The sequence below is a fragment of the Eublepharis macularius genome, chromosome 16 (assembly GCF_028583425.1).
Source record: "Eublepharis macularius isolate TG4126 chromosome 16, MPM_Emac_v1.0, whole genome shotgun sequence".
In the NCBI taxonomy this organism is placed as follows: Eukaryota; Metazoa; Chordata; class Lepidosauria; order Squamata; family Eublepharidae; genus Eublepharis; species Eublepharis macularius.
The window spans coordinates 30,655,577-30,761,099 of NC_072805.1; the positions used below are offsets into that span (position 1 = coordinate 30,655,577).

At 44.2% G+C, this 105,523-nt stretch overlaps 1 protein-coding gene across 1 annotated transcript; it reads left to right on the top strand.

Moving 5' to 3' along the window:
- Window positions 1–39,463: 39,463 nt before the first annotated feature.
- On the top strand, window positions 39,464–83,689 carry CDH5 (cadherin 5). The gene is made up of 12 exons (XM_055000907.1): window positions 39,464–39,587; window positions 60,750–60,955; window positions 61,908–62,196; window positions 65,496–65,612; window positions 66,449–66,616; window positions 67,656–67,843; window positions 69,938–70,191; window positions 73,038–73,168; window positions 76,793–76,917; window positions 78,068–78,176; window positions 79,107–79,352; window positions 82,230–83,689. The coding sequence occupies exons 2-12, from the start codon at window positions 60,767–60,769 to the stop codon at window positions 82,736–82,738; spliced, it is 2,325 nt and encodes a 774-aa protein (XP_054856882.1). The 5' UTR covers window positions 39,464–39,587; window positions 60,750–60,766; the 3' UTR covers window positions 82,739–83,689.
- The last annotated feature ends 21,834 nt before the right edge of the window (window positions 83,690–105,523 follow it).

A 105,523-nucleotide genomic window follows, 5' to 3' on the forward strand; every position in this document is an offset into this window, starting at 1 on the left:
AGCCAAAAAAATTCCATAACTACCACAAGCCAAAGTGTTTGTGACCCCTATTCCATGTGTAATTTTAAAAAATGGAATCACCCCCATTATTTCTTTGCTGTCAGATGTCTGTGCTTTACAGTGAGACATACATCCACAACTGCCCCTTTCCTTGTCTTCCATCTGCAAACACCAATTGTCATCCCCCGGCCCCGCTTTTTAATTTTTAATTTTTTGCGTTTCATGGAAGGTGCACAAATTAATATGGCTGTTTTGCTTACCAGCAGCAGCAGTGTAAACTTCTAAACCACCTTGTATGCCAATAACATCTCTGTTTGTGCACCAGCATCAACGATTAATGTCAACATAGCTCTGGGAATTGTGTTTGTTAATTAACTGCTGCTGTAAAGCTAGTAGGCAGAGTACAAAACATGGTATTTCTAATAGTTATTGCTCTCCCTTAAAAAAATAATAATCCAACTACTCTCTGACAGTTTTATAATTCCTACACATCGTTTTGTATAAATCATTAGCATACTACATTTCACCCCTGCGCCACTGGGGGCTTATATTCGTTCACTATACATGATGAACTACAGGTGTGAGATCTTGAATCCCCCCACCCAAAAAAGTTGGCTCATGGTACAACTATACAATATCATAAACCTGCAGACTAACAAGTTGCCTATGAACATAAGAGGCACCCAGCAACCAGTTTCACACAGTGGCCATCCAGCAGCCATGGGGGGGAATGAACAGGCATATTGCCACCTAGCATCGATGCATGGAGGTTGACTGCGCATGGATGTGGAGGCTCCCTTTAGTCCTTACAGTGAACAACTCTCTATGAATCTGTCCTCCACAAATCTGTCTAATCTATTTTAAAGCCATCTGTGCTAGAGGCCATCAGTACATCCCCGGGCAGTGAATGCCAAACCTTAATTACTCGTTGAGAGAAGAAGTATTTCCTTCCATCCTATGTGAGAAGTGCAGCATATGTGGTATTTTATCTTTCTGAAATACCTCCTCCTGAACAGTGCAGAATGCTGAGTAAATGAAAGGAGGGGAACAGTGCGTTTGGGAGGAAATAGCAAGACAGCTAGAGGTAGAAGAGAAAGAAGAGGAAGGAAAATGAAGGCAGAAGAAAGCAGGGAAATGACAGCGAGAACAAGAGGAGGGGAAATGGATACCTAAGACCAAAATTTGGCAAGGAGAGAAGTGGCAGCAAAATGAAGGACTGAGATTGAAAGGACTTTTCAGAGGTTGTTATATAACCAGTGGCAGCCAGGGATGCTGTGAATGGCATAAAAATGCCATCGGTATTTACAGTGCTCACGCTGCTTGTTACAGGCTCGCTCCAACGTCTTTTTCCTGAAGTCTCAACTGACTGCTGCATTGGGGAGCTTTTTCACCTGCACAGTTTACAGCTTTCCCCATAAGACGCTTCTTTTGCTACAAGGGGTCATGAGCAAGTCATTCCTATTAAATAAGCTACATTTATTGTAAACATACATCTTGCAAATTGTACCTGTGCAAGTCAGCAGACAGAAACTTTTCTATCATCAGTAAAGGCATAGATACTCCAGAAGTCATAATCAATTAATGTTGCCAGCCCTGGCAGAAGAAATCAGGGGGCTGAGGACAAGGGATTCGATGTTGCTCCGATATGTGATGTCACTTCCACCTTGAAACCAGAAGTGACATCATCATGATCCAGAGTTTAACCATAGTGTTTAACCATAGATGTTTAGCCATAGACTTCTGGATGAATCCCACAGTATTGTGCCAGCGTGATGATGTCACTTCCTGTTTCATGCCAGAAGAGCTATTGCATGTTGGCGAACACTAAATGCCCCCTCCATTTCTCCCCACCATGCTGTCAAGTTCTAACTTCCCTTTCCGTGACCATCAACCCAGATAGCCGATATTGATCAAGGAGTTTTGATTAACAATTCTTCCATAATAAATACAACCTGGTTTACTGTCTGATAAAAAATTATATTAAACATTCCATTTTCAAAAACAATTGATGATTTGACCAGTTGCACTCAGGGTTGGCATTGATTGCCTTATAAGTGAACACGAGTATCCCTATTTTTATCTGGAAGATGTTGGAAATCATGAAAGCTGTACTGGGTTACCAATTTTTAGGAATTAGAACTGATCTCCAGAGTACAGACTACAGAGATCAAATCCCCCAGAGGAAATGGCAGCTTTGGAGGGTGGACTCTATGGCATTACATTATTGCTAAGTTCTCTCCCCTTCCCAAACTCCACCCTCCCCAGGCATTGCCCCCAAGTTGCTAGAAATTTTCCAGCCACAGTTGGCAACCTTAAGGTGGTCAAACTAGTAAAGTCCTCTGCTTGAAACTTTTAAGGAACTGCTGTCAGTTCACGTTGTCTAGAAAGACTGTATTTATAAGCTTTCGATACAAGGCTTATTGAAAATTGCCACCTTAATAAGAAGTGTTGTGGGAATATATCGCCACAACTGAAAGAACTCTGAAGAGACAGATGTTATAATGCCATACTGCCCTCTACTGAACCTGAAGATGCCCAAGTGATTTTCAAAACTCTTATAGGTACAAACGTACACCAGTTCCATGGACCAACAGATGCAAGTATTAAAGCTTCCTTTAGAATGTAACATGGCAAGTTGCAGGAAGGAGATCACATACTTGAATTGTTTCTGACCTTAATCAGTGTGCCAATAAAAAACTAGCAGGTAGAAATGTTTGACCCAGGTGTCTCCCAGACATTCAATTTTTTAATAGGCAGGGAGTGTTGTTCCTTCAAGCCTGATGTCCCGCTACAGTCTGAAGTGGTGCAGTCTAGGAAGAACGTTTAACCCTTTGGTCCTGTTCAATCTATAAACTGGCCCTTTTTTGGCTTTGGGGGTGGAGTGAAATGTTTATGTACACTGAGAAAAACTCTGTTTTTGTGTTCAGAGGAGATAGAATGAACAGACATAAGAGTGAATGGTAGCAGCAAGTTCTGCTCCTAAACTATGCAGGTTCACCTGAACATATGCAAAGAGTATGCAAATATATATGTCTATTTGCCTGTCGGGACCCCTGCTTATTGAAAATCACTGCCTTTTTCACATTGAGAAAGCCGTATGCATGTCTGTTCAATACGTTCATTCAAAGGAACACACAGCTTAGAGGAAGGGCTGCCAAGCCCCTGGATGGGGTGGAGAATCTCATGCCCCAAGTCCCTATTTGGAGCAGTGGTGGAGAAAACTTAAAAAACTCTCCAGCTTCCGAACATGGGCCATTTCCACACGTCTTGCCTGCCTGCGGAACATCATGCAAAAGCCTCAGAAGAAAGTATCTTTTCTCATGAAATCGCACCAGGAAGACGCAATTTCGCACAAAACTCCTGGATAACAGCGTCTTTCTGGCATGATTTCATGTGAGAAGACGCTGTCTTCCAGATCTTTTGCATGATGTTCCGCAGGCAGGTAAGATGTGTGGAAATGGCCATGATGACATCACTTCCTGGTGAAACCTGGAAGTGATGGCAGTAGCTCTAGGAATCAATCTGGCAATCCTAGTCAGAGATAAGGCTTGCCATTATAACCCCACAAAACCAGAGGCATAAGGGATCATGAGACGCCCCTGCCCCAGCTGAAATATCTGAAGGCTATCAAAATAACAACTGTGTTCCAAAAACTCACTTTAGGCATGTCCAGAAGACTTGAACTCTCCTCCTGTGTGGGTTGGGCCTTTTAGAATGTCTCCACACCAGCATGATGTAGCGGTTAGACAGTTGGACATGAAGCTGTGAGAACAAGGATCACTGGAGTGGTTGTTATGAGATTAAAATGGAGGAGACGAACAATGTTGTAAGTAGAGATGGGCATGAAACGAAATACGAACCAAAATTAAGCACGAACCAGGCCAGTTCATGGTTCACGAACCGCAGTTCATCAGATCCCATTTCTGATGAACCGCCACGAACTTTTAGGCTGGTTCATTTGGTTTGTTTTTTAGTTTGTCGCTGCAGACAGCCTGGTGCCAATCAATCAGTTTCCTGGGCAACAGGGGATGGACTTCCTGCAGACCTTCTGCTCACCTGGAAGTGACCTTCTGCTGGCCCGGAAGTGACCTTCTGCTAACCTGGAAGTGATTATTTTCTGACCTGGATGTGCCGTTTTCACAAACCAAATGAACTGGTTTGTGAACCAGGGGCAGGTTCGTGAAAGTTCGTGGTTCGTGAAATTTGATGAACAATGAACCGCATGGTTCGGGGGTTTTTTTCAGTTCATGCCCATCTCTAGTTGTAAGTCATTCCGGATTTTCATCGGGAAGAAAATCCAAGTATAAATATCTAAGCAAAAATAAACACATAAATACTGCTGACTGATTTGAAGGGGATCCCCTCAGTCAAGCTCTAACTCTAAAAAGCTCATCCCATAGAAATCTGGTTGGTTTTTAAGGTACTCTTGCTCTTCTACTACAGACCAAAATGGCTACCAAACTGAAACTGATTTTTTTTCCATGTGGAGCTGAAAGAACATGAACTCCACCAAGCCATACCCCATCACACATTTCCCTAATTTCTCCATCCTTTTCAGAGCTGTGCATTCCATAAAGTGAGCCACAATCTTCCAAATATCTGTTCTAATTATTCTGGGTGATTTCTCCCTCACTTGTGCTCTACAGTAAGTCATATACTTACCTGGGTAAGAGTAAACAGCCATTTAAACATTTAGCAAATGTCAGCTCTAATCAAAGGCATGGCACTCAGAAAACACTGAACACTGGCAAGGCTATTAACAGTCTTTTTATAGCAGTCTTCATCACGGAACGATCCCTTTTGCTTTATTGTCACTTGCTGGCCTCAGGTATTTTCTTGCCTTGAAGCAACACTAAATTACAAGCACTCACACATACACTGTGGACTGGAGACAGAGGGCAGAAAGCATTCCTTACTCTAAAATTCAGCATCCACACAAGAAGATTCTTCCAACTGCTTCTTGGCTAACAGCTGCCAATTTGGTATTGTAAATTAGCACCTTAGTAATTCCACTCTGACCTGACCTGGATAGCCCAGGTTAGCCTGATCTCATCCCATCTCAGAAACTAAACAGCATCGGCCCTGGTTAGTACTTGGATGGGAGCTCACCAAGAGTTGCTACACAAAGGCAGCCAATGGCGAACCATCTCTGAATGTTTGTTGCCTTGAAAACCCTATGGGGTTGCCAGAAATTGGCTGCAACTTGACAGCATTTTCCACCACTAGTTAATCAACTGCTTTCAGAAAGCCAGTCTGTTTACAATACCGGACGAATCCCATAGCTAATAGCTAGCAATAGACCCACCCTCTATATAGCTGCACAACTGTCCTTTAATAAAATTTAATGAACAATCCTAATGGGAGAAGCAGAAAGTACGAGTTTATGGTCAGACAACAAGTGGGGCACAGGGGCAGAGAGAGAGAGAAAGAGACTTCCGATTTGTAGGTCCTCCGTTTTCTGGACCTGTTGTACTATTGTAATTTTAGCTCGTTCAGAACAAGTCATAATGCAAACCTCTGGTTTCCAGTCACAGGAGAAACTGTCTCGAAATAACAGAAGTGGAAGAAAAGAATTATGGGAGGTGACCCATGCAAACATGGTGCACTTTCGCGTCTCTGTCTCACTCTTCTGCACCTTTGAAAATAAAACACAGAAGCAGAGGCACCCTCAGGCAGCTTAACTTGCATGGCTTGCATTTTCCCAAGTAAACTACAGCTTCTCCGTGACCTTGGAGATGTCTTTTTCAGCTGGATGATCTTCTCCCCGTCATTTTCTCTACCTTGCCCTGGGCAAGGACATCTTGCTTTCCTTATATAACTAGCTTCTATGCCAACTTCTTCTGCTCGGATTCGTGATCTGTTCTGAACCCGGACAATTCCATCTTGAATTTCTCTGTGCCTGACATGAACATAAAGCCAGTGGTGCTGTCCTTTTTCAAGAAGATGCCAAGACTTCAGTGGAGATGGAAGTTGGGAGGACCCATGGCTTGGTGGTAGAGCATCTGCTTGGCACGCAGAAGGGCTCAGGTTCAATCCCCATCGTCTCTGGTTAAAAGAATCAGGTGGTAGCTGTTGTAAAAGACTTCTATTAGAGAGCCATTGCTAGTCTGAGCAGGCAGTAATGATCTTGATGGACCAGTTGTCTGATTCAGTATAAGGTGACTTCATGTTTGGTGTAGTGGTAAAGAGTGCAGGACTCTAATCTGGAAAACTGGGTTTGATTCCCGACTCCTCCACTTGAAGCCAGCTGGGTAACCTTGGGTCAGTCACAGCTTCTAGGAGCTCTCTCAGCCCCACCCAACTCACAGGGGTTGTTTCCACATGTCTTACCGGCCTCCGGAACGTTGCACAAAATACCCGGAAGATAGCATCTTCTCGTGCGAAATCACACCAGGAAGATGCGATGTCGCGCAAAACTCCCGGATGATAGCGTCTTCCTGGTGCGATTTTGCACAAGAAGACGCTATCTTCCGGGTGTTTTGTGCAACATTCCGGAGCCGGTAAGATGTGTGGAAACGGCCAGGGTGGGGATAATAATAACATACTTTGTAAACTGCTCTGAGTGGGTGTTAAGTCATTCTGAAGGGTGGTATATAAATTGAATGTTGTTATTTGTTGTTGTTGTTATGTGTTCATGGCAGATTGTGCTGTATGGGACTTTAATATTCATGCATGAGCACTGATGTGCGCTAGATGCAAGATGAACCCATTCCTCACTCAGAGGGTTTCACATCCAGAAACCCAGGATGTTGAATCCTCAAGAATATCAGTACGCACAATAACTCATCCTTAAAGAATTCATCGGCAGAGTAATTGGCAGAGAGCCAGTTTGGTGTAGTGGCTAAGAGTGTGGGACTCTAATCTAGAGAACCGGGTTTGATTCCCCACTCCTCCACTTGAAGCCAGCCGGGTGACCCTCAGTCAGTCACAGCTCTTTCAGAGCTCTCTCAGCCCCACCCACCTCACAGGGTGACTGACATGAGGATAATAATGACACACTTTGCAAACCACTCTCTGAGTGAGCGTTAAGTTGTCCTAAAGGGCAGTATATATATTGAATGTTATTATTATTATTATTAATATTAATATTGAGTCTTTCTACATGAGACATCTGACACATGAAGAATATGTGTCAGGAGATGCAGTGTTAGCTGGGAAGGGTAGTTTTAAAAGACACCAGGGCAAAGGCTTTGCTATAAACTGGAGCTGTGTGAAGGACCTGTGAAATGCCAGAAGGGAAACTTCAGCCCATTATAACCTCTTCAGGTCCAAGCTTGGCTCTGGAAGGCAACTCCAGCCCATTTCCATTCCTCGTTGCCCTCTGCTTGTGATCCCACACAGTTTTAGATTGGAGAGGTGAAATTGACAGAGCCTTCAGGGAGGCAAAGATGAAATTAACAAACCCTCTGAGGAGTGATCTCTGCCAGCTCTGCCTTTTTAAACTTCACTTCCCGGCTAACATTGCATCTCCCTATGCTTGACAAACACGCACTGAGGCATCTTGTGTAGAGAGACTCATTGTCTCCACCCAAAAATAGTGAACCATGAGCGTGGTACAGACTGGCAGGGGGAGAGGAAAGAGGCATGCCTTTCCCAACATTTTATAAATGGAAAGAGGGGAGACAGGCTTACAGCATTCTTAGTCTAATACCAAGGATCACTGCTCAAGTCATCCATCACTACTACACATAGCTAAAAGCTCTGCTCTATTTGCCATTTGCTGTATTTATTCTGCATTGCTGTTCAACGACCAAGAGAATGACAGTTCTTTGTGTTATGGTTCTATTTGTGGGGGAGAATTGCCTTACTATGCATTATCAACCATTCAAAATATAGCTCAGCAATTACAGTATGAGACACTGCAGACTGTCATATATAGTGCCTTAATGGTCGTGTGCAAGCTTTTATACACATGTGCGCTAGAGACAAGGTGTATACATTTCTCACTCAAGAGGTTTAACTTCCAGAAACCCCAGGAGGGAAGTCTGAATCTTCAAGAATAACAGGGCTAGCAAGTAGCAACCCATCTCCGAAGGTCTGAAACGGGGGGAAATGGGGCATTGGCTTGGTTCCTATGGAAAATTACAACATGCACAATAGCTCTCGTGCAAGCAGAGGTGCTAAACTTACTACTCACTGCTTGCTAAGTGAAAGTGATTGGATCCTTATGATACTTTTCCATGTGTGCAAGAAACAGTGCAAGGCTACAGTTCTGTGTGCAAGAAACAGCTCTGGCTACAGTTTCAAAAACCAATGGAATGAAATCGTGCAAACCTTCTGTTGTACATCCCATTGCTCCATAGGCACGTTATTTCCTTGAAAGTTATATAAAAGTGCTCTGTATTGCTGCAGCCATTGCTTGCACAAGCAGAAATGCACTATGTACACTCCCCTTTCTGCTCATGCTTGACTGGATCCAACCCTAATGACAGGTCCCAAAAATCACGGACTGTTTTTCCCTGGTAAGCAGGGATCGTTGTCTGGTATGATATTTGCCTGCTCTGAACTGGGTCAAAAGGGAAGTCAGATTTTTAGATTCAGGCCCTGAGCCAATAAAGAGAGAACTTTTTTTTCTTTCCAAAAGACACAAACAGGCTTCTTTCCAGAGTGCTGTTTTAATAGCTCAGGGGCAGGGGAGTTAAAATCAATTAGCTAAACTGCTGAGTTAGTTCCAATTGCCAGTTTCTAGGACTGTCTTCCCAATTGTTAAGAGTGCCTTAAATATCCTAGGGTTCCCAGGTCCTCTTACCCTCTCGGCGGGAGTGGGGGGGGGGACATGGCACTAACCTTGTGCCTTCCACGTGCTTGATTTTGCACATGCTAAGAATTGGCGTGTGCAAAATCAAGCACATGGAAGGCACAAGGTTAGTGGCGCTAAATTGGCCCCAAACAATGGGCAGAAGTGACATTGTCACATCCTCTGGGAGCATGCATGCCACACATATTCCTAGGGTGCCTACAGATGATGGGTGATCTTTGGGCGGCCCAAACCTCCCACCAGTCACCAGCGACCTGCGGGCATGCAGTTAAACTACCAGGAGATTGCACACCACTGGTGGGCACCTGGGGTCTGTAGCTGCCATGCTCCAGGTGGGGCATAGAGTTCTTCTGGAATTATTCCTGATGTCCGGAGGTCACTTCCCCTGGAGGAAGTGGCGGACTTGGAGGGTGGACTCTATGGTATACCGAAGTCCTAGAGTGGCATCATATCCTTGCTGATCTCCTTCCCCTCCTCAGGTTGGTCTCCAAGGTGCCATGGGACTCGAATCCTGCTGTTCTTCTATGGACCAACACAACTATCTACCTGAAACTTTCCCTCCCCAGACTCCATGGACCTGGTTGTCAAGGACACAATGCGAGTATGCCCTTTGATCCTTCATCGGTGGGAGTGATGATTGCTCTCATTGTAAGAGGATTCTGCTGTTCTTTACTCAGCCCAGTTTGCAACAGACTTCTTAGGAAAACACAGCACTGCCAACTTGGGGTTTCCCCCCCCCTTTTTGAGCGCTCCGCTGTGTCTCTTGCAAGACTCGAAGGACCAGCTCAAGCCAAGGTTTTGTTGCTCCGACTGTCTCTAGCAGTGTTAAGTAAGTGAAGGGAGTAAGTATTATTAATTCACTCATGGCTGGCATTGCAGATCCATTTTCAGTGAGCTCTTGAAGTCAATGGAAGTCATGCAGCTAAAATCCTTCTCATGGCTTAGAAACTCCACGGCACCCCCATAGTCTAAATTACTTTGGCTCCTTGCCAGTCGCTTTAAATAAAGGCAAACCACTGAATACATTAGCACTGTAGATTCCCATGCTTCTTGTTTACCATGGAAGCTGTACGCATCATTTACTTCAGCTGTACATCTCCCCCCCCCCAAAAAAAGGCTTGCTTATTAAAGATGCAAGTAGCATTCACACTCAGACTAGCAGGTACTCCTTTGTATACTTCACAAAACAAAAACAGAGCCACCTCAGACGGATGTACATCCATTTCCAAAGCTCTTAAGCTACTTAATCTTTCTGTTTTAAAAACGACAAAATAACCTGTGAGCTACCAATCGGAATACATCACCAGCCATGGTTAGCTGTCCTCCAGAGGTTGGGAAATCCCTATATCTTTGTTCTCTACAACAGCAGGTCAACCTCCAGGCAATTGTTTTGCATACAAAATGTTGGAAGAGGAGGATTCAGTGCTGTCCGTTTCCTCGGGTTTCAAAGGGGGACAAATCAAAGAGTTAGAAAGATAGAGAGGTCAGGGCACTCTGTTTACTGCTCTGACTATCCTTTGATATGTAGATTTCTATTCTCAGGATTTCTGCCTCCTGACTTCCTCCTTCTCACTTCTCTTCCTGGCTTTGTTCCAAGCAACACCTCTCTCCTTCTACGCCCTCCCTCTTGGAAGCATGGATGCAGGACTTGTCCTAGCATCCATGTCCATCCTTAGACTAGATAGGTAGCTAGGATCTGTCTCTCCTCTTTTCCAATCAGAATATGGAGTTCCTATAATAAAGACCTCTTATTTGTCCTAGCATCCATGTCCATCCTTAGACTAGATAGGTAGTTAGGATCTGTCTCTCCTCTTTTCCAATCAGAATATGGAGTTCCTATAATAAAGACCTCTTATTTCCTTTCTAAGTATAAGCAACTGTATGATTTGTTATTTTCTCTCCTGCACACACAGCAGCCAGCAGAACCAGCTAACAACCACCTATAATCATGCTTCCTCTGCTAAACAATAGACTCTGCTAATGGCCCAAACATGGAATCCTTTAATTAGGTTTCTGGAGCCAACATATGGTTTATTTATCACAAAATTCCAAGGGCGCCTGCCTCCTATGTATGTGACTTGGAGAGAATGCCACTATCCATGTGAAAGTCAGTGTGGGGTAATAGGTTAGAGGATCAGACAAGGATTCTGGGAGAGGCAGGTTCAAATTCCTCACTTTGTCTCAGATGGTCCCTATGTGACTTTGGCTGCCTCAGTCATACAAACATCACAGAGGTTTGCCAACCTCTAAATGGGACCACAGGCTAACACACCACAAAACAGCTGGGTAAGTAAAAGTTTTGGCCTGGCACCTAAAAGAAAGGAAGGCAGGCAGACAACCAGGCAAGTCTCAAAGGGGAGGTATCCCAAAGACAAGATGGCACCACTCTTGCATGTAGAGTGGGTGGGGGAGCAGGAGGTCATTTTTGCACTGGGTTAAGGAGGATTGGCAGTGTGTTGGGTTTCTTTTGCAAGTGTTCTACGTTCGGTCATGAAAGAGTTAAATTGTTATTCTGTTTGTTTAATCAGATAGCTAGTTAGCATAGGACCACTTAGGCATCGAGAAAAGTTCCAGCCAGAGAAAGTGGGAGTCTTTAGTCTTAATGAGGGAATCCAGGAATGTCCATTCGATGAGCCAGTTTATTGGGGGGCAATTAGCTAGCAACATATACTAAGGTATACGAAGGTTTTATTGCTCTTTGTTCAGAGTCTCTTCTCATGCAGTCTAAGTTTAGTCTAAGTCTCCAAGTTTTTCTCTCTCTAAGTACCTAGCCAAGTCTTCAAGATGTAGTCAGTCAGTTGTTTGTTATTTTCTACCAAATGTACCCTTTTTATCCTGTTATGTAGTAAAGTGATCCAGTTTGATATAGAGGTTAAGAGCACAGGACTCTAATCTGGAGAACCGGGTTTGATTCCCCACTCCTCCACTTGAAGCCAGCTGGGTGACCTTGGGTCAGTCACAGCTCTTCCAGAGCTCTCTCAGCTTCACCCACCACACAGGGTGATTATTGTTGTGGGGATAATAATGACATACTTTGTAAACTACTCTGAGTGGGCGTTAAGTTGTCCTGAAGGGCGGTATATAAATCGAATTTTGTTGTCGTTATTCATTGCTATGACATTTCATTATAAGTTTGCTGCAAAGCTAGAGGACAGCTAACAGCAGAGATCTGCAAACCGAAACTGTAGCTCACTGTAACGTTTTCATGTGGCAGCATTTGCATATAGCCGTCACTATAATGAGCCCGTTGACTAAGTAGATAAACAATCAATCAATCTGGTATACTGGCTGATTATTAGGGCCCCAGCAGAATTTTCACACGTCAATTAGACTGGCACATTTGAGTTTTGTTAATTAGATTTTTAAAATTGCCACCCCTGTCTTCAAGTTGTTCCAAGCACTAAAATCATCACCCTGAGAGAAAAATAAATAAATAAATGTCCTACAGCTCGCTATCACATACCAGACATTGGAAAACAACCCCCCTTATCTAGAGATGCGATGAAATCAGAAATGAGGAAAGGCAGATCTTGTTTTGAAGGAGTCTCTAGATATATTTTGTATCCCAGATCACCTGGAGTTTGTCCAGAGACAAAATGGACTTAAGTAGGCCTTGGAACCTGCCACAAAATTGCCTGGAACCTCCATGCTGTGCCCCACCACCATTTTGTGCAATTTACTGAAGTGGAGAAGGCTGCAGAGCGTGGATGGGGGGAGGCAAACTGTCCCAGGAACACTCAAGAGAGAGAGCCAGTTTGGTATATTGGTTAAGGGTGCGGGACTCTAATCTGGAGAACCGGGTTTGATTCCCCACTCCTCTACTTGAAGCCATCTGGGTGACCTTGGGTCAATCACAGCTTCTCAGAGCTCTCTCAGCCCCACCCACCTCACAAAGTGATTATTGTTGTGAGGATAATAATAACATACTTTGTAGACAACTCTGAGTGGGCATTAAGTTGTCCTGAAGGGCGGTATATAAATCAGATATTGTTATTATTATCAAGGCTGATGGCCCCCTACATGTTGGTTCATAGTGCATAAAGTTAGTGAATAGATCAAGACTGCTCCTCTCCTGCCTTTCATCTTTGTCTTTTAAGACAGAGGTTTATAGATAGGGCTGGCAGGTGCCCACTCCCAGTAGTTTGCCCCTCTGCCCGCTGATCACTGGTGATTGGTGGGAAGAGGGAAGCCATCCAGTAATTGCCCACCACCAGCAGGCAGCCCAGGCAAACAGGCCCACATGCCTCTACCCCAGTGACATCATTTCCTGAATTGGCATCATCACGTGGGGGCGGGAGAGTGTGCACACTTTGTGCTCGGTGCCAAGCGCTCATGGTCCCACCCTCAACACACCAACATCACTTCCAGAAGTGATGTCATCGCAGCGGGGTGAGGATTACCTAGGGAAGTACTGCATACACACATGCACCCCCACCCTCTCAATCTCCCACCGGTAATAAGGAAGACCAGGCAACCCTATTTAAAGAGTGTAATAGGAAGCCTGTTTTCTTGTATAATGAATAGGCATTTATGGTTAGTAATGAATGTATCCTCATTAAACAGGCTTGCCATTTTCACACCTGCAGCAGATAAACCTATGCCCTGGCCGCCAATTTCCACCCTCAAGAAACTAAGAAGTGGTAGGAAAAAATGGCCTCTATAGTGAGCTCTAGGAATTTTCCCATGTCTCTATGGTCTTTCTTGTAGATATTAGGAGAAATTCCTAGAGTAGCACCCAGAAATGACATCACATCCTCCCCTAACTCCACCCTCCCCATGCCCCATCATCAAAGTCTCCCAGCATTTGCCGATGCAGTGCTGGGAACCCTGTCATTAAACATTATATACTGAACTATGTAAGGCATTAATTATTTCAATAGTTCATACAGTTGATAAAAACCTCCGTTTTCTGCAAACAGTACTGGAGATGGCACAGGAAGAAAGCTCCAAGACACTGGCTGATTCCGCACACGTTGGATAATGCACTTCCAATCCTCTTTAGAGATCATTTGGAACTTAATTTTTCGTGTGTGAAACAAAAAAATCCACTTCCAAACGATTGCTAAAGTGCATTGAAAGTGCATTATCCAACGTGTGCGGAATCAGCCTATGTTTTGGCACAGGTTATATCTCTACAGCCTGGTCCGTATGTAGATATGTCATGGACAGGGTTTGAGTTTCCTTGCAGTATGAGCTAACGAGGCAAAAAAATATATGTTAGCATTAAATTCCAATGATATTTTTTTTTCCTTTTAATTCCTTGCAGCGCAACAGCCAAGCATCTGTTAACTTTCCACAGATTCCTTGGAGGAAAAGAACTGTCATTGTTTCTATGGAATTTAGAGAAGTGCCATTTTTGTATGATTCCATAATCTGTACTTAAAGCAGCTGGAAAATGTTCGCCATAAATCTTTCTCAAATGTGTACTCCGAGACTAATCCCGGGCACGATCAGAAAAATTTTTTACAACGCAGGGATTCGATATGGAAGTCAACACCAATAGATTCTGTCCCCAAGACCTGACGGCAGCCTCAGCCTTGCCAACTGTAGCAAACTGGAGCATTTAAAAAAAATTAAATCTTTCTCCAGCTGTATGTCATTATCTACCAGGAGATAAATAACATCAAAGCAAATCAATCACTTCCATCTCTTAAAGGATGCACATTGCCTACGCATAAACACTTTTCAAATATGCAACAGTTTTAACTCATTTCCCCAAACTGTGCTCGAGAATCTGTTCCTTTTCCCGGACCAGAACAGATGATTGTGTGACTGAAATGTAGCCCATTTTAAAAGCTTTAAAAATGCAAGATGGGCAATTCAGACATATGGATCATGTTCAGCTCCAGATTCAGTGGTACCAGAAGCGGTTAAAGCATGAACAAAGAAGCCAAGCCTTACTGACAGAGCACATGGTTTGCATGAAAGAGATTTTCAGTTGAAGGATCTTGGGTAACAGGTGCTAGGAACGACCTCCACGCTATCTCTCAGAGTAGACAACATTGAATTAGATAGACCAATGGTCTGGCCTGACCTGGGTAGCTCAGGCAAGTCCATTCTCATCAGATCTTGGAAGCTAAGTAGGTTCGGTCTTGGTTAGCAATTGGATGGGAGACCTCCAAAGAAGACCAGGGCTGTTTCCACACAGCTTACCTTATTCTGCAAAATAGCGAAATCTCGAGAGAAGACGCTGTTATCACGTCTTCTCACGCAATAACAGCGTCTTCTCACGAGATTTCGCTATTTTGCAGAATAAGGTAAGCCGTGTGGAAACGGCCCTGGGCTGCAGAGGCAGGTGATGGCAAACCACCTCTGTTAATCTCTTCCCTAGAAAACACCAGCAGAGGTCGCCATAAGTCAGATATAACTTTACGGCACTCTCCACCACCACCACAGAGCCATGATTTGACTTGGTATAAGGCAGATTTGAATGTCCATATACCTGGAGAAGGGACCACAGCTCAACGGTAAAGCACATGCCTTGCATGCCAAAGGTCCCAGGCTCCATTCCCAGCATCCCAGGTTAAAGGAGTTGTTGGGAAAGACACTTGGCTATTGCCAGTTTGAGCAGACATACTGAGCTAGATGCACCAATTGTGATCATTTAAGCCGAAGGACAGGTATTAGAGGTGGATACAGTTCACAGCTTGCTAGAGCAGTGGTTTTCAAACACTCTCCTTTAAAAGAATGTTTTCCAAATCATCTAACCCTGCCCTGAAATTCCTGCAAGTTGCAAAGCATTCTGGGATACGTTCTCAGAGGCAAATTCAGGATGCCAGACAGACCTGTTGGGTCTCACCTTGCATGCCCTAAAAACCACCAGTCTTCTCCGGTGGTTACATATTCCTCAAGGGAGGTTCAGTAGTTGTGGAGGAATGCATTTTCAAAGAAAACCACCCATTGTTATTGGTCTGGTCACTGAGGAACCCCAACAGGACCTGTGTCAGCATACCTTGAAGCAAGACATCTGCCAGGGGCCAGGGATTCTAGCAGGCCCACTAACGCTGAGCCCTCCTCTGCCACCTGCCTGGACACCTTTCTGTTGCTGACTTCCATGCAAGCATTCCACCTCCTGTGCTCCTAGCTACCTCGGCTGCCCAGCATCACCATGGACAAGCATGTGGGTGGTGCAAGCCGTGTTCCCTACAGTCACAGCAGCGGCACATCCAGGCACTCACAGCACCTCGAATCATTGAGGAAAGGATTTGCAAGTGGCTGTGAGCACAGGAGATTGGAGGGGTCGTGTGAGCAGGCAGGCGAAGAATGTGCTGGCAGAGATAAGCGATGTGAGGGGGGGCAAAAAACGAAATGTGAGTGGAGATCCTGGAGGTGGGCAGAGGGGCTGAGCGCTCTCTGCCTAAGACCCCTCAAAACTTGGTCCCCGATAATATAATCACAATCCTATTAACAACTGTAGAGAGTAAGATACATGGAGGGGCAGTAGCTCAGCGGCAAAGCACCTGCTTTTTGTGTAGAAGTTTCCCTTGCCAGTGATCCAGAGGAGTTAGCCGTGTTAGTCTGTAGTAGCAAAATAGTAAAAAGTCCAGTAGCACCTTTAAGACTAACCAACTTTTTACTGTAGCATAAGCTTTTGAGAACCACAGTTCTCTTCGTCAGATGCATGGAGGGTATGGTGGTGTACCCTCCATGCATGTGACAAAGAGAACGGTGGTTCTCAAAAGCTTGTGCTACAGTAAAGTTGGTTAGTCTTAAAGGTGCTACTGGACTTCCTTGCCAGTATTTCTAGTTTTAAAAAAAATCAGAGAGCAGGCAATGTGAAAGAAGCCGTGGAGAGCTGCTGCCGATCAGAGGAGACAAGACTGACTATGATGGACCAAAGATCTGATTCAGTATAAGGCACAGCTGTAATGTCCTGGAATTGCCCCTGTAAAAAAAAAAAAAGAGTTAGATCAAGATGGGTAGACATGTTAGTCTGTTCATAGCAGAGAAAAGGGCAAGCGTCCAGTAGCACCGATAAGACTAACACAATTTGTGGTAGGGTAGGAGCTTTCATGAGCCACAGCTCACTTCTTCAGATAACTTCTTTAGGTGCGCTGTGTCTCATGAAAGCCCCTACCCTACCACAAATTTTGTTAGTCTTATCGGTGCTACTGGACTCTTGCTCTCTGCTAAAAAAAGTGTGTTCATTTGAGTATCGCCTCCTCAACAGCCCACAAAGACCATCTCAACATATTGTGTTCTGAAGATTTGGTTGGGTCCTTGGAGCCAGTTGACAAAAGGAATTTTGCTTTCACACATGAAGCTGCCTTATACTGAATCAGACCATCAGTCCATCAAGGTCAGTATTGTCTACTCAGACTGGAAGATGCGCTCCAGGGTCTCAGGCAGAGGTTCTTTCACATCACCTACTGCCTGGTTCTTTTAAACTGGAGGGGCCTGGAATTGAACCTGGAACCTTCTGCAAAGAAAACAGATGCTCTTCCACTGAATCACAGCCCCTGCCCTCAGCTCTCCCTTCCAGCAGTCCTGACAGTGGGGTAGACATAGGGCCAAGCTACAAGCAACGAATGACACTTGAACGGCAAGTGTATTTCTCCCTGTCCACTTGCACTCCACTCAATCCACTTGCCGTTCAACTGTCATTCATCACTTGTAGCTTGGCCCACAGAAACTGGGCAGTTACAGACCACAGGCTGCAACTGCTGGGACTGTGGGAAACTGTAGCCTTGAAGCTTATGCAGGGCCGGTGCCAGAGTTTCTGGCGCCTGAGGCCAGGGGCAGCTTCAGGGCTGTTCCCACCCCCACACGTGCACATGCACCCAGACTGCATGATGACATCACTGCGGGTGATATCATCACGCAGCCTCAGCACTCGAGGCATCTGCCGCACCTGCCTCCATAGACGCACCGGCCCTGAGCTTATGAAGAGCTGATGTCACCACCACAGTCTTCCTAATGAGTTTCCTTAAAACTTCTGGCTAGCTGCTGTTGGATACATAATGCTGAATGAGGTAGACCTTGGAGTGACCCAGCAAGGCAACGCTTTAAGTTATGACCTTCACCAAGCCTCCATAACCGTGAAACTCTTATTGCCCCTGTGCATGGATATCCATGTATTATCAGGCTGCCTGCTTGTAGAAGACAAACATCTTCAATGAAATCAGCTTAAGTATGAAACATGCCTCATGTTTCATTATAAATGTACTAAGCAGGCCAGGGTATAAGATCTATTACATACAAATCGTTTCTCTTCTACACCCATAAGCAGTCTGATGGGCTGTGAATATGTCGGCACAGGTCCCATTTAACATGCGCACCAGACAATAATAGATAACCACCGGCAATAATTCCTGTCATTAAGCTTCAGAGCCGCTAGTAACAGCTTATAACAAATAATTGCCAGCAGGATGAGACCAAAGGTCATCTCAAGCAGCATTTCCTTTGCAACACAAGCCGGACGGAGGTCGCTGAGATCTACCTAGAGGGTGTAAAGTAGAAAACAGGGTCCATATCTCATTACAGGTGCACTCATTGGTCCAGAGTGGTTCCTTTTAAAAAAAATAGTTAGATCTAAAACCACCTCCCATGTGTGCCAATTCGAAATCCCTTTTTCCCCCAATGTACTAGAAAGACGCCTTCTACAGAGGAAAGGTCACTTTTGTTCTTTGAAATAATTAAATGAAGCACTATTGAAACCATTTGATGGGATTTACTGGAGAGATTGTATTTAAGAAGCTCTCCAGGTAAAGGTATTAAATCAAATCCACATGTACTCCAAGGTTAGCATAGATCTAAGGGAAAACATGACATACCTCTTGCAAAAGGCTAATGTTTCTGTGTTTTCTTGAACTTGCAAGCAAGCAAGCGAGAGGGGGAGAGAGAGGAAGCAATATTTTACTCTCCCCTCTGATTAAGCTGTGGAAACAGCTGTTAAACTTGTTTTAAACTTTTCAAGGAAGAATCACTATCATGAAACATATCTAGAGTATTGAATCAACCATCAAAACAGATACTTTATTTCTGGTTTATGTTTTCTTTTAGAAGAATCATTTAGGATGTCAAATTGTTTTTGTTGGCTACGGGGCAGCGTTAGTGGGTGTGAATTTTCATGATTTTCTGTTTTTATTACTTGTTCTGTGTTGTGAGATGCCTCGTGCAGTTCTCTGAAGAGACAGCGTGTGTTTTAAAAAAAATAAATGGCTATGAAACAGGTACCCTTTCTGAAATTTTGAAAGCATGTGCCCCTTAAGAATGAATCTATCACATCTGATGGAAAAACCAAGAAGTTACAGCTGGAAATGTTTTGATTTTAATTGTCTAAGAAACTGGGGCTGTTTTTCCCTGCCTGAAATCATGCAGATATGTTCATTCGGGCAAAGAGTATGTTCTTGAAGGCATCGTCCCGATGGAATAGAAAAACAAAAGAGACTTACTTCTGAAAATATTTCAAATTGAAACAAAAATGGCATTGTGCAAACATGCTGTCCTGCCCATCTGAAATGTCTGAAAAGGATAAAAGCTTAAAACAAGTCACTATAAAGTACAGGCATTTAGACTTTTTCTACAACTCCAGTTGCCTTCCTGTTCACCCTTGCTAGCTAATCCAGCTGTACTGCTACTATTGCTCAGGCTGTCCCCTCTATGTTCAGCTGAGCAGGTGACTGCAGTTTTTATTTTAGGAAAACATTGCAAGGAAAATCCTTACTTCACCAACCGTGCACGTGCTCATACTTTGCCCTCGTTTCAATGAACAGTTGCTCTAGAAACTGTGAGACCGTACAGCTTTATCAATACACAATGCAGTTTCACAAACCGATTTGAGAAAGACCCACCTGAACTTTTTTGAATGTCTGGAAGAATTAGAAACTGGGGAAAGGAGATGTTTACATTGTTTCGCTTGTGCAACAAAAAATGACAGCGTACTTTTTGCCCCTACGATATTCATGCAGTTCTTAAAATTTCTCTACGTTCAAGTCAGTTGTTTAAACTTCTCTAACTCATGGAACGGGAGGGAAGGTGGCATGGTATATATAACCCGATCTCATCAGATCTCAAAAAGTAAGCAGGGTTAGTACTTGGATGGGAAACCACCAAGGAAGACTTTGAAGAGGAAGGCAATGACTGACCACTCCAGCTTCTCACTTGCCTTGAAAGCCCCTTGCTGAGGACACCATAAGTCAGTTGCAATTTGGTAGCACATACACATGCAACTAATGGAATATAATAGTACACTTCTTCAGTAACAATATGTCATTTATTTAGCTTCCATGCTGTGCATATGCCCTGACCTGGATAGCCCAGTCAAGCTCAATCTTGTCAGATTTCAGAAGCTAAGCAGAGTCGGCCTTGGTTAGTACTTGGATGGGAGACCTCCAAGGAAGACCAGGGCCAGAGAGGCAGGCAATGGCAAGCCACCTCTGTTAGTCCCTTGCCGTGAAAACCCCACCAGGGGCCACCATAAATCAGCTGTGACTTGACGGCCAATGTGCATATAACCCAGTCACAAGTATTCTCTCCTTGGCTGCTTCCACACACGTTGGATAATGCACTTTCGATGCTCTTTAGTGATCATTTGGAACTGGGTTTTCATGTGTGAAACACAAAATCCACTTCTAAATGATAACTAAAGTGCATTGAAAGTGCATTATCCAACGTGTGTGGAAACGGCCCTGGTCTCCCAGCAGGATGTAGCTATAAGCAAGCTTGAGGCACAGGGGCAAAAATGAGTTAGATCTCTGCTATAATTGTCCCCTTCATGGTCTCTTACTGGTGTCTGTGGTTGAGAGCAAAACACTGCACTTGGGACAAACAGGAGAGAAAGAAATTGAGACCCAGAAGAGTTTTGCTGGGGGAAGAGATCCAGGGGGATAACAGAAAATAGAAAGGCATGATGGAATACAGAAATTGACCCCAGGCTCTCTTCCCACCCATCTCATGTCATTGCTCTTTTGTTCATACAGAAGATTCTGAGTCGTTAGCTGAATGTAGACAATCACAGCAACCAGTTTCATGTCCATAGGAGAGAATCTGGTGTTTCAACTGACATCGTTAATCCAACAGGTTTGGTTTCTGCTTCGGCCAGTAAGCCAAGCTGGATTGCAAAATCAGGCACAGAAGACATGGCCGGTTCTGAATGCTCCATCACAAGATAGCGCAGCCAACAGAACCCAGCACAGGTGGGGACAGGCTGGATTTGTGATGGATGGAATAAGGTTGCCAACCTCCAGGTGGTGGCTGGAGATCTCCCAGAATTACAACTGATCTCCAGGCTACAAAGATCAGCTCCCCTGGAGAAAATGGATGCCTTGCGAGGCTAAGTCCTTGGCATTATACCCTGCTGAGGTCTCTCCTCTCCCCAAACCCTGCCCTCTCCAGACTCCACCCCCCCCAAATCTCTAGGAATTTCCCAACTCAGAGCTGGCAACTCTATGTGGAAAAGACTGAGGGCCAAACTACAAGTGACAAATGACACTTGAACGGCAAGTGTATTCCTCCCTGTTCACTTGCCCTCCACTCAGTCCACTTGCCATTCAAGTGTCATTCGTCACTTGTAGCTGGGCCCTGAGTGTCAACCCCTATGGAGCCCCATACCATTATTTTTTTCCACACAAGTGAATTGATGTCATGCAGCCCTGAGGGAGGAGACACAACGAAGGTAAAAATCTACCTTATTCCTGTCCTGAAACATCCAGACAGGAGTGGAATGGGGGCTGGAAAAGCCTAGGGAAAAGGCCCTGCCTATACCTTGCCCCGCCTGCTTAGCATAGGGCTTGGGCAGGCCATATGCCTCCTTCCTATGGTTGTCTTTTAAAACAAATCAATTTGTGCCTGTTATGATTTTGCCAGCCATACCTCCTGCGGAAGGGAGTTCCCCAGCTGAAGAGAGGCAGCCAAAAAGGCTTTTTCTAGAACAATGCTGAGAAAGCATGCGTGCACCTGCGTGCGCAACACCCTGCCTGTGCAGAACAGAAGCCTTCCCTCCAGTCATAATTACGGAGTTTTTATGACGGTTATGATGACAAAAAACTGGGGGAGTTAGAACAGTTGTGATATATTCTTCAGTCAGCAGGTGGTGCTATTATGGAGGTCAGTGTGTTGATGTACTGCTGATGCTGCAGAGAAAATATCATTGATCCAGTTCTAGGATTTTAAAGCAGGTCAGACGCTTCTAAATTTTCCATTCATTGGTCCAACAAGAGAAACTATCTGCGTCTTTCAAGGCCAAGCTAAATGTGACTGAAAAGATCTGCTTTCGGGTCTGCTGTTTAATGGGCCAGATCCAGCTGCCAAGGGAAAGCAATTCAGGAACGTTGTTTGGTGAGTGAAGCTGTGAAGTCCCAGATTCAAATCTCACTTCTGACATCAACTCACTAATTTGCTTAGACAAGCTATACTCTCTCAGCCTCTGCACTCACACACAATCTACAACGGGGCCTACCTTACAGTGTTGTTGTAAGGATTTCAGTATGGTCCTAAAACTCCCTTGTGCTCACTAAGGAGTCTTCCGACAGAGGAAAATTTAGCAGGAAGGAGTTGCAGGATGCAAGCCAACTTGAACAACTTTCAAAATATGATATATAAATATTAAACTGAAAATGTTTCTGAGCCCTGTGAATTTCAACACATTTGGCACCATGCCACTTCATTTTGAGCACCAACCACAAGACAACAGACAGCTCAAAAGACTCAGATCAGAAATCTTAAGCCTGTCTCATTGCTTCCAGTTCTTCAATAGCAGAATTCTTACTCAAGAAGAAGATATGCCCCCTGCTGATAACAGAAGGCCACTGCTATCCATTCTAGCACAAAGTGATACAAACACAAAACAATCTTTTGATTAACTTTTTTGACATAAACCTAATTTTAATTTTCTAAATATTTCTATTGTTCTCTGCTAACCTGAAACAAACAAAAGACTCCAAGACAACAGCAATGAGGTGGGCCAGGCCTGCCCTTCGTTCCATCCCGGAAGCTGCTGTCATGTGGATGTTTAGAAACAAAAATGCGCTCCTACTTTTTGATGTCAACATCTAGGAATTCCTTTGTCTGGTGTGAAGAACAATGGCACATCTGCAGACAGAGAAATGACAAATAACAGGAATGTTTTTTTCTCTAAAACTTCTCTAACTCCATACTCTGAAGACACTAGAAAATGTTTGAATAATCATAATTTGTACTTCATTCATTATTATAGATCATTTTGAGCTGTCTCTTTTTTGAATATATGAATTTCTGTATTAACAACAGCTCATAATATATAATATTGCTTTAAAGATGTATATTCCCCCTTTCCACCGTTTTGTTCCTTAAGATTACTCTAAAATACAGTTTTAACAATAAAATGCTGGAAAATGCTGGAAATCAATTGAGAACAATGCGATAAGCATTTCCAGGGCAAAACCAGAAGTGAGTTGGATGCATGCTCTAGGATTCCACCAAAACTCTATGATAAAAACAAGTTTTACCTCACAACAATGACATCACTTCCAGGTTTGCTCCAGAAGTGATGTCATGGAATCAGAGCAATACCACTAAACATGTCTCTGTCCACAGTCCCCCCAAAGGTCAGGGCTGGCAACACCTATAAAGCTACCACCTACTGATTCAGACTCCTTGGCCTTATCAAGGTCAATATTGTCTACTCCAACGGGCAGCAGCTCTCCAGGATCTTGGGCAGAGGTTTTTCACATCACATACTGCATAGTCCTTTTAACTGGAGATGTCAGGGATCGAACCTGAGACCTTCTGCATGCAAAGCAGATGCTGTACTATAGGGCCACAGCCCTTCTTTACTTCAGTCTTGTACTTATTTTAGTACTTGCACTTCAGCCTTGGTTAGATTTCTAATGATTACTAATGCTACTTCCGGGAATTGAGGCAGGCAATTGGGGATGTCAGTGGAAGATCTAGCAGCCCACCATAACTGGAGACCTGGCAGCCCAAGTCTTGGTGGTATACCCACATTGCAGCCATGTGATATTGTGATGTGGCCTCTCACACGCCTTCTCGTGCTATAGTAGAGTCACACTTGATAAGTATATACACCTCTTACAAATTTTTCCTCTAGTACAAGACACTTTGGAACTTTTGCCAATTCTCCCCACCTCTTCACCACGCAATGATTTATATCCCCATTTTTTTAAACTACTAAATGCATTACAAGTCTAATGTACAAGCCCTGACAGAATTCAGAAGAATGATGAGTATTTATAGCCATCCTGCCTCAGAAAGATCATGGACATAATTCACAATTGGCAAGGCTACAAAATGTTGATAGTCTTCCAATTGGCCCCATTTATAACCTGATGGGAATTCATTAGTGGGATTTTAGTTTGATAGTATTTGATGCAACACACAAGTGCTCTTTAGCGCAAGTTATTTTTAGAGAAGTTAATGGCAGCAGAAAGGCAAGGTAGGAAAAATGATAATACATTTACAGAAATGGTTCACTAATTTTGTTGTGTTGCGGCCAAAAATCTCCCTCCCCCCAATTTAAAAAACCCTCTCTCACCCTTTGCAAGCAAGCATTAGGAAGGAAGAGGTGGCCCTTAGCAGAGGTTATACAGTACTAATTTGACTGTAACCCCACCCACTTGGAATGTGATGACATCATCATTATACAGTACCAACCTGACTCTAACTCCACCCTCTTGGAATGCAATGAGATCATGATGTAGCATCAATGGAGACTGAGCCCCAAAATCAGGCAAGCTTCTTAAATACACACAAGTCAATCAGAGATTAGCAATTAGCCCTTTATATACAACATAGGGCCAAGCTACACATGACGAATGACACTTGAACCGCAAGTGTATTTCTCCCTGTTCACTTGCCCTCCACTCAATCCACTTGCTGCTCAAGTGTCATTCGTCATGTGTAGCTTGGCCCATAGATGCAATCAAGACAACATTCACTGAGGGAGCACGGGAGCAAGTCCCCTGACCCAGGGCCGGCACCTCCATTGAGGCAACCCCGGTGATCACCTCCAGCTCTGAGGCCCCGGAGGGGGCGCCGGGGGTGGGAGTGCACACTGCAGAGCTCGTGGCAGCAGAGTGTGGGTGGCTGACCAGGAGGGATGGGAAGCTGACTGTGCTCTGCCCCAGCCACCTGCCATGCCTGGCCCACAGCTACTGCAGCCTCCCAGCTCCCCTGTGCTGCTGCTGCCGCCGCCAACATACACCCCCGGCCAGGAGCAGCAGTCACGGGCCAGGCGTGGCAGACGTCTAGTGCAGTGCATGGAGCAATGGAGCAGGAGGGCTGGGAGGATGCACGTGCGCCTCTCCAGCCACTTGCCGTGCCTGGCTGGGCCGGCAGCCTCTCAGCCCTCCCGCCCAGCTGCCCGCTGCCCCACAGTCCAGGTGCGCGTGCGCTCTGCTCGCACACGCGAGAGGGGGCAGGAGCAGTCCTGAAGCTGCCCCCCCCCATGCCTCAGGCACCAGAAACCCTGGCACCAGCCCTGCCTGACCCCATCCCACCCGTCCAGCCTAATGTGGGCACATTGAATCACTTGGAACCCCCACTGGGGAAAACTTATCTCATATTTCCTTTTTCCCCATGGGGTTATAAGCAGAACTGGAGTGGATTTTTGCAGTGGGAAGATAAGTACCACAAGACAGCATTGTTCCCTCCCCTCCAATAGCAACCCAGCATCCGCTTTTTAAACAAGGGAAATGTCTTTTAAAATGGTCACGGAGTTATACTGAGCACGTCATTCCACCCTTCAGTATTGTCTACTCAGAGGAGCAGCAGCTCTCCCTAAGCCCAGCGAGGTCTTTCCCAGCAGCAGTTATCAGTGATCCTTCAGAGATGCTAGAGATTAAACTGGGACCATCTGCACGCAAAGTAGATGATCCATAGGTGAGCCTCAGGCCGTTTTCACATGCACCCATAAGATTGCGCGAAACTCATGGAACGAAGCGTCTTCCTAGCTCGATTTCCCGGCATGATCCCCTCTAATGGCATGATGACATCAGAAATCATGCCATTGAACGAGATTGTGCCAGGAAATCACACTAGGAAGATGCATTGTTCTGGGAGTTTCGCGTGATCTTCCGGAGGCTTTGGTCGTGTGGAAACGGCCTCAGTCTCTCCGTGTATACAAAACTATAAAGTTATCTGTTACAATTTTTAAGGAGATCAGAGAACTGAGGAGGGAAGGCAGTATGATATAGCCTAATCTCGTCATATCTTGGAAGCTAAGCAGGGTTGGCCTGGTCACAACTTGGATGGGAGACCAACAGGGAAGATTAGGGTTGCTCTGCCGAGGAAAGCAATGGCAAACCCCCTCTGCTTCTCAGTTGCCTTGAAAGCCCCTTGCTGGAGTCGCCATAAGGTTGTCACTGGATGGCACATACATATGTAAGAGAGAACTCAATGGAAAATTGAACCAAATCCAGACCCTTCTTCATTATGCATTAAAAGCTGGCTTATAGTAAATGAGTTATCTTGACTTTTTGAGATCAGTTATATTTGCCAAGAACACCACCACTTTCTTATTTATCTTAAGCATGAACTGCATGCTCGTTCTGGTCTGCCAAGATTCACAATAGTCTTTGGCCATGAACAGCTGCCCCACTACCTTTGTTACAATATTGTTGCTGAATGATATCAGTGTCTAAACACACACTGGTTTTCAGCTCACGTTCTTATGACTTCCAGCTTTCCAAGAGATTTTACACAGGAATTGATATACTCTGGTTTCTTCCTTATTGTTAAGGCTTGATTCACTAACAAAAAGTGGAGTTACATTTTTGAAAAGCTGACTTGGCTGGCCTGGACACTGTGAACAAGCTAGCGGCTTGCAAAGGCAGCTGAAACATTAAAGGAGGCAGCTTTTGGGTCAGGAGTTCCAAAGGGTCATGAAAAGTGCACGAATCTATCTTCATAATCAAAAGCAACCCAATCCACGCAAGCCGCTGATGGAAATTCAATATTCTTTCAATCAGCATTCGAGTTAGAAATTCATGGATGAGATGGAGAGCTAATATAATTAACACAGAGTACTGCAGAAAACCTTTCCTTTTTCAGAAGGAAACACATGAAAAACACAATTATCCAGTAAACAAATCGTTAGTGAGCTGGCACAGCATTTTGACAGAGGATATAGCTATGGAACAGATATATTATCATTTAATAGTCATTCCTTTTCCATATGGAAACCTGGGGGCTGTAATTCTGAAAGGGGAGGCTATCTAGATTAATGCTGTTCTCAGCAGATGCTAACAAGGTTGACAAATAGGGTGGCCAGGTCTCCCACTATGGTGGGAGGCCTCCCACACGTCACCACTGTTGCCCACCACGACTTCAAGCAGCAGCAGGAGAAAAAAAAATTTAAACCTGCTGGCCTATATGTCAGGCTTCGGGCATCCCTCCCATGCTATTTTTGCCAGCAGAAATGGCCACGGGGGGCAACCTGTTTGCCCCTTCCTCAGACTCTATACATCCATCCCAGGTCACCTTTGGAACTATGCCACAGGGTGGTGGATGCAGGCACAAAATGGCTGCTGCAGGAGGCGGAGACAACCACAAAATGGCTGGTTCAGGAAACGGAGCCAACCACAAAGTGTCAGGGATTGAAGTTAGGTATAACTAATCGTAAATCTTCAAAGTTTCAGGCAGAATCTCTCTTTAAAAGGGTGCCTTTTAAAATTAATTGTTTAAAAATATTGTCTCGCATACAGGCACCTTACCTTCAGTAATGGCGCAAAGATCCTTGTGCTGTGGTGGCACTATTTGCTAAAGCAAATTTTTAAAAATCTGCACAATCTGGTGTCCAATGACCAATCAGAAGCCCTACTGGGCAAAATCCCCATGTGGCCTCACCCACTTTCTAAAACTCTTGGCAAGTACTAGGAAAGGTATTGGCTAGAGATGGGCATTAACTGGGAAAATTTCAAACCATGCTATTCATGGTTCATAGCGATTCACAAACCATAAACTTTCACAAACTTGCCCCGGTCCACAAACTGGTTCATTTGGTTCATGAAAACATCACTTCCGGGTCAGCAGAAGATCTGCAGAGAGCCCATTCCCCCCCTCCCCATTGCCTAGGAAACTGATTGATCTGTGCCAGGCTGTCTGCAGTGACCAACCAAAATGTGAACCAAAATGAACTGGGCTAAAATTCATCACAGTTTGTGAGAAATGAGCTCCCACAAACTGCTGGTTCGTGAACCACAAACTGGCCTGGTTCGTGATTAACTTGGGTTCTTATTTCGGTTCGTGCCTGCCTCTAGTGTTGGCTGGTGTCATGGTGCCCACACACACCACGTTGGAAATTCCTGAGGTAAAGGGTAATATTGATTTGGTTTAGTTGCTGAGCATATTGTGGCAAATACAAGCAATCTGTGTTCTGGCGCTATTAAATTTTTGAGCTCTGCTTAGACTATGGAAAAAATATATACTTCTCGCATTAGAAAGGGGCTGAAGAAAAATAAACAGAAGAGTATTTTTTTAACAAAAAAAATACACTTGAGGAATGGGGTCAGAATGCTAATATTTTACTAAGCTCTAATGAAACTTACAGTCTGTTTTGGAAAGACTGAACATACAATGTGTTTCCTTCCACTTATTGCTGGTTTGAAGATTTGTATACAAAGGAAATCCTCTAGATAGGAACCCAGGGGGAGATTCTAGCATTCGCTCTAATTGCATTGGTCAGCAAAGGAAACCAGAAGTTCCTTTTGTTTTCCGTACTTTCAAATGTTGTCAAGGCCATCACTGCAATGCATTCACAGAAATACTAAGGGCTCGTATCTATGACCAGACATCATTAATGAGAAGGGAATCCTACTCGCTATGAATATTTGCCTTACAGACAGAAGGATCAACAATTGCTCGTTATACTGGAAATTAATTTAAATGGAACCTGCCGAGATTTAGTCCACGGGGGAGTTGGGGCAAAGTTGCTGTTGCAAAAGGTCTGCTTTGCAATCATTGCTTACTTTAAAACAATACAGAAAACATTGACTGAAGACTAACAGATGTACTAACTAGGAGCAATAATTAGTTTGGACTTTGTGGAATAGGGTTACCCAGGGCTTTTTTTCTGGGAGAAGAGGTGGTGGAACTCAGGACCGCACAATGACATTACTTTGGGTCAACTGGAACAAGGGGGGGGGTTAAAGTTTAAATCGCCATCGGCTAAAATGGTCACATGGCCAGTGGCCCCACCCCCTGATCTCTGCTGGCGCAGAGGGCAATCTCAGGTCCCCTCTGTCTGGAGATCAGGGGGCAGGGACACCAGCCATGTGACCATTTTCAAGAGGTGCCGGAACGCCGTTCCACCATGTTCCAGCTGAAAAAAAGCCCTGGGGTTACCTATGATGTGCGCATAGAGGATTATAGTCCAAGGAAATTCATCTAATACTCAATTGCCTTCTGGTAAAATCCCGGAGGAAACAAGAGAGATTGTAGAGTCCCAGGAACATTGTGAGGAGGGAAAGTTTATCAAGATGCAGAAATAGGATAAAATCCAAAAGGAGAAAGAAATGAGCCCCACAATCTTGCCAGACATAGTGGCGGGTTAAGAAGAAGCTGATAGAAGGTTTGCAGCTCCCAAAGAATGCATTGGACTTTCTCTCCAGAGCTTATATATGTATTTATAGAGTTATTATTATATCTCATCATTCCAGAGCACCCAAGGCAGCTTACAAAACATAATTAAAAACATCATTTAAAACAGGTGAATTAAAATCCATCAAGTTAAAACTGCACCATTGTCCCTACCAGCTGCCAGAGGCATTCATCCATTCTTCCTGCGAAAGCACACTGAAAGAATTCTGCTTTTTGCCACTCCTACCATTTCATTTCAGATTCTCAGACATACCAATCATCAATTCCTTGAGCACAGATGATTTTTAAAGGGGGATGAGACACATCCATGGATAGGTTTCCCAGACCCATATACCCTTACTGGGAGTGTGTACAAAGCACACACGAGCGTCCAGTGCCAACATGATAATGTCACTTCCGGAAGTGACATCATCACAGGAGAGCTCCTGTGCTCCGCACGGGGCTGATTCTTTGAGAATTGACCAGTTTGGGGCCAAAATTGGCCCCAAACAAAGCACGGGAGCACTCCCACAGCCAGCACAACGACATCACTTCCAGAAGTGTGTTCCCAGGATGCCTGCCGGGGCAGGTGATCTCCAGGTGTCCCCAACCCTCCCACCAGTCACTAGTGACCAGCAGACAAGCAAATAGACCGCCAGAAGATTGCCCACCACCAGTGGGTACCTTGGATCTCTATATGGAGGATGTGTCTATCAAGTACCATGGCGGCTAAATGGAACCTCTCCTCTCAGAGACAGAATGCCAATGAAACCAGTTACTGAGGAACAATTAAGGGGGGAGGGGGCTGTGGCCTGCATACCCTACTGATACGCTTTCAGGAAGCATCTGTTTAACTTCTGTGAGAAACAGGATGCTGAACTAGGCTGAGCTTTGGTCTGTTCCAGCAGGCCTCTTATAGTCTTGGCTTATCTTCCCTGCTGAAAATGTCCCAGCCGATCTGGGGAGAATATTTCACTCTCTCTCTTCACTTACCCACTGAAGAGTTTACACGGCACAAGCATCAGCACCAGAAGGGGGAACGATACCAGGAATTGCCAGAATGGAACTTTAGAGACATCGTTTTGCCCCAAAAAGCTGCTATGGTGGGTCTCAGTCATGGAAGAGAGGGTCACTCACTGTTCCCCGTACAGACACGCTGCTTGCATCCAAACACACCGTGGTGACTCTTTAGGTACTAGCTTAGGGTCGCCATGTCTGGCAACCAGTGGGAGGTTCAGGGGCAAAAACCTGGGGGGCCCAACATTGTGTGCGCCAATACAGCACTCCCTGGGGAAACCTAGAAGTGAAATAGGGTAGCTCTAGGAATTGCCAAAAACTTCAGAAGTGATGTAGTGGTGCACGTGGTGCAGATTTCTCTCTTTTTTTAATTATCCTGCCGCCATTTGGAGTGGCAGCAGGAAAGGCAATGGGTCAGCTCCAAACCTGAGGGCTGTTTTATTGACAGCATTAATAGCATTATAAACAGCTTTGTTTTATGTGTTTTTATTAATTGTATCGATATTCATTTTGTTTTTATTGGTATGTGGTATTTTATTGGTGTTTTATTGTTTTTAGAAATGAGCTGCCTCAAGCAGGTCTAGAGAAGCAGTATACAAATCTTATGAATGAATGAATGAATGAGATCTCCCAGGGTCTCAATGGTCTTAACCCCCAGTTTCTGGACAATGGTCTTAACCCCCAGTTTCTCATCTGACAAAGAGAACTGTGGTTCTCAAAAGCTTATGCTACAGTAAAGTTGGTTAGTCTTAAAGGTGCTACTGGACTCTTTACTTACTATTTCTGGTCATAATTTGCCTAAGACATTCAATATACGTATGTGAATATGTGAAATTTGGAAGCTATTCCAGATCATGTTAACATGTTTATACAATCCCTGAATAATTTAAGTGTATCAATCAGTGCAATGTTTATTCACCCCAATGTCTGAAAATCTGCTAGAAGAGTTTTTAAACAGTTTCCAAGAAAACATTAAGCAATACAGTGTGCTTTGTGCAGCAAATCTCATTACAGGAAACTGAAATCAGCTCCAGGCTAGAATCCATAATTGGTGACTGGAAGTGACCGATAGCACTACACAACTCTGAGGGAAGCTCCGGGGAGCAGGGTCTTGACAAAGATCAATGGCTTGTCTTCATGGTTCACTTGAACTGTACTACAGCCTATTTCAGCTTTCACATTATACTTCCGTAAATCCCTTTTCCATGACAGAGCCAGTGTGGTACCCTGGTCAGAGTGTTCAGCTGGGACCTGTGAAACCCTGGTTAGAATCCTCACTCTGCCATGGCAGTTCGCTGGGTGACTTTGGGCAGGACACAGATGCACAGATTAACCTCTTTCACAGGTGGTTGTTATAAGGATGAAAGGGGAAGGAGAAAGTGACACTGGAAGACCCCTTGTGTTCCAACTGGAGAGCAAAACAACACATAAATATCTAAATGAACAAATATCATCATGCAATGGCTATCAATACATGGGTAGATGCATGTATGTGGTAGGCAATGGCTTGTTGCAGTTCATACTTTTAAAAAGAAAACTAACTAAAGATGTGCTAAATGCAGACAATCTACAACAGGCTAGAAAAAAAAAGCGACTGAGGGGTTGGGTATTGCATAGAAAGAGTAGAGCTTTCAACTTATGGAGTTTCTCATCCATACGTGTCAACTTGCAATTACCAAAAACATGAACCTATCTAATACAGAGTCAATATCTAATACAGAGTCAATATCAGAGGTCTTCAACACATAGGTTGGTCCCTGCAGGTGGATCACAGAGCTCTACTTGCTAGACTGTAGGTCCCCAGAGAGTCTTTTGGAATGGCCTTCTTCTAGTACGTGTGCATCAACACGAAAGGCAACATGCCTCCTGCCTCCCTTTGTATGCATGCTGAGAGGAGCTGCAAGATGCAAGTCATGGCCACTCAGTGGTAGTAAGGAGTGTGTGTGTGTTATGTGCCCTCAAGTCACCTCTGACCTATGACGACTCTATGAATGAAAGACCTCCAAAACGTCCTATCACTTGCTTTGTTTTTTGTAATGTGTTCTTACAACCTTTTCCATCTGACTGCAAGTTTCACTTTTAGATTTTGTTATATATGTTTGGGGAGAGTGTCCTTTTAAGACAGACATTTATATTTACTGGTTTGGATGGGCGTCTTTTGTCAGCGGCCGACATTTTGCAGTGTGTGATGTACCACCAGAGAGTCTCAAGGTGGTCTTCTTTTTGTAAGTGGTTGTATACGCTTTATTTGAATTTGTGGCGTAAGGTAAGAAGAAACATTATTGTTCATTTGTAACTTTTAATTTTTTATTTTTAGCTCAGGTGTAATTGGTGTGACTCCTGAGGAAGGATTAACTAAACAAGTTATTAGCTGGCTTCTTGTTGAGTCACGGGTTTCTTGTAACCCCAAAAGCAGCCCCTGTGGAAAGAAAAAGAAAATACTCAGATAATTGAAGATTCATTTTTTTCAAATACTTACCTATATTGTTGAAATGTGGATGCTACATCATCTTCCCTCGATTTACAACAGCACCTGCAATGGAAAATCATAGATTGTAATCGAATTGCATCATAGCTGCTGTTTCTTGAATATTTTGTATTATTGGAGTCTTTTATACTTATATTTCGAAGGATATGGAACTGTATATGGTCTTATTGATGGTTTTGTAGCCAATTGCACTTTATATATTTATAATAATAATTGTTCTGGAATACTCCTTTAAAATACAAAAAAAAAATTCTCATTGGTATTCCCCTCTGATTTTTGCTTTTTCCAACCTCCAGGTGGTGGCTGGAGATCTCCCAGAATTACAACTGATCTTCAGGCCTTAGAGATCAGTTCCCCTGAAGCAAATGGCCGCTTGGGAGGGTTGAATCTATGGCATACCCTTCTGAGGTCCCTCCCTTCCCCAAACCCCACCCTCTCCAGGTCCCACTCTCAAAATCTCCAGGAATTTCCTAACCCAGACCTGGCAAGCCTAGTGGGCACTACGCTGGGTACCTCTGTCCTCTACCATGCCCCATCCATCCCTTTTGACACATTTGTTAAAGGTTCAGGACTCCCTGGCCTCCTTAACCCACATACACCTTTCTTGAACTATACTTTGTATCTCTTAAGTGGTCTTGCAATCAAAATCTCATCATGACTCCTTAGAGTTTCCAGAAAAGGATTCACTGATGTGATTCACTGATGTGCTCCAGATGATGCTTAAACTGGCTGCATAAAGAGCAGCTGCTGAACTTCCAGCAATCATGAGAGTTGTAAGGAAGCAGAGCCAAGACAATGAAAAAGGGCCAAGTTGGACTAGTCTAAACTTTTATTTTTAAAGGAACAGTTTTCCATAAGGGAAGCCTGGTAAAAATGTCTCAGTAATGTAAAAGGTAAAATCGGGCGGATAATTCTAGAATTCAAGATCTTTCTTTCTTTCTTTCTTTCTTTCTTTCTTTCTTTCTTTCTTTCTTTCTTTCTTTCTTTCTTTCTTTCTTTCTTTCTTTCTGTGAGCTCTTCATCTGTGCTTTTGTGTTTCATTCAGAGCATAAAACTTCTGGCATTCATTTCTGATCACGTGCTTCAGACAGATTCCAAAAGTCACCCACTCCTTTCACCCACTCAAGTCACCTCTCCTAAGTTTGATAAGAAATTGTGGATCTTCAATTAAATTCTGACTTAATTTATCAGAAACAATGACAAAATGATGTTGACGCAAATAACTCTCAAGAGGTTTTTTTAAAAAAAGGTAAAGGTAGTCCCCTATGCAAGCACCGAGTCATTACTGACCCATGGGGGGGGGATGTCGCATCACAATGTTTTCTTGGCAGACTTTTTGTGGGGTGGGTTGCCATTGCCTTCCCCTGTCATCTCAAGAGGATAACCCAGCACAAACTATCCTGTATCTTTAAACAGGCTTATGCAGATCCCAAAGAAAGGTGCAATTCTCTTATTTTCTGGTTATCACAAAAACAGCTTTATCAACTGAAAAAATGCTGTGATGAGTTAGTACCAAAAACCTCCACAGGTGCTACTGCCCACAACAGGCTACTGATTGGAACATTCTGAGGGCCAAGCTACACATGACGAATGACACTTGAACGGAAAGTGGATTGAGTGGAGCGCAAGTGAACAGGGAGAAATACACTTGCCGTTCAAGTGTTATTCGTCATGTGTAGCTTGGCCCTGAGACACTGGAGTGGCTCCACCCACTGAGGGCCAAGCCACAAGTGACGAATGACACTTGAACAGCAAGTGTATTTCTCCCTGTTCACTTGCGCTTCACTCAATCCACTTGCCGTTCAAGTGTCATTCGTCACTTGTAGCTTGGCCCTCAGACTGGCCATTGGCTTCTTTTAACCAGGAAACACTCTAAAGGCTTCCTGTTCAAACTGGGACTTTGCCTAAGTAACAGTCATCCTCCCTGGTTCCTGATTTCTAGCTCCTTTTTCTTCCTTGGTGGCTTCATCAGTCCCGGTTCTAATACCACCACAGGTACCACCACCCCAGTTCATAGCCTGTGTTTGACCCAAGATTTCTGCTCCATGATTTCATCCAATATGTCTTCTCACTTCATACACTGTAACGATACCTTCCATCACCAATGGGAAGGCTGCAACCTAAAAAGGACCTAGTGGCCAGCAACCATGCCTTCATAACCCTTTTAGCTGGTTCATAAATATATGTATATCACTTAATTTCTGACTATAAGATTTTTTTTTAAAGCATCTTATGTGAGATGGAAGTCCGGTTAGTAATGATGGATCTGAAATGGCTCCTCCACAGCTAACATAAGCAGACTTATGTGTGTATAGGATTGCCTTGCATACATTTGATGGAGATACCATACTTATTCAGTATACTTATTCAGATTAATTTCTCAGGGAGCAGAATGTGATATGGGCCAGGGGGTTGGTGCAATGTAAACACAACTCTTCAGCCTGGAAATGCATCCTTTTTTCATGCCGCATTCTCAGCAGAAGATATGTCGCTCCTCTGAAGAAATGCAGCTTTCTTCCTCTTTACTTCTCTGCTAGAACAGAAGCCAAAAGGTTTCTTTAAGAGGAAACTTAATTGTAAACAGGCTCCTCCAAGGCGGCTTTGAAAAATGTCCCCTCATTAGTTGCTTAACCTTCCTGAATAATAGATGCATCGAAATTTTAAAAGTGCTATTCGTCTTTACTGCCGCATGTCAGAAATGTGAAATAATGTGAAAGCAGCTCAGTCTCCTCAAACACGAAGGGGAGGAGATCTGTCCTATTAGCCAAGTTAAGTTGTGATAAAGAATCAAGCGAAGGAATATTTAACTCAGGATTGCTATAAGTTAAACTCTCCTGTAAAAAGAATGCAGTTCCTTTGGTCACATTTATTACAAGAAAGCCACGGAGCCTCCAGATAAGACCCCTTCTTGTTTATCTCATGCATCCCAGCATTTCTCTTGCATTATTCAAGGAAAAGACTTTCTAGTATGTTTTTTTAGAGAGAGAGAGCAGATCTATCTTTTGCTATAGAGCTGGTGTAACATAATAGCTGAAAGCAAAAGCCGATACAGCCCTTTAACAATGATCACAGCAGGTCCTTCACCTGTGTTGTGTGATACAGCATTGCAGCTTGCTTTAAATACAGATACCAACGAGTTAAATACCGGGTCAGCTTGGTACTTATTCTCATGACTCAACAGGTTGTCTGCCTCTCAAAAAAAAAATATATACTAGTTTGAACAACCTTCTAAAAGCATTTGAAAAACTCCACCAATGATCAGAGAGGTATTGGTGATGATACGGATGCTAGCCAATCGGCACTTAGTACAGACAGCTTTTCCCTGATTGGTATGAAACTACACTGCTTCGTTGCAGAAATGGTTTTTCAGAGTGTCTCTGGTTAGAGGAGCAACTGCATTCAATGCAGTAAGGTCATTATCAAGATACTTCTAATGGCCATAATATGTTGCCTTTGTCAGTATGAACAAGAAAAGTCCTCAGTGCAAGTATAATACTGACCATGCACGGCCATGGTAAGGATTACGGAGATTATATGAAAAAATAATAACGTTCGATTTATATACCGCCCTTCAGGACAACTTAATGCCCACTCAGAGCGGTTTACAAAGTATGTTACCATTATCCCCACAGCAAAACACCCTGTGAGGTAGGTGGGGCTGAGAGAGCTCTGAGAGAGCTGTGACTGACCCACGGTCACCCAGCTGGCTTCAAGCGGAGGAGTGGGGAATCAAACCTGGTTCTCCAGATTAGAGTCCTGTGCTCTTAACCACTACACCAAACTGAAACATTGGCAATGGTCAAAAGAAAATTGTGCATATATTCATGCTAATTATTTCCATACACCCACAATCTATTTTTTATTTTATTTAAAACGTTTCTATGCTGCCAACATAGGGTTCCCCAGGCAGCAATCAAAACACTGGTAAAATGTGCAAAACAGGAAAACCCGCTTTAAAAGTGCATTATCCAAGCTGTATGAAAACAGCCTAAAACAATTAAATAACATATAAACACAGGCACACAAACAGGGAGGCTGAGCAGTGAGAGTTAGTGAGGGAATGCCGAAAAACCAAAATAGTCTTCACCTGCTGATGGAAGAGAATGACAGAGGGAAACAGACGAATACCCCTGGGAGGAAGCACCAGAGTTTGAGTGCCACTAAGGCAGCCCTTTCTCAAGTTGCCACCCAACTAACCTCAGATGGTGGAGGCACTCGAAGCAGGGACTCTGAAGATGGCCAAAGTGATCAGGTAGGTTCATATCAGAGCAGATAGTCCTGCTTATACATTAAGATGGGTAGCCATGTTAGTCTGTCTGTAGCAGCAGAAAAGGGCAAGAGTCCAGTACCAGTAGCACCTATAAGACTAACAAAACTTGTGGTAGGGCTTTTGTGTCATTATTACTGCAGAATTATAACTGCAGAGGAATTTCAAAGAGAGATTAGAAAGAGAGACTGCTGAATTGCAATTGATAACGAAGCTCCAGACAATGTAGTCACCTGGATTGAATCGAGACCTAGGCGTCCTGTCTTAACGCTGATTTCTCCACATTTACCACCCCTCTGCATACCCCACCCTATGCAATCATGCCTGCTATTGCAATTCACTGGCTTTTAACATTTGGCATCTGAAATCACTTGCTCTCCAAGATATAAGGACAGATGGACTCACATTCTAGCTGTATCTGAAAAAGTGAGCTGTGGCTCATGAAAGCTCATATCCTACCACAAATTCTGTTAGACTTATAGGTGCTACTGGACTCTTGCTCTTTTCTACTCCTTATACATTGACAACCTCACTTTAGCCACTCATTCATACATTTGTTGAGTGCACACAGGAGAAGAATGACCGCTGACCCCCAAACCAGATGTCTGCATATTTAGCTGAGCCCCTGCAATGAGCCCTGCTCATATTAAGCTCTACCAAAAAATCTGGAGTGTGGCAAAAAGCAGGCTCCAACTTCCTGGAGCCAGTCTGTGCACAAATGTCTACACACTTCCTGCAGTTTGGCTGACCATTCTTTTCAGATGTTACAACCAGTCATGCCTGAAGCCAACCAGAAGAAGCCCGCTCTGTTTGGATTCCTACTGATATGCAACTGTTAGCATTTCATCTGAAACAGGCGCCACGTGTATTTTGCACTTCAGAACAAGCAGAAGTACAAGCACAGTGGCTTGTTGGACTTGCTTAGGCTGGGGCCAATAAAAACATGCTCGTATAAACATAATTCAGGTCGAAGCATTCACAGAGTGTAAATTAAAACCAGCGAGTTTTGCAGTAGCTAGCTGAGATTTCGATTATGCCTGTTAAAAGAGTCTGATTGAAGCCCGTAGAATTTGGTCAGTCTAGGATTCCGGATATGATCATGATCTTTCGGGGACCGTGAGTTAGCCACAGTTTCTGCTGTCTTCTTGTCAGACCCTGACCAGAGATATAGCCGATGGTAGCCCACTGAACAGGCTGGAATGGTAGTCATAAGCAGAAGTAACATATTCATTCTTCGTTCAACATACAACTTACAAGTGTGTAATATCTTTCACGACCTGAGTGCCACATGGACACAGCGGCACCATGTGTCACATGGGGAGTTATGATATGCACAGAAGATATCCACAGTGCTTGTTTCATATGAAGCAGTGGCCAGATCATCACAAATAGCACACAATCCATGTACATGTGATTGGATACCCCCCAAATGCAATGTCTAGAAAAATCTATTGACATTGGGAGATGGGGCTAGTGGCCGCATCTCCATTCCTCTCTGCATGCATTCATCCAATTCATAGGACAAACACTGGAAAAAAACAGAGCAAGAGTCCAGTAGCACCTATAAGACTAACAAATCTGTGGGCAGGTATGAGTTTTTGTGAGTCGCAGCTCACTTCTTCTAGAAGTGAGCTGTGTGACTCACTTCTGTGACTCACTTTTGTTAGTCATATAGATGCTACTGGACTCTTGCACTTTTCTACTGCTACAGAGACTAACAAGGGCTGCTCCGATCTATCTCCACTGGAAAAAAAATCATCTCTGTTGCATTCAGAGTCTTCACCCCAGAGGCCATCTGGAAGAGGTTAAGAGCTTCCAAACAACCATCACATGGAATTCCACTACTGTACTGCCCATACGGGGCCTGCAACCTTTGAACTGAAGGCTGCTGAACGTGGAAGGCTGAGATCTGAACCAGGTGCTTGCAAGGTCATAACCCCTACACAGCTTCAGCTCTTGTGTATTTTTGCACATACACCCACCATTTGGAACAACACCCAGCAAAAGTTCTTGGCTAGCTTCCCCCACATGGGCCAGCCCATCGTGTTTTAACTGGCCCTTAGGAGCAACTTTCCCGGTGTCCCAAGGAAAACGGCAGACCTCACTTTCACATCTCTAATAAAATCCTGATGTTACTGCTGTTGTACTGAGTTGCTACGGCCTTGCAGCAGTTCTCTCTCGTGGCCTTTCCTTTTGCCGCTTCCCATTTGTTACTCCCTGTCCGAAGGTAAGTCGACCCAGTAATGAGTCCAAAAAAAAAAAGGTTTTTTTATCTGGTTTCCTCCACTCCCTTCTCTCACTGGCATTAGTAAGACTTGGAACAATAACAGGATGCCGGGATGCAGGACGGGAAAAGGCAAACACCCAGCTGGGAAACCTTGGAGACTGGAAAGCTTGAACACTCCCTGCCTTGCTCAGTTCAGGGAACTAACTTGATTTCATTTCGGTTAACTTGGTTCTGCTTTATCCAGTCTGTGCTCAGGGTGTGCTGGCTGGATACACTCAAACAGACTTGCCTCGATTTGGGATTAAACTGCGCCCAGGTAAGAATATTGGGACTTGGAGGGGAGGGAATTATTTGCAGGCTCTTCGTTCACTATTCAAATACTGTTTTGTATGTATATTTGCCTCGATTGGGTTGTCCCATCTGTCTTAGAGGCATCCTGGATTCTTGGATGACCTGTTATATACAGGATTATAAAATGCCTCTTAGGGCCAAGCTACAAGTGACGAATGACACTTGAACGGCAAGTGGATTGAGTGGAGGGCAAGTGAACAGGGAGGAATACACTTGCCGTTCAAGCGCCATTCGTCACGTGTAGCTTGGCCCCAAGAGAATGATAATTGAGGGGAGCCTGCGGAGCTACCTTGACCATCCCAGAACACTTCTGGTGTGCAAAATCTACAATGAGGTTAGGAAGAAAGGATTCTGCTTTGGTAAAAGGAACTGCAGAGTTCACGTTGTAATATAAAATCCCAAGTTGCTACCTACCCCTCTCCAAAGAAACCTTTAAACTGAGAGACATGATCAGGTCTCTGATATTTTATTTCTAAGGTGATTTCCGCCTAAGATCAACAATTAGGTCAACAGTCTTCAATAAAAACCGGACCTGAAGAAGTCCATTACTAAAACCGACAGGCAACATGGAAAAGGTGGCGAACTGCTCTCCCAAACTCAGCCCAAAGCCTTGGGGACCAGAAAGATCTTAACTTGATGCGGAAACTTCAAAGGCCAGGCGCCCAGTCAGTGGTGGTGAAGGTGTCCCAGCACAGAGGAACCTTCATGGCACGTGTCTATGGCACCCCCAGAAAGCTTCCATGGTAGAGTAGGGATTCAAACGTAGGCCTTCCAGATCCTAGAATGGCACTCTAATAAGCTTGCCAACTGTGGATCAGGACATTCCTGGAAATACAGGGGTGGATCCTGAGGAGGGTGGAGTTTGGGTAGAGGGAGAACCCAACCGGGACTACACCATGCTGGTTCTTACAAAGAGTTTTCTGTTGTAGCATAGAGAATAACAGGCCTCATACCTCACTACTAAATTTATGACATTGTTAGTTGATGCTTCTTTCTGGCACCAGTGTGCAGCATGAAGATTGCAGACATTCTGGCCAGTCTCCCACCAAAGTAACTACCAAAGAATTTTCAGGCTACATATCCCAATGGGTAGTATACACTTTTTAGCCATTTAAATTTTGAACACTTGCAAAATGCTTACAGAATTTCTATACGCCACTGGCCAAATCTATTAATTGCACAGGAGAACAGTTGCCCACTGATGGTCCATAGCTCCACAAGTGCTCTAGGGCACACAGAAAGTTCCAATGTGGTACATGGAGCTTTTCTAGCTATTTGATTAAATAGAGAAGACTTGGGATATCCTCTGTGTATACCAGTATTCCAGCTATGCAGAAGGGACTACAGGGTCATAGTGCATCTCTACAGTTGCCATAATAAGGTGAACTATCTTGCTTGTCAAAATTGCAAGCTCCATTCCCCTACCCGACTCCAGCTTGTATGGTATTTATTCCTAAGTTTCCTGTACCGCTTTGTAACTTTTGTCTCCCAATTCTATCCACTATTGTATTCATTTTTGGTTTCCCTGAATGGCAAAAATTAAAAGCTTTCCAGGGCTTTTAGAACTATGTTTCATGGAGCAAACTCTCAAGTTTACTTTCTTCAATGATTTTTTTAACAATTTTTGTCTGCATCAAAGTACTAATATTTTCAGTTCTTTGTGGAGAGAAACTAAGAGCCAAGCTACAAGTGATGAATTACACTTGAATGGCAAGTGAACAGACTCGCGTGTATTCCTCCCTGTTCACTTGCCATTGATCAAGTGGAACACAAGTGAATGGCAAGGGAACAGGGAGGAATACACGTGAGTCTGTTCACTTGCCAGGCAAGTGTAATTCGTCACTTGTAGCTTGGCTCTAAGAAAACTTGGGGGAACCATTTGTGCAAAGCAACACCGACCAACTCGATTTATCCTGCATAGCCTGTGTCCTGGAGAGTTTTGACTCCATGGTCACTTGCCAATCATAGCTTGTACAAATTCAATCAAGGAGGACAGTTATTTCATGCAGCTACGTAAAAACAACTGCGTGTGCAGTTGCCAATGCTGTCAACGCTCAGCCTCTGGTAGTCTCAAATCACAGACATAAGACACACACACACCCCAACACACACACCCCTTTCTGCTAGCAAAAGCACATGGGGTGGAAGAAAGGGAATGATGAAGCCCCTCCTGTTGCCACACCACACCCAAAAGCCAATTTGGCCCTACCCACACTATCCGAAGGTAAATATGTCACAAGTTAAACGCAAGTTGGGTTGCAGTTCCATGTTTAATATGTCATCTTATCACCCTGGCCTGGATAGCCCAGGTGAGCCTGATCTCGTCAGATCCCAGAAGCTAAGCAGGGTCCGCCTTGGTTAGTAATTGGATGGGAGACTTCCAACGAAGACCAAGGGCCAAGCTACACATGATGAATGACACTTGAACGGCAAGTGGATTGAGTGGAGGGCAAGTGAACAGGGAGAAATACACTTGCCGTTCAAGTGTCATTTGTCATGTGTAGCTTGGCCCCAAGATTGCGGAGGCAGGCAGTGGCAAACCCCCTCTGTTAGTCTCTTGCCATGAAAACACCACCAGGGGTCGCCGTAAGTCAGCTGTGACCTGAGGGCACTCTCCACCACCACCTGTCATCTTATCAAACCCTCCATAGGTTTGGTGTGGGGGGTGTTGTTTACTTGCTTGTTTGTGTTTTGGTGATGAGGTATTTCCACATAATCTTGACCTGGATAGGCCAGGAAAGCTGGATCTCATCAGCTGGTGTAATAATAGTTTGATATGTTTTGATGTATTTGGATTTTGATCAATTAGACTGTAAGATGCGCTGAGTCCTATGCTCCAGGAGAAAAACGACATATAAATACTCCCAATGAAGAAACCGAAATCAAAACAATAGCAGCAATCGCTTTAAAAGCACAGGACAATAAAAGCAGCATGCAGTAAAACAACTTATTTTAATGCAAGGTAACAGGCGAGGGGGCGGGATATTTAACCCGTGCTCTGTGTTATTTTCCTGATCATAAAAGCCTCATATACACACAAAAGGCGCTCTTTGGTCTGGAGAGCTTTGGAGGAACAAGGGTTTTATTAGGAAATTGACAGGGGAGAAAGTTGAAACTCCTTTGTCCTCCTTGCTCCAAACTATCAGCAACCCTCCCTGTGAGCACTTCTCAGTAAATATACATTTTGCTACAACATACTGTGTAGTAGTTTAGCCCTGAGAAACAAGCCAAAAATCTGAAACTACAGGTCAAGCCCTAAGCCCCTGCAACACGAAAGCCCAGCAAGCTGAAATCAGAACAACGTCCACTTAAACAGTTAATGGGCTTGAAAAGATTTGCCAAATGAATAGACCTGCCTCATATCCTGCTTTTGTTGAAGCAAAACCGAGTAATTGAAAACAGGATACATGCAAAGGGATTTGTATAGTCTTTTAACCTTTGGAGGCACTTTCTGATTTACAGCCTTCGCCAAGCTGAACTGTATGAACATCAGATACGATTCACAAGAAAAGCCCTCTCTTTCTTCTCCCCTCAACAGAAGTCACGTGATTTCCTAACTCTCACAACTTCGGCTCAGTGCTCTTCTGAAAGAGCACGCTGCTGGATGTTTGCATTTTAAAATGATTATTCCAGGTAGCGGGTATCAAAGAAATGAGGTGTCCGACCTGCAGGGGGTTGGATGGGGAGAGAAGGGGAAACAGGTTGGGGGGAAACGTCAGCTACCTATCCAACTATCAGCCCTGGCTGGAAAGTCTGTGAATGTCAGGGCCAAGCTACAAGTGACAAATGACACAGGTTGGACACTTGTTAGCTTCCCTCAAGTTTTGATGGGAAATGTAGGCAGCTTGGCGGAATGTTGGACAAGTGACAGTTGAAAAGTCCATTGGACAGAAGTCAGAGAGCCAAGCTGCAAGACCAGGATACCTACATTTCCCATCAAAACTTGAGGGAAGCTGACAAGTGTCCAACCTGTGTCATTCGTCACTTGTAGCTTGGCCCTCAGCTGCATAGGGTTCCCAGGTCCAGGCTGGGAAATTCCTGGAGATTTGGAATGTGGAGCCTGGAGAGGGCAGGGTTTGGGGAGGGGAGGGGCCTCAGTGGGGTACAATGCCATAGAGTCCACCCTTCAGAGCAGCCATTTTCTCCAAGGGAACTGGTCTTTGATGTCTGGAGATCAGTTGTAATTCCAGGAAATCTCTAGCTACCACGTGGAGACTGTGGTAACTCGACGGGAGCCACATCTTCCCACCCCACAACTCCAAGCAGCATCCTGCTGAAGGACAAGTGGGGCAGAAACATAACACAGCGCAATTCTCTCTTACATTTAGAACAAATTCCCATTTTCAAAGCATACCCACACCATCCATTCACTTATGAGACAGATTTTCAGTATAAGTTGCATCCACATTATGATGACAGTCTGCCCCAAAAGCTTTAAAGTGTGGGGGAAATTGCAATTTATTCTCCCCCCTGACCCCTGAAAAGATCCAAAGTGCTCTGATATACTGAAAATGGTGCTTTTTGCAATTGTCCCCATCACCTGCACTCACGGGGGGAGTGGGGGGAGAGGAGAAATGTTGTTGAGCAGTGTTGGGATCTCCCACTCTGGAGAAATTGAGGAGCAGGAGAAAATAGCCTCCATAGCAGCACTGTAGGGATTTCCCCTATTTTCTATGGAATTTATAATAGAGATTCTGGAAACTCCTATCACATCACCTAGAAATGACATCACATCCTCTCCAAACTCCACCCACCATTTGCCTAGACAGTGTTGGGAGCCATGATCCCCACTCTGCCATGGAAGTTTGCAGGGTGACCTTGGGGTAATCACTCTTTCTCAGCAGCTCACAGGAGTTTTGGGAAAGGGGGAAAGACCCATGTTTGCTTCTCTAAGGGCCAAGCTACAAGCGACAAATGACACTTGAACGGCAAGTGAACAGACTCACGTGTATTCCTCCCTGTTCACTTACTATTCACTTGCTCTCCACTCGATTAAGTGGAGCGCAAGTGAATGGCAAGTAAACAGGGAGGAATACACGTGAGTCTGTTCACTTGCCAGGCAAGTGTAATTCATCACTTGTAGCTTGGCTCTAAGTTCCTTAGAGGAATGGCAAAATTAAAATATACCAAAATAAACAATGGTTGAAGCAAATGACCATTTTAAAAAAAAAGTCTATTCCAAACCTACAAAGTTTCCATACTCTATCATAAGTGGGGAATATCGTAAATAAATAAGCGACATCTTGTATTGAACTGAACTCATACTTTAAAACTTCTATAAAGAAAGAGAAATCCAGGTTATTTGCAACATCATCAGTGGTTAAAAAATGTGCCACATTCCCTAGACACAAAGCGAAATAGAACTTTTGTTTGGAAGCCAATTTGGTACAACATGTTAGACTGGGACATCCCTGGCTTAAATCCCCTCTCTGTCATGAAGTTCACTGAGTGACCAGTCACTCTTTCTGTCTAACCTCCTTATAGGGTTGTTGTAAAGATGATAAAGGTGCTTAGAAGAGTGTGGGGAAAGTTAATGAAAGATAATGCTGGTAGGTTCACATAGTCCACACAGCATGATTGAAGGCTCAGAGACAAACATGGTTGTTGTTGGCAGAAAAAGAAAATACTAAGGACACCTCAGTCTTCCTCCATTTCTCATCTCATTCTTTGGTTCCTTTTGTAAGACTACTTAAAATTCCAAATCATTTGAATAGTTTGAGTCAAAGGCAAAAAGTAGAGGAAAGAGTTTTTTCTGCATGAGTTTCACTCTCAGCTGTACTCGTGGTTCTTACATCTCTAGGGTGTTTAGCATGCCTTCTTGATTTTTTTAAGATATGTCCTTTTTTTAAAAAAAAATTAAATAAAGCTAAATTAGTTCATACAGCTGAACAAAGCTGTTTTGCAAGATCAGTTCCTCTTCTCTGTCAACATCAGTCACTCACCAGCTTTGTCAGCAAGCTGGAGACATACCCATGAGGAAAAAGACAAAATTGACAAAGGGTGAGAGTTAACTGGGTCCTTAATAGGAGGTCAAGTTTGCTTCTCTCGAGTGTCTTGATTAAGAGTGCAATCCTATGCAGAGTTATATCAGTCTAAGCCTATTGATTTGAATGGGCTTAGACTGTAGTAACTGTGGATAGGATTGCACTGTTAGTCTCTTCCAAGTAGGACACTGAAGAGGCAGCATCGGAATATCCTTAATTATTGATCGATCGATTGATTGATCGATTGATTGATTGAATAACTTGTCCTCGAGCCTTTCATCTATTAGTCCCAAACAAAATATTCAGATTCTATGAAATTACAAATATTGTGCATTGTTCCATTTGGTGTAGTAGTGAGAGTGTTGCACTAGGGACATCGAATCTGAAAAGACTCAGGTTCGAATCCTCACTTTTTCGTGGAAGCTTGCTGGGTGACCTGGGACCAGTCTCTTGCTCTCTGGCTAGCCTACCCCACAGGGTGGTTGCTGTGGTACAATGGAAAAGGGAAGAATTATATCGTAAGCCACTTTGGGTTCCCATTGATAAGTAAAGCAGGGTATGAGTATCTAAATGCATTTTTAAAAGGATATTACACATCATTTTTCAAGAGGGGAGAGAATCTTACATTGGACAACGCTATGAAAAACGGTATGCCGCAAACCCGTCTTCTTGGCAGCCAGCCTTTTGAAAGCCTTTATCACTTTCCAACAGATTTATGGAGTGAAGGAATAAAAGAGTATAAAAGATTCTCCCATCTCTTTGCCATGCCGTTAAATGGGACCAGCGAGTCAGCTATCAAGAAATTAACCTTCAGAGCAAAACAGTTTTCTTTAAATGCTTCCTTCATTCTTTCCTGTTCAGCATAGATTGCTTTTAGTTTAAAGGTATAACTGTCCCTTTTAAAAAAAACCAGAAAGTATAGCAGGACAGTGACCTTAGAACTCAGACGAACAGCTCATCTTGCATCAAAACAGGATTAAAAAGCCAAAGCATGGGATCTATGCAGATGTCCGTCTGGTAGAGGTCCGTCTGGCCTCTACCAGAGCCAGGGCCTTTTCGGTCCTGGCTTCGACCTGGTGGAACTCTCTCTCTGAGGAAACTAGGGCCCAGAGGGATTTGTTATCTTTCCACCGGGCCTGCAAGGCAGAGATGTTCTGCCAGGCATTTGGTGGGGGCTAGGCTTTCCTCTCGCCGGCCATACCACTGAAGACCGTCCACCACCCATGCAGGAGCCCATAAGTGTGATGCAGGGCTTGATGTAAAAGCCAAGCCCTGTGCCTAAAATGCTGTATTTTAACATTTATATCCGCCAACTGAGAAATTGTTATTGTATATGGAACAGTGTTTTAATGTTTATTTATAATGTTTTTATTGTTTTTAAACTGTATGTTATTAATTGTATGTTGTCACACCGCCCTGAGCCCGTCTGATGGGAAGGGCGGTCTAGAAATGCAATAAATAAATAAATAAATAAATAAATAAATAAATAAATAAATAAATAAATAAATAAATAAATAAATAAATAATAATAACAATGATAATAATAATAATGTGCTCATGAACAGCCATGAAGAAACTTCAGCATTGTTAAATCCTGGACTGTAGTCCAATGACACAAAGGCAGAAAACAAACCAATAGACCCATTCCTAGTAATCAACAAGCAAGGGACTGTAAAGCACATGCCCTGCATATGAGTCCCAGGATCGATCCCTTGCACGTGTGGCTAAAGGATGTCTGCTTACTATAAGGTGTTGGGGAAAAGCCTTTCTCTTTCAGAGAGCCACTGTCACTCAGAATAAATAGGCTTGAGCTAGATGGGCTATCCTAAGGCAACTCTGGATGTCAGTTTGGTGTAGTGGTCAAGAGCAGCGGAACTCTGATCTGGAGAACCCGGTTTGATTCCCCACTCCTCTGCTTGAAGCCAGCTGGGTGACCTTGGGTCACTCACAGCTCTCCCAGAGCTCTCTCAGACCCACCCACCTCACTGGGTGATTGTTGTGGGGATAATAATGACATACTTTGTAAACTGCTCTGAGTGGGTGTTAAGTTGCCCTGAAGGGCGGTATATAAATCAAATGTTGTTGTTGTTGTTGTTGTTGTTGTTGTTGTTGTTGTTGTTGTTGTTGTTGTTGTTGTTGTTGTTAAGTATTTCGCTCCAATGTCACTGTTTGTTATTTAGGCCTCTACGTAGAAAATCTGACAGCAATCATATATGACAACAGGACAAAGGCAGTATGCAGAATGTAGTTTATAAATCGAATGATGTTGTTGTTGTTGTTGTTGTTGTTATGTCTGCATTAACAAAAACTAGCAATAAAGAACTCCTCCTAGACAAGCCCCTTTTCGTTTGCCCCTCTACAATCTACTTGGTCTCAGGAAATGCAAAGGGCTGGGTGGGAATCAGATTTAGTATCTGCCCAAGTTATGTTAATCTCTCTTTGCTGTCTGTAGTAGGAAGAGGGGGGGGGAGTCTTTAGAGCTCTAGTTTGAGCTCCATATGAGTCACGGGGGTTTCCTATTCTTCTACCACCTGCAGGAAGCCAGCCACCTATCGCCATTCTCCTCTCCTTCCTCTATCCGCCCCCCCCCCATACAGTTCAAGCCCTGAAAACCTTTCAGTAGCGCTTACGTGCACATAGCAATACTTAAAGAACCCTTACAAGTCAGACTAGCAGTTCAAGGCAGACTAGTCACCTCTTCATTTCCTCAGCAGGCCTGTTTCTGAATTATTTCTGCCATGGACTTCTCTTTCTGGCTGTGGCCAGCAATGCACAGATCTCTTGTCTTCCAAAACGAGCTCATAAAAGTGGGTGGAGATGCAAATTAAATTTCATCATCAATGGCAGACTTTAGCCGAGCCTGTTCTCAATCCCTTCCATTCTAGTCTTTAAAAATTGCATCTTTTGTGGGTTCATTCCAGCACCATTATGCAGGCCAGGAAATCCTTTTCAATACAAGCTCAATAAATTAGCTGAATTGATAAAGTGGATTCTTCAGAATTGTAAAAATGAACTCTGGGGAAATGAATGGTACATGAGACCACACAAGGCCAAACTAGGTCTGTACAATGGAGATCCATGTCCACTTACTCATATTTCTAGGCCATACAACTCTGGGAATCCCATGAACTCCTTTCCCTTAACTAGGCACTGGGAGGACCCAATTCAGACAATGAGCACTGTGCAAGAGAAGGGATATTTCAGCCTTCCCCCCACCATATCACTTTCTTGACCAGAAATAGCCTGTAGATAGGGCTGGCAACCAAGGAGAATGATGGAAGTCTGACTTATCCTTACAGTTGCCCGGCAACCAGTGGGAGGGTTGGGGATGGGGACATGGTAGGGGGCAGCCGCATAAGCGTGACAACATCACTTCCGGGATGGCAAGTAGCTCTAGGAATTGACAGAAACTCTGAAGTTTTACCATGGAGTTTCTCCATGATGATTTCCTAGAGCCACCCACCATCACTTCCGAGTTTTCCCTGGAAGTGACATCATCACACTCATGCTGCCGCAGGATTTTTTTTTTCCCTACCGCTGCTCCAAGCAACAACAACAACCATCAAGAGGAGCTTGGGGCAAGGAAACATCCACCCCCATCAGGGGCTTGGCAGCCCTACCAATAGTGTCCCACAATGCTTCTTCCAGTTGCATAACCAGAAGTGACTTCATGGGACACTATTTTTGCCCCCCCCTTCTCATTTTTCACCTGCTGCACTATTGAGTGCTGAGGAGACAGGAGAAGAACAGTAGGGATTCCTACACCAGTGGCAAGCAAATCGCAACCCTACATGCATCCAGGGCTCATTTCGAAGGAGAACGCGCAGGAACGCAGTTCCGGCAGTTCCCCAAAGAGGTCACATGTCAGGTGGCCCCGCCCACCTGACTCTCGGCCATTTGAGGTTCATTTCGTCCTGGATTGGGGCCGAAACGGATCAGGCCTCTGACGGGTGGTGGATCACTCTCCTGTTCAGCAGCAGCCCGATCCTGACCATTTTGGGCCCCTTTTCAGCCATTTTCAGCCCCTTTTGCCATCTTGGGCCCAATTTCAGCCCTGAATGGCCACAATTGGGTCCAAAACAGCCAGGATATGTGATGTCAGGGGGTGTGGCATATGCAAATCAGTTATGCTAATGACACATTTCCAGTGATGGCAAGGCGCGTGGCATATGCTAATGAGTTATGCTAATGAGTTATGCTAATGAGTTCCTCCAGCTCTTTTTCTATGAAATGACCCCTGCATGCGTCTCTGCTATTTGCCCCATTGGTGAAACATTCAGACCCTGATACCTATATATTTGCCCCCAATGAGACAAACAGTAGCTCTCGAAAGCCATTGACAGAGTGGGGAGGTTTAAACCCACCCTCCCTTCATTTTGCAATCTCAATCCAAACTGAGCACACACCTATCTGAAGAAGGGAGCTCTGATTCTTGGAAGTTTACACTCTGAAAATCTTGTCGGTCTTTAAGGTGCCACTGGACTCAAATCTGCTGTAAGCAGGGCTTTTTTCCAGCGGGAACGCAGTGGAACGGAGTTCTGGCACCACTTGAAAATGGTCACATGGCCGGTGGCCCCACCCCCTGATCTCCAGACAGAGGGGAGTTTAGATTGCCCTCCGCGCTGCTCCAGCGGCGTGGAGGGCAATCTAAACTCCCCTCAGTCTGAAGATCAGGGGGAGGGGCCACCGGCCATCTGATCATTTTCACCAAGGCCGATTTAAACTTTAAAAAACTCCCCCCTTGTTTCAGCTAACCCAAAGTGACATCATTGTGCCGTCCTGAGTTCCACCACTGAGTCCCACCACCTCTTTTCCCAGAAAAAAAGCCCTAGCTGTAAGCACACACCTATTAAATTGAGGAGGAGCTTTGGAAACTCAACAGAGCTTCTAATATTATTTCTGATTTGGCCCTGTTTTGTTTTTAGCAAAAGTGGAACATGTAGGTGAGGGGACCTAAATAGAGATGGGCATGAACCGGAAAAAACCTGAACCATGTGGTTTGTGGTTTGCCAAATTTCACGAACCACAAACCACGAACTTTCACGGACCTGCCCCTGGTTCTCGAACTGGTTTTCTTGGTTTGTGAAAACGTCACATCCAGGTCAGAAAATCATCCCTTCCGGGTCAGCAGAAGGTCACTTCTGGGTCAGCAGAAGGCCTGCAGAAAGTCCATCCCCAGTTGCCTAGGAAACTGGTTGATTGGCACCAGGCTGTCTGCAGTCATGAACCAAAAACCGAACCAAATGAACCAGCCTAAAGTTCGTGGCAGTTTGTCAGAAATGGGATCTGACGAACCACGGTTCACGAACCACAAACCAGCCTAGTTTGTGCTTAATTTTGGTTCGCATTTCAGTTCATGCCCATCTCTAGACCTAAACTCTGCCTCCTCCTCTCCTAGCAGCACATCATCACTTAGAACTTTTTGTTCACTGCTGGTATTTATGTGAGGCTAGAAAAAGAAACCTGTGCCCTCACCTCAGTTGTACGTACCTGGCAAGCAGACGGTACAACCAACAGGTCCTGATGAATGGATCTAAATTGGGGGGGGGGCTCATGTAGGGAGAAGCTGATGGTAGAGACAAAAGGCTGCAAGGCCACTCCAATAAGAGCCAATGTAGACATTATGGCAGCCTCAGGTTTGACCCATGGCCACTGACATTTCAGGGAAGAATTTGACCATTTGAAAAGCCATCAGAACGGGATCCTGGTCAGACCTTTGGCACGCGGTGGGGGGAGGCAGGCAATCTTGTTCCACCACAAACTGCTGTGTGGGGGGGGACCTATTTCAGCACTTGAAAAGGTGCAGGGGGTCATCTGGTCCCCCCTGATGCAAGCCTGATCAGGATCCGGCCCTGATGGCTTTTTAAAAATGCTCCCTAAAAAGGCAGCTGCAATTATGGGTCAAACCCTCGGCCGCCATAACATCTCATTTGACCCTGATTTACTGCTTGCCAAGTGGCTATCTGCATTTACCAAAGGAGACTGCAAAACAGCTGGTGATGAGATTTTTAAATATAATGGTCAGAGTATTTCTGAATCACCCATATTTGACATTGGTTGATGTTCGGAGCCTAGCAGTGCAACCCTAAACCTAGTGGCCTGCTTCTACATCCACGGACATCAATGGGCTTCTAAGAGTGTAACTCTTAGGACTCCACTGTAATATTTGCAGTGCTGGTATGACAAGGAAAAGCATTTTATTAGAAAACTTGCCAGTATGTACGTGTTGGCCGATGGTCCTGGCATTGTCAGTGAGGATTAAGTTGGCTTACTTTTTGTTGAAGCCGTTCAGGTTACGTGTAAGGAATGCGATGAATTCATCTTCCTAAGGAAGATGAACAATGAGTTCAATGAACAATGAGCCCTAGGAAGAATGATGTCAATCCAAGACTGTAACTTTTTGCACACTTATTTGGGAATAAAATCCACGAAGCTCAACAGAAATTAAGTTACATCCTCGCTTCAGGTTACAAGGCTGAATGCTGCCGTCATGATCTTAAGGAACAAAAATCTGGGTGGAACCGTACATTATGTGAAGCTGTAGTCATTTTAAGAAAGACTTTATCTTTTGTAGATTACAGCTGCTAGAGCTGTAATTACCAGGGGTGAGACTGGTAGTAGATGCAGTACAGAGAGGGACTTTTTAAATATTCCCCCATCCCAAATTTCCCACTACCACCTACAAGCTGCTTTTATCCCTGCTTTGTATATAATTACGGGATTCAAGCAAATCGTGTTTAGCGATTGGATGGTTGTATCCCAGTTCACAGCATGCCTAGCTTAAATCCCTAGTGTAGCTTTGCTCTCAGGACAGCATCCTGCTCACGTGATGGCAAACATGTTCACTGCAGTGGGAGACTATGGCCAGCCCTTCTTTACGCATATCCCTGTTATCTTCCCTGTGGACGAATTATCATTTCTTATATTTATCTTTTCTGGACTGTGAACTAGGGAGAAGTTTTTAAAAAGATCCCTTAGCATCACAGAGCCTCAATGAAAACAATAGATCTCCGAAAACAATTAAGCAGAAGCAGCACCTTCAAGACTAACAAAGTAAGTTTGGGGTGTCAGAAGAACTCAGTACATCAGGTGGGACATAGAGCCATAGGGCACTTTGTGGATGATCTCTCGCTGCCAGCATCCCAGGCACACAAACCCTGGCTGGCAAAAACTACATATAACATGTAAACAAGATTCAAGAAAGAAAATAGTCAAAACAGAAGAGCATGGTCCTGGACCCCAGGAATGCTAGACTGGCCTCGACCAGGGCCTTTCATGACTCCCACCGGGTGGAACTCTCTATCAGTGGATAGGCAGGCCAGCCAGGATCTTTTATCACTTCGGCAGGCCTGCAAGACTGAGATGTTCCGCCAGACATATGGTTGCAGCCGGTCCAGCAGTCATCCAGAGAGCCTCCCAGCTGGCCTCTTGCTGGGGGAGGGGGCATTAGACCATCTCCCCCAACCCGAGTTACAACTTAAACTGAATGGCCTGTTCCCCTCCTTCTCCCACCCCTCTATGTGTTACTGGCAGGGGTGGGTTGTAAGGTCACTGTTTGGGGGTGGTGTTTTATGGAAATTCTGCAGTTTTATTGTGAATTTTAATGTAAATTATATTTTACTGCTGTAACCCGCTTCTGAGCCCACTCATGGGGAGGGTAGGATAGAGGCCCAATAGTGTAGTGGTTAAGAGCACGGGACTTTAATCTGGAGAGCCGGGTTTGATTCCCCACTCCTCCACTTGAAGCCAGCTGGGTGACCTTGGGCTAGTCACAGTTCTCTGGAGCTCTCTCAGCCCCACCCACCTCACAGGGTGTTTTGTTCTGGGGATAATAATGACATACTTTGTAAACCGCTCTGAGTAGACATTAAGTTGTCCTGAAGGGCGGTATATAAATCGAATGTTGTTTCTATTATTATTATTAAACAAATACAGATGTTCAGAGGAGGATCCTTGGGTATTCTCTCATGTCCTCATGGCTAAAGCTAGGAGTGGGAGATATTTTTTAACAAAATAGCATGCCAGTAAGAGGCCTAAACAGTACCTCCTCCCCAGTCTTGCTTCTCTGCACTGTAGTGGTTTTCATTGACTTCTTCCAGCCCAGCTGTGATATCAGAAGTGAGCAGGCTGGAAGAAAAAGGATTCAAGAAACGGAACGTAGCTAAATAAGAGACAGACCGGCTTTAGTTCCCTTTGCCATTTGGCTAGACAGAGGACATGAAGAAAGAATTGCAGGCTGATGTTAGAGCATCTGCTTTCATGCCAAAGTTGTCTTGAACGCATGAAGCTGCTTCATACTGAATCAGTCCATCGGTCCATCAAGGTCAATATTCTCTTCAGACTGGTAGCTGCTCTCCAGGGTTTTAGAGAGCAGGCTGCAGCATGGGCTGGGGGACTGGAAAGTTTACTTTGCCAGAAATGTGAAAGCTAGGGTATATATTAGGGGGGCCAGACCCCCGGTGGGGGCAGGGGATCCCCCACTCTCACCCCCCACACCCTGCCCCCACTTACCTGGCCAGCGGGGGGGCGCACACCCTCCATGCATGCTCCCCTGTGGAGTTGCACGCTCCCGCAGATTGGGCCCATTTTGGCCCAGATTGGTCCCCTTTTGAGCCACTGCGGAGCGTGGGAGCTCTCCTGCGTGCCGCAGTGTCCCAAAATGGGCCCGATCTGTGCCAAAACGGACATGGATCAGGCCTGTTTTGGCATAGATCGGGCCCGTTTTGGGATGCTGTGGCGCGCGGGAGAGCTCCCGCGCTCCGCAGTGGCTCAAAATGGGCCCAATCCGGGCCAAAATGGGGCCGTTTTGAGGCGCTGTGGAGCAGAGGAGTGCTCCTGCACTCCGCAGCGCCTCAAAACGGGCCCAATCCACAGGCGAGTTTTGGGCTGCTCTGGAGTGAAGGATTGTTCCTGCCCTCCACAGCAGCCCCCAACGCAAGCCCCTGCGGAGCGTGGGTGCACTGGGGGGGGTGCGCAGCGTGATGATGTCACCCCCCAGCAGGACAGATGTAAGAGCCAGGCCCTGATCCCCCACTGGGAGCTTGAGGGGGGCCTGGCAACCCTTGTGTGTGTGTGTGTGTAATGCAATGTGTTTTTAGCTTTAAGGGAGAGCCCCAAGCTTCCTTTCCCAGAGGGTTTACAGTCTGGGCTCCACAACATTTTCCTTACAAGCTGAGGAAGTCACATGTCCCAGTGGAAATGCAAAGAAACAAGTCGGTAATTTCTTCATATCCTTCCAACCTCTAAAACTCAGGCATCTCTGTATTTTACACCCCCATAGAGCTTTGTACTTGCTTAAAAAGAAACAATAAAATAAAATTATCGCTTGCCTCCTTTAGGCACATCCTGTCAGGCTAGCAGAGATTGCAGCTAAAGGGTTTTTTTTTTCTTGGATGCTTTAAGCATGAGAAGAATGGTGACAATCTCAACTATTTGTATATTTATATCCTGCTTTTCTCCTCAACGGGGGCTCAAAGTAGCTTACAACAACATTCTCCTGTCCTCCATTTTATCCTCACAACAGCCCTGTGAGACAAGTTGAGCTGAAAGAGAATAACTGGTCCAAGGTCACCCAGTGAGTTTCCATGGCAAAGAAAAGGTTTGAACCTGGGATCTCAATTCCTAGCCCAGCTCTGAAACCACTGCTCCATGACAGCTCTTGACATCTTGAACCAGAAGAATATTGGAAATGCAGAGTCAAAGAGATGGTGTCTCAAGCAAGACAACTTCTGTCTGCTGCACCAGAAATGTTCTTATTATAAAATCTCATGTGGGGTGGAATGACTGCAAGAGGGGGCCATTTTGGCCTCCCAGGCCACCCCTGGTCACTGTGCTTGGGAGGGTTAACTCTTCTCCCCTCCAGCATGCCATTTCCCTGATTAAAAATGCCCCCAGGCTGCTTTTATCCCTAAGTGTGGGGTAGAGAGAAGTACTCATGTTATACCAAACTTTCCTACCTACCAGGGCTCCCATATGAACCTGCCTGTCCACTCCAGTTATCTGAGATCCAGTTTGGTATAGTGGTTAAGAGCGATAGGACTCTAATCTGAAGAACTGGGTTTGATTCCCCACTCCTCCGCTTGAAGCCAGCTGGGTGACCTTGGGTCAGTCACAGCTCTCTCAGAGCTCTCTCAGCCCCACCCACCTCACAGGGTGATTGTTGCGAGGACAATAATAACATATTTTGTAAACCACTCTGAGTGGGTGTTAAGTTGTCCTGAAGGGCAGTATATAAATGTTGTTGTTGTTGTTGTTATCGTTGTCGTCGTCGTCATCATCATCATCTTTTGAGGCCTTGCGTCAGGTGCTTCCACCATCTGAGGTTAGGTGGCTAGCAGTCTGAGAAAAGGCCTTCTCAGCTGAAACTCTGGAACTCGCTTCCCAGAGAGATTTGTCTTTCTCATTGTCATTGTCTTTCACCAGCACTGTCTTTCCTTTGAAATATGCCCCCCCCACACACACAGACACACATTGTAAATTCTTATTCGACCTCCTCCTTGGTTGTGTCTGTATGCCTATCTGTTTTCAATTTATTGTTAAATACTTATATATACATTTTAAATACTGTTTTTTTTAAAAAAATAATGTTCTAATGACTGTTGTTCACCCCCTTGGGGAACCCTATTTGTGTGCGAAAGTGGCATATAAATGTTTAAAATAATTTTTTTTAAAAAAAACTTAAAGGAAGAAGTCATCAGGGAAACAGTGAAGAGTTAACTCCTCCCCTGGCCTCAGTCCATATTAATCCAGTCCCTCTCATCTCCGGGTTTTGTTTTGTTTGCCTGTTAGATTTGTAGGTTGCCAACTTCACTCAGGCCCTATGCACAGAGCACCGCATGGTTTCCTTAGTCAAATGTTTAGGAGCAAGGAACGGCTGAGAACATTCTCTCAATTTAATCTTTCCAAAGTACAGTTTTCACTATGGGGACGCTCACTAAGAAAAATATTGCTTCAATTTCTCTTGCACATGCAAGTTGAGTTTGGTTTCTTCCACAAATAAGGTTTTATTTATTTGTCTTAAGTGTTGCAATGAAGCTTTGTCTTTATAGCGTAATTGTACTGTGCATTCAGCCATTGGTGCCTTGGGACAAAAAAAGTAATACATTTTCCTTATGGTGTCTAATGTTCATCTTTATTACTACTTTTTGCTTAATATCATGAGACTTCACTTATCGAAGTTACTGATCTAAGCTATAATATCAAGCTAAAATACAAAAAGCCAGACTTTCAGGCAATTTGCAGGGTTTATGTGGATCATGCTGAACTGCTAAGCTACACCATTGTAAATCTCTAGTATCTGCTGAAATGCAGCAATACGGATTTTGAAAAGGATAAGCTAATTATGTGGAGCATGATTGTGACAGCAAGATAGTTTTAATTCCCTAGCATTGGGGTAGGTAACTGTTTGTTTATTTATTTATGTCACTTATAGTCCGCCTTTCTCACTGAGACTCAAGGTGGATTACATAGTGTGAGATTAGTACAAATCAGTAGCAAGGACTAGGGCAGGCATTTCCATACAGTGTCAAGGACATTTCCATAAACAATGTCATAGGGCAAATGAATGCAAGGATCCAATACAGGGTTGAAGAATTGCTGAAACAGAACATAATCAATTCTAGGACTGACATTAGACAACATGAAGCACAAGTAATATATAGGAGTACTGTACATATTTAAAGCAACAGATAATATGTAAGGCAACATAACGGTGAAGTCTATGGTTCCCTATTCAGTGAAACATCTGAGACCCCTCCCTACAATATGGCCCTCCTATCTGAGTAAAAAACCTTTTTGAATAATTCGGTTTTGCATTGTTTGCGGAAAGCCAAGAGGGTGGGAGCTCTCCTGACCTCCTCAGGCAGGCCGTTCCACAGGATAGGAGCCACCACAGAGAAAGCCCGTGTACAAGCTGCTGTTGATTTCACCCATGTGCAGGCTGGCACCTGCAAGAAACCCTGTTCAGATGAGTGAAGCTGCCATGGGGAGCATAGAGAGGGAGGCAGTCCCATAGGTATGCTGGGCCAAGGCTGTGAAGAGCTTTGTATGTAATAACCAATACCTTGAATTGAGCACGGTAACTGATAGGTAGCTAATGGAGTGACTGTAGGATGGGAAAGTTCGGGAATGTCTTCACATAAATGCATGATTAACTTATGGAATTCACTGCCACAAAGTATCAAGCTGGATCAATGTGGAAGAAGCCGCCAAATTTCCCCTGTGCTTCTTGCAATACAAAAAGAATGCTGGGAAAAGTAAGAACTCAATGGAACAACTTACATCACTTGCCCATTCCAGAGCAGAAAGACAGTAGAAAGGAGCCATTGGGATCAACCCAATTGCAATGGCTACTGTCTCAGTTTTTAAGGATTAGACAAAGGCTGCTTCCACACACGTTGGATAATCCACTTTCAATACTCTTTAGTGAACATTTGAAACTGATTTTCCATGTGTGGAACAAAAAATCCACTTCAAAAGGATTGTGAAAGTGCATTGAAAGTGCATTATTCAACGTGTGTGGAAATGGCCACAGTTATGGATGATATGCCTATCAATCACTGCTAGCCATCAATGCCTAAATTGAGTACTGGACGTCTGATGCCTTCATGGTCCTTTCATGAACTTCCCCAAATCTCCTGGCTGGCTTCAGGTGGAGGCAGAAAGCTTGTTTCAATTGGGATTTGGTTTGATCTAGCAATGCAGTTCTTGCAAAGTTAACAAGAAGGGATTTCCATGCTTTTTCCTTTGGCTCTCAAAATGTAAGAAAGCATCCAAAAGAAAAGTTCATCAGGAAAAAATTATAATATTCAAGCAACCTTGATGCAATTCGTTTGAAAGACATACGACTTTAACCGGGTGCATATATTCACCCTGCTGAAGGAACTGTTCATAGAGAAAACAGCTGAAAATGCTGTTTTGAAGTGAGTCAAGAGACAAACTTGCCTTATCTGGTGACACAAAGTCTGCTCAAAACAGCAGCCAGAGGAAATGAAATCACTTGTGCATTGGGGAACACGAAAAGAAAGATCTATAAAATTAAACAGATACCCTATGGACATGTGTTCTTTCTGGCAAATGGGTGATAACTTTTAATGAAGTCTTCATAGGACTCTATCATGCAAGAATCTCTGAGTCAAGCATAACAATCAACACATAAGTATAAGCAGAAAACAATCTTCCCGTGCAAATAATGCTAACTAGGTCCTATAGCCCATTCACTTTCCTTTAACTTAGTCCACTCAGCACCACTCTTCCCTCTTTTATAAAGATGGGATCTCGTAAAATTTCCTCTTGTCAAGGGAAAGCAGTGTAGATTGTTCCTTTGAGTTCTTATTTCCCCAGAATTCTTTTTGCAGTGCAAGAAGCGCAGGAGAAATTTGGCAGCTTCTTCCACGTTGCTGAAACCTGTCAGTCCTCAAAAGAAAACTGGGTCTCCAGCTAGCTAGTTAGTACTGCACAATTTTAAAATTGTTCCAAGATCGTTTTCTGCATATGTCAGCAATTCACAGATTGCTACTTCAGAAGAAAAGACTTGGAGGGGGTAGAGACCTGAGTTTGTTTTCAGACTTTTGCCCATGCCAGGAACAGAAGCCATATTTAAAAGGGATGTGCAGTCAGAAATCAACTTCTGATGTGAATAACAACCATTTTTTAATATTGTACGTGCTCAAATTCAAACTTATTTTCAACATTTGTGGATGTAGGAAAAACTTACAATTGCACCAGTATTCTGGCACCTTGCTGTCTGGTTTTGGTTTCTCAGACAGTGAGAAGGGAGAAGAGTAATTCAACAGATATCTAATAATATCTCTAATAACAGTAACACATTTCATTTATATCATTCGTGTCAAATATTCAGCATACATTCTAGTAAGCCTGACAACAGCCCTAAAATAGGTAGGCTGGAATTGGAATTAATTAGAACTGAAAATGAGGAAGGATCAGGGTAAAGGAAACTGCAACTTTCCTAAAGCCATCTCAATGAGATTGTGACTGAAGCTGTATTTGAACCAAGGCACTCCTTGCACACAACACACACACTTACACTGAAATCCTAAGGAGAGTTATTCCAGTCTAAGCTCACTGCAATCAATGGGCTTAGACTGGAGTAACTCTTTTTAGGATTGCACTGTTAGAGCTGAATTATAGGGGAGGGGCCATGGCATGGTGGCAGGTACGTACACTTTGCAGGCAGGTCATTCTAATCCAGCCTGATCAGCAGATCTCAGGATGTAGGTTTGGGAAAGACCATGGATGCTTCCACACACGTTGGATAATCCACTTTCAATGCACTTTCACAATCCTTTAGAAGTGGATTTTTTGTTCCACACATGAAAAATCAATTTCAAATGTTCAGTAAAGTGTATTGAAAGTGGATTATCCAATGTGTGTGGAAGCAGCCCACGTTTCACCACAAAGAAACATCAATAATACTGGCTGCTGCAGCCATCCAGCCCCGTGCTGCTGCTGCCTCATGCCCCAGCCGGGCGCAGAAGCCACGAGCTGCTTCTGGGGCGGCACGCAGAGGCTGCTCCATGCTCTGCACGCTGCCCCAGCAGCGGCTCACAGCTTCTGCACTCAGCTGGGGCATGTGGCGGCGGCAGTGGCAGTGGCGGCATGGGGCTGGCTGGCTGCAGCAGCAGCTGCAGCCCAGTCACACCAGCTCCGCTGCGCGCGCCTCCACCCCCCAACACCCCCTCTGGCACCTCTCCAGTGCCCTCGCGCCCAAGGCCACCGCCTACCTGGCCTCAATGGGCACGCCGGCCCTGTGAACCAGAAAACTACCGTTTGTGCTTGCCCAGTCAAACTAGGATAGAAACTGCCTGGTACATTGTTCAACACTAAAGCCGATACAAGGACAAAAGATAACTCCGAAGTGCAGTCAAAAGTAATAAAAGGTCCTTAGTAAGAATTTCTTTCTTTGGATCTTTCCAAAAACCTGCTTGAGATAGCTCAAAAAGTAAAATATAATAAAATAATGAAAGCAACATTATTAAAAAGCCTGGCCCTTGAAAGGGTGTAGAAAGATGTTAACATACTAAGAGAAGACAGAAAATGAAATCAATGTGGCCTTCATTAGATACATTTGAAGGTACCAAAATACTTCCTTTCCACTACTATTAATGGCATGCTTCCTTCTACAGGTGTTCCTAAAGCTACGATGTTGGCAAGTTGCCATCTCCTTCTTCTATCCTCTGCGATGCTGGTGCCAACCTTTGTTCACGGAGAAGATCTGTCATGGACTGCAGCCACCAACAAAGTTCATAAACGCTTGAGGAGAGAGTGGATCTGGAATAAGATGCATATTTCAGAAGAGAAGAACGAAACGCTGCCACATCACGTCGGGAGGGTAAGGATTTGGTAACTCTTTGCAAGCCATCTCACTAGACCGGGTGTGGGGAAACCACTCACTTTTATTTACTAAGCAAACCCAAAAGAAAAAGGGCCTGCTGCCACAGCTGTTCTAAACTAGCACTGTGATCACGAGCATAAAGTATTCCTTGTCATGAAAGATTCAACAAATCCCCAATATCTAGTAGTTTTGCCAACAAACAGCTCTAGTGTTTGAGCGCATTCTGTGAGCTTAGCTCAGACCTGAAAAATGCACCTAACAGAAATATTTCCAGAAGTAAATCAGATATGCTCTCCCCTCGTAGAAGCCTGAAAAAGCAAACGCCTTCTTTTTCTGGCAAACAATTCCAGGAAAAATTAAGCCTACAGAATTGTCTCGTGTTGGTTGACTGGAACTTCCTTCAGCTGCCTATCAGTCAACTGCACTGATCCAGAAAGTCCCCTTTGCTTTGCCCATGACAGCCTGACAGATCCAAACTGTTGTACAGGGGAAGAAACCCTACAGCCACAGCTGTCAAGCAAAGTGTCAGACTCACTCAAATGAAGAATAACACCTGAAAAACTTTGCCAGAGTGTCACGCAGTTAATTGAAGAATTTTGAAACTTACTAGCCTGTTGGTTATAACATACATATTTATCTGCCACGAGAGAGAACCGTGGAACCAGAGCGAAGCAGTGGCTAGGGTATCAGGCTAGGGCAGTGGCTATTAACCAAGGCTGACCCTGCTTAGCTTCTGAGATCTGATGAAATCAGACTTAACTGGTCTATCCAGGTCAGGACATAGGGGTATGGGTAGTACAACTCCATTAACATCAAGATGCCAAAGATTGAACCTGGGACTTTCTGCATACAAAGGGGGTGCTCTGCCACTGAGCTATGGCCCCACCCCATTTGTTCTACTTCCTGCATTTAAACCTTACTTTATAGGCATTTGAATTATACCTTTTAGATCATATCAAGCATTCAGAACTCCAATGCGATGTACGTGCTCGAGGGAGACGGCGCCAACAGTATATTCAAAGTTGATGAGAACACCGGAGACGTGTCTGCATATGAGAGGCTGGACCGAGAAAAGAAAGCCGAGTATCAGCTGACGGCCCATATTCTCGACCGTACGACCAACAAGTCGTTGGAACCGCCATCCAAGTTTCGTATCATTGTTCAGGATGTGAATGACAATGCCCCAATATTTGTTCAAAGAGTGTTTAATGGGTCCGTCTTTGAAATGTCCCCCGTAGGTAAGCTCAAAATCGCTCTTTTTTTGACGGCAAGATTTTTGGCATGAAAACTTAAAATGTAAATGTGCGCACATGTCAAATACAACTGAAAGATCATTATAATTCTCCCTTGACTGCTACACAGCACTAATCAGATGTAACTGGTGGCTTTGTATAGCAGTCGTGAAAAATGAAATCCTGACGTCAAGTTATAGCGGACTTATGGCAACCCCTGGTGGGTTTTCATGGCAAGAAACTAAGGGCCAAACCACAAGAGACAAATTACACGTGTCTATGCGAGTGAATATGATCATGTCTGTTCCTACCCGCCCGTGTCCATCTTCCCCAAGGTGAGCACATGTCCTGTAGCCTTAGGGCCAAGCTAAACATGACGAATGACACTTGAACGGCAAGTGGATTGAGTGGAGGGCAAGTGAACAGGGAGAAATACACTTGCTGTTCAAGTGTCATTCGTCATGTGTAGCTTGGCCCTGAGTCCATGCACTTACGGGCTATATGTGTGATCACAGTGGTGAGTGTCTGCAGGCAGCATTAGCGATTCACTGCTGTAGAGTGGCCACTTTTGTCTGCTTCCACTTCCCAACCAGGAGAAAGGGTGGGGGTGGGTGGGGAAGGGAGGGTGAAAGAAGGAAAAGGCAGGGCTCATTTCAAGGGGGAATGCGCAGGAACGCAGTTCCTGCAGTTCCCCAAAGAGGTCACATGTCAGGAGGTCCCAACCACCTGACTCTTGGCCATTTTGACCCATTTTGGCCTGGATTGGGGCCAAAACAGCCTGGATTGGGCCTCTGATGAGTGGTGGCTCACTCTCCCGCTCAGCAGCAGCCTGATCCTGACCATTTTGAACCATTTTTCGGCCATTTTCAGCCCCTTTTTGCCAATTTGGGCCCAATTTCGGCCCTGAATGGCCAGGATTGGGTCCAAACCAGCAAGGATAGGTGATGTCGGGGGGTGTGGCACATGCAAATCAGTTATGTTAATGACACACTTTCAGTGATGTCAAGGGGCATAACATATGCTAATGAGTTATGCTAATGAGTTCCTCCAGCTCTTTTTCTACAAAATGACCCATGGGAAAAGGGATGCTTGGTGAGAGGTCTGAAGAGAAATGCAAAGGCAGAGGGGCAGAGAGGGTGCTCCTGGTGGAAACTTCTCCCTTAAAATCATCCGTACAGCCCATCTCCCAACCAGGAGAAAGGGTGGGGGTAGATGGGGATGAAAGGGGGACGGGAAAGGGGATGCTTGGCAAAGTGGAGGTGCATGATGGGATAGCATCCCGTGTCATGGAGGAACACTGAAGAAACCCGTGCAACCCTGAGCCAGAACAAACACGGGATGAGTGCAGTGTGGCCGTGCTGTGCAAGTGGGCAGGAGAGCAACGGGGAAGCACGTGTAAATGCATTCCCGTGCCATTCCCGTGTCATTCATCTCGTGTAGTTCTGATCTCAAAGAGGTGGTTTGCCATTGCCTGCCTTTGCAACCCTATTCGTTGCAGGAGGTCTCCCATCCAATTACTAACCAAGGCTGACCCTGCTTAGCTTCTGAGATCTGATGTGATCAGGCTTGCCAGGCCTATCCAGGTCAGGTCATAGGGGTATAGATAGTACAACTCCATTAACATCAAGAGACACATCTAACCAGTTGAGTGGGGCTTACTGTTATGTGCCTGTTCATCCAATTGTACAGTTGTACCCACTTGAACTATGAGCACAGAAGTTTACATCTGTATGTGGATATCCCTTGCAGATCAGTGCAAAAGTCTGGAAAGCATTCATATACAGGCAGCAAAATAATCTTGTTAACGATACTGGGAAATTTCAATAAACTGCTGATAAGTAGGGCCATATGTCAATGAAAGAAAACATCAGAGTTTGCTGAAGAAAACCATTTTCTCTTGTTTGTTTGAGCACAGCTATCTTATTAATTCTCTGTTAGTACAAGAGGGCTTTGGGTAACAAGTAATAAAGAAGTTGGGAACATGCAAGTTCTCATGAAAGAATAAATCACTAAGAAATTTCCTCCTGTCCTAGATATCTCTTTATAGGATAGCAGAGTATTTACTCAAATGCAAGACTAGGTTTTTTTCCTCCAGTATGCCATAAAAAAGAATCGTCTTATATTTGTATACAAGTTACAGTTATGTCCAATAATTTTAAAATGTGTATAATATGTTATGGGGGTCATCTTACATTCCAGGGTCATTTTCCTTTTGAGTAAATATGGTATAAGTTCTTAGGAGCCTGAGTAGGCTAATGTTCCGCTCCATTCTCTCCTCTTTAGTGACTTGAACCGTTCAAAGGTAAGGTTGCCAGATTTCCTGCTATGGAGAGGTAATTCTCATCCATGAGCTCTGACATCTGTCACTGCTCAATGGAGCAGTGGGGACTACACTATGCAACACCATTATGTCATTTCCAGCTGTGTAACCAGAAGTGATATCAGCATGCCATGCAACACTCAAGGAATTTCCCAAATCTCTATGGTAAAAATCATTAATGATTTGGGAAATCCTAGAGCATCACATGATGCAGTGACATCACTTCTGGGTACTCAGCTGGAAGTGAAATTGTGGTGGTGCTTGACATAGTTTCACTTAGTCTCTCCCATTCCACTATGTTCTTATGGATTGCCAGGTCTGGTAACCCTAATTCTAGGGGTTGGATCCAACTAGTTTATCTGCTCATTAAAAAAGAAGGGTCCTCATTATCCATCAAAAAGGCTGTGCTGGGGCTAATGGACAAAAACCATGAAAGATGGGGCTGCAATGAGGAAAGTGATCAAGTAAGATGAGAAAGAAGAGCTGTCGGGAGGGACCAATCTGGTGCCTCCTAGAGCACATGCAGTCTTTGAGGGAGGTGGAAGAGATGATTGTGTTTATATTTTTGTGTGTACCTGGAGAGTTCCCCAATTAAGCAGAAAGCCTTCTCTGTGGGCAGAACCAAGGCTTTTTTTCAGCTGGAACGCGGTGGAACGGAGTTCTGGAACCTCCTGAAAATGGTCACATGGCTGGTGGCCCCGCCCCCTGATCTCCAGACAGAGGGGAGTTTAGATTACCCTCCATGCTCGCCAGCGTGGAGGGCAATCTAAACTCCCCTCTGTCTGGAGATCAGGGGGCGGGGCCACCAGCCATGTGACCATTTTCTCCGAGGCCAACCCACTGAGTTCCACCACCTCTTTTCCCAGGAAAAAAGCCCTGGGCAGAACCTATTTCATTGTAGTACCAATAAGACACTTGATGGCCCCATGTCGATTAGGAAGATGGATGGATAGTAACTGATGGAGATATTAATTGTTCTTTCTAGGAACTTCAGTCACCACAGTGACAGCTGTAGATGCTGACGATCCAACGCTTCTTGGCTATGCTGACGTGGACTACAAAGTGATTAAGGGACAAAACTATTTCAGAATAGATAAGTCAGGTAGGTCTGGCCTCAGTGGGAAATGGATTAGTAAACGAGACTGAACACAAAAATGAGGTCATATGCAGACACACAAACTCCTCAGATTAATAAGAAACTGTAACCTGGAAGATGGCTTTATCACCTGATAGGCTATGGCTTCTTTGCTGATCATTTTGCAGTTCAAGTCAGAATTCATCTGTATTTGAGGGGCTGGCTTCTTGTTTGACATGCTTCAAGTTCTGGATCAGAGTTTGGAATCAAAGTATGCAAGCTTTCAAATTTCAGGGAGGTTTTCTGCCTGATGAAGCATTCTGTGGAACTAGCAAGCTTGCATTCTCCTCTACCACCCACACCTGATGCACCTCAGGATAGGATTTAACCAATTTATCATTATACACTGATTTGTTTCAACAGAAAAATTGCTTTCAGAGGATTCCTTCCCTTCTCTTCCCCACAACCTTTTTTCGGAAAGGAATAACGACACAGATCTGTAACATCACAATACTTGCAAATGTGTACAATTCAAAACATGATCCATGATCTAGGCTGGGCTATGGAGTTATCGCCCCCTTCCTTCAATCAGAATGGTTGGAGAGATTTCACTGTCCCTTCTCCAATCTAATAGCATGAGAGAGGCTACAAACGAAAGAGGTGGAAAACTTCCTTCCCACAGGTAGGCGAGAGATCATGTCAATCAAAGGGCTCTTTGAAGATGCCTCTTAACTCTGGTATCAGAAGTTTATGGCCTCTGCATATGGAGTGGCTAGCAGCCATTCATGGACCTCTCTTCCATGAAGCAGTCTTACCACCTTTAATAGCCATCTTGACACCTCACTGTGTTTTTATTTCTAAAGGAGTCATCCGCACAGCAGCAGCTAATCTGGACCGAGAACAGAAAGCAACCTATGAAATCGTGGTGCAGGCCATCGATGGCAAAGGTCTACAGGCTGCAGAGTCGGGCACTGCTACAGTACGCATCACATTGATTGATATCAATGACAACTCCCCAGTCTTTAATCCAAGTAAGATTTGCAAAGATTCTGTTGCAGGATAAACCCCAGGGATTAAATTTTTAAGAAATCTTCCACTACCTTGGATGAATTTAGGAGCAGGGGACCAAGGCCTCCTCTTCAACTATCCCAAGCATGTTAAGGTTCAGTTCAGACATAATTTAATTAAATAAACTATGGTTAGCACTGTTGTCTGAATGCAGGTTTGGTCCATCAATTCTGTGTCTGAATTTGCTTCGTTAACAATAGTTAGTCTATGATGGTTGTTGTGGGTTTTCCGGGCTGTATTGCCGTGGTCTTGGCATTGTAGTTCCTGACGTTTCGCCAGCAGCTGTGGCTGGCATCTTCAGATCTTTTCCACACTGTGGATATTTTCCAACATCTTTTCCACACTGTGACACTGAGAGATCTCTGTCTTTTGGTGCTGCACCTCTGAAGATGCCAGGCACAGCTGCGGGCAAAACATCAGGATTTACAATGCCAAGACCACGGCAATACAGCCCGGAAAACCCACAACAACCATCATTCTCCGGCCATGAAAGCCTTCGACAATACATCAGTTAGTCTATGGTTCACAGGATTTACTAATGCACACATTGCCCATGAGGCAATGATAAACAGCCCATGTATGTATATCAGAAGCATTCCTTTTGGTTTCTGCTTAACAACAGCAGTAAGGTGAAGTTATGTGCAAATCCCAAAACAAGCAGGAGGCGTATTGGAAGATCAACTTTGTTCTCTCCTCTGCACCACTTGACCTTAGCATCACACATTGCTTTCTATCCTTAACCTTATGTGAGTTTGTTCTTTCAGAACATTCAGTGACATCATAGCAGTTCATCCAGTCAGGCAGCTTTGCAACCGCTAGCACCACCTACCTCTTCACCTCAAAATCCACATTTCCCTGCCAACTGTTTCCTCCACGATTTTTTCCCTCAGGAGTAATATGCTATGCGATAAATGTAAATCAAATGTAAACGAGCGATTCACTTAATATTATTTTTCGATGCTGTCTGTTTTCATCCGTCCAAGCTTTTCTTCTTTTTTCCAGCAAAGTACCAATTTGAAGTACTTGAAAATATCACTTTAAACGGGGAAGTTGGCAAACTGACTGTTGAAGACATCGACGAGCCACAGAACAGGAACACAAAGTACAGTTTTGCAAGCGGAAACTTCCAGGACACTTTCCTCATTATACCAAAGCCGTATACAAATGAAGGAATAATTAAACCTAAGAAGGTACTGTACGGCCAGAGATCACCAGTGCTTCACTGTATGGAAGGGTACCAACCAATGGCTAGGCTACTTGGACCTACACAAGCCAGTCATGGGGCTATGGCTTAGCTGAAGAATTCGGAATGGTGAAGGTCCCAAGTTCAGGCCCTGGACTGTAGGATAAGAAGAAGGAGATGTGAAAGTCCTCTACCAGAGATAGGGTTGTCAGGTCCTTTGACTCCCCCAGCGGGAGATTGGGAGCCTGGCACTTACCCTGCCACATCCTGGGATTCTTTCTTTTTGCGCATGTGCACTTCCGGCTTACATGATGACATCACTTCTGAGAAGTGATGTCATCCCATAGGCCAAAGGGTGCTCCCACATTCACCAAGAGGCACAATTCGGCCCAAAACAGGACCATTGCGGGGCGCTGCAAGGCGTGATTTGTGCCACTGCAGGCACGGAAGCATGCTGGGAGGGCACCCTGGGGAGTGCACCCCTGCACACCGGCCAAGTAAGTGGGCATGGAGGAGGGAAGGGTCGGAGCAGGGGATCCCCTGCCCCGGGCAGGGAAATGGCACCCCTAGCCAGAGACCCTGAAGAGCCACTGCTGGACAGAATAGACAGTACTGACTTGAGCAGACCAATGGTTTGACTCCGTATAAAGCAGTTTCATGTAAAGCAGCCATCCATTCCTTTCCCCGGGGGAAGAGCAATAGAGCAGCAGTTGGCACTAGGAACAGCCATACTGCTGTTTGCTGACTTACCGATATTGCCAGTGAAGCACTGGCAGCTGGAGAGGTCTGTTAAGAGGATCAGTGGAGAGAGCGACCAACCTGTGGCCCTGGCAGCTTGAAGAGAGTGAGTCTCTCTACACATTACTAAGTACCTAAGGATGCTCAAGTGCAGGATTGTATGTGCAGTCCTCAATCCATGCGCAGGCTGTTCTTGCTCAGGGCACTGGAATGCTGCCTTCACAGGAGCTCCCTTTGTGTGACTGCATCTGCAAGTGATTCCAAATGGCAAAGAACCAATTCAGCTCTGTTTTCGCTGTGAGAACAAGTACTGTAGGCTCCTTTGAATTGCCCGTTTGCTTTTCTCTCAGGTGTGAGAAAGTATCAAGATCTGCATTTCAATGAATGGATTTAGGAGGAAAAATGGGACACCTTTAGCAGTTGAGGAGGAACTGATATTAAACATGCAAATGTATTCACATGGAGCAAATTGAAGTGTGACTGTGTGAGTGAGTGCATGGAAAGTTGGAGGGGGGACACGTGAAATGAGGTTCACTTGAGCGTCCCTAGGTACTTAGTAACATGTAGAGAGACTCAGAGCCAAGCTACAAGTGATGTCTAACACAGGTTGGACACTTGTCAGCTTCCCTCAAGTTTTGATGGGAAATTTAGGCATCCTGGTCTTGCAGCTTGGCTCTCTGACTGCTGTCCAATGGACTTTTCAACTGTCACTTGTCCAACATTCCGCCAAGCTGCCTACATTTCCCATCAAAACTTGAGGGAAGCTGACAAGCGTCCAACCTGTGTCAGGCATCTCTTGTAGCTTGGCTCTCAGTGTCCACCTCAGACACTAACAGTGCAATCCTATGGAGAGTTACTCCAGTCTAAACCCATGGGCTTAGACTGGAGTAACTCTCCATAGAATTGCATTGTTAGCACGCCAATATGGTGCAGTGACTAGTATGGTGGTCAGAAGCAATCTAGTCAGATCCTCACTCAGCCATGAAGCTGACTCGGTGACCTTTGGCCCATCACATTCACTCAACCTAACCTACCTCACAGGGATGCTGGGAGGATAAACATATGCTGCTCTGAACATTTTGGAAGAAAGGTGGGATTTTTTTAAAAAAATGCACCAAATAAATAGACAGATCTGCTTCACAGGGCTGTTGTGAGGATAAAACAGAAGGGGAGAATTATAGACAGCAGACTGAGGAACAGCAGGATTTCAAAAATGTAATAGATTAGCTGCCTTTTATCTATAAATATAAGTGGAATCAAAATAAAAACTGATTGGCAGCGTTTTTTTCATCGTCTGCAGTGCAGTGTGATGTCCATGCTTCTGTAACTATTTTGTACTAAAAATGTTTGTGTTTTCATTCAGCCCTTGGACTTTGAAAAAACATCCAGCTACCAATTTAGTGTTGAAGCAACTGATGGCGACATATCCTATGCCAATTCCAAGACGAAAGGATCCAAGAGCATAGCTACTGTAAGCATCAGAGTTATTGATGTTGATGAACCCCCTGTCTTTAATCGTCCTTCGTACATGTTTGAAGTGGTGGAAGGCAGTGATATCAAGAAGGCTATTGGATTTGTTTCTGCAATTGATCCTGATCGAGCAAAACGGGAAATAAGGTAATGGAACATTGTTCGTATTCATAAGAACTTCATGGTTCCTTTGATGGACCGAGAAGTGTGGTAATTCAGGGCCAAGCTACAAGTGACAAATGACACTTGAATGGCATGTGTATTTCTCCCTGTTCACTTGCCCTCCACTCAATCCACTTGCCAGGCAAGTGTCTTTCATCATGTGTAGCTTGGCCCTCAGAATGGCTTAGGGCATCACACCTGTAAGTCATTCACAGTTCTGCTATTTCCTTTCTTGGAGCCACAAGGCTGCCAAGGATTGGGAGAAGGATGGATGCAATTTCCTCTTCCAGCCCTCTATAGCAGGGAGTGGAAGGAGAAATATGCACCTTAAGTCTTTAGATCTATCTGGCTGAGAGTAATCCTAAAAACTTACCGGGAAGTAAGCCCCATGGAATAAACTTCAGTAGGATTCTGAATAGATCTGCTTTGGATTACACTGTCTGTGTGTGTTGTGTGTGTGTTGTGTGTGTGTTATGTCACCTTCGGCCTATGGTGACCACATGAAGGAAAGACCTCCAAAACATCCTATCATTGATAGACTTGCTCAGATCCTGCAAACAGGAGGATGTGGCTTCTTTTATTGAGTCAAGCCATCTTGTTTTAGGTCTTCCTCTTTTCTTACTGCCTTCCACTTTTCCAGGCATTATTGACTTTTCCAGAGAATCTTGTCTTCTCATGATGTGAACAAAGTATGATAGCTTTAGTTTTGTGCATATGATAGCTTTAGTTTTGTCATTTTAGCTTCTAGGGAGGATTCAGGCTTGACTTGATCTAGTACCCACTTATTTGTCTTTTTGGCCGTCCATGGTATCCGCAGAACTCTCCTCCAGCACCTCATTTCAAATGAATCAATTTTCTTCCTGTCAGCTTTCTTCACTGTCCAACGTTCACGTCCATACATCGTGATGGCGAATACCATTGTTTGGATTATCTTGATCTTGGTCCCCAGAGAGACATCTTTATTTTTAAGGATCTTCTCTAGCTCCCTCACAGCTGCTCTTCCAAGTCTCAATCTTCTTCTGATTTCTTCATTGCAATCTCCCTTTTGGTTGATGATTGAGCCAAGGAATAGAAAATCTTGGACAATTTCAAGACTGTTAGTGCCTTATGACTAATGTCCCACTTGGGAGTCAAGATTTGCTTGCCAGTGATGGGTAAACCCTTGCCCTCAAGAAACTGAGGAGCATGAAGAAAAAATGGTTAGAAAATGGCCTCCATAGTGACACTCTAGGAATTTCCCTGTGTTTGCTTAGTCTTTGCCATCCAGATATAGGGAAATTCCTAGAGTGTCACCTGGAAATGATATCACATCCTCCCCAGGCACCACCCTCAAAATTCCCATTTTTTGCCAATATAGTGCTGGCAAAACTATTTATAATATATTTTATTTTCATTTATGTATTTATTTACTTCATTTATACCCTACCTTTCCCTCCTATAAGGACCTTAGGTAGCTTACATAATTCTCCTGTCCTCCATTTTATCCTCTCAACAACCCTGTGAGGTAGGCCAAGAGAGTATGACTGGCCCAACATCACTCTGTGAGCTTCCATGGGGCAGAGTGGGGATTCAAACCTGGTTCTACCAGATCCTAGTCTAACACTGTAACCACTACACCACACTGGGTGTAGATCTGGTGTTAAATGTAACTCACTAAATTAATAGCCTTATTTTTTTAAAAATGAATAGAGAGAGTATGTACATGCAGAGCTCTAATTTCCAATCAATTTTTTGCTATCACAGTAAGAATGTGCCTTGACAGTTCTGTGTGCTATTGATCACATTTTATCATGCTGTTCTTCCAAAGAACTCAGAACAACATTCATGGTTCTCCCTGTGAGGTAGGCTAGGCCAAGATCACCCAGCAAGCCTCAGTAGCAGAGTAGGGACACAAACCTGGGTCTCTCTAGTTCTAGTCTAACACTCGAACAACTGTGCTACACTGCAATAATATTATTACCACAATATAACTGACTAGAAACAGAGCCCTTTGTGCAAATAAATACAACGGGCTCTAGAAAGCTGGGGAGGGCTGGGGGGGAGGTGGTTAGGAAGGGCTGGCAGGCAAGGGGGTCTGGGGAGAGATGAAAAGCAGGAGGGGTCCGGGGAGGGATGGCAGGTAGGGAGGCAATGGGGGTTTGGGGAGGGTGGAGAGGCAGAAGGGGTCTGGGGAGTATTGGCAGGTAGGGAGGCAATAGGGGTTTGGAGCGGGCTGAGAGGAAGGTGTGGTGCAGGGAGGAATGGCAGGTAGGGAGGCAAATGGGGGGTTGTGGAGGGTGGAGATGCAGGAGGGGTCTGGGGAGGGATGGCAGGTAGGGAGGCAATGGGGGTTTAGGGAGGGTGGAGATGCAGAAGGGGTCTGGAGAGGGATGGCAGGTAGGAAGGGCAAGGGGGGTTGGGGAGGGTGGAGAAGCAGGAGAGGTCTGGGGAGGGATGGCAGGTAAGGAGGCAATGGGGGTTTATGGAGGGTGGAGATGCAGAAGGGGTCTGGAGAGGGATGGCAGGTAGGAAGGGCAAGGGGGGTTGGGGAGGGTGGAGATGCAAGAGGGGTCTGGGGAGAGATGGCAGGTAGGAAGCTGGGCTACCTAGCCCACGCCCTCCATTGGCGGCCTTCCCCGGCGCCCTTTTATGCTGGTGCGCCCCGCACAGGTGCACCAGCATCAATGTGAGTCGTCGGATAGACACTAAGGGAATTATAGGTTGGTATGAAATTTGTTGATTAAAAAAATTATTAATGCTTCTGAGCAGAAATACATCTTGAATCCACCTGATAACCCAGATGAATTTATCAAAATACTATTCAGACGACACTTTTTTAATATCCAAAACAGGTATCGCGTCCTACGATCCAACTATTTCAAAATCTCCAACAATGGGGCTATTTTTGCTGAGAGGATTCTGGACAGAGAAGAACATTCCTGGCATAATATAACAGTGGCAGCCAATGAAATAGAGAATGGAAGTAAGTGTTTATTTGCATTATCTGGGGATTTAGCAAGTGCGCCATCTACCTCTTTCTTTTGCCATTCCTGCCATACCTCTTCACACCAATCCTCAACTGCCCTTCAAACATTACAGAAGAGCCAAGCAAGTTATTTTTCCATGGGCTCACCCCACAGCAGTAGCCGGTGGTGTATCTAGCGCTGAATCACCCCAGGTGCAGCCCAGAAGAGGACATAGATGTTACTCCCTTAGGAAGATCTTCTGTGGTGCCACAGAACAACCCGGCTGACTACTTGTAACCAAGAGCAAGCCAGAATGAAGTACCGAAAACATAACAAAACCCAGGCAAGCCAGGAGTAGCATCAAGCCTCCAGAATCACAATGGGATGAACCGGACCATCCATGGGTGCAGTCTGCAAAATTTACCCCAGGAGTAGAAATATTATCATCTTTGTTGTTATCAGGGCTCATTTTGAAGGGGAACACACAGGAACGCAGTTCCAGCAGTTCCCCAAAGAGGTCACATGTCAGGTGGCCCCGCCCACCTGACTCTCGACCATTTTGGGCCTGTTTCAGCCTGGATTGGGGCCGAAATGGCCTGGATCGGGCCTCTGACGAGTGGTGGATCACTCTCCCACTCAGCAGCGGCCCAATCCTGACCATTTTGGGCCCCTTTTCAGCCTTTTTCAGCCCCTTTGTGCCATTTTGGGCCCAATTTCATCCCTGAATGGCCAGGATTGTGTCCAAAACAGCCAGGATAGGTGATGTCAGGGGTGTGGCATATGCAAATCAGTTATGCTTATGACACACTCCTGGTGATGGCAAGGGGTGTGGCATATGCTAATAGATTATGCTAATGAGTTATGCTGATGAGTTCCTCAAGCTCTTTTTCTACGAAATGACCCCTGGTTGTCATCATCATCATTAATATCCTTAATCTCCTGCCTTTATTCCCATTGGGGACCCAGAGCTGCTTACATCATTCTCTCCACATTTATAGCCTCATTACAAACCTGTGAGTTAGGCAACCATGCGAGTGGCCCAAGATCACCCAGTGAGCTTTCATGGTAGAGTGGGTTTTCGAAGCTGAGTTTCCCAGATCCTAGTCCAACGTTCTACCCACTACCCTTTCTGGGCAAAATGGTTGAGAGAGCAGTAGCTGACAACTCCGTGCCTTCATGGATAACTCTTTGGACCTTTTTCAGTCTAGTTTTGGCCAGGCTATGGGACGGAGACGGCTCTGGTGGCTCTAGTTGATGACCTTCGCTTGAATGACGGCAAAGGCCACGCCTCATTGTTGCTCCTAGATCTATCTGCAGCCTTTGACACAGTAGACCATGCCATCCTACTGAGGCAGTTGGGGGCAGAAGTAAATATCAAGGGATGTGCCTTGGACTGGTTTAAGTCGTTCCTCATGGGACAAACTCAAAGGGTCGCTCGCTGTTGGAGACCAGCTGTCCTCCGTGTGGAATTATCTTGTGGGGTTCCACAAGGTGCAATCTTATCCCCCATGTTATTCAACCTCTATGGAAAACCTTTAGGAGAACGCATTCATAGCTATAAAATTGGATTCCATCAATATGCAGATGACACCCAGTTTATATCTCATTATCCAAATCCCCTGGTGATGCAATAGAAGTACTGAGTCATTGTGGGACAGCAGCTGTCAACTGGCTGAAAGCAAACAAATTGAAATTGAACTCGGACAAGACAGAAATGATGCTGGTTGGGAAAGCAGAGATCTTGAAGGACATCGTACTCCCCACTTCCAATGGCGTTTGTCTGACCCTTGCAGACTCGGTTAAGAGCCTAGGGGTTCTTAGGATCCAGCGCCACTGCTACAATAGCAAATTAAGGCAGCTGAAAAAAATGCTTTCCACAAACTCAGCCTAGCCTGGGAAGGTGGGGAGGTTGATCTGGACAGGACCTTCTGCAAACACTGTCCTGCAGTTGGGTAAAATCAACAGCTGCCAGTACACATGCATTCTCTGTGGTGGCCCCCCACTTTATGGAATGGTTTGCCTGAGGAGGTCAGGAAGATGCCCCCTCTCCTGGCTTTCCACCAACTATGCAAGGCTGAATTATTCAGGAGGGCTTTCTACCCAGATTATAGGGCTGTGCCTTGGTACGGATGGGGACTAAATACTATGCTATAGGGTACTGTCTGCTGGTGTAGACAGGCACCTACTAGGGAGCTTCCGTGTGCTAAACATGCCATATAAATTAGTTACGCTTGGTTTCAGAAAGATTTTATCTCAGTCAGGGGTCATTTCGTAGAAAAAGAGCTGGAAGAGCTCATTAGCATAACTCATTAGCAGAACTTATTAGCATATGCCACGCCCCTTGACAGCACCGGAAGTGTGTCATTAACATAACTGATTTGCATATGCCACACCCCCTGACATCACCTAGCCTGGCTGTTTTGGACCCAATCCTGGCCATTCAGGGCCGAAAAATCAGCCCAAAATGGCAAAAAGGGGCTGAAAATGGCAGAAAACGGGCCCAAAATGGTCAGGATCAGGCCGCTGAGGAGCGGGAGAGTGATCCACCACCTGTCAGAGGCCCAATCCGGGCTGTTTCAGCCCCAATCCAGGCTGAAACAGGCCCAAAATGGCCAAGAGTCAGGTGGGCAGGGCCACCTTACATGTGACCTCTTTGGGGAACTACCAGAACTGCCAGAACTGCATTCCTGCGCATTCCCCCTGAAAAAGAGCCCTGATCTCAGTGCTTCAGCTTGAGTTCAAATTTTCTGCTACTATACCCTATTGTATCTCTTTCACTGAATGTCCTAACTGTTGTTTGTTATTGTACTTTCTTCAGTGAATGCCCTAGCTGTTGATTATATTGTATTTTCACTTGTATTGTGTAAACTGCCTTGGATCTATGGCTGTTGTGGGTTTTCCGGGCTGTATTGCCGTGGTCTTGGCATTGTAGTTCCTGACGTTTCGCCAGCAGCTGTGGCTGGCATCTTCAGAGGTGTAGCACCAAAAGACAGAGATCTCTCAGTGTCACAGTGAGAGATCTGTGTCTGTGGGCCAAGCTACACATGACGAATGACACTTGAACGGCAAGTGGATTGAGTGGAAGGCAAGTGAACAGGGAGAAATACACTTGCTGTTCAAGTGTCATTCGTCATGTGTAGCTTGGCCCTGTGTCTGTGACACTGAGAGATCTCTGTATTTTGGTGCTACACCTCTGAAGATGCCAGCCACAGCTGCTGGCGAAACGTCAGGAACTACAATGCCAAGACCACGGCAATACAGCCCGGAAAACCCACAACAGCCATCGTTCTCCGGCCGTGAAAGCCTTTGACAATGCCTTGGATCTCATTGAGGAAGGCATAATAGGAACAGTAACAGTAACAGTAACAGTAACAGTAGTAGTAGTAGTAGTAGTAGTAGTAGTAGTAGTAGTAGTAGTAATACGCCACACTGGCTCCAGTTGTTCTACTGGCATGGCTGTGAGATTTCAAGGTCTGGCATCACATAGCTGAGGAGGACATTTGGGGAATTTTTTGTGTGTCAGGATGTACGCTCTCAGTGCCACTGGAATAATTCTGTAGGCCCTTAAATGTTACAGCAGCATCATAGAAGACACTCACAGAAAACTATTTTTTGCAACTTTTGTTTTCTCCTTGTTTCAGAAATATTACCTCAGTTAGAAACTCACGCCCAAGTTTTCATCAAAGTTCGTGATATAAATGACAACGCGCCGCAATTTACAGAACCCTATCAGCCAGGAGTATGCGAGAACGCTGCACCAGGCAAGGTAGTATCTCAGAGACAAGCATCTAGTCATATTTCGCTTTGGCCATGTAAACCAAAGCTCCCCTTTGTAAAGGCATCTATGTATCTATAGATCTCTTGCCACCACAGCACCACTAAAATGGCCAGGAATATAGGGGAAGTTACTCTAGGGAACAGTTGCTTGTCTTAAGTAAACAATCAATGGAATGTTTTGCATATAAATAAATTTGAGCATTTTATTTCTTCTAATTAGTGTGGGGTTTTAATACTGGTTACTGTGGGTTTAAATGCAAACCACTGAAGTAAGGAGGAGGGGGGCTGGATGGGTGAAAGGTGTGTGCTGTAATTGGGCAATAGCTGTACCTTAGGAAGCGGAATGGAGTTCTTTGACAGAGTACAGAGGGGAAAGTTTTCAGTCAGTGTTTGTGTATCTCATAGAAAGGATTCTGGTTAAGTCAGGCAATCTGTGTGGAGCCTGAGCTGTCTGTGTATATCTTGGGGCAGAGACCTGCCATAAGAATCATCGACATTATCATTAAAATGTTTGCTTTCTTCAAATACCTGAAAGTTCCCCGTTACTAAGTCTTTACTGAAGGAGAACATTTGTCTTGCATTAGCCCTAATGGGGTTACTTTTCTATTCTCTTTATAGTTCAGTTACTAACCTAAGAAACTTTTCCAGGTTCACACAGAAGAATAGCATTTCTAGCTTGAAACTGGTTGAGATTTTAACTAACATTATGTAATATATTTGCATTCCTGCAATTTGCCTCTAGCCTTCGTAGGTTAGTTAAGCATTGCAGATGCTGCCCTGTATATTTATTGCCCCAAATAGAGGATTCTGACATTTTAAAAAACTTTTTATTCCTAATTTTAACTTTTTTTAACAAGCAACGTAATAAAACAGGATAAACAGACAACATTCAAACGATAAAAACATCTAACCAAGTAGAATACAAAGTCCATATACTTCTTCGGTAAGGTGATCTCTGATGATTCGTGGTTTGAAATGTAGTCTAAATATGAAAACCTCTTTTCTAAAAAGCTGGATTGGAAAATTGGGTTGTCGTTTATTATTAATTGGTCAGATATTTTGTCCATCGCCATCGTATCCCAGATTTTGTTCTTCTGTTGTGTGATGGTTGGTGATTCTGACATCTTTAATCCATCCAGGTGATCATCAGAATTTCTGCTGTGGATAAGGATGAAATGTTTCCTGGGCTGAAATTCACATATTCTTTAATCTCTGATGAAAGCAACTTCACACTGATTGACAATCATGGTATGTTCTTGTAGACTTCAAGAAATGCCATAAGATAGCATTGGACAAAGGTCAGCTAACAATATTGCAACAGTAACCAACCAATTTGCAAAGCAAATTGCAGGTCTGGGTATCGGTTCGATATTGAATTGTAATCCTAAGTGGTATTTTTTATATTTAAGGCTCCTAAGAGTGGAACTACCCATTGCGAATTACCTGGGGATGCCCAAGTGCAGAATTTTAAGTGTGGTCCTCTATCCTCGTGCAGGCTGTGTCTTGCATGCACGCCACGTTCATGGGAGCTCCCTTTTGTCAGTCCCTGGCAGTTAGGTCCCCAAGTTCGCCACAGTTAACACACAGGTGTTCCAGTTGAAGTAACTTTATTAGAGATCCATTCAGTACAAGGTGCTCAGACTGTGGAATTGTGACGTATGTGGAGAAGTGACGTATGTGCGGCTAGCAATGTTAGTTATAGGGAATATTCTCGCCTTTGGGAAAGGGATTGTTAACAAGGGGGGGGGGGTGTTGGAGTGAGACATTGTTTTAGAGCAGACGGTGAGAAAGATGAACTTATCTTTGGTTCTCAAGAAGGATACGTTTTGAGCTAGTTTCAGCTGGCCATCAAGGACACTGGCTCAGCAGAGCGAGAAAGAGAAAGTAAGCATTTGCGAGATAACCTACTGGCATTGCAGTAATAAAGAACTTCCCATACTCTCAGAGACCAGAGGCAGAGCCCATATACATTCATGGCAGATATGCAGGAGGCTTATATGACACCTTTGTGTGATTGAATTTGCAAGTCAGTACAAATGCCAAGTTGTGAGGGCACAGCTCCAATTCAGCTCTGTTTTCCTAGCGAGAACTCTCAGGAATGGACACAGTAGAGCAAGACTGGTAATCCTGCCGGGCAATCGCTGTCTAAGATTAATAAGATGTCTTTGCCTTCTTCAGATAACACAGCGAACATCACCGTCAAATACGGAGAGTTTAATCGGGAGCTCGTCAAAACCCATTACTTGCCTATCCTCATCTCTGACAATGGCTTACCCCCACAAAGCAGCACAAACACCCTTTCCATCCACGTCTGCAAATGCAATGAGGCGGGCGAGTTCACATTTTGTGAAGAAGCAGCGAAACAAATGGGAGTCAGCGTCCAAGCTCTGGTGGCCATCTTTGTCTGCATCCTCACAATATTTGGTAACTATTTACGTTTTGATAGTTGCCAAATGCAACATTAGGACAATAGGGAGGAACAAGAGTCAATTTGGAGGCAGGTAATAAAGACAGGAATATAGGTTGATGGGCTAGATACTTTTCCTTTTATAGAGCTGTGTGAATGCAATATTCAACATCTGACCCCCAAGTCCTGCCTTCTGTGCCCATACCTTCAAAGATGAGGCGGGTGTCAACTAGACACAGGATATTTTTAGTGGTGGCACCTTGCCTTTGATATGCCATACTCCGTAAGGTTTGCCCTACTGTATTTTAGGTGCCAGGCCAAAACATTTCATTTTACTCATGCTTTTTTATTAACGGGCTTATCAATAACAGCAACAACAACAAACACCTTTAATGCCATAAGAGTAAATAAAAGTGTACATAAATAATGTAACACAGAGCAAGTAACTAGTACAGATTACAGTATAAAACGATAAAGGTAAAACCAGTTATTTAAAAAGCTTATATCTAACTTTAGCTACTTCAGCCAAGAATTTGGCAACCAAAACTGCAATTTCAGAATTTGTCTTTTTTAATAGGTAATGTATTGTTCTATCTGTATTAATTTGCTGGTTAAGGTATAACAAGGAAGGGAGAAGTTCCTTACAAAGGGCCATATACAGTTGGCAATCTCAAATAATATGTTGAATTGAATCAAGAGGTTTTAAAGAGCATGTACAAAGTCTCAAGCGGATTATCTTTTTCTACCTATTTTATAGTCTGTTTCTAGCCTGAGGACTGTTTTTAATGAACATTTTGAGGCTATGATAGTGGTGATAGCTGACTTATGGTGACCCCTGGCGGGGTTTTCATGGCAAGAGGCTAACAGAGGTGGTTTGCCATTGCCTGCCTCTGCAACCCTGGTCTTCATTGGAGATCTCCCATCCAGTTACTAACCAAGGTCGACCCTGCTTAGCTTCTGAGTTCTGATGAGATCAGGCTCACCTGGACTATCCAGGTCAGGGCATTTGGGGGCTATAAAATAGTTTTTGTGCTGGTTTTTATGCCCATGGCTTGTTTTTTGATATTGATTATTTATGATTCCACCTGGTGTGCTGAACATCAGGCAGCTTGCCACCCGCCCCACAGGCCTTGCATACTGAGGGATTGTGCAATAAGAATGCTGCAATGTTTTTACTTGAAATGTTTTAATTATTATGCTGCCTGTTTTACATTTCTGATCTGATCCGCTGTGAGCCTGGTTTTCATGGAGAGTGGAATACAAGTATAATAAAATTAACAAACAAATAAATGGTTGTTGTGGGTTTTCCGGGCTGTATTGCCGTGGTCTTGGCATTGTAGTTCCTGACGTTTCGCCAGCAGCTGTGGCTGGCATCTTCAGAGGTGTAGCACCAAAAGACAGAGATCTCTCAGTGTCACAGTGTGGAAAAGATGTTGGCAGGTCATTTATATCTACTCAGGAGGGGTGGGGTTGAGATGAGTCATCCTGTAAGAGTTTCCCAATGTGTGGAATGCTAATGGCAGGAGGCTTCACTGTATCCTGAGGAGGTTCTTTTGCATATGGATTGGTGCTTGATGTGCTAATCTTCTCTGCAGGGCTATTGTCGGGTATAGAGTGTTTTGTTAGCCTGGTATTTTTCAGAACTGGAAACCATGCTCTGTTCATTCTTAAGGTTTCTTCTTTCCTGTTGAAGTTTTGCTTATGCTTGTGAATTTCAATGGCTTCCCTGTGCAGTCTGACAAAGTAGTTGGAAGTGTTGTCCAGTATTTTGGTGTCCTGGAATAAGATACTGTGCCCTGTTTGAGTTAAGCTATGTTCAGCCACTGCTGATTTTTCAGGTTGTCCAAGTCTACAGTGTCTTTCATGTTCTTTTATTCTTGTCTGGATGCTACGCTTTGTGGTCCCGATGTAAACTTGCCCACAGCTGCAGGGTATACGGTATACTCCTGCAGAGGTGAGGGGGTCTCTACTGTCTTTTGCTGATCGTAGCATCTGTTGTATTTTTCGGGTGGGTCTGAATACTGCTTGAACGTTATGCTTTTTCATAAGCTTTCCCATCTGATCAGTAATTCCTTTCATATATGGCAAAAACACTTTTCCTGTAGGAGACTTTTTTTCCTTGGTTGTTTGATTCATCCTGGGTTTGATTGCTCTTCGGATTTCATTTCTGGAGTAGCCATTTGCCTGAAGTGCGTGGTTGGCAGGTCATAACCTGCCAACATCTTTTCCACACTGTGACACTGAGAGATCTCTGTCTTTTGGTGCTACACCTCTGAAGATGCCAGCCACAGCTGCTGGCGAAACATCAGGAACTACAATGCCAAGACCACGGCAATACAGCCCGGAAAACCCACAACAACCATCGTTCTCCAGCCGTGAAAGCCTTCGACAATAAAACAAATAAATGTTTAATATGGATCGATCATTTTCTATTACTACAAAAAGTACAAATATTTGACATGTAAAAATACAATTAACTCTTCTTTCCCACTGCACTTGTTAAGAAAACGAATCTTTTAAATATAAGCATTCAACATTTCTTCTTTTGGAAAAACCACCAGACGTTAATGCAGCTTTTTCAGTGTATTTGTTTCTGTTAACTGCTTCTGTTAACTGTTGGTGGTTACACACGCATCAGTACATTGGACTGCTTTTGCAAATGTGTTCATCAAATGTTATTGCTTGGAGGGATGTTTATTTAAAATCAGCAAAGCAATTGCAATGTTTCTTAAATTTCCCCTTAGTGAAAATCTCTGGTAAGGGAAGCACTCCCAACTTCGCCTTTTTCCTGCATAACCAATTGGGTTTATTCTCTACTCATCGATGCTTGTTTGGCTTCTCTGTTTTTATATTTGATCTTCAGCAACATTTACTTGCCACTCTTTTGTCTACAGTAATTGTGCTGCTAATAGCCCTGAGAAGAAGGCACAAAAAGGATCTGAATGTCCTCCGGAAGAATGTGGCAGAGATCCATGAACAACTGGTAGCCTATGACGAAGAAGGAGGTGGTGAAATGGACACTACCAGTTATGACGTGTCAATCCTCAATTCAGTCCGCCAGAGCAGTATGACATCGCCACGGATGACTCAAGAGAGCAGGCCCTGCGTGTACTCCCAGGTTCAAAAGCCACCCAGGCACGGGCTTTCTGGCACTGGAGAAATGGCCATTATGATCGAAATGAAAAAAGATGAAGCCGACAATGATGGGGACTTGCTTCCCTATGACACTCTCCACATCTTTGGCTATGAAGGCGCAGAGTCCATTGCAGAATCCCTAAGCTCTTTAGGGTCGGGGTCCTCTGACTCGGATATCGATTATGACTTCCTGAATGACTGGGGCCCCAGATTTAAAATGTTGGCAGAGCTTTATGGACTGGAAGGCGGTGAAGATTTTGCATATTGAGTCAGACTGGCAGCCGATTTTCCTCAGCTTAGCCGTGGACAACAGAAATGAGAGACTGCAGATTCATAAGGCAGCACTTACCACATCTTCATGCATTTTCAGAGCAGGTTTATGCAGTCAGAATCAAAGAAACCAAAAATGAAATCCCCTTTGCATTCTGGGAGAAAATGTTTTTCTTTACCTGGAAGTATATTTTTTAAAAAAAGAATTGTCATTCTTCTTGCCCTGTAATGTAAGAGGTTAGGTTTCTCCTGGTGTTCTCCGGTTTGTCAATATTCCAGGAGGTTTTATGGTCATTGATGACTCGTCCTCAGATTCAGCATGACACCAATCCCATTACACGGGTTGGCATTATTTCCAATTTTTTTCATGTTCTCAAATTGCAGCTGACTTATAGTAACCCCACAGGGTTTTCCAGGCAAGAGACATTCAGAGGTGATTTGCCATTGCCTGCCTCTGCATTGCAACCCTGTCCTTCCTTGATGGTTGCCCATCCAAATACTGACCAGGGCTGACCCAGCTTAGTTTCTAAGATCCGATGAGATTGGGCTACCTGGACCATCAAGGCATTTCCATTTTACTGATGAGAGAAAGCAATTGTGGGCCTCTCTACATGTGACATTGTCTGTGTGTCCTCCCCAGTTCCACTGCAAGGACTTTAAGTCTGATATTAACTATGGTTTCACCATTGGAACATAATTCCCAACTACACAGGGGCCCAATTTGGATTGAAACAGCAGTACTCAGGCAGAAGGGGCTTCACACTTTCTCCCCTATGTCATTTCCCCAACCTGAAACAGTCTCAGGGTACTATTTATCCCATTGTGGAAACCTTTGAGTATTCCATCAGTACATGTGTAGCCCCCAACATGGAAACAGCATCCCCTAGGGCCATTTCAAGTTAGAAAAATTCAGGGCTTTTTTTCAGCTGGAACACGGTGGAACAGAGTTCCGGAACCTCTTGAAAATAGTCACATGGCTGGTGGCCCCACCCCCTGATCTCCAGACAGAGGAGAGTTTAGATTGCCTTCTGCACCACTGGAGTGGCGTGGAGGGCAATCTAAACTCCCCTCTGTCTGGAGATCAGGGGGCGGGGCCACCAGCCATGTGACCATTTTCTCCGAGGGCAACCCACTGAGTTCCACCACCTCTTTTCCTAGAAAAAAAGCCCTGGAAAAATGGCACAGTGGGAAAGGCCAGAGTACATCCTCTCCATATGCCAATGGTCAGGGTACCGTGCAACTTGAGAACTGAGTTCCCAGGAAGAAACTTGTGACTGCCAGACTGAAAGTTCGCTGGTGGAACTCAGACACAAACCATGAAAAAATGTAATGTGTATAGCTAGGGCTTGAGATACACACATTTTGAGAACTGTGATGCACACCCTAGCAAATATTCATGGTCTGAGTCTCTCTACCCCGAGACCCCTCAGTGCGTGTTCAAGTGTAGGGAGACATAATGTTAGCCTGGAAGCCTAGTTTTAAAAGGCAGAGTTGGCAGAGATCACTCCCCAAAGGGTTTGTTAATTCCATCTTTGCCTCCCCAAAAGCTCTGTCAATTTCACCTCTCCAGTCTAAAACTGTGTGAGATCACAAGCAGAGGGCAGCGAGGAATGGAAATGGGCAGGAGCTGCCTTCCAGAGCCAGGCTTGGACCTGGAGAAGTTACAATGGGCTGAAGTTTCCTTTCTGGCATTTCTCAGCCCGTACACACTGCTCCAGAGTATAGCAAAGTCTTTGCCCTGCCGCGGGTTCTGTCTTTTTAAACTATCCTTCCCGGCTAACATTGCATCTCTCAACACGTGTTCTTCACATGTCAGATGTCTTATGTAGAGAGACTCTGAGTTATTCCTGATCTTTAAGCCTAAAGCTACCATTGAGCTAGAAAGATTCTCTTCAGGAAAAAGGAGGGGGGAGTTTCCTGGCCTCAGGATGTAGGTTTGACAGTTCCAGCACTCCTATCACATTAATATACAGGCTGAACTTTTATTTGTACAAAAAGTAGACTGTCAAACAGAGCTAAAGCAATTCAGCTTCAGGGGTCTTTCAAAGTTAAAAGCATCATTAACTGTGAAACTGGAGTTTATTTGCAATCCTAAGCAGAGTTATTCCAGTCTAAGCTCTTGGATATTAACAGACTTAGACTTTTAATAACTCCACAAAGAACTGCACTGCCAACTCTTTCTTATTTTTCCTTGGTACTGTAAAAATGGGTATTTTCTTATGAAGAATTTGGTAGTTCCAAATGTAAACAGCTCTCATTTGGCAACTATAAGCCTTTTCAGGGTGTCAGCAACCTTCTTCCTTCATTTCACACGGTTATATCCTAACCACAGAATTGGGTCCATAGACGAACTTCTCATGAGTAGAACACCTTTGGATCCAGCCCAGGGTTTGGACCCATCCCATACACAGTTAAGAAAACCCCGTTGTTCAGGACATTATTACAAGACTTGTTCACCCCGAATCCTTCCTACACCACAGACCAAAATTAATATGAGACATTCTTTCTGTGATTCTTATGAGGGAGGGGGGCGAGAATGATCTCGGAGAGAAAAATATCAGCCTCATCATCAAGCTAGAATTCTTGTGGGGGAGTCATGACAGTTAAACGGGTATAAAACTGAGTAGTACAGATATGTTGATCAGTGTAAAGTTGACATTGGTCCAGCCAACAACTTCTTTGTAACACACGCACTGCAAACTTCTAGAAGCTGTACGGGTATCCTATGAGAGAGTCGTTTAATAGTTCAAGAAAGCAAACAAATGGCACCAATGCAACTTAATATGATGTAAAAACACATGTTGATGGAATTCCATATTATATAATCAAATATCTTAGTGACCATGGGGGGAGCAAAGTGAACAATCTTTGTGCTTCGGCTTCGGGTGCCCAAAAACAGATACCCTGATTTGCAGAATTTGCAGTGTGAATGGTTTAGAGGATAGTTTCGAGGATGTAACTTTGTTTGTTTAACATTTGGTATCTTTGTATTTTGTATAATTGCAGCTAATAGTTAGGGATCATCTCAGAAACAAAGTAGAACATTGTGGTTTGCATTTCATAAATGCATTCCTCCTATAGCATGTAGAACATAATAGGCGTCTTTTAAAGGTTTTCCTTGCCACAAACCCACTTCACTACCTTCTAATTACCAAATATACTGCTAATCATTTACTGAGATATTATTACGTAAGTAAATGATTATTTATAACAACAACATTCAATTTATATACCGCCTTTTTGTGAGGTCACCCAGATAGCTTCAAGCAGAGGAGAAGGGAATCAAATCTGGTTCTCCGGATTAGAGTCCTGCCATTCTTAACTACTACACCAAAGTCATTCTCTTATCTTACATGTGGAAGGAGGGGGGGAGAGAGAGAAAACAACTTCCATCTTCTCTTTTAGCATTTTGCATCCCTATGCACACATTGACAGCAGCTTCAAACTTTAGATTTTTATATGTGGGAGTTGATTCCTGACTATAAAACATCATTTATGAATGGCCTTTGCCTCTATGAACTGCTGTTTTTGACAGCGAAATGCAAATGCAGGCGTGGGGATCGTTGCCTAACTGCTTCTCACCCTACACAGGCAAAATATGAAATTCACACATCTGCATACTTTTCCTCAATGAAAGTTTGGACCCCATCAAAATCTAGTTGTGCTGAGCTAGTTGTGCATAAATACAGAAACCATGAACTGGCTGTGCATCCACACCAGTGCAGGGAGTATATTTTGCACTTGGAAATCAGTTTCTCAGCATATGCTGCCTATAAAGCTGATCTTGATGTATCTCCTTGGTGCTCGCTGACTCTTCATTCTGTGCATTAACCATCAAACATGATGCACAGGGATGGCTTTCCATAGAAAGGAAACCTTGAAAAACAGCCTTTATAATATATTCCCTGAAGCAGGTCACTTCCATCCATTAACAAACCAAACGTCTATATTGGCAGGAAATCTGCAATCCTTGCTTAGTTTAGGATTGCACTATAAAGTGATTCACCCATCTAAACAATCCATTGTGGTTCTACTAAGAATGTAATATAAAATGTTATTCCAACTAACAATGATATTCCTATGTAATTTACGCCTTGCTGTATATCCAATGGGATTAACTAGAAAATTATTTAGAGCAATTGTAATGCTTTTGTAAACAGTAGCCAGTTTAATTGTCCTTTGATTTCCTCTTCCCTGGTCTTTCCTTCTTTTGTAGTCCATTTGTATTGAAGTTATTCTAAGGAGTACCAGCCTTAATTTCTACTGTACTTCAATGATTTTTGTTTGGTTTTTTGCACTGGATAGTTCCATTTTCTATTTATGTCCTGTGTTGTGTTCTTTTTTTACCTACATAAAAGCCCGATTCAAGTCTAATTGGTTTTGTCTGCTCATCGAAAAGATTCAAGGCAGGAGGGCTTCTCCTGAATTTCCTGCAGCGAGACATTCTGTCAACGGGATGGTAAAATCTGCTTAGCAAACTGATGAGGAACCGTGCTAGGAATGGCTCCTTCATTAGAGAACTCAGTGGGCTTGGCCCGCCAGTTAGAAATTGACTTTGTTTTGCTGGCACCTTGCATTTGTGTTAAAGTAGTATTTATAAGTGCTTCTACCAGTCTTTGCGTTTCATAACAGTAAACTTGGTGAACATTATAAACCATGGGTGGGGAACTTATAGCAGGAATTCTACAAATGAAACATGTAGCAGGGTTTTGAGGCACCTTTGTACAGTTCATCAGGCCATGTGCACCCTAACATGGCAAACAATGTCCCCCTCAGAGCTGCTTGAGTACATGGTATGTCTAAGCCCCTCTTAACCACGTGCCACAGTCCAAATCTGAACCCAGCCTTCATGAATCTAGAAAGCATGGGATTTCAGAACATATCTCTCCACTATGGTTGCCAGCTCCAGGTTGCGAAATTCCTGGAAATTTGAGGGTAGGGCCTGGGAAGGGCAGGGTTTGGGGAGACTTCACAGGGTTATAATGCCATAGAGTCCATCCTCCATTTTATCCAGGGGAACATATCTATTTAGAGCCGGCTTGGTGTAGTGGTTAAGAGCGGTAGGACTCTAATCTGGAGAACCGGGTTTGATTCCCTACACCTCCACTTGAAGCCAGCTGGGTGACCTTGGGTCAGTCACAGCTCTCTCTGAGCTCTCTCAGCCCCATCCGCCTCACAGGGTGATTGTTGTTGTGGGGATAATAATAACATACTTTGTCAGCTGCTCTGAGTGGGTGATAAGTTGCCTGAAGGGCAGCATATAAATTCAATGTTGTTGTTGTTGTTGTTGTTGTTGTTGTTGTTGTTGTTGTTGTTGTTGTTGTTGTTGTTGTTGTTGTTGTTGTTGTTGTTGTAATCCCAGGAGAACTCCAAGCCCCACCAGGAGGTTGGCAAAACTACATCCAAACCAGGGCTATACCCAGGGAAAATAAATGCGCAACACAGCCCTAATTGGCTTTTTGGCTAATTGCATTTAAGCATATTGCAATATTACATTGCTTTTTCCCAAACCTACATAATTTGTTTTTACTTTTCAAGGTGTCTGCCAAGAATGCTGTTGTTTCCCCCACCCCCTTTCTAAAATTCATGGCTTGGGGAGCGAAACATTTAGCAAATATTGTTCTTCACTTAGAGATTCTTCACGAAACTATTGTTAACATCTGGTATCATTGTCAAACAAATTAGCAGGGAACAGCTGCTGAGTTATGCTCCCAGCCCTCATGGGCATCTTGCAAAATGATCAGGTGGACTGACCTACTTTCCCCCTTTAATCATACAAATGATAGTCTAAATCTGATGAAAGCAAGAATACCTGGGAAGAACCCAGTAGGAGCATTGAGTGGACGTACATCATACATGCAGAGATGCTTCAGTCCCACGTCGGGCTGGTAAAATGGTGGAGGCAAAGAGGGAGTAAGGTGAAGCTACAACAGCCCAAAAACCTGATTGCAGAAGTCTGAAAATAGCATTTATTTTATGTCTTCCCACTCAAAACTTAATCCATGAACTCTGTCCCCTAGAAGCAGCCAGCGTTCTCAGAAGGCAATCCAAATGCCTGTGCACACATCACATATACAAAAATACCTGGTTTCACTCTCGTGCACAAGTGTTTAGCGTGCTGGACTAGCATCTGAGCGGCCCAGTTGCAAATCTCTGCCCTCCCACAAAAGTTTGCTAGGTGACTGAGGGGCATTCATTCTCAGGCTGACCTCCCTCGCAGGGTTGTTATTGTGAGGGTAAAATGGAGAAGGGGAGAATCATGTTGCGAGGCACTTTGAATCCTCATTGTGGAGAAAAGCAAGGTAGTAAGAAAATAATGAAAGTAGAGCAGTTCCCACTCTGGTGACAACTCATCTCCAACAGCAATGCTTTGAGTCCAGTCAGTGAAGGTTGATTTGAACCAGTCCAAAGTACATCCCCTTACACCTGCTTCTTCCTCCAGATGCCTCAACAAGACGGCATGGTCCACTGAATCAAAGGCTGCAGATAAGTCCAGTAAGAGCAACAAAGAGTCTCTCTACACAAGGCATCTTACACAAGAATGATCAAGTGTAGAGAGACTCAATGTTAGCCCGGAAGTGTAGTTTAAAAAGACAGATCCAAAGGTTCTGTCGATTTCACCTCTCTATAGAGCTGGCAAAGATCTCCTCAGAGGGTTTGTTAATTTCCTTTTTGCCTCCCTGAAGGGAAAGTGAAATTGACAGAGCCTTCCCAGAGGCAAAGAGGAAATTAGCAAACCCTCTGACCAGGGATCCTTGCCAGCTCTGTAGAGAGGTGAAATGGACTACGCTTCCTGGCTAGCATTGTATTTCCCTACATTTGAGCGTTCTTGTGTAAGATGCCTCATGCAGAGAGACTCAAAGATACATGGCCTTTGTCAACATTCAGACAGAGGTCATCAACTAAAGCCACCAGGCCATCTCTGTCCCATAGGCCAGCCTGAAGCCAAACTAAAAGCGATCCAGGTTACAAGAAAAATCCAGCATATAATTATATGCCTGTCATGCAAAATTAAGACACAATGCAATCCTAAGAACACTTTGCTGGTAGTAACCTCCACTGAATAGACCTTAGTAGAATTCTGAGTAGATCTGCCTGGGATCGTTCTCTATGCAACTAAATCTGCACATCTATATAGTCTCAGAAAAGGGGAATAAAAACTCAATCGCCTTTTCAGTGTTCAAAGCATTTGCTTCTGACAAGGAAGATAACGTTTGTATCTGTTCTTTTTAACACAAACTTGTCTTTAGCAATGCCAGCCATTGTATTTCAGGACGAGGGCTGGCAAGAGCTGCAATGGCCTCAAGCAGGCATACAAGTGCTTTTCCAGTGAAATCCACATTTTTCATGATAGCCACATAAATGAACAGCAGATGGCACTCTATTCCAGCAAGAATATGAGTTGGGCCTGCATAAAAGTGTGCAGTTCTGAATCTCTGTTTCTTGCCTCTGCTCTTGTAATCTGAACACTATGCTATCACACCCGGACTGTGAGGTGCACTCTTCTTTGTCATAGCAGGACCTGTTCAGATAACTCACAAAGCATGATGCCTCGTCTTACTTCCTGCCCCCATCTGATAACCCCAGCTCTTTTCTCACTCAATTTTGCAGTAGGAAAAAGGGGAGCAAGGCTGCATCACTAGATGTGACATCACTTCCTGTCATCACATCTGTATTGCTCTAGAAATCCCCTCAACCTCTATGTTTTACCATAGAGATTGGGGAAATTCCTAGAGTGACACAAGGTGGTGGTGGTGTCACATCCGGACGATCATCCCAAAGTAGGGTTGCTAGGTGTCTGGTTTTCCCTCAGACAGTCCTTTTTTGCCAGACTGATCAGGGGAAACAAAATAGAAAACCTGGACACCTGGTGCATATGTGCCGTGAAGGCAAGCAAGCTGGCCTGCTGTGTGCCTGGGAAACAGCCACCCCATTCACCTGCCCAATCTGCTGGGTGACCAGGAAGCAGCCAGCCCGCTCACACAACTGCCCAGCCCACTTGCCCAAACATCCAGCCTACTGCGCACCCAGGGAGTAGCTGGCCGGCCGGCTGGCCTGCCTAGCCTCTTACCAGATGCTCCACTGATTATGTTGCAGAAGTGATGTCAACAGCTAGGGCCAGGAGTGCACACATGCTTTGTGTGCATGTGCAAAAAAAAATTTTTTTTAAAGAAGTGCTACCAGGGCCCCCATCCAGTTGTGGGGGGAAAGCCATCTGACAACCCTACCCCAAAGTGATGTTGCTGCATCAGAGATGTTCCCTTTCCCATGCACACACACCCCAAAAAAACTCCCAGATATTTCCAGCGCAGGGCTGGCAACCCTGTCTGATGCCTCTGAAATGGCTGGAGCCTATATTAAATGAGATCACAATTCACTCTTTGTCCTCCCTCCCCCCCCCCCCCGCCTTCCACGCACATGTTACCTTCATGTCCATACAAATCTGAATGCACACAGGCTCCTACTAGGTAATCCATAATTTTAAGGTATGCAAACCATGCTATTTGATTCTGTGTGTACTAGGATCTGCATGTGTAAGCTGCTATGCACATGTGCCATCCAGTGCATGAAACTCAGGAGCATAAAAGGGGTGGCAGTCAATGCATGCCCCCTATACACATATATTGAATCATCAGTGCACGACTGTACTAAACACCATTAACAACATCTTTTTTTGCTGTGCCTTAACAACAAGTTTAAGCAATGGGTCTGTTATGATGTCTTAATATATAACATCACAGAACATTGGCATGACTTGTTTTTATGTTTATTTCTTGTTTTGTTTTATTGTTTTGCTGTAAGCAGCCTCCAGTCAATTATGGAGAGGCCAGATACACATGTTCCAAACCAATACATAAATAAGCATTTGTTTATACATTTATTTCATTTAGGTTAGCAAAATGTCTCTGTTCCTGTTCAAAGGTGGTTCACAAATCAATAAAGAGCCAAAGGACTCGCAGCAATGAAAATCAGTGTTCAAAAGATTAAAACCATACAATGAAGCCCAGAATTTAAATGTAAAATTTGAAGTCTTTGCATCCTAAAAGAGAATCAACCAAAAAGCCCTATAGAAAAGATGGACAGAAATCGGAACATTCGCTATGTGACGCTTCACTGCCGCTGGCTTGACTGCCCTGATGTCACAGGGGGCTTGACCTACCATGTCCAAGGCCTTTGAACACTCAGGAGGCATTTTCTTTTTTTTCTCTTACTCCCTTAAGCTGTGGCGATATCTATGAGCTTTCAAATGACACTTTGAAGGTGCCAGAGGTTTCAGTGGGAGCCTTTCATTGGGAAAAAGAATGATTATTGCTCAGTGGGTTACAGCACCAACTCTGAATGTACAGCCAGATTTGATCTCTGAGAGTTTCCGTTGAAATATTTCAGGTAGCCGGTGTTGGGAAAGACCTTTCTCTACCTGGGATCCCAGAAAGGTGCTTACAGAATCCATAGTGCTAAACTACATGGATCAGCTATCTGACTGGGTAAAAGGCAAGCTCATATTGCTGACTGAGTGCTACAGACTTAGGGATGGATCCAACCAGCTTTACTGTTGGTGAAAAAAAGGAAGCAGAGATGCCTTGGATCACCAAAAAAGGCTACGCTGGGGATAAAATCGCCATCTTTGTGTGGGAAAATGCAGTGAGATTTTTTAGAGTGGTGGCTGGGGAGGGAGGAGTTCCAGATACACTCTAGGAATTTCCCCAATCTCTACAGTAAAGACCATAGAGACTGGGAGGATTCCTAGAGTGCCACAGATGTTGTTTATCTCTTCCAGGTGACAAACAAGGATAGGGGTCCCTAAACTTCTTGAGCCTTCAGAATTCTGACACAGCATGGTGTGCACAGCCACAAAATGGTAGCCTCAGCTTACCTTCAGTCATACAGGGATGATCCTTCTGCTGTGGGGACAGCTCCTGGCAAAGCAACATTTTTTAAAATCTACACAATCAAATCTCCAATGGCTAATCAGAAGCCTTGTGGGCAAAAAGCCCACCAGCCCCCCCCCCCATTCATTTTCTAAAATACTTGGTGGGTGCCAAGAAAGTTGTTGGTGGGTGCCATGGCACCCACATACACCACAATGGGGACCCCTGCTCCTTAACATAGAGATCAGGGAAATTCCTAGAGCATCACCATCAACACTATCCTCCCTACATTTTTTCTCCTACTCCTCAAATTATTGAGGGTGGGGTACTGGGGGTTGGATCAGAGGAGTGGACACTGGGAAGCCTAGCTGGCAATCATGAGGCCAGTGTGGGCAAAAGCCATGTGGGTTGGGGCCTGGAGTAAAGATGGGAACTGTGTGAGACTGAGAGCCAAACTACAAGTGACGCCTGACTCAGGTTGGACACTTGTCAGCTTCCTTCAAGTTTTGATGGGAAATGTAGGCAGCTTGGCGGAATGTTGGAGAAGTGACAGTTGAAAAGTCCATTGGACAGCAGTTGGAGAGCCAAGCTGCAAGACCAGGACGCCTACATTTCCCATCAAAACTTGAGGGAAGCTGACAAGTGTCCAACCTGTGTCAGGCATCACTTGTAGCTTGGCTCATAGTGAAAAAGCTGACTGGATCCAACTCTGGGCCTAACCTGACATACCTGGTGAGAGCCAGACCTATGACAAAGAGGATTCGTTATTTCAAAATGGGAAGTAATTATTAGGAGATAGGAGACAGCGGCCATGTGGGAGTTTCTCAGCACCTTTTTCCAGGATGATACATGGGTATTTCAAGACCCCTCTGTGCCTATAACGAAACCAGGATCCTTCACGAATGGTAAGATGTCCCCTGGCTATCTCACCCCTCTCCCCAGGCCTCTCAGGAGTACCATCTCTTTTTCTTCCCAGTCTCCTGCTTCATTTTATATCTGTAGAGTTCATCAGTAATCTACACATCTAAGCTTGCTCCATGTGCCAGACATCCATGCGCCAGTTGGCATTGGCAGCTGTAGGAATTCACGTTGTGCTGTAAGCCATCCAAATGGCAACTTCAGCTCTTTTCCAAGGTGCTGTCCAACATGACACATCATAGCAAGCCAGTGGAATGGACATTTTGAAAAAATCCGAGTGTGTTCTGAAAACAAGGGAAAACCAACAGGAACAATAGTTAAGATCTGTTCTACTGTCACGTTTTACATCATGAGATGACTCTAGGAACTATTTTGACAGACCAGATGGTAAGATCTGTACACTTGATATAGGAAGTTGCCTCTCAAGTGTGCATACATAATCATTTCAAATAAATAAAGACGTGTGTATTTCAGAATTCAGCATCTTGGATTTGTTCACGGATTTTTTTTTAAGTTTCTAGATCTTATGAAAACATATGACCAGTGCCTAGTGAAATCTCAGACATTGCAGGTTCAATCCAGATGAGATGTTAGAAGATATTGGAAGGTCTATTCCAAGCACCCATACTGGGGAAAAGGCTGAACTGGATCAGGGAGGTGCTGTTTAACCCTTTAGTTCCCATGCTACTTCCCTGATCTAAATACCTAAATATCTACCAAAGTTGCTGTTTATCCCACAGGTGTGCAGGGGGTGGGTGCATCATTGGAATTTTGTATTTTATTTTTATAGTTTTTATTGATTTCTATTGTATTTTATAGATTTGTCCTTTTCCCTGAATTTTATTGTGTCTTACTAGCATTTTATTGTGTTATATTTTACTGTGCTGTAAACTGCTTTGAGGACTTTTACTTGAAAAGTGAAACTGTCTGTCTGTCTGTCTGTCTAACTTAGAGCCAAGTCCTTCCAGTGGTATGAATGAGCAGGTCTTAGTTCCATTTTACTTGCCTCTGGTTTCGAACAACGTTTGGCTGTAGCCACAGCTTAGATCATTTCTCCCTGGTTGGGCCATCACCAGTGAAATTCTGCACATTTGCAATAACCGACTCCACAGATAAGTATAAAGGTAGATTGAACAAGATAGACATAAGCATTCTCTTGGTTCTCTTGAACAGAATAATTAAATAGCTATTAGATGGTGCGCAGCTGTCAAGCAGAAACCTATTTAGCTGCTCAAGACAGAGTAATCAGATTGGTCTCAGAAATGGTAGGCTGGAAGGTCATTCTCTTCCAGCAAATATTTTTGGCAGGAACAGTCCGGAGATCATGCCCCTCTCTGTTGGACTGCCAAGTTTTCCAAGTTTATTCTTAAATAATATTATCAGGTCTGTGATGAGAACTACAAGTCTAGGAAATGGTGTTCAACCAGGGAGTGTGAACATGGGGAGTGGGGAATAATGGGATTGTGAGGGTGGAACCAACCTTTAACCATTGCACATCCAGTCTGCAGTGAGAAGAGAGCCTCCAATGTACCATCCGTATGTGCATAAGGGTGTCTGTGCAGTTGAAGCACCTGCTTTATCATGTGCATAGAATCTACGTGCATGCAGTTTGTGTGTTCCTAAGGTCTGTTCCCATTGTAGATTGATTCTAAAGGTCAAGGGTAGAGGCTTCTTCTGAGATCCCACTCAAACTCACACACGCAGGCTTACTTCAATCATACCATAAAACCAAGGTTTAAGTAAACCAGTAATTCCCACCATACCAACCATGGATACCATGGTGCCCGCAGATGAATTTCCTGGTGCCTGTGTCTTTCTTTCCCAAAGCAAAGACATAGAGCAGAACCACAAGTGACAAAAGGCACAGGTTGGACACTTGTCAGCTTCCCTCAAGTTTTGATGGGAAATGTAGGCAGCTTGGTGGAATGTTGGACAAGTGACAGTTGAAAAGTCCATTGGACAGCAGTCGGAGAGCCAAGCTGCAAGACCAGGATGCCTACATTTCCCATCAAAACTTGAGGGAAGCTGACAAGTGTCCAATCTGTGCCTTTTGTCACTTGTGGTTCTGCTCTCAGTCCTAGATATCTATCTTGGTAGAGTAGAAACCGCTTTAGAACCAAGCATATTTGTGTCTGCAGAAAGCACCCATTCAGAAACAGTTGCCTCCATCACAAGAGGATGCTTGACTTGGAACATCCCAACATTTTGTGATTGGCTCCTGTCCCCAAGGCAGCCATTTTGTCATAACACCCCGTGTTTGTTCTCAAAATTTCAGTATTAACTACAGGCTCAGCAAGGTTAGGGACCCTGGACTAAACTCACTATGATATGTGTGATTGTCTAAACATGGTCCTATCTACTAAGTATGGTTAATTGTGTGTTAGTGTTATGTGCTTTCAAGTCACTTCCAGGTTATAGAGACCCTATGAATTAATTACCTCCAAAATGTCCTATCATTAACAGCCTTGCTCAGGTCTTGCAAACTGACTAGTTATTTAGAGTCCATCAAACGGAGACCTGAAACCATATTTTGAAGCTGGTTTTTAACCACTACAATTTTTAACTGTGGTTTCATGTGACATCTGTACATCTTGGCCTCATCCTGGCTTGTTCCCCAGCATCACCCACACATCCCCCTACTACAGAAATGCCTGGCTAGACTATAGGCAACGAAACTGTCAAAACAAACTAGAACTTCAGCATATATTGTCGAAATATTGTTGAAGACTTTCACGGCCAGAGAACATTGGTTGTTGTAGATTTTCCAGGCTGTATGGCCATGGTCTTGGCATTGTAGTTCCTGATGTTTCGCCAGCAGCTGTGACTGGCATCTTCAGCGGTGTAGCACCAAAAGACAGACATCTCTCAGTGTCAATGTGTGGATTATCACAAACTACAACAACCATAGAACTTCAGCAATTGTCTGTGAGCCAAATCCTCGTTTCACCAACTACTGTAGCTAAAATACCTAGCTACATTGTGCCTGAACTCAGCCACACTATCCCAAGCTAGGGTTGCCAGCCTCCAGGTAGTGGCTGGAGATCTCCCGGAATTACAACTGGTCTCCAGGCCACAGAGATCAGTTCACCTGAAGAAAATGGCTACTTTGAGGGGGTGGACTCTATGGAATTATGCCATGCCAAGGTCCTTTCCCTCCCCAAACACCTCTTTCTCCAGGTTTCACTCCCCAGATCTCCAGGAATTTCCCAACTTGGAGCTGGCAACCCTATCCCAAGCTGACTGTTTGAAAAGGGCTAGAATGTACATGTGTACATTCCCTACATGTGTGTAGCAAGACTGATGAATCATGAGCATTGGTGCAAATCACAGCTTTTTTTATGGAAGAGCTGGATCTCTTAACAACAGTGCATTTTGCAGGCTAAAACCGTAAGTTACACACAGATGCACCCTTTTTAATGGTTACTGTGCACTTGTATCCATTTATAATAGCACTGTATTTATAACTGACGCTATGTTCTTGGCCTGTGGATCAGCTCCCCAGTACAGACCATAACGCAACTGGCCCTTGTGTCCAGGTCTGCAGTGTGAATTTGTTCCATGTTGTTTATCGTTGCCCGCTAGCCAGGAAATAAAATGGACTGCACCTGCTCCTGTCCCTTTAAGAAGAATTTGATGTGCAAAAGTTAGCTGGTAAGGGTTTTTTTATGCCATGGCTTTCAGCTTTCTCACCTATTAACTGCTATAGATTAAACTCCTGTGGAAGGGGCAGCTGCAGGACCAGTTCAAATAGTAGGCAAGCCAACGGGAAGGCCCCAGATCAACCACAGAAAGGTTGGGATGGAACTAGCCATCAATCTTAACTTGGTATCAGCGCATTTGGGACTGCCTATTTTTCACAGGTGCAAGAGAGGAGAGGATTCAATGCTTCAATCCACCTGGAAAGCAATGGAAAAATATACACATACTGGACTCGGAGTCCCCCTCTGGATTCTGCCCACATGAACAGCATTAGCATATGAAAAAGGCTGAAATGCAAGTTTTGGTGTCCAAGAAGGACTCCAGTTAAGAACTTTTGCCCGTATTCTTGGGATTGCTGCATTGCCTAGTTGCCAGAGGGAAATACTGGCGGACGCTGCTCCTGCAGAAATGGTTTAATGGCTAATATGGCTTAAAAGTGTACTTGAATGGAGTTGGTATTGTTGTGCCTTATGCATAAGCTATTTGTCTTATGTGGGAATTGTGTTTTTGATAAAAGCTAAGCTGAAATGAGTAACCTCAGGCTACACGGCAGCCACAATTGAAGTTTAAAATGGAAGGGACATTCTGTTGAAGCTGGAATTTATCATTTAAGGCTATCTGCTATCAACAATATTGTGGACTTTATATTTCATTGTGTCTGGCTATTGTAAGGTTGGATGTAAGAGTACCTATATTTAATGGTAGATATTTTGTAAATGTGTTTATAATAACTAGGCTGTATAAAGGATATATTATATAAAGCATTTTGTCTAAATACTGGTTCAAATTTGCCTGTTTTCACACTGATTATTTATATTGCTGTTACTACACTGTGTATCCTTCTTGTTATTGGCTTTGCATAGATCTGACATGTCCTCTTGGTTCCATCATTCACAGCAGGGGTGACAAACTGGTGGTCTAAAATCGGGCCCTTGTGTACTTGCGAATTCAGTTCCCAGCCAAGAACGTGCAACTCATGTCTGTTTGAAAGTTCTCTTGGTGCATAGTTAGTTCCTGAGACCCCAAGATAATAAAAAAGTAGGTTGTTACTAGGTATACTAGGTAGACCCTTAATTCCAACCCTGGGTCTAACCATCTGTATTCTGACAAAATTATTGGAGAGAGAATAGAAAAGGGGAAAGGAAGGATTCCTTTGTATCCTTGCCATTTTAATTTTGCATCCACAAAACCTGGTTGTTGCAATGTTAACCGCCTTGAGCCTTAAGTGAGATAAGGTGGGATAGTAACATTTAAAATATGAAAATATTTTTAAATACATGTGTAGGAGACTTTCCGTATATCTGGTTGTGCCATGCAGCTCTCATTAGTATCATGGAATACATTGCAAACTCCCATGTGTCAAGTCTCTTCTTCTATTTGACTTCGTTGCAAAACAAAAAATGCATTTTGTGAAATACTTGGAAAGGTTTTCCTCCATGAATGTTAGACTTAAGATATCTGCTCTTTGGGAAATGTGACCCTGCTACCCACCAGATCTTTCAGAAGAGCGGGGAGTGCATTCCAAGTGGCTCTCGCCAGAGGCCACCTGAAATTCCAGTTCCCGGGCTACCTTTTAGAAGGATACTAAAGTTTTCAAAGACTTCTCGTTATCTGCCACTAGACCTTCGTCCTTGTTATTGACAAGGTTCTATATGCTGTACCCTTGAAGAGGCATCTCTGTGTGTGTCCTACTCTCTGCTGTTTTGGTCCCTTAAGATACTCTTGTAGTGCTCTACAAATGGATCGCCCGTATTCTCCCTCTACCTGCAAGTCACTGATGGATGTTCTCTTCTGTGCTTCTGACCTTGACCTGCCCCCCATCTGCACTCCACAATCAAATATATATAAAAGAACTGCTGGTTTATCATCTCACCAAACGTTCTCCATTTACAGGTCAAGCTTATTTAAAATGTATCTTCGGAGGGCAAAATGTGACTTGCATTCTTAGCAGTGCCCTCCTGACATTTGCAGGAGCTAAAGCTTTAAAAGAAAATTCTCATCTTGCTTCATAACAGAGAACAATCCGGGAGGACACACGAAGGCTGTTGGGGGAGGTTAGTGGGTAGACCTTTCTGGATCTCAGTTTTACTCCAAAGGGGGGGGGAAGGGTGAGCATCGGACCAATTTTTATTCCACTTCTTTTATAACTCTCCCTTCAGCCAGGAGCTCCGAATCCTAGTGATGCTAATACGTTCCACTTTTCAAAGGTACCATGAGCCGCAGGAAGTTAACAGGAGGCAAAGATGTTCTCCAGCTGTCCAAACTCCAGTGTCTCTTTTCCATCCATCAGCTGGGAGGTGACATTCTGCAGACTGCTTTTGTCCTGTTGTCGTATGTGTTGATTGCTGTTGGATTTTCTAGTTGCAGAGGCCTAAATAACAAACAGCGACATTGGAGCAAAACACTTAATAACAACAACAACATTCGATTTATATACCACCCTTCAGGACAACGTAACATCCACTCAGAGCAGTTTACAAAGCATGTCATTATTGTCCTCACAACAAACACCCTGTGAGGTGGGTGGGGCTGAGAGAGCTCCTAGAAGCTGTGACTGACCCAAGATCATGCAGCTGGCTTCAAGTGGAGGAGTGGGGAATCAAACCCAGTTCTTCAGATCACAGGCCCCTTGTCCTTAACCACTACACCAAACTGGCTCTCCTGTTGCAGGGCCAGTTTGAGAGCTGGAGGGCGAGGGTCAAGGCTACAGCAGACACAGAGACCTCAAATGGAGTTGGAAAAGCCACACCTTTATCCAATATAGCTTTAAAGGGCATTGGTGCCTCATGGGGCATAGATCCAAGGATCGGCTGATCTGCCTGCCGGTCAACGACATCACATCTCTTCAGCCTGCCTGCTGAGAGGAAACTGTGGAAAGGCAGTCAGTGGGAAGCCATGTGGGTGCAGACCTCTGTGTGGTTCCCCTGCCATCTGGGGGCGAACACGCCCCAGAAGCCTCCAAGCTGGGCTTACCTCTTCTGTGCCATGCTCCCAAGATCCCATAAGGGAAACAGTGCCTGCCGACTGTTTCCCCCCGCAAAAGATCCATGCCCCATGCCAAACCACCCCTACCAAAGTTGTGACCGTGGTGTAAACAGCAACCAGCCTGATGTGAAAAGAAGACCCAGCAAAGTAAGAGAGGCCAAGACTCCAACTGAGCCATACCTGATGAAGCCAAGGGGAGGGTGGGCAGGATGTCGATCACAGGCCACTGCATGTGGAGCACAAGCCTGGCTGGCTCTTCCCTTTATGCCCCGCCCACAGACCTGAGCAAGGTCCGCCCTCACCAGGTCTGTGGACCAGGGGGCCGTCCCCAGGGCTTTTTTTCTGGGAAAAGAGGTGGTGGAACTCAGTGGGTTGCCCTCGGAGAAAATGGTCACATGGCTGGTGGCCCTGCCCCCTGATCTCCGGACAGAGGGGAGTTTAGATTGCCCTCCACGCCGCGGAGGGCAATCTAAACTCCCCTCTGTCTGGAGATCAGGGGGCGGGGCCACCAGCCATGTGACCATTTTCAAGAGGTGCCGGAACTCCGTTCCACCGCATTCCCGCTGAAAAAAAGCCCTGGCCCTCCCACCGCCCAGCCAGGCCACTCCCAATTGGCCAGCCAGGCAGCCCACGTTCATTGGTTCCCACCTGGGATGAGGCAGCATGGGGCCTGCCCTGCCTAATGCCCTGCACCCTGCGGCCAACAAAGGAATTTCCTGGTAAGTGAGGAGCCCTGGCTTATTACAGATTAGTGCTAACAACAAAGTGCTAAGTGTCACCCCAAGAAGTCTTTAAATTAAATTAAAAAGCTTTAACTAGAATGCTGGTTAACTTGTTGCTCCGAGACCAAACGGTGCCTGAAGGGATGAGGCACCTTTGGATACCTTGTTTTTCTTGTATTTTTGGCCAGTGTCATAGCTCTGGGGCACGACTGGCACTCGGATATTATCCTCATCAAACAACACCATGAGTTTGCCATGCTAGGATCTGTAAATCTGTATTTATTCAGGACACGTCGTACACATGAATAAAAACACATCTTTAAAACGTGATCCAAAGATCTCTTTCCTAGTGCGTCACTGCCAGTTTAGACCCCTGTCAGCAATAAGTAATAAGCTCATGGTGTTCAGTTCATTTATATCATATTTATATAATTTATATCACAATCACTCATCTGCATGCTTTTTGTTGACATACCGATGCATGGGTTTTTTTAATGAATAATTACATTTTTTTTAAAAAAGTGCTTGCACAGCACTGACCAAACACATCAGCATTTCCAGTTTCACAAAGAAAGAAGAACACAGGATATATAAGATTCAAGTCCAGTAGCACCTTAAAGACCAACAAGATAGCCTAGCAAAGGGAGCTTTAACTCCCAAAAGCTCATGCCCTGGAAATCTTCTTGGTCTTTCATGTGCTACTGCACTCAAATGTTGCTCTTCTATTGCAGACCAGCATGGCTGAAACTAACTTGCTTAGGTAGCCCATGACAGCTGTCTCCAATGCGCTGGTACCCCGGGTGATCCATTGTTCCTAAATCTAGCCCCCTACACCTCCTAAGAATCCCAGCCTGAATTATTTTAGTTCAAATTTTGTAGGAACTGCAGATTTACCAACATCAGTTTTCTGCCTAAATTCGCTCTGTTACTGTCATTGATATGATCAACTACATCAAAAAAGCAGACTCAAAACTCAGCCCCCACCCCCAAAAAAGTAGACCACTGAACACCTAAGAATGAATAGATGAAGTCAAAAGGAGGCCTTTCAGGCCATTGGTTCCAACAACAATGGCAACATTCCATGAATAGTGTTATGAATGTTTTCATCAAACTGTAATATAGTCATTCCTTTCAGGCTCCAGATATCGATAATAAGTTTTATACTAGTTGATGCCCTTGCCTTTGCACATTTGGATTTCCTTTTGCACCTCATAAAACTCTCCGCAGACTTGTCATTCTTCACAAAACAATTCCGTGCAATCAGCTTTGTTTTCTGCCAGCTTCTGAAAGAAAAAGACCTCTTTTCCTATATTGCCTGTAATAGCTTTAATGTCAAGAGAGTGAAGAAAGGCTGTTTAAAGAATGTAGGGCTACCACAACCAGAGCTCACGAAGCACAGTCTTGGAAACAAAGAGATCATTGGAAAGAGTCTTGGAAAGAGATCATTCCCAACAAAACCAAAGAACAGCCCCAAAGGGTTTACTTATGATGGTTTTTCTGTATCTCAGTAGGATGTAATATCAATACTTTGTGGGAAGCTTGCTCAGGAAGACAACTAAGGGAACTGCAGCTCTTTAAAATGTGAACCAAAGATCTCTTTCCTAGTCCATCACTTCCAGTTTAAACTCCCATCAGCATATAAGTAATAAGGAATGACTTCCTCGTCACTTTACATTTGAATCTCTTTCACCATTGTATAGTCCATTCATTCCATTTTGAAAGGTCTTTTCAGGGCTTCCGCAGGCCCTCACGCAAATCAGGATTGACTTATGGCAACTCCAGCAAGGGGCTTTCAAGGCAAGTGAGAAGCACAGGTTTATAGATCTCCTGGATCATCTCTATATATAAGTTTATTGACACTCTCAAATAATTCCCAAAAAAGCAGCAAGGCAGAACTTCCCTTTGCCAAAGCCATGCTGATATTTTCCCAGAAAGTCTTGTTCTTCTACACGTTTAATCATTCCAGCTTTAATAACACTTTTTATTAATTTATCCAGGACAGATATTAGGCTATCCAGTCTGTAATTTCCTGTTTCTGTTTTTAAAACCTCATGTAACATTGGATACATTCTAGTCCTCCAGAAGGAAGCCAGTTTTGATGACAGCCAGTTGTATCTGGATCCAGTGACTAGTTAATTTGACAAACAGACACAGAATTTTCTCTCGTCGCCCTTTTTTACTCAGTTCTTCAGATGCCCCCCTAGAATAAAGCAACTCAAACACGCGTATATGTCCAGCATCTTCTGCCTTGAAGTCTGAGGAAAATAATTCTCCTTATGCCCCTTCAGTAATCCTTTCTCATCTTTTATGGTCTAATCATCTTTATGGCTTGTTTCCTGCTTCTGAAACAGAAGTTTTGAAGACATGTTTATTGGTTGTTGTAATGTTTTCATCATCGCCAGCTCCACATTGGGAAACTCATGGAGATTTAGGATGTGGGGTTTGGGGCGGGACCTCAGTGGATATGCCATAAAATCCACCTCCCAAAGCAGCCATTTTATCGGGGGGAATTGATCTTTGTATCCTCAAGATCAGTTGTAATTCTGAGAGATCTCCAGCCACCACCTGGGGGGGGGGGCAGCTTGTAGGGCCGGGGGGCTCCTTGGGTCCCTACATCCATCTTCGAAGTCCACCTTTTGAAAAAAGAAAAAACATCTGAGATTCATACATTGGATTGTTCCTGTTGTTTCTCTACTTAGTCGTTGGATGCGGAGGATTCTCCGAATTCACATGGGAATTCCTCTCATCTGTTAAGGATCTCATTTCACAACATAGAACATTCATGATTTTTATTTCAGCATTCATATTAGTAAGGGGGTCTCCTATTTTGTAAAGAAAACCAATGAAGAAACGCTAAAAGACTTGGAGTTTCATGGTGGGACTCTCTTAAAGAGATACGGCTGTTCAGTTTTCTCCTTGTGAATGTAAACATTGGACATTTATTGATTGATTGTTTCCATTATATTGTTTGCACTGAGCACTTTGAAAATAACTTTAAAAAAATAATGAACTTGTAACAAAGTTCTTGTAAATTATTGCAGTAAGTGCCTTGTTTGTGGGTTTCTGTTTGCACTTCGGTTTGCCTCTAATTGGGTTACAATACCACCTGGAGGTTAGCAACCCTATTTCATCAACATATTCCTAGTATCCTTCTCTCACTTGCCTTAATATCAATTTACCGTTTTTTCCCCAGAAGTTGCCCTACTTTCTAGTTTCCTCAGCATCCCATTTTTTTAAAGGAAACTTTTGTTGGTCTTTGTTTTCCTTAACGCTGATTGATACCTACGCGGGTTCATTTATGCCTTTCCTAATTTGTTGTGATCATTCTATGATTTGATTGTTGCTCCGTCTGCATTCTGGCTTCTTTGAAATGCAGCCTAGAGAACCTTGGATAAACAAAAAGCTTTTGAGACCAAACAGACCTCCTATTTATCCCAAATCAAATTAGTTTTTAAGACTACTGTGAGTGCATTTGTTATAGGAGAGACTCCCAAAGAAATTTAATTTAAGCATGAGAATTGATGGTGGAAGACCAGAAAATTAAACAAACTCGGTAGAAAAACTGGCAAGATGAAGAACACCATGTTCTGTAGAGAAGCAGAGCATTAACGTTACTCAGTCTAAATCCAAGAAACATTTAATTTATTTATTTATGTCATTTATAGTCCGCCTTTCTCACTGAGACTCAAGGCAGATTACAGAGTATGAGATTAGTACAATCAGTGTCAAGGACATTTCAATACAGTATCAAGGACATTTCATAAACTATAATAGAGCCAAGTTTAAAAGACATAGTATTAGCAAGAATCCAATACAGAGTAGAAAAAATACTGAAGCAGAACATAATTTTAGGACTAACATTAGACAACATGGAGCACTGGTGGTGCATAGGAGTACATATTTAAAGCAGCAGATAACATGTAAGGCAATATAGTGATGAAGTCTATGGTCCCTAACTCATTAGCAAAGCATCTTCCCTATAATACAGCCCTCCCATTTGTGTAAAAAGCCTTTTTGAATAGTTTGGTTTTGCATCGTTTATGAAAAGCCAGGAGAGTGGGGGCTCTTCTGACTTCCTCAGGCAGGTCATTCCACAGGATAGGGGCCACCACAGAGAAAGCCCGTGTACGGGCTGCTGCTGACTTCACCTGTGTGCAGCCTGGTACCTGCAGGAGACCCTGTTCAACTCCATTCCCAAATCACTGGAATAGGTGAACAATGAATTTCAGCTGTCTGTGAGGTGTTAGCTCTTGCATGTGTAGCAAAATGGACTCCATGGACGCCTGGTTTCTAAAACAAAGATGAAGAATTTACCTAGCTGGCCAGAGTCTCAGATCTCTACATTCAATTAGAGTTTCGTTCTCCAGCTGGACCCCACTAGAAATAACAGTTCTTTACCACTTGCTACCACCAGAAGTTTGTTGAGACATGCCAGTCTCATCCTTCTATAGACAAAATCATCTTTTTTGACACTTCAGTGTTTTGACACTAGAGTGGGGCTGAGTTAGTCTTACTTCACCTCTCACATTCCAGTGCTTTTCCATCTCCTGTTTAGCCAGGCAGCTTGTCTGTGTTTTAAATATATGAGGA

Bases quoted from the DNA above. Each gene is read 5' to 3' on its own strand.
- CDH5 (XM_055000907.1), top strand. From the start codon at position 60,767: ATGTTGGCAAGTTGCCATCTCCTTCTTCTATCCTCTGCGATGCTGGTG. The intron at 60,956-61,907 runs GTAAGGATTTGG...TATACCTTTTAG, and splicing joins TGCCACATCACGTCGGGAGG to ATCATATCAAGCATTCAGAA. The intron at 65,613-66,448 runs GTAGGTCTGGCC...TTATTTCTAAAG, and splicing joins TTTCAGAATAGATAAGTCAG to GAGTCATCCGCACAGCAGCA.